The sequence below is a fragment of the Palaemon carinicauda genome, chromosome 10 (assembly GCF_036898095.1).
Source record: "Palaemon carinicauda isolate YSFRI2023 chromosome 10, ASM3689809v2, whole genome shotgun sequence".
In the NCBI taxonomy this organism is placed as follows: domain Eukaryota; kingdom Metazoa; phylum Arthropoda; class Malacostraca; order Decapoda; family Palaemonidae; genus Palaemon; species Palaemon carinicauda.
The window spans coordinates 160,018,872-160,163,050 of NC_090734.1; the positions used below are offsets into that span (position 1 = coordinate 160,018,872).

The 144,179-nt window shown below is 45.1% G+C and overlaps 2 protein-coding genes across 4 annotated transcripts in view; one reads left to right on the forward strand and one right to left on the reverse strand.

The window, feature by feature from the left end:
- Positions 1-6,638: 6,638 nt before the first annotated feature.
- LOC137648921 (uncharacterized) lies at positions 6,639-110,525 on the reverse strand. The gene is made up of 5 exons (XM_068382110.1): positions 110,392-110,525; positions 51,324-51,532; positions 42,776-42,847; positions 29,725-29,916; positions 6,639-7,507 (listed from the first exon to the last, which is right to left on the reverse strand). The coding sequence occupies exons 2-5, from the start codon at positions 51,525-51,527 to the stop codon at positions 6,986-6,988; spliced, it is 990 nt and encodes a 329-aa protein (XP_068238211.1). The 5' UTR covers positions 51,528-51,532; positions 110,392-110,525; the 3' UTR covers positions 6,639-6,985.
- A 12,059-nt stretch (positions 110,526-122,584) lies between these two features.
- LOC137648922 (transcriptional repressor CTCF-like) overlaps positions 122,585-144,179 on the forward strand; it is an 84,988-nt gene continuing 63,393 nt past the window's right edge. The window contains exons 1-6 of one of the 3 annotated variants that reach the window (XM_068382113.1): positions 122,585-122,641; positions 136,029-136,126; positions 136,969-137,147; positions 138,113-138,224; positions 138,597-138,742; positions 138,906-139,015. In XM_068382113.1, the coding sequence (XP_068238214.1) occupies positions 136,030-136,126; positions 136,969-137,147; positions 138,113-138,224; positions 138,597-138,742; positions 138,906-139,015 (644 nt within the window). In that variant the 5' untranslated portion in view covers positions 122,585-122,641; position 136,029. Of the gene's footprint in view, positions 122,642-122,727; positions 123,100-136,028; positions 136,127-136,968; positions 137,148-138,112; positions 138,225-138,596; positions 138,743-138,905; positions 139,016-144,179 lie in introns of those variants that run through there. The other 2 variants (XM_068382111.1, XM_068382112.1) reach the window with 2 other exon arrangements.

Here is a 144,179-nt window from a genome sequence, read left to right on the forward strand (position 1 = left end):
ATTACACCCATACGCTCTAATTCCTGACACTGCTCCTCTATCTCCTTGGCAATAGGCGGAGAAAAATGCCTGGGACGCTGATATATGGGGGTATCTTCACTGAGAACTATTTTAAATTCTGGCAGGTCTGACCCCCCACAATCATCGTCACCGAGACTCACAACTCTCCGCTTATCCCATAACATCTTAAGCAATCGTTCCCTTTCGACCTCACTTATACTCTCATCTAACTTAATTCTTCCTTTCAACGTATCGTAATCCCAATCGTCATCGTTCTTTACCTTACCAGACATCACCTGTCTCGCCTTAACATATCTTCCATCCTCTACATTGATCAGTGTATACATACATCCCATGCAATCGCCCTCACGTATTCCACGTACTCTCTTCCTCCTAATACTCGGCAACAACCTTACATACACCTTGGGTTCCTGCATATTCATAACACCATCATATATATACGCACTCGTTTTCACCAAATTACCTGCTTCCATACCTTCCACTACATATTCATCCTCGTCACTATTCGAAATTCCCAGACTGCTCGGCCATGCAACTTTTACACTAATAACCTCACCTTTCTTACCCGATAACTTTACACTTTCCCTTGCTACCAATGGCACTCCCTTCCACACCTTCGTACTCACTCCGCCGTCTTCCTTTAAATAAAATTCCCCACAAATATTACCTTTAACCTTTATTTCAATCATATTCACACTTGGATGTACAATCATACCACATTTTTTCAGAAATTTATACCCAAGCAGTACGTCATATTTCTCATTCGCTCCCTCAACCACGTAAAAATCATTATCCTCCATTATCAGCCCCCCAATCATAACATTTTCCCGCAACTTTCCTTGCACAGGCATACGCAAATTACCAATACCTTTTACTTCACCCTTACATCCCTTAAATTCACAAACCTCTTTTACCTTATCGTATGCATTCCTAAACATTAAATTGACACCACAACCAGTATCAATCAAACCAACCAACTCTACACCATTAAAAATCAATTTCACACTCATGCAATCATATGCTCTTTCTCCCATCACATCTTCATGCAATAAACCCTCACGAACATGCATCACATTCACTCCCCACACACACGAGGACTCACCCAGCTGAACCCTCTGATTTATTAGTTTCCCGAACATCCTGGCTGACTTGATCCCTTCTTTCTACAAACCCTAGCTACATGCCCATCTGCACCACATTCAGTACACTTACCCCGCGGCTCCTTGCACATTCTAGCATAATGACCATCCTTACCACAATTACCACAAATTACATTCATACGATTATTACGGCATCCACTCGCTATGTGTCCAGTCATACCACACCGATAACACTTAACCACTTTCTCTTTCTTACAGTCGCTAATACGATGCCCTGTCTCTCCACACCCGAAACATGCTCCTAATGCCCATCTACACTCGTTCTTTTTATGTCCTACCTTCCCACACCTATAACACCTCTCTTCACGGATACCACTACCTAACCTAACTTGCTGCGTACTAGCACTTCTATCTCTCCAAACTTGATTTCCCTGTCTAAACCCGTCATTTCTCGGCATAGGTATTCCTACATTACTCACCCTAACACTTCTATCTACTACACTATCAGCTGCCCTCATTGGCCCTCTCATAACAGCATCTCTAAAACTACCAAATTCTGGCACACTTTCCTCCATTCCAGTTCTTACACTCACAGATTTACTTTCTTTCATACACCTATCCAACTCGTAATCCTCAACTATCTCTAAAATATCATCCCAAGTCAATCTCTCTCTAGTCCACCTCATTTTCTCCTTCCGTTTCAAATTAATAAACTCACACACACTCTCTGGTACTGTACCCAAAAACTTCTTCATTAGTTCCTTATTTTCATTTATTCCTTCGTCCCCATACTTCTTTCTAGCCAATGTTTCTAACCGACATACATACATCGAGATTGCTTCACCCACCTTCATTCGTGCTTCATCAAAATCATTTTTTCGCTTATACCTAACACTACCTTTCATACGTTTTACCTGTTCAATTATCCTATTCTTTACACTTTCATACTCAACCTCTCCTACACTCATTATCACCCCATACATCGTCAACAAATATCCTGATAAAAATTCTCCCAACTCCCTAGCCCAAACTCTCTTACTATCCCCATACTTAGCCTGACAAAACTTTTCATATTCCCTAAAGAAGTCATATACATCCCTACTGCTATGTTCATTAAAACTTGCACACCTAGGAACCTCTCTCATAAACACTGTCTTACAAACTTCCTCTACTTCATTCTCACTACTATCTTCACTGTCTACTCCCTTTTTGTTGCCTTCTTCATTTGAATACAATGAATCTAGTTCTACACTCAAAGTCCTATCTTTAACTATCCCCTTCTTAACCTTTTTCTTACTTACCACCTTCACCCAATCATGATCATCCTCACTCACACCTTGACCTTTCTTCTTTTCTTTCTTCACATTATCTTTACCTTTCTTCTCCTTCTTCCTATCACCCTTCGTTCCAATCTTACTATGTCTAGGCCCTTTACTTTCAATATCACTATCACTACCTTCCCCATTATCACTTACCCTATTCTCTTCCACAATCAACCCGTTACCAGAAGCAGAAGCCACTCCTCCGACTGCACCTTCACCTATAACAGTTTTCATCATCCCCATTACTTGCCCTATCATAGCTTCCATTCGTTTCTCATTTTCTCGCATCCTCATCTCAACACCCTCTTCCACTCTCTCTACAGTTCCCTGAAGTTCCCTGAGTTTCCTTTGCATCTCCTCATTCTCACTACTTAACCTCGCATTCTCCAACAACAACCTCTCCTCTCGCTCATTAGACAACCGCAATTCCTCCTTTAAAATATGCAACTGTTCTTCCATTAACTCCATTTCAATACCTTTTAATATTTCAAGTAATTCCTAAACCTATTTACCCTTGTCCAACAGTCCAGTTTCAATCCCACCTTCGACAGTCCTTTACTTTCAGTCCCTGTTCGGGCGCCAAATTTATGTGGCGGGATGTCAACAAAAACAAACCCCCCACACCCTTAATCACTCTTACTTTCTCAATATCCCACAATACAAACTTTCCCCTGACTCTACTTCAAACTGGACTATTGCACGAAGGGAAAAACAAACAAAACATAACCTTAAAACTATATTTACCGCAACCGAAAACAAAAATCACACATTAAACAAAATTAACACAAAAACAGACAAAATAACACTTTTCACGAATCATAAACAATATTAAATATAAACCGTAACACCATTCAAATAAAAAACCTTAACAACTTAAGATTAACACACCCAAAACCAATATTTGTTTATGAGTGGAACTCTTTATCCACACACACGTGACACACCAAAACCGATATTTGTTTATGTGTGGACGTCGTTGTCCACACAAGGGCCAACAATCCTTTTCGGCCAAAGCCACAACTCCCTGGCAGACGCAACACTGGCACAATCTGCTATAACTGCCTCACTTAATTTGGCAGTCTATATCGTCATCATCATCATCATCATCCTCATCAGTAACAGCAATCGAAATCGTAATTGTAATAAACAGGCCAGGTCGTCAACAGTTGATCAATCCACTAGAGCATTCTAAACACAAGTTCCTTAAGTAAGCCAGGTCATCAATAGTCAAATTAAATTAAATCTTCTCCCCAAAGGAGGAATCGCGGCCTGCCAAAATAAAAAAACACTTATGAACACTCCTAACTAACAACTATCGCACTATAATCAAAGATAAACAATAAACTTTCTATCATTCACGAACGCGCCTAACAAAAATGAATAAAAACAGTACTTACTCAGAATATAAAAAAAAGCTTCACAGCCGGCTTTCGAAGAGCAAAAAAAATACACAGCCGACTCCTACTATCGTTCGATATCCAATGCTTTCGCCCAAGACATTCATCACCACCCTATCCTAGCTAAAAAGGTAAACAAACAACCTAAATTATACCAACAATCTTTCCAACTTCAAACAATCATTCGCTAATTACCCTTTCCTCAGCGCGCACCGCGGACACACAAAACACGCACACACAAACGTACATACACACATACTCTCTTGCGCACGCGTGATCTAACAAAACGAAAGAAAATGAAATTCTCTCTCTCTCTCTCTGACGAAACTAAAGCAAATAAACACTCTAACAATACTAAAACAACTCTCTCTCTCTCTCTCTCTCTCTCTCTGTGTGACAAACTAAAGCCAATACTGTAAACAATTTCTCTCTCTCTCTCTCTCTCTCTCTCTCTCTCTCTCTCTCTCTCTCTCTCTCTCTCTCTCTCTCCCTGACAAAACTTAAATAAACACACTCACACACTCTCTCTCTCTCTCTCTCTCTCTCTCTCTCTCTCTCTCTCTCTCTCTCTCTCTCTCTCTCTCTCTCTCTCTCTCTCTCTCGATTTGGCAAACAAAAATTAAATTAAAATAAAATTAATCCTCCACAATAACAGATGGTAGGAAACAGATGGAGAAAGATCTTTTGCACCAATCAAGGAAGAGATTCATGAAGAAGTAACACATACTCTCTATCTATTGACTGAGGTAGAAAGGAATGCATGTGTGCATGGGGCCCTGGCTCCTCAACTACCAACATACGGCCGTCAGCAATGATGACCAAGAGGTACCATCTTCTTAACATGCGGTACAACAGTACCTGTTCAGAGTGGCAGGTCTACATGGGGTTGTACACTTCTGTCCCACCTTGCTACTGGGTTAGCTGGGAGGACCTGTATCATGGGTTGTGGCATGGGATTGGGAAAACATGGGTAATATTTACCTTCCCCATCAAAAGAGGTGTTGTCTCTTAGAACCATTTTTTTGCAACTACAACAGGCTCTCTTGAAATTCTTCATCTTATTAAAAGAAGTGTCAGAATTGGAAGAGGAAGAGAAAGAAGAAGAGGAAGAGAAGGAAGCTCGCTTCTCCTTACCAACCTTCTCATCAGGCTCTGCAAGCAGAAAAGTCAAGGTCTAAGCAATCATCAACGATAAAGCTCCCCAAAAGGGAGAAACCACATGGGTTGCTCTGACAAGAACCGCAACACTGGGGGACAGTGTCTTAGGAGGAAGCGGCAGGCACTTTCAACACACATGCATGGACTTGGGTCACAGGCCCAGGGATGACATGCGGAGGAGAGGCAGATAAAAGGGGCAAGGGGTGCAGGAGTTAGATGTTCTGAATATATCAACCTTGGGGCTCTCTTAAGTCCAATTTCCATCCTCGGTACCACTACTACTAGTGCTGTAGCATTCTTCTGCCCTTTTGGCACCGACAGAGCCACAACCACAGGTGCAAGAGGCTTCTTAAGTCCTTTTGGGCTTTGGTTACAGTGTTGGGATCACCACTGGGATCACTGACACTGGAGTTAACAACATTGGGGATACCAGAGTGAGGTACCACTAGCTACTAACTCTCTCAAAAAAGACATCAAGGGGGCCTACCTGCAAGACCTAAAGAAGGCAAAGGATACAGCAACCGTAACGAGAGGCCACAGTCTACACTTAGTAAATGGGGATAATTGTGAACAATCATTATCCTAAGTTGCAAAGCGAGTGGACTTGTCGCCGGTTTAACCTTAAACCAATGCAGTATCCAACCTACAGTAGCATCCTGTTTTCCATCATTAACTTGAAGCCAATATCAAGCAGTTAAACTAAAAAGTATGAGAAAAAACATTAAACTGCTTTGATACTGTACAACGATAACTGTTGCGGCTGAAGAAAAAAAGCGGGGTCTTTGGGACTACCTCACCTGAGCCCACAACCTGTCATTCACTACTGTACCTCGTTAATGATTTCAACGACTTCTAACTCGAAGACATTCTCTATTTTGGATGACAATGTTTCATGCGTAGGAACAAATGGGTAGTGAATTACTAAATACTACAATGACTGACTGATCTTATGGGGAGATTCATGTAGAATGATTAACCCTTTGAGCACCAAAACCTCACCATACAATTTGGCACTCAAGCCCCTGGCCTTTTTTTGGGGGGGTTGGGGGGGACATCTGACTGGACTTCAACACAAAACTATACAAGATAGAACTTTACTTCATTAATAATCCTATACCTGAATGGATAAATATCCTTTTAACTTATATGTAATGTTATATATTTTATATTTTCATATATGAAAGTAATAAAATAAAGAAAAAGAATTGGTAATTATTGAAACTAAAATACCTAGAATGGGGCGGAAGGAAGTACAAAAATGGGATGTAAAATACATCTAATGGCACTCAAAGGGTTATATAAAACCAGTCAGTCTAATTAAATGGTGCCCTAATTGTAATTTACTCCGAACAAATATTAAAACAGTATCTGCTAAAAAGGTATAGTTCTTTAACCCTTTTACCCCCAAAGGACGTACTGGTACGTTTCACAAAAGCCATCCCTTTACCCCCATGGACGTACCGGTACGTCCTCGCAAAAAAATGCTATAAAAAATTTTTATTTCATATTTTTGATAATTTTTTTTTTTATTAAATTCAGGCATTTTCCAAGAGAATGAGACCAACCTGACCTCTCTATGACAAAAATTAAGGCTGTTAGAGCAATTTAAAAAAAATATACTGCAAAATGTGCTGGGAAAAAAATAACCCCTTGGGGGTTAAGGGTTGGAAATTTCCAAATAGCCTGGGGGTAAAAGGGATAATAGACTCTATGATAGGGAGGGTTATATAGTTCAATAAATAAGTAAATCTTTTATACAAAATGTCACTGCGTAACAAATTAAAGTGACCACCATATTGTACATTTTCCTAAAGTAAACTTAAAATCTTACTAAAAAATCTGTAAAATCATAAAAGAAAACTAGGTGGGTCTCAGGCTATGGCCAAAAGTGCTTTTAAATACCATCTGTTTATGCTACTTTTACGAGAAATTAAATTTGGCCAGGCGAGTAACGGTACAATACTGTATACTATAATATCAAGATTATTCAGTGGAATAGCACTAAACCACAATCGGACACGAATGCATCCTGCACGTCCACTAGTTGAGCTACAGCCGTCATTATTTCTAAACCTGACAACACCATACCCATTGATGACATTTCAGCGTATCCAGCCATGTCCCTGGTGTAAATGCCAAAGTGTGAAGGATTGTGATCCTGACCATAGCCAGGATAATAAAAACCAGCCACTAATCCTGCTACTACATCTTGATAATTTTTGGGTCCTCTTGTCATACCACGCAGGGCTGCCCCGCCACTTCCATCATTGTTTTCATAATCCCCTCCCCAAACTTGCTCCCCAGGATTTCCCTTGTTTGAAACATCCAGGAAGCGAGTGTTAGCGTACGATGGGCCTTGTTCGCCGGTGCACAAGTATAAAAACTGACATGCCCTTCCAGCATTATCTAGAAGATGGATGTAAACTTTCCCCTGAACGGCAGCATTCCACGTTATTTCAAGGAACACCACAGAATACACTTCGTCAGCTAATGCTCTTACTGTGTCATACTGGAAATAAAGAAACAAAAGTCAGATATTAAGACTATAAATATTGACGAAGATACAGGTTAAAATTTTTTAATAAGAAATCAAGTATTAGGACTTTCTTGCCAAACTTCAGAGCCTACAATTATGAAATTAAAAAAACAGCCTAAACTTAAATTCCTCTTGATTTACGTGTAGGAAAAGGCAATTACAGAAGTAATGAGTCTAAAAAATAATCAGATATGGGTAAGGTAACTAGTTGGCTTCTTAACTTGAATATAATTGGTTACAAATTTAAGCATTAAGGTAATTTAGCTATTAAACGGACAGTAATCATATGATAAAAAGGAAAAAATAGTTTCCATTTATTTGGACAATTAATTGTCATAGTTATTACTGGTTCCAACAAGGTGATCCCCCAGCAAATCAGGTCTAATTCTAAGGATAAACAGCACTCTTTGTATTTATCTATATGTACATTTAAAAAATGTTTGAATTTTATGGTCCCCCAACACCGTATGTGCAGTACTCCACGGGAGTGCAGTAGAGATGTACAGCTAAGCACGGAGAGGACAAACATAATGGAGGGACAGTCAAAGCCAGAAATCAATGCAGTAAGGCCAAAGCAGCATGCAAGTAGCCTTTTGGTAGCATGTACTGTAACCCATGTATAATTATTACTATTATTATTACTGTATTAATGGAAAATGGCTGTCTGCTAAAGAAGGTGATGAATGCAAGAGTTGATGGGAGAAGTACAAGAGGAAGGCCAAGGTTTGGGTGGATGGATGGAGTGAAGGAAGCTCTGGGTGATAGGAGGATAGATGTGAGAGAGGCAAGAGAGCGTGCTAGAAATAGGAATGAATGGCGAGCAATTGTGACGCAGTTCCGGTAGGCCCTGCTGCTGCCTCCGGTGCCTTGGAAGACTGCGGAGGCAGCAGCAGTAGGGGATTCAGCATTATGAAGCTTCATCTGAGGTGGATAATGTGGGAGGGAGGGCTGTGGCACCCTAGCAGTACCAGCCGAACTCGGTTGAGTCCCTTGTCAGGCTGGGAGGAACGTAGAGAAGAGGTCCCCTTTTCCGTTTCATTTGTTTGAAGTCGGCGACCCCTCAAAATTGGGGGAAGTGCCTTGGTATATGTATGTATGTATTACTGTACTTGCTCAGCTACAACCCTAGTTTGAAAAGCAGGATGCTATAAGCCCAGGGACTCCAACAGGGAAAATAGCCCAGTGAGGAAAGGAAACAATGAAAAATTAAAATATTTCAAGAACAGTAACAACATTACAATATCAATATAAACTATAAAACAAAACAAGAGGAGGAGAAATAAGATAGAATAGTATGCCCAAATGTAACCTCAAACAAGAGATCATTGGTACACCCATTATGACAATTCAATAATGAAAATATAAGGATAACATTATTCATGTAAAAAACCAACAAAGTATTAATAATTATAAACCATTCTACAGTACTGTACTATGATGAATTGAGCACACAAATTATAATAGGCAGTATTTATTGAAAAACTTTTTGTTTATTACATTGAGAAAAGGGACTTTGTTTGTTGGAGAACTATTTTCCTTTAATACTTTGGGAAAAGAATCTTTGTGTCAGAACTATTTTTTATTATTACTTTGGGACAAAGAACTTGTTAGATAACTATTTTTTATTTATTACTTGGGGAAAAACACCTTTGTCAGAGAACTAGTTTTTATCATTACTTTGGGAAAAAGAACTTTTCAGAGAACTATTTTTTATTATTACTTTAGGAAAAAGAACTTGTTAAAGAACTACTTTTATTTATTACTTTGGGTGGGAGAAAGAACTTGTTAGAAAACTAGTTTTTATTATTACTTTGGGAAAAAACTTCATTACAGAACTATTTTTGTCTATTACTTTGGGAAAAAGAACTTGTTAGAAAAGTATTTTTTATCATTACTTAGGGAAAAATAACTTGTTAAAAGAACTATTTTTGTTTATTACTTGTTACAGAAATATTTTTGTTTATTACTTTGTGGGAAAAAACTTTGTTACAGAACTACTTTTGTTCATAATTTCAGGAAAAAGATGTAAAATGTTTTAAAAACTATGGAAACTGCAAGTTAACAATTGTTTACCATTAAACGCAGTTACAAAAATCACAAATTTTTAAAGAACTTTATTTTATTCGTACATGTATACAAACCCTTGTCCTTTAATAGGGGTATGATTTCAGCAATGCTGGAATGCTGCTGCTAAAAGTTTATAGGAAACACTAATTAGGGAGGAACTTCCTATAACCAAGCTAGCCGGTACAAAATCCCAGGATGTTCACTCCCTTTGGCTCCTATCCACTTCCCAGCAACCGGGAAGAAGTTCAGGTGATGGGATGGGTTACTCTCTGATGACAGTTGGTCAGTGAGGAACCTTGACATAAAAGATTTCTTTGAAGAATGTGTTCAATATCAAAATAATAGGTTCGTCCACCTTTATTCCACCACCACTCATACAGAGTTTTCTATTTACTAAGAGAAAAACTTCCAGGTACAGTAGCTTACCCACACCAACGTCTGATCCCAGAAATAACAGTACAACTTCTGCACCCAAAGGGAGGGAATAGGGGAGGAAAAAGGACCAGACAGAAGGGGGAAAGGAAAGAGGAAAAAGGGCAAGACATTCTTACCTCTCAACTAGACATATCGCTTCTTGTCCCATGGAGGAACTAGATTCGCTATGCATGCTGTCTGTCTGTTCCAAACTCTGGCTTTCAACACTAAATAAGAGGAACCCATCCCTCCGACTTTGTGAGCATGAAGTTGACCAGTCTCATCTAGATCTCCAGCCAAAGAAAGATAAGCTCTCATGATGGTTTCTCAAAGCCAGAAGGAAGTGGTATTCTTTGAGAACTTCTTTTTGAGTCTATCAGTGCTGACGAAAACGTTTTGTAGCTGTGGTCCACAGTTACAGGTGGCAACATAATGTCCTCACAAGGCTAAGAAGCAATTCATCTGGATTATTGCTTGCCTCCTTAAGGGAGGAAATGGAAAAATATTCAAACCTGGGGTCCTGAATGGTCTGATTTTGCATCTTTGCCACTAACTGTGGAATAAAGGAAAAAAGAATTCTTATTTCATCCCTTGGTATAAGAGATGCTGAAGCTAGAGCCAGGAGGAAAATGGTCTTGAACATTAAATCCCTATCAGAAGCATATCTTGATGGTTTGATAGGGGCATGACTAAGTGACTGGAGAACATAACATCCAATGACGGCAGTTGAGGTCCCATGGAAGAGCACTGTTCAAAACTTGCTCATCAGCATTGAAAGTTGCAATGAAGAGGAAAGATCCTATTCCTTCAGCTTTGAACGTCTTCTGGCAAAACGTCTTAATAGGTTTGCTGAAGGTAATCATCTATTTCCCTAGTTTGCGATTTGGTTTTCGTAAAGGCCTTGGAGCATGTGATGCCCTTCTTACAATCTCCAATGCTGTACAGAAGTCCCTTGATTGTGGTCAGGAAGTGCGCATGATTGGCCTTGATTTTAGTGCTACCTTTGACCGTGTAAATCATGAGGCCCTTGTTTTCAAACTGAAACAGTTGGGAGTGGGTGGGTCGTTTCTTAGCATTATTATTGATTTTTTAAGTAATAGATCTCAAAGAGTTGTTGTTGACGGGCACCATAGTGAGTAAAGGAATGTGATATCCGGTGTTCCACAGGGTAGTGTTCTTGGCCCATTACTTTTCATACTATATACACATGACATGTGGTTTGGCCTAGAAAACAGGCTTGTTGCATATGCAGATGATGCTACTGTACTCTCTTTGCATTAATTCCATCCCCTGAATGTAGATCTGGGGTTGGTGAATCCCTTAATAGAGATTTAGCTAAAATTAGTGCATGGTGCAAATTATGGGGTATGAAGTTGAATCTTAACAAAACTCAAAGTATGATTGTAAGTAGGTCAAGGACGGTGGCTCCTCAACATCCGGATCTCAGTATTGATAATGTTTCTTTAAATTTGTATGACTCTTTCAAAATTTTAGGTGTGATTCTCGACAGCAAATTTACTTTTGAGAAACATTTAAGGTCTGTGTCTTCTTCAATTGCACAAAAAATTGGCCTATTGAGAAAGTCTTTTAAGATTTTTGGTGATCAATCTATTCTGAAGTGTTTTAATTCTTTCATTCTACCATGTTTTGAGTATTGTTCTCCTGTGTGGTCTTCAGCTGCTGATTCTCATCTTAATTTGTTGGACAGAAACTTACGGTCTATTAAATTTCTTATTCCTGATCTAGATATTAATCTCTGGCACCGTCGTTCAATTAGTTCATTATACATGTTGCATAAGATTTTTCATAACTCTGACCATCCTTTACATTCAGATCTCCCTGGACAATTCTATCCTGTTCGTAATACTAGGCAAGCAGTTAATTCTAATAGCCAGGCCTTCTCCATCCTGAGGCTCAATACTATGCAGTACTCCAGAAGTTTTATTCCAGCTGTGACCAAGTTGTGGAATGATCTCCCTAATCGGGTGGTTGAATCAGTAGAACTTCAAAAGTTCAAAGTGGGAGCAAATGCTTTTTTGTTGACCAGGCGGACATGAGTCTTTTTATAGTTTATATATGACATATTTGTTTTTGACGTTGTTAATAGTTTATATAGGACATATCTGTTTTGACTTTGTTGCCTTTTTTAGAATGATTTATTGTTAATTTGTTCTCTTCATTTATTTATTTCCTTTCCTCACTGGGCTATTTTTCCCTGTTGGGGCCCTTGGGCTTATAGCATCTTGCTTTTCCAACTAGGGTTGTAGCTTGGATAGTAATAATAATAATAATAATAATTTGGCTCAAGGACGAGTGATAGTCTTTAACTACCGAGACTATCAGCTGCATAGGGGCTCCAAGCAGAGAAAAACCCCTCCTACGACAATAACCGCAGAAGATGACCCACTTCTTTAGTTGACATTATCATTATTATCATTATTAATTGCTAAGCTACAACCCTGATTGGAAAAGCAGGATGCTATAAGCCCAGGGGCCCCAACAGGGAAAATAGCCCACTGAGGAAAGGAAACAAGGAAAAGTAAAATATTTTTAAAACAGTAACAACATTAAAATAAATTTTTCAATATTAAACTTAGCCGGTGATTATATAAGCTGCAGCTCTGCTGCCCGACAGAAAAACTCTACGTTCAAAATACGCCAGCGATCGCTATGCAGGAGGGGGTGTACATCAACAGCGCCATCTGTCGAGCAGGTACTTAGTACTCCATGTAAACAAAGAACCAATTTTCTCTCTGTCGTGCCACCGGCAAGACCTACTAAATTCGCTGTTGCTTACTGGATTGGTTTTCACAGATTTTGGTGAAGTACACATTTCTAGTTATTAGCTTTCGCTTTGCAGAGGTTATCTTCAATACATCCTTGCATTCTTTTATTGATTTTGGATTATTTGTTGACGACTTTGGATAGATTTTGAATTCCCCTTTGACTAATTCAAGATGGCTGACCCTTCTCAAGTCCCTAAATACAGAAAGTGTAGTGCTAGGGACTGTTCAAGGCGTCTTCCGAAGGCCTCTATCGATCCACACACCGTTTGTTCCAATTGTCGGGATAAAACCTGTCAATTGGAAGATCGATGTGAGGAATGCGTTGGGCTTTCGGAATTCGATTTTCTCGAATTCCTGAAATATTCACGTAGGCTAGAGAGAGATAGAGTCAGGAGAAGTTCATCTCGCTCCGTTGATATTCCCTCTCCTCATGCCCCACAACCTATTCCTTCCCCTGTAGTGGTTACTCCTGATCCCCCTTCTAGCACTCAACAACCTTCGATGGCAGATATGATGCGTGCCATCCAGGCTCTGGGTGAGAGAGTCGAGTCATTGGCGAGTGACCGTAACCAACTCATGGCAGACGTCAAGGAGTTGAAGTGTAAGAGTGCAGTGGGTAGTGACAAAGTGAGTGGTAGTGTTGTGGAAAGTGTTAGTGTTGCGCTTGAGGGTTCGTCTGTTCGTGCCTGTCGTCCTCCCAGTCCGGGACCTCTTGCAAGCTTCCAAGCCCAGGGGAGAAGCAATGTCGTACGACCAAAGGGTTCGACAGGCTTTAATCAGCGGACAGACGTTCCCTCCGTGGTTTCGGACGTATCTTACCAAGATCGCCCCACCCACAAGAAGACGAGAGAGCCCATTTATTCCTCGTCTGCGGAAGATGTTTCTCGAAAGAAACAATGGACCAAGGTCTCACGGCCTCTTAAACGCAAGTCGGTCCCTTCCGCGCAAGTCCAACGGCCCAGTTGTAGCCACTGGGTCAGTTCGGACTCGCTGCAGTCTTCCGATGACTGCACACCTCCTAAGAGAGGCAAAGCGGTAACGCATCAGGCATTAACACCGTCTGTTGCCGCACCTGCTACTGTAGACCCTAAGTGGTCTTTGCTGCAGACCATGCAGACGCAGTTAACGTCATTAATGCAGGACTTTCGTGCGGAGAAGGTTGACGCTGCACCACCCGTTAGCCTACAACCACCCACGGTTGTGCGTCCAGTGGACGCTGAGGCTACCTTCTCCCGCACTCCAGCTGTGAGAGTCCCGCCACCCATGCGCAGTGTACCCTGCCAGCCGCATGTTGACGTTCAGCGACGCACGGAACCCTCCGTTGACGTTCGCGAGTTACAACAACAACCTAAGTTGTTTTGTTTTGACGCGGTGCGTCAACCTCCGCAACCCAGTGTGGTTACCACTACTCGCCCACAGCAGACTAGACAGTCAGGAGTAGACGCTTTGCGTCCCCGCGCTGCTATGGTTGTTGCCAACTCACAGACTGGCCAACAGTTCCATGACGTTGCGTCCAGTGCAGTCACGCATGCACCCGTGCTGCCGGACTCAGCTGACCAGCCAATTCCTACTCCTTTGCCGCTTCCTCCTCAGTATTCAGACGATGGACTCTCTGATGATGACGACGCTGCACACTTTGACGACCCGCATACGGACATCGACGAACCCAAGACCACGCCTCCCTCCTTGGACTTTAGGAAAGTTCTTGCACTGTTCAAGGAGATGTATCCTAATCAGTTTGTTTCTGCAGCCCCACGCTCTCCTCCATCTGAGTTCGCTTTAGGCACGCAGTCATCCGCGCCTGCCTTTACGAAGCTCGTCCTCGCCCGCTCGTCTAAGAGAGCTTTAAGAGTGTTGGGAGAATGGATGCAGTCCAAAAAGCACCTTGGGAAGACAGCATTCTTGTTTCCCCCTGCGAAACTCGCTTCCAGATCGAGCGTCTGGTATGCCACGGGAGAAGTTCTCGGCTTGGGAGTTCCTGCCTCTGCCCAGGGCGACTTCTCAAGTCTAGTAGACTCTCCCCGCAGGCTAGCCATGAGACGCTCCAAGATTTGTTGGACTCCTTCAGACTTAGACCATCTGATGAAAGGAGTGTTCAGAGCCTTCGAGGTTTTTAACTTTTTGGATTGGTGTTTGGGAGCGTTGAGCAGGAAGACCTCCCCTTCTGACAAGGAAACTTCCATGCTCATTATGTCCTGCATGGACAAGGCCATACGGGACGGTTCCAGTGAGCTTGCGGCTTCGTTCGTTTCCGGGGTCCTCAAGAAACGGGAGAACCTTTGCTCCTTCTTGTCAGCTGGAGTAACACAATGTCAGAGATCGGAACTTATGTTTGCTCCTCTCTCAAAGTGCCTTTTCCCAGAGGAGTTGATAAAGGAGATTGCTGCCTCCTTGATTCAAAAAGACACGCATGACCTGGTTGCGTCATCTGCCCGCAAAGCCACCCCTTTGCCTACCGTGTCTAGACCCAGGATGGACACTCCAGCGTCCAGATTTATTCCGCCCTTTCGTGGCAGAGCCTCCAGCAGAGGAGGTACTCGTGCCGAAGGGAGACGTGGGATTAAGAAGAAAGGTACCAAGTCCTTTAAAGGCAGAGTCTGACTGCCACCTTCTTCAGACAGCAGTGGGAGCCAGACTCAAGAACTACTGGCAGTCCTGGGAGAACAGGGGCGCAGATGCACAATCTGTGAAGTTGCTCAGAGAAGGGTACAAGATCCCGTTTGTGCGCAAGCCCCCTCTAGCAACGTCTCCCATCGGCCTCTCTCCCAGGTACAGAGAGGAGGACAAGAGGCTAGCTTTGAAGCAAGAGGTGTCTCTCTTACTAGAAAAGGGAGCGGTAGTCAAAGTCCGGGACCATCAATCCCCGGGCTTCTACAACCGTCTCTTCTTAGTGGTAAAGAAGACAGGAGGGTGGAGACCGGTGCTAGACGTCAGTGCTCTGAATGTCTTTGTCACAAAGCAGACGTTCGCCATGGAGACGACAAAGTCTGTTCTAGCAGCGGTCAGGAAGGAAGACTGGATGGTCTCTTTAGACCTAAAGGACGCTTACTTTCACGTCCCCATCCACCCAGATTCCCAACCTTTTCTAAGGTTCGTTTACGGGAAGGTTGTCTACCAATTTCAAGCCCTGTGCTTTGGCCTAAGCACGGCGCCTCTTGTCTTTACGAAACTGATGAGGAATATTGCCAAATTCCTGCATTTAGCGGACATCCGAGCCTCCCTCTATTTGGACGACTGGCTTCTAAGAGCTTCTTCCAGTCGTCGCTGTCTGGAGAATCTAAAGTGGACTCTAGATCTGACCAAGGAATTGGGTCTCCTGGTCAATATGGAAAAGTCCCAACTGGTCCCATCCCAAACTATAGTGTACTTAGGGATGGAGATTCACAGTCAAGCTTTTCGGGCTTTTCCGTCGGCCCCCAGAACAAGTCAAGCCCAAGGATTCATCCAGAACATGCTAAAGAAGGACCGATGTTCAGTCAGACAGTGGATGAGTCTGATAGGGACGCTTTCATCCCTGGACCAGTTCATTGCGTTAGGGAGACTGCACCTCCGTCCCCTTCAATTTCACCTAGCTGTTCACTGGAGAAAGGACAAGACGCTAGAAGCGGTCTCGATCCCCATTTCCGAGAAGATGAAGTCATCACTGACTTGGTGGAAGGACAACATCTACCTCAGAGAGGGTCTGCCCCTGGCTGTTCAGACCCCCAACCACGTTCTCTTCTCGGACGCATCGGACACGGGCTGGGGTGCGACATTAGACGGTCGGGAATGCTCGGGAACTTGGAACTCGAATCAAAGAACGTTACATATCAACTGCAAGGAGCTACTGGCAGTTCATCTGGCCTTGAAAAGCTTCAAGTCCCTCCTTCTAGGCAAGGTGGTGGAGGTGAACTCAGACAACACCACGGCCTTGGCGTACATCTCCAAGCAAGGAGGGACCCATTCTATGACGTTGTACGAGATCGCAAGGGACCTCCTCACCTGGTCAAGAGATCTAAACCTGTCTCTAGTAACGAGGTTCATTCAAGGCAACATGAATATCATGGCGGACTGCCTCAGTCGGAAGGGTCAAATCATCCCAACAGAATGGACCCTACACAAGAATGTGTGCAAGAGACTATGGGCCACATGGGGCCAACCTACCATAGATCTCTTTGCAACCTCGATGACCAAGAGGCTCCCAATTTATTGCTCGCCAATCCCGGACCCAGCAGCAGTTCATATAGATGCTTTTCTACTGGATTGGTCCCATCTAGACCTTTATGCATTCCCCCCCGTTCAAGATTGTCAACAAGGTACTGCAGAAGTTCGCCTCTCACGAAGGGACAAGGTTGACGTTAGTTGCTCCCCTCTGGCCCGCGAGAGAATGGTTCACCGAGGTACTTCAATGGCTGGTGGACGTTCCCAGAACTCTTCCTCTAAGAGTGGACCTTCTACGTCAGCCACACGTAAAGAAGGTACACCCAAGCCTCCACGCTCTTCGTCTGACTGCCTTCAGACTATCGAAAGACTCTCGAGAGCTAGAGGCTTTTCGAAGGAGGCAGCCAGGGCGATTGCTAGAGCAAGGAGGACATCCACTCTTAGAGTCTACCAGTCGAAGTGGGAAGTCTTCCGAAGCTGGTGCAAGTCGGTATCAGTATCCTCAACCAGTACCTCTGTAACCCAAATAGCTGACTTCCTATTATACCTGAGGAAGGAAAGATCTCTTTCAGCTCCCACGATCAAAGGTTACAGAAACATGTTGGCAGCAGTCTTCCGTCACAGAGGCTTAGATCTTTCTAACAACAAAGATCTACAGGACCTCCTTAAGTCTTTTGAGACCTCGAAGGAGCATCGTTTGGCCACACCAGGTTGGAATTTAGACGTGGTACTAAGATTCCTTATGTCAGAAAGGTTCGAGCCACTACAATCAGCCTCCTATAAAGATCTCACTTTAAAGACTCTTTTCTTTGTCTGCTTAGCAACAGCTAAAAGAGTCAGTGAGATACACGCCTTCAGCAGGAACATCGGATTTTCATCTGAAACGGCTACATGTTCTTTACAGCTTGGTTTTCTAGCCAAAAACGAACTACCTTCTCGTCCTTGGCCGAAATCGTTCGATATTCCAAGCCTTTCTAATTTGGTTGGAAATGAACTAGAAAGAGTCTTATGCCCTGTTAGAGCTCTTAAGTTCTATTTAAGACGAACTAAACCTTTACGAGGACAGTCAGAAGCTTTATGGTGTGCTATTAAGAAACCTTCTTTACCTATGTTAAAGAATGCAGTTTCCTATTATATCAGACTGTTGATACGAGAAGCTCATTCCCATCTGAATGAGGAAGACCATGCTTTGCTGAAGGTAAGGACACATGAAGTTAGAGCTGTCGCAACTTCAGTGGCCTTTAAACAAAATAGATCTCTGCAGAGTATAATGGACGCAACCTATTGGAGAAGCAAGTCAGTGTTCGCGTCTTTTTATCTTAAAGATGTCCAGTCTCTTTACGAGAACTGCTACACCCTGGGACCATTCGTAGAAGCGAGTGCAGTAGTGGGTGAGGGCTCAACCACTACATTCCCCTAATTCCATAACCTTTTTAATCTTTCTCTTGAAATGTTTTTTATTGTTGTTTTTTGGTTTGTCCGGAAGGCTAAGAAGCCTTTCGCATCCTGGTTGATTTGGCGGGTGGTCAAATTCTTTTCTTGAGAAGCGCCTAGATTAGAGGTTTTGATGAGGTCCTTTAGTATGGGTTGCAACCCTTGATACTTCAGCTCCTAGGAGTCGCTCAGCATCCTAAGAGGATCGCGAGGCTCGGTAAGGAAGACGTACTTAAAAAGGCAGAGTAATTGTTCAAGTCGACTTCCTTACCAGGTACTTATTTATTTTATGTTTGTTATTTTGAATAACTGCTAAAATGAAATACAAAATACTTAGCTCATAATAATGTAAACAAGTAATGCTGGTCTCTACCCACCCCCCTGGGTGTGAATCAGCTTATATAATCACCGGCTAAGTTTAATATTGAAAAATGTTATTTTGATTAATAAAATAAATTTTTGAATATACTTACCCGGTGATTATATATTAAAGGACCCTCCCTTCCTCCCCAATAGAGACCCAGTGGACCGAGGAGAAAATTGGTTCTTTGTTTACATGGAGTACTAAGTACCTGCTGGACAGATGGCGCTGTTGATGTACACCCCCTCCTGCATAGCGATCGCTGGCGTATTTTGAACGTAGAGTTTTTCTGTCGGGCAGCAGAGCTGCAGCTTATATAATCACCGGGTAAGTATATTCAAAAATTTATTTTATTAATGAAAATAACATATTTCATATATTAACTTTAAATAATTTAACACAAGAGGAAGATAAATTAAATAGAATAGTGTGCCCGAGTGTACCCTCAAGCAAGAGAACTCTAACCCAAGACAGTGGAAGACTATGGTACAGAGGCTATGGCATTACCCAAGACTAAGAGAACAATGGTTTGATTTTGGTGTGTCTTTCTCCTAGAAGAGCTGCTTACCATAGCTTAAGAGTCTCCTCTACCCTTACCAAGAGGAAATTAGCCACTGATCAATCCCAGTGCAGTATTTAACCCCTTGGGTGAAGAAAAATTGTTTGGTAATCTCAGTGTTGTCAGGTGTATGAGGACATAGGAGAATCTGTAAAGAATAGGCCAGACTATTTGGTGTACGAGTAGGCAAAGGGAAAGTGAACCGTAACCAGAGAGAAGGATCCAATGTAGTACTGTCTGGCCAGTCAAAGGACCCCATAACTCTCTAGTGGTAGTATCTCAAAGGGCGGCAGAGGACTTACGGAGATATCATGACATATCCTGGTCAAAGCCTTGTGGTACTTCTGCATGTGGGGTTGGCAAAGAAGGTCGTATCACAGGGGCAGCTCTCTTGGTACCTGTGTGCAGTCACTTGGGAGCAACCAAGCTTTCCTTGTTTCCTTTCCTTTCTGGGCTACTTTTCCCAGTTGGATCCCTTGGGCTTATAAGCATCCTGCTTTTCCAACTAGGGTTGTAGCTTAGCTTGTTGTAATAATAATAATAATAATAATAATAATAATAATAATCCCTAGAGTGTGAAGATCTAGCATGTGCAAACACATTGCATGATTTCCTAGAACCCTTAGCCAAATTCTTCTCATGCAGTGAGTGTGTACACATGGGTGATTTTGTGCAATCATATGTGCATGGTCAATCGGGCACGTGGGTGATTGCATACGCATAGACCTTACTTGTTTGGAAGAGCTAACTGCGAAGAGTCAGCGCGTGGATGATCTCTTGCACATATGGAGGAATGTGCACCTGGTAAGCGTGAAGTCAGTGACAATTTGTGTACAAGGGGAAGACTCAGGTGACAAAGGTCTCACATGACGATCCTCTATGTAAGATGATTGATTCTGTAATCTACGTTTGCATCTATGAGTGTCACTGTTCGAAGAAGGAAGTGTCTTTCCTCAATTCTTTCACACTTAGGGACTGAAGTGAGTCTCAAAAGACTTAGGCCGCTTGCACTTCTTCAACTCCAGAGGGTGTGACACAGTCAAAGGATCAGCAGTAGACGATGAAGACAACTACACAAGGCTGGGAGGGGAAAGAGAATAAGGTCTCTTCATTCTTTTATCAGCAGTTGAAGTCTGTGAAATTACCTGTATGGGCGACTCTCTGGAAAACTAGGATAAAATGACAAATTCAAAGATAATTTGTATTTTTCCTAACCATACAAACCTTAGCTATTTACATTGGGTTTACCTTTTAGCGTACCTGAAATGGCGAGCCATTAGAATTTAACGAGGGTGTATTACCCCCGCGCTAGTTAGCGGGGGGGTAGGGGAGTGGTAGCTAGCTACCCCTCCCCCCCTCACAAACCGGTGAAGCTCACTTTCACTTAGAGGTAGGACTTGTCTTGGGGGACAGGGCTGACGGGCAAATATGTGTAAATAGCTAAGGTTTGTATGGTTAGGAAAAATACAAATTATCTTCGAATTTGTCATTTGTTCCATAACCGAAATACAAACCCTTACCCCTTAGGTAGGGTGGAAAGTCCCCAGCCATACTGGCTTTGGCTTCTCCCGGGGACTCAGAATCCGAGTGAGTTGCACTCGAGAAAAGCAGTCCCTGCACCTCACAAGTTCCTTGCTCCGCAAGGAACCGTGTGGCCTACATAAGCTTGTGTGTGAAGGAAGAAGTGTGACCCGTCCTAGGCAGTTGACCTGGAGTTCCAGAAGGAACTCTGGGTTAGGACGTTCCCAATACCACCTCGTCAGGGTATGGGGGACGCGACAGTATTGACTCAATACTCGGAACACAAGGAAGCATGGTTTACCTGCAGAGGTTCGAGGTCAGCTATGCAGAGACCAGGATGCTGCTTCCCAGTAGAGGGGATGATGAAGAAAGAAGTAAGGGCCAGACATACTTCTTTCATTCATGCAGACTAAAACCTGATAACAATGCCCTCAACCTTCTGCTACCTGTCCAAAAAGGAGCCTGAGGTTAGACCAGCTGTTGTGTAGCCACCACAGAGCGATAGAAAACATATCGAAACTCCTGTGGGTCACGCCCTGCAGGAAGCGGGCTGCGAAGGTCATTAGACGCTTCCAGACTCCAGCTTGTAGCACCTGCGTCACAGAGTAGTATTACTCGAAGGCGAGGGACGTTGCGATGTATCCGACATCGTGCTGTAGGGCGATGTGACGGGGGAGGGTCTGGAGTCAGGTCGAGATGAATGTCCTTGAGTCCGAGCTGAAGAGGTGTACTGGTGACTCTCCCCCATGTCCATTTTGTGCTCCCAAACCAGCTGCAACTGAGGACAAACTGCAGCTGTTCCCAAAGCTAACCTCTCGATTCCTTTACTGGCAAGAAGGAGAAGGTTTTGGGACATCAGATACAGAATGGTGACTCGAAATCTTGAAGGAATTGGACCGAAGGGCCGGGACCCCAAGATTCTGAGTCTAGCCAACAACTCAGGAGCGAACCTGAATGTTGCCTTCCCCCATTCCTTAGAAAGGGCGGAGTCGTACGAGACCAAGAAGATTGCTTACACACTGGCCGCGGCCAGAGTGAGCAGGAGCTCCAAGACGGAATACGATCAGAGGCCTGACATAAAGGGTCTTGAGAAGATCTCTTAAGGGACTAAAAAGTCCGAGCCATGCTCCAAGTTGGAGGTCTCAATCCGACTAGGGTAGGGACGTTCGCAGCTTCGCATGAGCGAGGAAAGGTCCAGCAGGAAGGAAAAGGTTATTCCTTTAAGCCTGAAGGTCAGGGAAAGGCTGAGCGACAGGCTTCATTGCCGAGAGCGGAAAGGAGTTTCCTCCCGCCGAAAGGCAATAAGATCGCTATTGCTGGAGAAGAGGCCTCAAGGGAAGAGGTATATCTTCCACGACACCAACCACCGAAGACTCTCCACTTCGCCTGGAAGACCCCTGCGAATGACTATCGCAGATGACGCGACCTCCGTCCCGCGACTGCAGCGGGTTGTCTCTTCTTGAGGAGGAGGCGCAGTGTCTTCAGGCATGAAGCCTAAGCAACGCCCCGGCTCGTGAAAGATGTTGCAGTGTGGTTGTTTGAGTAGCCTGTGCCGTGGGAGAAGCTCTCCCGGGAGTTCCGTCAGGGGAAGCAGAGGGTCCGGAAACCGTTCTGCGCATAGTCCCAGTGGAGCTCTCAGGGCCATTGAAAGGTTGACAGACAACCTGGTCTTGTTGAGACCCATTCCCAACAGACAACAAAGGAGGGAAGACACAGGCGTCGATGTTGTCCCACCATCGCCGGAATGCATCTTGCCAGAGTCTCGGGGTCTGAGACTGGGGGGAAGAACAGCGGAAGCTTGAGGTTCCAAGCTGTCGCGAACAGGTCCCCCAGACCAGGACTTGCTGGTTACTCAAGGCCAAAGACCCCCAGGTACACTCTCTCTACGAGGCTCTGCTCAGATAGACAGAGAGAACATTTCTCTGCCCGGAATGAGAGAACCGATGGTGGTATTGAGAGTATCTCAAATCATATCGGTATCTCTACTGCAATATGCGAAGGTGTGAAAATGCGTCCCCTGCTGGTTAGAACACACCAGAACCATGAAGTCGACGCGCACGGAGCGACTCGGCAGGAGCTGTAGGATCTGTAGAAGGGCCTGCCTGAATGATGGAGAGGTATCCTTCAGGTCCTGACCATAGGCCTGGACCGGAACATGCATGCCACCCCCCCCCCCCTTTTTCTTTGACGAGTCCGAGAACTGCATAAAAAATGTGGGGAAAGGACGAGAATATCCACTCCCATCAAGAGGTTCCATAGGTCAACACCCATTGCAGGTCTAATCGTTCCGCTGGTCCCATAGGGGTCAGAAAGTCCGGTTAATCGTTGCTTTGAAACCACCGGAACTTGGGCCACCCCACATGGAACTTATCCTGAGGCGACCATTCAGAACTATAGACGGGTCAATGAGGAAAAGAGAACTAGGAAACGTTCCAAGGTAGGGCTGAAAGCTCTGCTTGACTGAGAACAGGTACTGCGACTCTCCTCAGCCTTGCCACAGTCAACTGAAGGGAAGGCTCGGAGGAGGCGGCAACAGAATCTGGCATCCCCAGGCGGTCACCCATCCAAATACCGACCAGAACCAATGTTGCTTAACCTCGCTGGACGGACGAGAAGCGGGGTTTCCAACGTGGTAAGGCCATTGACTCAATATCATGGCCAGATACTCCAGATGTTGAGGCAGAAGAGAAGGCTCCTAGAAAAATACCATGAACCCCCACTCATGGTAAGCATCCGGAAGCTTGTCCCGGCGCTGAAGAAGGTCGAACCTGAGCCTACCGGAGTTGACCAGACCTCCAAAAGGCGAAGGAGGCGGAAGCCTGCACCTGAGCGACCATGATTAAAGCAGGGAGAGTTCTCTGGGGAAAAAACCTGCGATGCCACGGCGGGATCGCCACACTGCATCTTAAGCAGGAAAACCTGTAGTCTAGGCTGAATTCCACGAGCTTCCTGGAAGATGGATGGAATGGAAACTGAAAGTACCCGTCCTTCCGATCCAGGGCCTAAGGAGTCCTGTCACCTCGTTACCAGTCTGATCGATTCTGCTGTTCCACGCTGGACGAAGTTTGTTCGACAAACTTGATCAGGGCTGAGAGGTCGACTACGGAACTCCCGTCTCAGATACTTTCTTACAAGAAAGGATCGACTGAAGAAGCCGGGGGTGAAGCCGTCGACGATCCTATGGAGGACCTTCTCCTAAGGCATGGATCATTCTGCCCAAACGGGCAAACTCTTGCCGACCCTATGGCATAGAGGTTCAGAGACACTGAATTCGCTGACAGAGACGGCAGGCGCGATATCCTTGAGGAATGGGCATCGGGAAGCTGTCATCCGGATGAGTAACCTTAGGCATCCTCCCAACGTGAAACCTGCAAGGGGGGGGTGCCAATCCTAGAGTTCGTGAACTCTGCCGCTCCCTCTAGGAATATGCTCCCCCCGGGAGAGCCTCCCGTGCCATCTGTTCCTGACAGGAGGGAACTGCAATTGGACACCTTGTCTCAGTTGTCGTAGCCGGTCCGAACTTAGGCCGACGTGGCTGGAAGAAAGAGGCGCTGGAGCCCTGCAGGGTCTGGAAGAAAGCGCCTTGGAGGAGTGAAAACGGAAGTCGACTTCCTCCGCACAGCCGCTGTCTATGTCTCTGTCCTTGGGCACAAACAAACTATTCTCAAGGATGGAAGGGTGTCTGAGGTTTTCGACATCCACGGATGAGACACCCGAAAGGAAGCCCTCGGACATTGCGCCCAGATGGTCCAACATCGAGCTTGCCCGCAAGTTCGATACTTGATGACGAAACGGCAAGGTGCTTGTGCCCGAGAGGAGGAAAGTATCCATGACCTTCCTGTAGCTTCCTTGAACAAAACCTCGGGTCGTAACTGAGGAGGGAAAGGACCTGGTAAGCCCCTTTCACGAGATGGAGAAGAGGAAGGGGTAAACAGTCACCCCTTGGCCGATGGAGAAATCTCAAACGGAAATCCCCCGCCAAAAACCCTTCCAGGGAATGACGGGGAAGGGCTAACCCAGGTTCTGGAAAGAAGAATGTTGCTCAGACCTCCCTGAAGATTCTTCTTATTCTTGCATGTGCCATGCTCTGCGTTTACAGGGTGAGGCCGTGTTCTGGAATTACGCTCCAGAAGACTCGCCAGGCTGGCCATGCTGCGAAACCCCAATGGGAATCGCAGTCGCAATCACCCTGGCGCCCGCGCGATGGTAGATCAATGATTTGCGCGTGGGCGAACGGGGAAGCGCCCATGCGCGGGCACGCAGGAACGCAAACGAAGAAGGAGGGCGAGCGTGGTAGGAAGGCCGAGAGCCGGTGGTTGGCGAGCGATAACCCATGGGCGAGCAATGGATACTGCAAGAATTAAGCCGACGTTCGCGCGAAGAAACACTGTCGGTCCGGGCGACGGCCCACCGTCGGTCCGGGCGACGGCCCACCGTCGGTCCGGGCGACGGCCCACCGTCGGTCCGGGCGACGGCCCACCGTCGGTCCGGGCGACGGCCCACCGTCGGTCCGGGCGACGGCCCACCGTCGGTCCGGGCGACGGCCCACCGTCGGTCCGGGCGACGGCCCACCGTCGGTCCGGGCGACGGCCCACCGTCGGTCCGGGCGACGGCCCACCGTCGGTCCGGGCGACGGCCCACCGTCGGTCCGGGCGACGGCCCACCGTCGGTCCGGGCGACGGCCCACCGTCCGTCCGCGCGACGGAACACCGTCCGTCCGCGCGACGGGATACCGTTGGTTCGCGGGCGGGCGAACATTGGAGAGCATGTGCGCGGTCGCGCATGAGCGTTGGCGTGCAGGCACGTGGACGTGCGGTCGCGTGGGCGTGTGGCCGCGCAGGCACGTGGGCGCGCGGGTGAGCGCAGGCGGTCGGGAGACCAATAACGCGTAGGTGGGCGATGGCGCGTTCTGGCTAGCGATAGCCCGTAGGAGAGTGAAGGCGCGTTAGTAAGCGATGGCGCGTCGGCAAGCGGTGGCGCGTCGGCAAGCGGTGGCGCGTCGGCAAGCGGTGGCGCGTCGGCAAGCGGTGGCGCGTCGGCAAGCGATGGCGCGTCGGAAAACGACGGCGCGTTGGCGAGCGGTAGTGCGTTAACAAAACCCTAGCACGCAGGTGAAGAATCGCGCGGGCGTGTAGGCGATTCCCAACGCAAGAGAGACTATTGATGGTTAGCGCGCATCGTGCTAACAGAAGGCGCGCTGGTGCATCAGGAAGGTGAGCGCTGAAGCAAGCTGTTAATCAGGTGATCCTAGACGGTCAGAAAACCGTTGGTGCCCATTGGTGCGTGGCAAAGAAGGGCGCGCAGATGTGCGCTGGCGATTGAAGAAAGCTGGCGCACAGAAGGACAGAAGTAAAGGTGAGCGCTGGCGAGCAGGAGGAAGATCTACGGCAAGACTCAGCTACCGAAGATCGTGGTCCACAGCTGGCGAGCGCTAGATCGCTACTGATGGTGTTCAGGGGAACTGACACGCGTGGCAGATCGATGGCAATTGTTGACGCTTAGGAGATCACTGACGAGCAGGTGAACGATGACGCGTCTAAGGTCGCTAGCGAGCAGAAGGCAACGAGTGGAAGCCTGCGCGTAGAAGAAGAGTCATTGACCCAGACTCAAACCGAAGTTCTAGATCGCGAGGGCGAACGTGGGCGCACAGGGCGCGTAACAGGAACCGACAGGAACAGCAGAGATGATCATCATGTGAGCGCTGACGAACAGGAGAGCGCTGACGAACAGGAGAGCGCTGGTGAACAGGAGAGCGCTGGCGAACAGGAGAGCGCTAGCGATCAGGAAAGCGCTGATGAGCAGGAGAGCGCCTGTGCGCTAGCACTGAGAAGGAGCAGGAGAGCAGGAGAGAACACAGCAGAAGGGCGCTCAGCGGAACCCTGGGAGGCAACCCTTTGCCCCGAAGGGATCGTTGTCCGTCGGAAGACTGATGTCCGTCGGAAGACTGTTGTCCGTCGGGAAGACCGTTGTTCGTCGGGAAGACCGTTGTCCGTCGGGAAGACCGTTGCCCGTCGGAAGACGAGGTCAGACTGCTATCCATCTGCACCAGGGGCGGAAGATCAAGAAGGAGTTGTAGGCTGCATACGGAGATTCAAAAAGGCACCTCTTAGCACTCTTATAGGGAGATGGGAGGCCCTTATGACGAGGCGGACGGTGAGCCTTACGGCGAAGGAGGCCAACAGCAACAACAGCAGAAGAATCCTCCGAAGAGAAGTCTCTATGAGTGTACTCTCTCGCGAACGAAAGAGAAACACTTCGTAGAAGAGACTGGTCAGCCAGTGACCTAAAGGGAGCAATCCTCCGAAGAGGGGCTCCTGCAGTTGCCCAGCCCCTTGAGCGAAACTGCAAGTGCGACCGATCAGCACCAAGAGCATAGTCGCACGAAAGAAAGGCAAGAGAAGAACCCCCCAAAAGGGGAAAAACTCAAGCCTGGACAGGAAAAACTTCCCTCGGAAGGAAAGTTACCCACCCAAGGAGGCGAGCCTCCTGAGAGTTCTAAAATGAACTGGAGAGCTGTCAATCGTCACGGGAGTACTTCCAGTAGAAGGAGACATGCCCCTGACGAAAATCTATAGGGGAGGCAGCAACAGCCGAATCCCCAGGCCTCAACAAGACAGCTCACACCGTTGCCATATTACAGAAACGAACTAAATCGGTAACTGTAAAAAAAATAAAACAAAAATCATTAGTACACATTCATTCCCACGGGAAGGCTCCGAAGAGGAATCCCGAGGGAAAGGAAAACAAGAATTACACAACAGGCACGTGCCCTCACAACCACTTACACTCACGGAAGGAGAGCTGTAACCAAAACAGAATTATAACAATTATAATAATGTATCTATGTAATTATCTAATTTAAAAATGAATGAACACTAAAGAAAGAACGAAAACCCCGAAAGGAATCGTTCTACAAAGCTGAAAAATTAAAAAATACAATTAGATTCATAAACTAATTGTGACAAAACGTACGGCGTAGCAACCCCCCCACACGGGAAGGAAGCTACAAGGGCGTAGTAACACGTAGTAAAAGGGTGAACGACCTCAAGAGAGAGAGAAAGACCGAAGTCAAACTCGATCGCAACCCATAAAATTACACCGTGGTGGCCTAAACTGCCAAGGGCTCCACGGAGATATCGTACACTACACACACAACTCTGAAAAGGAAACTTACTGATTTCTATACTCAAATATATATACAAACATGAAAAAATTTTTTACATATATATTGAGTAAAAGAAAAGTAAGTGATTAAGTAAAGACAAAACAAACAATGGCTGCCAAGCGAGGACAAAGACAGAGACGTCTGTCCCAGTCCGAGCCAAAAGTGAAAGTGAGCTTCACCGGTGTGTGAGGGGGGGAAGGGGTAACTAGCTACCACTCCTCTACCCCCCCCCACTAACTAGCGCGGGGGTAATACACCCTCGTTAAATTCTAATGGCTCGCCATTTCAGCTACGCTAAAAGGTAAACCCAATGTAAATACTGTAGCGTGTTTTGTATTTCGGTTACGGAACAAACATAATTTGTGATTTCCTTGGGCTGTGGAGGGGTGGCAGTCTTGACATCAAGGGCTCCTTCTGTAGGGCGATATCAGTAGCAGGCTTGGGCACTTTAGAAGAAGTTAAAGCCTGAAGGTGCTTCTTCATTAACGAAACACCTTTAATGCCCAATGAAAGTAAAAAAATGCGCAGGGCCTGGTCCCTAGAGGAATTATCGATGTCAGAATCAATACAAAGTCCAGCTCACTCGAAGCTTGCCCCCAAGGGAAAGGCGAGGTGACACTCGTTGTTATTCCGTCTTTCCCATGCGGGGGATGCAGAATAAGACACAGAGGTCTGAGAACCAAAGGGAGAAAAAAAGAAAGCCAAAGGACTTTTCCAGCTTGGAAGAAGACTCCAAAGAGTCCATCATGGACTTCCTCCTGCTGCTGTACTCTGACTTTTGCAAAAGCAGCCAGGCCCTGCAATCATCACAGAGGATGACTGGGCATTAAAAATGGGGGTCTACCTCCTGTCGGGACATAATCCTGCCACAAATACGGCTAAGTTTACCAAGGCAGGACTACATGCCTGCCAGTGGAGCCACCATAACACACACATTGACACACTAAAAAGTAAAAGAAAAAATAATAAAAGCCAAACTTTGTTAAGCCCCGAAAATAAGTGTGTACTTCTCTGTGGCTAAAATCAGTTGCTACTCAGTGTGCAGAGAATAAGTGTGTATTTCTCTATGGCTGAAATCACAGTTGCTACTCAAGTGTGCTGGCCAGAGGAGTGAGTCTTCCCTTCCACCTGTCAGAAACTACCAACACCTCATTACAAACTTTTGCAGTTGCATTCCAGCTATGCTGAAATCGTACTTATTAAAGGACGAGGGTTTGTTTATTGTAGGAATAAAAAGAAATCCTTCAAGTACATTATACAGTACAGTACTGTAATCTGTTATGAATACAGTACACGGTGAAGATAAACAAGGGCATATAACATACTATATATTGCAAACAAAGAGAAAATAAAATAATGGAATTATTGTACTAGTATAAAAAATAAGTAATTTCTGTCTAAAAAGGAAAAAAAGCTAAACTCAAGAAACAAGAACACAACAGAATTCAACAATTTTGCAATTGATATTGCTTATTATTATTATTATTATTATTATTATTACTTGCTCTAGTTGGAAAAGCAGGATACTAAAAGCCCAAGGGCCCCAATAAGGAAAATAGCCCTGTAAGGAAAGGAAACAAGGAAAAATAAAATATCTCAAGAACAGTAACGACATTAAAATAAATATTTCCTATATAGACTATAAAAACTTTAACAAAAGAAGAGGAAGAAAAATAAGTTAGAATAGTGTGCCCCGAGTGTACCCTCAAGCAACATAATCTAAAGGAGACAAAAGAAACTGACCGAAATAATACGGGAATCATTAAAAGGCGGATCGTCCTTCAAGCAGTGCAGATGTAAACGATTGTCACTGATGGTCACTCTGGCATGTCTTGCTTGCATATCATCTCTCAGTAACTTAGCGTACACGTTAGCACCTTCTTCGTTTGCTTTCAAAATATCTGCTCGTAACTGTACAACATTCAGGGGAGATTCCTGAAAAAAAAAAAGGAAACTTTTAGGAAGTTAATTCTCAGAACCCAGCATACAATTATAATTCACTAAATATTAAAAAAAACTTTTAAAATGTCTTTAAAGGCTGAGTGGCATTAAGAATATTACACTTTTAGTGATAGAAATACCATATAGTATATGAACAAAATTCACTTAATATATGATTTTACACGTAGAATACCTCAACAGAGAAGTGTGTAATTGTGATAATTTTCTTTACATATTGCACATAACAACAACCTGAAGCATCTCAAATTTTTAACGTACTTTGTATCTTTCTTAACAAAATTTACTTAATATATGATTTTACACTTGGAGCACCTCAACTGAAGCCTAACTTGCCCTAAATTCTATCTATCCTCCCCCTCATAAAGAGGACCAGGGACCAGGTAGTAGGTTGGCCAGGGCACCAGCCACCCGTTGAGATACTACCGCTAGAGAGTTATGGAGTCTTTTGACTGGCCAGACAGTACTACATTAGATCCTTCTCTCAGATTACGGTTCACTTTCCTTTTGCCTACACATACACCAAATAGTCTGGCATATTCTTTACAGATTCTCCTCTGTTCTTATACACCTGACAACACAGATTACCAAACAATTCTTCTTCACCCAAGGGGTTAACTACTAAACTGTAATTGTTCAGTGACCACTTTCCTCTTGGTAAGGGTAGAAGAGACTCTTTAGCGAAGGTAAGTAGCTCTTCTAGGAGAAGGACACTCCAAAATCAAACCATCGTTCTGTAGTCTTGGGTAGTGTCATAACCTCTGTACCATGGTCTTCCACTATTTTGGGTTAGAGTTCTCTTGCTTGAGGGTACACTCGGGCACACTATTCTATCTAATTTCTCTTCCTCTTGTTTTGTTGAAGTTTTTTTTAGTTTATATAGATATTTATTTTAATATTATTCTTAAAATTTTTATTTTTTCCTTGTTTCCTTTCCTCACTGGGCTCTTTTCCCTGTTGGAGCCCATGGGCTTATAGCATTCTGCTTTTCCAACTAGGGTTGTAGCTTAGCAATTAATAATAGTAATAATAATAATAATATATCTTGGTTTGCAAGCCTACGTGCATCATTATCTGATCCAGCAAGTAACGCCATGACTGCTGCACACAAAAAAGGGGAAAGGGAAAAAAAGAGAGAAATGGCTAGAGACTCCACATCCCAACCTAGAGTGACGTACCAATCGTTATCTTACAGAAGATACCACTCGGTCCCCGATGTAAAGTTTTCAACTTGAATTCAGATCTGAACTCTTCACAAGATTCGATAGGACTCTTGAGAAGAGTGGGGGAGGGGCAATCTTAACCCTTTTACCCCCAATGGACGTACTGGTACGTTTCACAAAAGCCATCCCTTTACCCCCAATTACGTATCGGTACGTCCTTGCAAAAAATGCTATAAAAAATTTTTTTTTTCATATTTTTGATAATTTTTTGAGAAAATTCAGGCATTTTCCAAGAGAATGAGACCAACCTGACCTCTCTATGACAAAAATTAAGGCTGTTAGCGCAATTTAAAAAAAATATACTGCAAAATGTGCTGGGAAAAAAATAACCCCCTGGGGGTTAAGGGTTGGAAATTTCCAAATAGCCTGGGGGTAAAAGGGTTAACTTCGAAAAGCAAAAGTCGCATGGAGTGGTTCAAGAGCCCTCAGGTCTCTATAACGGATTCGCTCAAGCTCGTGGTACCCTGCCCAACTGAGTAAAAATACTGCATATCTTTTCCTGAGTTGCTTTTCATTAGGAAGGATATACAGTAAGGAGATATCTGTCATTTTGGGGTCAGGAGTGCATGCCAGGATATAGAATCCAACTGGCCAAAAGTTCAATTGTTTTTCTTCTCCTCACTACAAAGGTGAGTAACAGGGACCATAATGATTTACCCTCCTGTTCTAGAAAGGGACACTACAATTATTTTTTCAATACAAAACGAGAAAGTAAAGAGATCATAAAACTGTTCTCTTTCTAGCTTCGTGGAAATATCGGACAAACCTTATTTCAACTATTGTTCTCCTGTCAGGTATTCAGCTACTGAATCTCATCTTAATTTCTTGTTCAGAAACTTACGGATTATTAATTTCTTATTCCTGATCTAGAAATTAATCTCTGGTACTGTTGTTCAGTTAGTTCTTTATGCATGTTGCATAACTAACCATTCTTTGCATTCAGATCTGTCTAGACAGTACCAACTTGCACATTAATTCTAAGTCATGCCTTCTCCATCATAAGGCTCAGTACTACACAGTACTCTAGAAGTTTTATTCCAGCTGTTACCAAGTTGTGAAATGATCTTCCTAATCAAACAGTTGAATCTGTGGAACTTCAAAAGTTTAAACTAACAGTGAATGTTTATATATAGAACTGGCTGACATAAGTTCTTTTTTGGGCTCAAGCCATGGCGTCCTGATGGAAGGATCCTATTTGGTAGCTTCCTTGGGTAATCACTACTAGGATTTTCCCAGAGAATTAAACCACAGGTTGTCACAGAATTCTAACTTCTGGAGCGAGTATCCTAAGGGTTTCCCCTTAAGACATCGTGTATCAACAGGGGACACGCATGTATTAACGTGCCACATAGCTATCTACACCCCATATAGAGTTAACGCTTCAATATGGCGGACAGAGAGCGGCTGGGAGCTAAGCCGCAGCCAATCTAGATGTGGCGATATCGGTACTCGCGATGTAAACAGACGGACGCCATTGCTTTTGATGACGTCACGTCCGTCCTCATCCTTTTGCTAGTAGCTCGCTCGATTGGACGTATTTTTCCCTTTGTGCGACTTTATCTGCTTGCATCCTCGCCATGTCTCAACCTTCAGCTTCACCTTCTTCTGGAAAGTTGAGTACAAAGGTTAAAGTATTGTTTAAATAAGCTCTGACCGTAAAGTAAATCTTACTTTTCGAGATATTTGCATAATTGTGGCAGAGCTTTGCCAGACCGGTCAGCGCCATTTTATGACGCTGCTGTTGCTTGCATGCCTTATTTAGTTAGCCGCAACAGCCTTACCGGTATATAAATTACTAATCAGCGCTATTAGTTATTTAGTCTTCATAGCTAGGAACTTTATATCGTGTTTTTGACGCATTAGTTAGGGTCTTCGCTGACCCCATACCAGTAGGCTTTGATTAGCCCCTAGGCCAGTGAGCCTATACCAGTGTTAATGCATGATATTTCAGTGATCCTAGTGTTAGTTATGAAGATTTTGGCATTATTTTACAATACCATTGACAGTGATGCAAGTGTTTTTTCGCCTTCAGGGACCATATAGGGGGTAGGTTATCTTGAGTGCCTTGCTAACCTAACCTTATGATAGGACCCCTATATGCTCTCTTCATCCCTAGCCCTAGGGCTTCCCTCTGGTAATCTTGTACCCTATTACATGTGATAGGACAAGACTCCTCAGAGTTCTGTATCGCCTCCCCACCTAAGGGAATGACCCCTCCCTTAGTGTTGGGGACCTTAAAGGTAGGATCACCTCCTTTAAGCTGAATCGGTCCTTGACCTTTTCCTTGCGATACGTCTTCTCCCTTCCTTAATTAGGGTCTAACAACCCTAATCCAGGTTAGGTTGGGAGGGCTGGTTTATGTACCTTGCTGAAATATACGCGTGCACCGTTTTTCAGTTGGTCCACCTACTATAGGTTAGGGTGAGCATCTCCCTTCCTAGGTGGCCGCTCTGGTGCATAACCCATCCTTTCTTATAAGAAGACCCTTTCCCCCCCCCAACCTATCTCTTGCCTAGCCTAACCTACCAGTAGGTTAGGCTTCATATGTCCCCTGTCCTACACTCCACCCTAGGCTGGAGTGCTGGACCCCGTGGTGCTCCCAGTGTTGTCCGCTCTGATACATAGACCCTCCATAGTGCTATGGAGTCAGTTATCATTTGGTCGACATGAAGAGTCTCCACCCCTTCTTTGGGTACACCCTGTCCTCTCTTGGACTGCCTTAGCCCCCGGCCATTGCGGCCCCTGCTTAGGATGATAGATTCACCTCTATCATGGTGGTACCTTTTCCAGAGGTGTCTTGACTAGGCTAGTACAGCCTTGCCATCCCACCTCCATCTTTGGTGCTTGTCCCTTGCCGCCTCTACCCCGGCATTACCGCCGCTACGGGTGACTTCCTTATCCTTGCCGCCTTCCCCCGAGTGCCGGGGGATTGCCGCCGGCCGCCGGCTTACCGCCGTGGCCTCTCCATTCCCTCATAGCCTCGGCACACTGCCGACCCCTCCCGGAGTGCCGGCACTAGCAGCCGGCCCCCGGCCCCGGCTATGCTCCTTTATCCTTACCCCTGTCACCCTCCGACTGCCTCCGGCTGCCGGAACCGCCGCTCCTTGCCGGCGGCCGCCGCTACCGGCTGCCGCCACCCTGGCTTCTTTTGACCATAGAATGATCATTCTTGAATGCCAGAAACTCTGCTCGAGCGGCTTCCGGCGTGCCGGGGGTATGCCGGACCCGTCCGGAGGCGGCAAGATGCCTTGCACCCCTTCTCTCAGCTATCTTTACTAGCGATAGCTCCTAAAAACCGCACCTAGATGGCTTGTTAACGCAGACAAACTGGTACGGAATCGTACATTTTGTTCAGTTTTCACTCTGTCTTCTTGCGTGTTTCATCTTTCCAGCACGCTACGTGTAATTGGCACGTCTGGTTGCCGGAACCTTACTAGGATCTCATGATCCCCAGACTTTCTTGATAAGATTTCAAGCCTAGTCTATAATATGGTTATTCTAGATGGAATTCCCATTATCAAGACACCTTCCATGGAGGCCTACGGCCACCTGGGACTGTCCGATGCTACGGCAACCAGCCGGGCGGGTTACACGAGGCATGCGTCTGTCTCCTTTCACCCACCCTTCTGTGCATCACAATTGATTTAAGTTAATATTAACTTGTTAATAATTAACTTTATATACGAGCCATATTATGACTCTACAATACTCATCGTCTCTTTCTTTTACAGGAGGAGTACGTCATGTGTGACCACGACTTCTGCGCGGTCCGTCGGCCACACTTCTATGGACACACGGCGTGTAGGACACACGCCCCTTGTGCTCACAAGAGAGGGGATCTCAAGTACTGGGGCCCCACCACCTGTTCGGTCTGCCAAGAATGCTTACAGAAAGCATTCTATGATTCTCCCTCAGCGGAGATTCGGGACACTGCTCGGGACAACCTACGCAAGTGGGTACGTGGCTTTCAGAAGAACGCCACTGGACCATACCTAGCCACAGAAGAAATGAGGTCTTTGCTGTTCCCAAAGGCCTCTCCAGACTCAGTGGTCCCAGTCGAACAGATCCCCGTAGTCCAGATTACAGTGGAACCTGATGTGGTCATGGCTCAGTCCATGAATGATTGTCACCTGGATTCAGAACATGATGAACGCATGTCAGAGATCTCGGAGGACACCGAGAAAACCCTTATGGCCCAGGGTGAAGGGGAGGATGATGAAGAAGAGGACCGGGTAGTGTATACCGAGTCCGATAAGGAGGATGCCCCTCCCTCCATCCCCCTTCCTACTCCTACACCGACGGAAGTGTCTCTCCCGTCTACGTCCTCCACCACGACTCCTCTACCTACGGCACAGGATATGATTCGGCTCATTGAATCCGTGATGGAGCAGAAGCTCCAAGAAACTCACCAGATCATTCGGTCGATGGGAGGTTCCAAGGAATCTCGCAAAATCTCCATCAAGGACCTCCCCGCATGCTCGAGCGACAATCCGTGGCGATTCGCCGAGCATATGGTCATCGCTGACGACAAGATCTTCGTCAGCGATAAGATCGGTTCCATACCCCTGGAAGAAGTGGAGTTCTTCCCCCGCTTTGAGGCGTATCCGGACTGTTACGTCCGTCTACGTTCAGAACCATCCTCAAAGGAAGAGACCGAACCGAAGGAGAAAATAGTGTTCGATCTCTCAAAGGCCCAGGCTATGCTTGCCAAAGCGCTTAAGAGCAGAGGCTTTACCTGCTCTGGACTTCCGGCTCTGAGCAAGAAGTACCCCACCTACGTTGCGCCCGATGAAGTGGTGATACCCTTCACGGAAAAGGCCTTCGCTACCTGCTTTAAGGCTGTAGAAGAAGGGAAATCCTGCCCTGCATTGGAGGAATGCAGACCTTTCTCCGCAGTCACCCCGCCCGACACCAAACACTGGAAGGATGTGCAACACACCTTCGTGGTGGGCAAACTAGATCCTGACGTTGCTGGACGTCAGTTTAATGAGGACCTCCCCAAGCTAAACGATCACCTCCTTCGTAGGGAACAGGAAACGAAGGAGAGGCTGGCAGCATCTCTCACTCTCCAGGTCCAGATGGACGTAATGGCTGGCAACACCAGAGTCCCTGACCATTACATGGTCCTTGCCAAATCTCATATGGCAACCTTAGTCAAGGATCTGTACCACTTCATGCGAGCTCGTAGAGCCTGCAGAGAATTCGTGTTCTCCAGTGCCACTGTCAGACACGAACCCCGGAAACTGATTTCCTCCAACATCTGGGGCAAGTACCTCTTCCCATCTGATCTAGTGAAAGAGATCACAGACAAGGCCGCATCTGAGAACAGGAACCTTCTCAACAAATGGGGCATGTCTAGGAAGAGAAAGCCCTCTCAGGATGACGGTCCTCAGCCTAAGAGGAAGCAGTCGAAGCATAGACCCCAGCAACGTCAGCACAGACGTCAGTTTCCGGCACCCGCTACTCCCCAAGTGGCCGCTCAGCCGCCACAGACCTTTCAGTTGGTCCCACAGCCGGTTTTGTCCTCATCACCGGCCTTCAACCCCGCCTTCGAGCAGCACTCCACTACCTTTCGTCCCAAAGGTAGAAGCTCAGGCAGGGGTTCCGGCAGAGATTCCTCTCGCCGGCCCTCCAGAGGCAGAGGAGGACAGGGAGCTAGCGGCCGAGGCAGCAAGTCCTCGGGACCCCAGAAGCAATGAAGTGCTTCCGGTGGGAGGAAGACTCCGCCACTTCCAGGATCGTTGGACCTTCGACTCCTGGGCACACAGCATCATCAAGAAAGGTCTGGGCTGGAGCTGGGCGCAACCACCCCCAACCTTCCAGCAATTCTTCCAACGTTCAACCCCCCTTCTGGAAGAATATGTGCTAGACCTCTTGAACAAGAAGGTGATAAGAAGGGTGAAGTCCACAAGGTTCCAAGGGAGACTGTTTTGTGTCCCCAAGAAAGACTCAGACAGACTCAGAGTCATTCTGGACTTATCCCCCCTCAACGTATTCATATCGAACAACAAGTTCAAGATGCTGACTCTTCAACAGATCAGAACCCTCCTGCCTCGAGGGTCTTTCACGGTCTCGATAGACCTGGCGGACGCATACTGGCACATACCAATGAACCATCACGCTTCCTCCTACCTAGGATTCCGACTCCAACGGAAAAGCTATGCCTTCCGGGCCATGCCCTTCGGACTCAACGTGGCCCCTCGGATATTCACAATGCTAGCGGACGCAGTAGTACAACAGCTCCGCATCCGAAACGTCCAGGTGATGGCCTACCTCGACGACTGGCTAGTGTGGGCGCCCTCGCCCGAGGATTGTATAGAATCCTGCAGAAAAGTTACCCAGTTTCTCGAACACCTGGGATTCCAGATAAACGCGAAAAAGTCTCGCCTATCTCCAGCTCAGAAGTTCCAATGGTTAGGCATCCACTGGAATCTTCAGTCACACCGCCTTTCCATTCCAGCAAAGAAAAGGAAGGAAATAGCAGGGTCTGTCAAGCGACTGTTAAAATCCAAACGGATCTCAAGACGCCAGCAGGAACAAGTTCTAGGCTCTCTACAGTTCGCCTCGATCACAAACCCAGTGCTTCGTGCACAGCTAAAGGATGCAGCGGGAGTCTGGAGACGTTCCGCATCCATCGCTCGAAGAGACCTCAAGAGACGGCTCCCAAGCAGACTTCGACTTCTTCTAAAGCCGTGGTCAGAAGCGAGGGCCCTAAAAAGGTCCCTTCCTCTCCAACACCCACCTCCATCTCTCAACATCCATACGGACGCTTCGTTGGAGGGTTGGGGAGGTCACTCCCACCAAAAACAGGCTCAAGGCACTTGGTCTCCCCTATTCAAGACGTTTCACATCAACATCTTGGAGGCCATGGCGGTTCTTCTGACGCTGAAGAAACTCTCCCCGCCCCCGTCGATACACATTCGCCTGACCCTGGACAGCTCTGTGGTAGTGCGTTGTCTCAATCGCCAGGGCTCAAGATCGCCCAAGATAAATCAGGTGCTCCTGACAATCTTCCGTCTGGCAGAAAGGAAGAAATGGCACCTGTCTGCAGTTCACCTACAAGGATTCCGCAATGTGACAGCGGACGCTCTATCTCGGACAAACCCGATAGAGTCGGAATGGTCTCTAGACGCAAGATCATTCTCCTTCATCTCTCACCGAGTCCCAGAACTCCAGATCGACCTCTTCGCAACGAGCGACAACCATCAACTTCCTCGATATGTAGCCCCGTACGAGGACCCCAAAGCGGAAGCGGTGGACGCCATGACCTTGGATTGGAACAGATGGGCCAAGATTTACCTGTTCCCTCCCACCAATCTGCTGAAAGTCCTCTCCAAATTGAGAACCTTCAAAGGGACAGAAGCTCTAGTGGCTCCCAAGTGGCCCCGCAGCAACTGGTACCCCTTGATCCTGGAGATGCAGCCAACGCTGATCCCCCTCCCGGACCCAGTTCTCTCCCAGCAAATACAGAAGTCGACTGTCTTCGCTTCATCATCGAAAATCAAGGACCTTCATCTCATGATTTTCTCACCCTAGCCGCTAAGAAAAGGTTTGGGATTTCGAAGGAGAGTCTAGACTTCCTCGAGGAATACAAGACCGAATCCACGAGAAGGCAATACGAATCGTCTTGGAGGAAATGGGTCTCCTTCGTCAAGGCAAAGAACCCCTCGAAAATCACCATAGATTTTTGCATGTCCTTCTTCATTCACCTTCATGGACAAGGCTTGGCAGCCAACACGATTTCTACTTGCAAATCGGCCTTGACTAGACCTTTGTCATACGCCTTCCAAATAGATCTGTCTAGCGACATCTTCAACAAACTACCGAAGGCCTGTGCCCGTTTACGACCGGCACCCCCTCCGAAACCAATCACTTGGTCTCTAGACAAAGTTCTCCACTTCGCCTCCAACTTGGACAATGATTCATGCCCTCTTAAGGCCCTGACTCAGAAAGTTATATTTCTCTTCGCTCTAGCTTCTGGAGCCCGAGTCAGCGAAATAGTGGCACTATCTAGAGAAGAGGGACATATCGTTTTCAACGATTCAGGAGACCTCTCCCTCTTCCCTGATCCGACGTTTCTCGCAAAGAACGAATTACCTACCAAACGATGGGGCCCGTGGAGGATATGCCCCTTGAAGGAAGATGCCTCTCTATGTCCAGTAGAGAGCCTTAAGGTCTATCTTCATAGAACTTCAAACTTTGGTGGAGGCCAACTCTTCAAAGGAGAAACATCGGGCAGCGACCTGTCACTGAAACAATTGAGAGCTAAAATCACCTACTTCATTCGCAGAGCGGATCCAGACAGTACACCCGCTGGTCATGATCCTAGGAAAGTCGCTTCGTCTCTGAATTTCTTTCAGAGTATGGATTTCGAAAGCCTCAAGAACTATACAGGCTGGAAATCCTCGCGTGTTTTCTTTAAACATTATGCGAAACAAGTGCACGAAGTGAAACATTTTGTGGTAGCCGCAGGTAGTGTTATGAAACCTGCTCTGAACTCTGCTTAGAACAGTGAGTTATTAGGGACTCTAACTCGTCGGGTGCCTATGTTGACCCTCAAGTGATACGTAGTGAAGCAGAAACCACCTTGTGCTTTTTTTAACTGTTCTTACCTCAGGTGAAATGTCATAGTAGATTACCACATGAGTGCTACATGCCACGTGCATGACGTGTGTTACATAAAGACTAACGTTCCGTAGAACGAGTGCCTACTAATACTTGATTCTTCCCTTTCAGACTCAAGAGCACGCCTTTATGACTATGTACATTTTTATCAATGTAAATGTTTTTTACTATTTATTGCATGACATGTATTGATTTACCTGCAATTATCTAATAAAATGTCTATTTTATTACTTGTGCGTCTCCCTTGCTCCTTTCTTACTATGAAATATACTAATTGTCATAGTTTTATTACCCTTTATTCTTGGTTAAGGAAAATGCCAGGATTTACTCCGGGCATTTATTTATATAGAGCAAGTAAGTTTCCTTAGCGAATACTTACTCAGTTATGAAGATGAGTCAACTCCATGCACGAAGTATACAACCACCACTTCTTCAAGTTTGTTTTGATGCGAATACCAAATCGCTCTGACTTATCTTCTGGATCTCATTGTTCCTTCAGCCTATATGAATAGCCTTCCCATGACCACTTTGATCTCAGCATAGCCCGTGGGGACTTCCATGCCAGGGGGGCAGGAAGGCAACTGCCTCACGGTAGCTCTAGTATAGACCACTATGCTTTCGGCTCAATGTTTTAGCACTCACTTATAAAGGGGAAAAAGTCTACCACGATACACTAATTCTCTGGTACTCTTCCATCAGGACGCCATGGCTTGAGCCCAAAAAACGGATTTTGAGCGAAGCGAAAAATCTATTTTTGGGTGAGATAGCCATGGCGTCCTGATGGACCCGCCCTGTCTGTTATCAGGTCCCGCCCTGCGCCGCTGTATCATGGTGATGAGCGAGCTCCAGACTTACGGATGAGGACGGACGTGACGTCATCAAAAGCAATGGCGTCCGTCTGTTTACATCGCGAGTACCGATATCGCCACATCTAGATTGGCTGCGGCTCAGCTCCCAGCCGCTCTCTGTCCGCCATATTGAAGCGTTAACTCTATATGGGGTGTAGATAGCTATGTGGCACGTTAATACATGCGTGTCCCCTGTTGATACACGATGTCTTAAGGGGAAACCCTTAGGATACTCGCTCCAGAAGTTAGAATTCTGTGACAACCTGTGGTTTAATTCTCTGGGAAAATCCTAGTAGTGATTACCCAAGGAAGCTACCAAATAGGATCCTTCCATCAGGACGCCATGGCTATCTCACGCTCAAAATCCGTTTTTTAGTTTATATACGAAGGCTATATTTTAATGTTGTTACTGTTCTTAAAATATTTTGCATTAATTGTTTATTACTTCTCTTGCAGTTTATTTTTTTCTTTATTTCCTTACCTGATTGGGCTATTTTTTCCCTTTTGAAGGTTTTAGGTTTATAGCATCCTGCTTTTCCAACTAGGGTTATAGCCTACCTGGTAATAACAGAGTTAAAGAAACATAATCAATGCAAAGACCTAGATGTTGAGGAGCCGCTGGTCTATAAATACTTTTTCGTTGGGACCTGTAGTAGTAATTCAGAAGGTTGTGCAGCTTACCTAGATCCTTACAGGACTGTACACTGGGACACCTACTGGGGCCAGGTTAGTTTTCAGTACTGCGCCGTCTCTCCTACGCAAAAGTAGAGAAAGATCAGTTGGAGTCTACGCATAAGCGACTCGTATCCATCATTCTTCCTGGACTTCTTGTTCTTCTTCTAGAGGTAGCTTCGTCTAAAGGATCTAATGAAAATGAGGCTCAGTCGTAGGAAGAACTTGAAGTTTGCCTTCTATGAGGTCATGGAAGCCATTGAAGATGCTCTCACAGGAGAAATAGTCCACAAAGGACTCTTTGTAAGGCAACAATAGTGAGGGAAGGACAGCACTCAACAGGAACTAGAATGATGTGGATAACTGCAGGTTTACACAGAAACCTGTCACACCTTTACCGTTATTCAGAAAACAATAGCATATCCTGACTGTCGGGTGGGCAGGGCTTATCCTCCACCAGCCAGTAACTATTACTACCTCGTTAAAAGTTTAGAGGCTCGTTCCAACTAAACTAAAGTCATGCTCCTATAAACGACGATGGTTTATATACTGTAGTATGCTGAAAAATTATAATTAATCAAAAATTTGGACACAAACTTTCCAGATGCTGTATCTTTCCTAGGACGCTTTAACATATCAAACCTTGCGAGGTTCCACACACCAATAACACGGAAAATAAAGAAACATCCGACAGTAGAGAAAAGTATGAGTACCAACTAGTTGTCCCTTCACCAAGTAGGCAAAGTCTCAAGTGACTTGACTAAAACAGGGAGGTATGCGGTTCCCCTAAACTTCCTATCATTATATAACTATCTTGTTAAGAGATTCAACACCAGTTTCCAACTAGTGCCCAAGTGATTCTTTATCAAAGGTGAATGGTTTGTTTTCACGTAGGAACAAACTACATACAGTACGTACATGCGAGAGATCTGAATTTGCCATTCATATTCTACCTGCTGCCTATAATCAGAGGGCCAGCAACTACTTTAACAAAGGTATTACTATTGAAGAGTATGCTGTAAATGGTTTAAGGACTGTTCATGTGTTAAACTATGTTTTAATCTTGACATGACAAAATAAACTAAAGCTCTAATGGCTATGCCAGCTTTAAAGGTTTAAAGGCCGCTCATGAATGGCAGAGGCAAAGGACAGTGACCTTGCCCTATCAAGCAGGACAATGCCCTAGAGACTGACCATATATGATCAGCGCCCAAGCCCCCTCTCCACCCAAGCTAGGAACAGGGAGGGCCAATTCTACTTGCAAGGTGCATGACAAGTACAAGCTTCATATTTTGAAATAAAATATTACATGAACTTTAGTTCGGAGACAATAATGTATATTAACCACAGTAATCAATAAAACAGACAATAATGTATATCAATTAATCAATAAAATAGACCTCTGACATGAAAATAAATGTAATTATATTAATATAATACCATAATGATATATAAAAGTAACCTTACTTGTTCACTTTGTGCTGCATCACCATCATTTTGACTAGTATTCATTTTTAATTTTTCAGACACCATAGCCATCTGCAAGATTGAAAGTAAGAGCATGAAAATCTTAACTTAATCAGAACAATGACTGAATAGAAATTTGCAGTACTGTACTTCAAGATTTGAAATACCAATCAACTGAAAAAGAAAGTCCAATATTTGCAGTATTGCTCAGCCAAATGCCATTGCACATAAAAATATATGAAAGGGTTAAAACATTTTACTGAATGTAAATGACTATGCATTAACCCTTTTACCCCCAATTGACGTACTGGTACGTTTCACAAGACTCATCCCTTTAACCCCATGGACGTACCGGTACGTCCTTGCAAAAAATGACAAATTCGGAGATAATTTGTATTTTTCCTAACCATACAAACCTTAGCTATTTACATAAGGTTTACTTTCGGTGTAGTTGAAATGATGAGCCATTAGATTTTTAACGAGGGTTAACTACCCCCCGCTAGTTAGCAGGGGGTAGGGAAGGGGTAGCTTGCTACCCCTCCCCCCCACACACCTGTGAGTTGCCTCACTTTAGTTAGAGGTAGGACTTGACTTGGGGGACAGGGCTGGCAGGCAAATAAGTGTAAATAGCTAAGGTTTGTATGGTTAGGAAAATACAAATTATCTCCAATTTGTCATTTGTTCCGTAACCGAAATACAAACCACGCTATTTACATAGGGTGACTTACCCCTTAGGAAGGGCGGAAAGTCCCCAGCCTTACTGGCTTTTGGCTTTACCCGGGGACCCGAAAACCAAGTGAGCAGCAATCGAGAAAGGGGGTCCCTGCACCTCGCACTTTTCGATGCTTGCTACAAATGTGCGGCCTACATAAGTTGTGTGTGGAGGAAGTTGTGACTCATCCTAGGAAGTTGACCTGGAGTTCTTTAGATAGAAATCTAGGCTAGGACGTTCCCAATACCACCTCGTCAGGGTATGGGGGACGCAAACAGTATTACAGTTAATACTAGGAGCACAAGGGAGCATGGTTTACCTGCAGAGGTTGAGGTCAGCTATGCAGAGACCAGAATGCTGCTTTCCCCAAGGGAGGGGAGAATGAAGAAAGAAGTAAGGGCCAGACATATTCTTTCAATCACGCAGACTAAAACCGGATAACAATGCCCCCAACCTTCTGCTACCTGTCCATTACGGAGCCTGAGGTTAGACCAGCTGTTGTGCAGCCACCACAGGGCCAATAGAGAAGGTATCGAGGCTCCTGTGGGTCACGTCCTGCAGGTAGTGGGCTGTGAAGGTCGTTTGGCGCTTCCACACCCCAGCTTGCAAAACCTGCGTCACAGAGAAATTTCTCTTGAATGCCAGGGACGTAGCGATGCCCCTGACATCGTGCACTCTAGGGCGACGTGACGGAGGAGGGTCAGGATCCAAGGCATGTTGATTAACCTTCCGGATCCAGGCCAAGATGGTGTTCTTGGTGACCCTCCTCTTCCTCCTTCCTGTGCTTACGAATAACGCTTGCACATGAGGACGGACTGCAGCTGTTCTTTTTAAGTAACGCCTCAGACTCCTCACTGGGCAAAGTAACAGATGGTCTGGGTCACTTGTTACAGAACGAAGACTCGTTACCCTGAAGGAGTCGAACCTAGGGTCTGACACCCCAGGGTTCTGAGTCTTGGCAACAAACTCAGGGACGAACCTGAACGTTACCTCCCCCCATCCCCTTGAATGGGCGACGTCGTAAGAAAGACCATGAAGTTCACTGACCCGCTTGGCCGAGGCCAAAGCGAGCAGGAAAGCCGTCTTCCAAGACAAGTGGCGATCAGACGCCTGGCGTAATGGTTCAAACGGGGCTCTCTTCAGAGCCCTGAGGACCTGAACCACGTTCCAAGGAGGAGGTCTTACTTCTGACTGAGGGCAGGTAAGCTCATAGCTGCGTATGAGTAGAGAAAGTTCTAACGAAGAGGAAATGTCCACTCCTTTCAGCCTAAACGCCAGGCTTAAAGCTGAGCAATAGCCTTTCACCGCTGAGACAGAAAGGCGCATTTCCTCTCGTAAATACACAAGAAACTCCGCTATTGCTGGAATAGTGGCATCGAGTGGAGAGATACCCCTCCCGCGACACCAACCACAGAAGACTCTCCACTTTGTCTGGTAGACTCCGATAGAGGACTTGCGTAGGTGGCGAGACATCCTGTCCCCAACCTGTTGTGAAAATCCTCTCTCCGTGAGGAGACGCTGGATAGTCTCCAGGCGTGAAGCCGAAGCGACGCTACGGCCTTATGGAAGATGTTGCAGTGTGGTTGTCTGAGTAGCTCGTGTCGTGGGGGGAGTTCCCTCGGAAGCTCCGTCAGGAGCTGCAGAAGGTCCGGGAACCATTCCGCGTGATGCCACAGAGGAGCTACAAGAGTCATGGAGAGATTGACCGATAGTCTGGTCTTGTTGAGCACCCTTCTCATCAGACAGAATGGTGGGAAGGCGTAAACGTCGATGTTGTCCCACCTCTGCTGAAAAGCATCTTGCCAGAGAGCCTTGGGATCCGGGACTGGAGAGCAGTACAGGAGCAGCTTGAAATTCAAGGCTGTCGCGAACAGATCTACTGTCGGGGAACCCCACAAAGTCAGGACTTTGTTGGCTATTTGAGGATCCAAAGACCACTCGGTACTCACTATCTGCGTCGCTCTGCTCAAACTGTCGGCGAGCACATTCCTCTTGCCTGGAATGAAGCGAGCCGAAAGTGTGACCGAGTGGACTTCGGACCACCACAGAATCTCTACTGCAAGATGGGATAGCTGTTGAGAAAAGGTACCTCCCTGCTTGTTGATGTAAGCCACTACCGTAGTGTTGTCGCTCATCACCACTACGGAGTGGCCCGCCAGGGTCCGTTGGAACTGTTGAAGAGCCAGGAAAACGGCCTTCATTTCTAGCAGGTTGATGTGGAGGTACTTTTCTGATTCGGACCAGAGGCCTGAGATCCTTTGGTTCAGAATGTGGGCCCCCCACCCTTCTTTTGACGCGTCCGAAAACAGAGTCAAATCCGGGGGGAGGACGAGAAGATCCACTCCCTTCCGAAGGTTCCCGTCGTTCTGCCACCACCGAAGGTCCGTCAGTTCCGTGGATCCTATAGGAACCAGAAAGTCCGGAGAATCAGAGCCTTGATTCCACCGGGACTTCAGCCGCCATTGTAGGGATCTTATCCTGAGGCGGCCGTTCGGAACTAGAGGTGCCAGGGAGGAAAGGTGACCTAGAAGACGCAACCACGAATGGGCCGGAAGCTCTTCCCGCCTGAGGAAAGGTTCTGCGACCCTCCTCAGCCTTGCTATCCTGTCGTCTGATGGAAAGGCTTTGTGGAGATCGGTGTCTAATATCATGCCTAGATATACCAGGTCTCAGCAAACCTCCAGAAGCCTGTCTCGGTGTCGAAGAAGGGTCGACTCCGCGTCTGCCAGGACCAGCCAGTCGTCCAGATAACGGAGGAGACGTATGCCATTCCTGTGCGCCCAAGACGAAATCAGTGCGAACACTATGGTGAACACCTGAGGAGCTGTGGAGAGACCGAAACACAGCACCTTGAACTGGTAGATCTTGCTGTCTAGGCTGAATCTCAAGTACTTCCTGGAAAACGGATGGATTGGGATCTGGAAGTACGCGTCCTTCAGATCCAGTGTGCACATGAAGTCTTGCGGTCTCACTGCAAATCTGACCGTGTCTGCTGTATCCATACTGAACGAAGTTTGCTTGACAAACTTGTTCAGGGCTGAGAGGTCAATTACCGGTCTCCAGCCTCCAGACGCCTTCTTTACAAGAAAGAGTTGACTGAAGAAGCCTGGAGAGCATCCTTCTTGAGCATGGTCTCGACTTCTGCCCGAAGGGCTAACCCCTTTGCCGATCCCATGGCATAGGAGTTCAGCGGCACTGGATTCGCTGTCAGGGGAGGTGGAGATGTCATGAATGGGATGCGATAACCTTGGCCGATCACAGAGACCGTCCAAGAATCAGCCCCAAGTTGCTGCCACCTGTGCACGCAACTTTTAAGGCATCCCCCCACAGGTGGACACGCGGGGGTATTGCCAATCCTAGCGCTTGCGGCCTCGGCCGCTGCCTCTAGGATTCTTACCTCCCCTAGAGGACTTGCCGCGCCTTCTGTCCTTGGTCTGAAAGGGCTGCGGCTTAGACACCCCTGTCTTAGCTGCCAGAGCTTGCTTCGGTGTCTTGCGAGGCTGCTGTTGCTGTTGAGGTACCGGAGGCTTGTAGGGCCGAGAGAATCTTGATTCGATCTCCTCCACCTCTCGGCTGTTCGTTCTAGGTCCTTGGGCTCAAGCAGATCCCTCCCAGTAATGGAGGAGTGCTTGAGCCTGCAGACGTCCACGGCGGGGACCTTCAGATGGAACCTCTCGGCCACTGCGTCGCGACGCTTTAGGAACGAGTTAGCCCACAGGTTAGTAATCTGGTGAGCGAGGAACTCGATTGAACGCGTGCCCGAGAGGAGGAAGGTCTCCAAAGCCTTCCTATTGCTCTCCTTGGACAGATCCTCAGAGCGCAATAGGATGCCCAGAGATCCCAGCCAAACATCCAGCCACGAAGTTGCCTGTATGGCACTCTTCGCGACCTTCTCAAGGTTCAGGATCTCCGATGCCAAGAACGTCACCTGCCGGGCGGAGAGCTTCTTGAGAGAAGTTCCCTTGGTCAGCTCTTCCACGGAGTGATGGAGTGGAAGGGCCATACTGGACTCCCCCATGATCTCAAAGTACCTCCTCTGATGTACTCGAGGAGGCGGGAGGAGTTTGAACCCGGCAGAAGAACGACCGGGGGAGGCGAGCTCGGAGAGCTGGGCTTCGACCCTGTCCCTGGCCCCTTTCACCCCTTTGGACCAAGGCAAAGCTGCGCTGGACTTAGGGGGTTTCTGGGTGCCGTAGACTTGGTCTAGCACCGTCTCCTTGCCCTCACGAGGGGCAGTCTCCGGGTCCTTAAACTTGTTGAGTTGCCTCATCAAGCCTAGGACCTGCCAGAAAGCGTGTTCCGACTCGAACTGGTCTCCTCCTTGCAGACTGGCAGCTAAGTCTCCAGTCCCCAAAGGCTCATCTTGGGGAGATACGTGGACGTCCTCCCGGGGTCTAGTTGGCTCTGGACGTATCCTGGATGACGATTTAGGAATAGTCTTGGAGTCCTTGGGCTTCCTCCTAGAAGGAATACAGGACTCCAGCAAAGAGGTCCAGAAGGGGGCTTCCTCACGAGCAGCTTCTCTCCGAAGAGGAGGGGTTCCTCCCATTGGTGCCGTGGGAGACAACCCTGCCTCGCTGGACTCTCCTGAGGATGGAGATACCTCGTCCACAGGAGAAGGAGAAACAGCACGCGTAGGAGAAGGCGTAGAGTCCTCCTGACCGACCTCTTGGGAGCCAACTTCTGAGGAGAAGTCACTACGAAGTCCACTCCTCTCCTTCTCTTCAGCGGGGATGAGCCTGCCGTAGGTTCAAATCCCATATCAACGAGGGCAGGCTTCACAGCCTGAACCACTGCGTTCATAATGTGACGGAACCAAGGCTGACGGGTAACTGACGCAGTGTCAGTTATCCCTGCTGGAGGGAAGGGGATCTCCGGACCCTTCGGAGCAGACACCACGGGGCCTGCCTGAAAAGAAGAGGAAAAAGAGTGTTGCATGGACCTCTCCGTAGATCCTTCCTGGTCCTGGTAGGTAATCCTACGCTTGCGCAGTGGCGACCCAGAGGCTGATCTGGAAGTCCGTGTCCCTGTCGTTTGGCCGCGCTGATGATCCCTGCGTGAATGGGGATCGCGGCGGTTCTCACGCGAAAAGGCATTCGAGGAATCGCGTGCGGGCGATTTCCGAAGCGCGGGCACATTGCCGCGTGTGGAAGAATGCGCGTGGGTGCGTTCGCTCGCGGGCGAGGTGGCGCGTAGGCGTGCGGGTGAAGGGACACGATGGCGTGTTGGCGAGCGGTCGTGTTGGCGCGTTGGCGACGGAACGCGTTGGCGAGGGAACGCGTTGGCGAGGGAACGCGTTGGCGAGGGAACGCGTTGGCGAGGGAATGCGTTGGCGAGGGAGCGCGTTGGCGAGGGAACGCGTTGGCGCACACGTGAAGGAGCACGAGACCGCGCAGGTGAAGGTGTACGCTGAGCACTAGGCGATCGTCGGCGGCGCGTAGGAGAACGGCGATGATCAGGCGAAAAAAGTCGCGAGCGTTTGCCAGGAGGAGAGCGCTGGTGCGTTGGAGAACGCTGGCGCGATGGCGAGCGATGTCGCGTGTACTCTGGCGAACGACGGCGCGTACTACGGACAGGCGATTTATCGCGCGGGCGAGGCGGAGACTGGGGCGATCAGACTTAAGAGGGCAATGGCGAGCAGGTGATCGCTGCCGCACAGGAGAGCGCTGGCGAGTTAAGTCCGAAGACTGTAACTCTGGGGAGCGCTTGAGCGCTACTGCACGCGAACGCGCAGGTGGGTGCGCAGGGGAACCCTGACGCGCAAGGGACTTACCCACACCGTGAGTAGAGTCCCTTTTCCCCGAAGGGATCGGTGCCTGTTGGATAACTGGGTGAGAAGGCGCCCAAAACGCATCTGCAGCCAGGAACGGAGAAGGCAGGTCGGAAGGTCTGGCAGTCGTAGGGGATCGCGAACGATCCGCGAAGAGGTCAAGGGCGCTGCTGTGACGGGCTGCTCCTGACGGGGGGGCTCCTCCCTAGGGGGAGGATCAGGAGAGGACGACCCAAAGAGGCGCCTCCTAACTCCCTTATAGGGAGAAGGAAGTCCTCTGCTGCGAAAAGGCCGACGGGCCTTACGTCGAATACGACCACGAGGAAGGACGTCCGGGTCATCAGTCCTCCGAAAAGGAGTCTCTGTCAGCGCGCTCCCCCGAGGGAGAGACCCGCCCGCAGGAAAGACCGTGGGACTCCCCTCCCCCCTCGGAGGATCTTCGGAGGGGGGCGGAGAGCCATCAGCAACGTCGCAACAGGAGCAGTATCAAGGGTTTGACCAGACCCGTCGGAAGGCTCGGCCAAAACAGTGTCGACAAAATCCGAAGGGAATACCTCCGGTATTACCGGCGACTGTTTGACCGCAGCCCCCAACTGGATCAGGTCAAACAGGGCTTCCTTGGAGGGCGAGCCCTTAAGCCCCAAGGAAGCCCAAAGCTGGAACAAATCATTATTAGACACAGTTTGGTCATATTCATCAAATTCCAAATTATCCTCCCCTGGAGGAGGAGAGGGAGCTGCCACGCTAAGGGAGGCAACGCCGTCTCACGCACCCCGAGGTCGGGAAACACAACTAGGGCCTGTGCTACCACTTGGCAGTCTCTCACAAGAGACCGATCGAGTGGGAGCTTCGGAGGAGGTTCGGGCGGCGGAAGAGGAGTCCTTAGAGCCTTCCTTCTTCAAGGTTGCCCCTGAAGAAGAACGGTCTTTCATGGACTTCTTCTTACGCCGGCGGCCGAACTTCTCCCACTGGGAGGCAGACCACTCCCTACACTCACTGCACGTATTCTCCCTATCACACCGTCGGCCTCGGCACTGCGGGCAAAGGGTGTGAGGATCGGTGTCCTCCACTGACATGAAGGTCCCACAAGGGCGGCCAGCGAGTCCAGGGCACTTGCGCATAACGATGACAACGGTCGAGGCCAAATTCCAAACGCACAGAACTAGAAAAAGCAAAAAAACAAATTAAGACTGTCATTAACGAGGACGAAAGCAGCAACGTCTGTCTTTCGTCCGAGCCAAAAGTGAAGTGAGACAACTCACAGGTGTGTGGGGGGGGGAGGGGTAGCAAGCTACCCCTTCCCTACCCCCTGCTAACTAGCGGGGGGTAGTTAACCCTCGTTAAAAATCTAATGGCTCGTCATTTCAGCTACGCCGAAAGTAAACCCTATGTAAATAGCGTGGTTTGTATTTCGGTTATGGAACAAACTGCTATTTACATGTTTTTGCATATTTTTTATAACTTTATGAGAAACTTCAGGCATTTTCCAAAATAATGAGACCAGCCTGACCTCCCTATGACAAAAATTAAAGGTTGTTAGAGCAATTTTAAAAAAAATATATTGCAAAATGTTTGAAAAAAAAAAATGCCTGGGGGCTAAGGGTTGGAAAATTCCAAATAGCGTTGGGGGTAAAAGGGTTAAGAATTCAACTGAACACGCATAAGCTGTAATTTAAAAGATAATTCAACAAACAAAACTCAATATTCTATATTCATTTAATAAAATAGAAACTTGTTACCCTTCATTTGAATAACACAACTAAAGATTTACCAATGGAGATATTAAGCTCCACAAAATATCACATTCTACTGAAGAAGTTTTGTCATCTTTATGAAATACAAAAACAGTAACCAGAACTCAAGAACCAAAATTTTAATAACATGTATTCCTTCTAAACAGTTCCATGAGAGCTTAATCTTAAGCCAATTGGTATAATTACAGTGATGAATAATAACGCTAGGCTTCCAAAGATATGAAGCTTTAAAAGCTTAAGGGATTCGTGTGTCAGTATGACTTCAGAGTAAGCATTAGTAAACAACATACATAGTCCAGACCATGAACTTACCAGTCTGTTGTGCACTGGGATATCGGCTGAGGAAATAACCGGCCTGCTGTGATAGCTGCGACAAAAGGGACACTTGAGAGGCCCTTTCCTCAATAACTGTATGATGCATGACGTACACAAAACGTGATTGCAGCTGAGACAGTGCGGTATGTGATTGCTCTCATTGTACAACTCTAGGCAAACCTCACATTCTAGAGAAGGCATTTCCCCTGAAAAACAACCAAATTTATTATCTGTAAGTTTACTTGTGAACGAAGGTTCTGGAGTGGGAGGTGAGACCTTCCGGACTCACCAGTGGTAGCTTATACACCCCCCCCCCTGGAACCCCCCCAAGCGGCGGCGCGAGCCCTAAACCACGCCCCTTGGGCGGAGTTACCAGGGATGAGCGGGTTGACTCGGCAATGGAAGTCACATTTTTGAAGTTGTAATAGAACCAAAAATAACACAGAAGTGGTTGAGCTTACCTTGGTTGTGCAAGTTATGAAGGAATTACTGTGAAGGTGCAAATTGTTGGACATAAAGGTCTTTTTACTAGTAAATTCAATCTTCTTGTGCTCTCTTGGTTGATATGAATATTGAAAGATTCCAGTTAGTTTGTTTTCTGTGGAATAATAGTGATTGTATGTGTGTGTTCTTGTATATAGTCTACTCTGTTGAATTATGAAGTTGTTAGAATATTCCCTCCTAAGTAGATGGTCTCCTCGGCTCACGGGGGAAGGGTTGGAGGGTGACCCAGACTTTGAGTCCGGAAGGTCTCACCTCCCACTCCAGAACCTTCGTTCACAAGTAAACTTACAGTTCTGGAGAGGGAGGTCTCAACCTTCCGGACTCACCAGTGGTAGCTAAGCAGATGCTTCAGGGGGCTTGAAGATGAAGTCCAGCGACCACAGCATCAAAAGCTCCCTGTAAACCGAGGAGAGCATAGTAAGAGCTGAAGACAGAGTCGCTTCTCCAATTCATTCTGGACATGATTTCTTGTATAGATACTCCATTGTATAGCAGGCTTGATGAAGCTTGACCCCTTATAGAGTGGAAATTCGTTGACTGTTTAGTTGCATTTGGGTCGGCTCTGAAAATGCACTCCCTAAAAAGTTGTCTCATTTTTTGTAGAGACATTATCTTGAAGTGTTCATCTAGCCATATGTGGTCTTTCCTGTCTATGTTTCTTTCCATACAGACTTTGTTTGTGTATTCCAAATAGAAGTTAAATTGTCTGACTGGACATATTTTTGGTCTGTTAGGAAGCTTCCTAAAGCTGATCTCTATTGGCGTGTAGCTGTTCTTTTGGTTTTTGGCCATGAAGGAAGGGTGGTTCCGTAAGACAATGTGTTCTGGGGTGAAGGTGCTCCTGGAAATGCAGAGATTGTTAAATTGATTTGCTCTTAAAGGGCAAGCTAAGGCTACTAGGAACAAGGTTTTCTGTGTCAGTAGTAAGGTAGAGTTATCTCTCGTGGTGTTGAGAAACGAGATTACTTTGTCTAGATCCCAGCCAGGGAACTGGTGAGAATTTCTAGGTTTCCTTCTATTAACTCCCGATATCCTTGCTTTGACATATTTGTCTTCTGCAAGACAGTAACCTGGGAAATAACCTGACAAGATAGGACCTAAAGCTGCTCTGTAGCTCTTCAGGGTGTTGTAAGACAGTCCCTTGTCTATAAGGTGATTGAAAAATAAAATAATTGCTAACAGGGGGAATTTGTTGTCTCTTCCATACTCCTTGTGAATGAAACTTTTAAAAATGTTGTATAGGTTTTCATACTTGTGCAAGGAGCTGTCCCTCAAGCTGACAGCAATTTTGGAGCAAACCTCAGGAGGAAAGACGTTAGGGAGCTGATCCTTTAAATTTTGAAGGCGATCAAAGTTGATTGGAGCTTTGCTGAGGGTGAGATACAATCCTTGAGAACTATCTGGTAGTCTTCGATCTTCACAATATATCGTTTGTGCTGCTTCGCGACTGACTTCACTAATGGAATCCATGGTTCCGTCCCCTGCGATATGGTGCAGAAAAGCATATTATTATTGCATTCTTTATAGATTTTAAAAGCTACTTTGTGTAGTAAGAATCCTGGTGGAAAGGCATAGAGAGGTGTTGATCCCTTCCAGCTAATCGTAAGTGCATTATTGCTGATGGCTTTTTGGTTTGGAAGAGATGAACAAAACTTTTTGCACTTAGTATTGAAGCCATTTGAGAACAGATCTATTTCCGGGGTGAAATTAAAGTCAGAGCAGATTAAGGAGAATAGACTGTCACTGAGGGAAGTTTCTGTGTGAATGGAACCCAGGTCCCTGGAAAGTGAGTCTGCGATGGTGTTACTTACTCCCCTGATCCATCTGGAATTTATCTGTATGTTGTGATCCTTCATGGTACTAAGTATTTTCCTGACTAGTTCATGAGCTAACTTGTTTCTGATACTACCCTGTTTCCTTAGCCAACAATTAGTAACCTTTGAATCAACATGTATTAAGACTACCTTGTTGTATAACTTTGTGATGAAGTGTTCCAAAGAATAGAAGCAAGCTAATAACTCTCTTACATTGATGTGAAGGGAGGATTCTTCATTTGTCCAAGTTCCATTTATTGAGAGCATATTACCCGCTATTACTAATGCACCTCCCCAACCCTGGTTGGAAGCGTCAGTGAAAAGTTCTGCATCTATCTGTGGTTTTGGAATGTTAACCTCTCTGTACATTTGTCTGTTCCCATGGCTTTAGGTATTTTTTGTAGGTGTGGGGAATGATTTTGTACCCTGAATTGAAATAACTGTGGTATCTGTGGAGATATTTAAGATGGAATCTTCCCAAGCTTGTATAGGATGCACTAAAATTTAAAGCTCCGATTAACATTTGATAGGAATGCAGGTCAGATTTAACAGAGTTGGAGAAAGCTTTGGCCAATTCGACACACTTCTCTATATTTTTCCCACTGGGATTCATAGTTTTCTTAATCATATTGTAATGCACTCCTAAAAATTCAATTCTTTGAGTCGGTTCAATTGTAGATTTTTTAAGTGAGATATTCCATCCTAAGTCTGACAAGATCTTAATGACTAGCTGAATGTGATTTTTACATTTTACATAATTTTTTGCTAATATAAGAATGTCATCAAGATAATTGAATATTAACGGATTTTGAGCGAAGCGAAAAATCTATTTTTGGGTAAGATGGCCATGTCGTCCTGATGGAAGTTCCTTAAAGGTAGCCTCCTAGGGTATATTACAACTACGGCGCATATTCCCAGAGAATTTACCTTAAGGTACCCAGAATTCTAACTCCTGGAGCGAGTATCCCTAAAAAAGACCTTAGGGATATCGTAAATATCAGCGGACGTATTCTTGACACGCCACATAGCAATCTATACCCCGAATAGAGTTAACACTTCGTAGGGGTCAAATGGCAAGAAAACGAAAACGATAAGAAAGGGGGGAGCCGTTCGTAAGGCATCTCTCCTCCCCGTTTCGTAAGCGTGCCCTGCGCCGCTCGCGGCGCCATCTGTATTCCTTGTAGCAGCAATACACGAGGTGCTACAGATACTGTATGTAGGGAGAGGTCCTACAGCCCTTTTTTTTTTTTTCTTTTTTTTTTTTTTTTTTTTTTTTTTTTGAAAAGGGACTGGGCGGGTCCATCAAGACGACATGGCCATCTTACCCAAAAATAGATTTTTCGCTTCGCTCAAAATCCGCTTTTTTGGCTCAAGCCATGTCGTCCTGATGGAAGTATACCAGAGCATTACTGTATCTGTGGGTTCTCAATACGTGCCGTACTCCTCAGAAATGGTTCTTAGTCAACTCGACTGAAAGACCTAAGAGGTTACCGTTATACATCTTTTCACTAATCATAAACCATGAAAGCGCTTCCTGCCCCCTACAGGGAGGAGTCCTACTAGACTCTAGAAACGAACAAAGAGTACATATACCTATGTATGACTCACTCGCAAGCCGATACAATATAGTGGTCTCACTCTATATGAAGTAAAGCATAGTCCTTACGGAACTACAGCATCCAAGGGAAAAACCGACCAGCCCCCTGGTCGAAGTAGAATTGGACAAAAGGTTATATCTGCGTAGGATTAAACTTGCTGCCGCTACCGTCCTCTGAGAAGGATGGAGCCCTTTATGCTAAGGAAAGTATAAACCAGTGCAACAAGGCTTGCTTTAAGGAACAGGCTATTATAGATATCCCCGATTAATATACATAGGCTGAATGCTCAATAATTGAAAGGAAATCAATATAGGTGAAGGAGACGCAAGGTTCCCCAGAACAAGTTTATTGATTAACAATAAATAGACATGGTTACCACAATTATATACATATGATAGGTGGATGACCAACAATTTGCACAAGTACTGTAGTACATGGATATATGGTTATCTGAAAGAAAAACAATCAGGTTACTTTTCACATACCAAGGTATCAAAGTTAATAGTCCATGTTACTAGCCACTGACATTAGCGTCAGAAACGCTCGGCACACCTGTCTGTACTTATGCTACAATCACCATAACGCTGGAACAGTTATTGTGGGCTCCCAGAGCCTTCACTTCTAGTTATAGCAACGCATATAACTATACACTCACCCGAGAATCAAAGTCCCAATTAAATCCACTGTTCCTCACAGAGTTAAACAACAGGGTTAACGACGCAACCAACTGCTACAACAGACCTCTTTAGCTGCTCCACTTGCTTAGCATAGTGGCGAAAGAATACCCTGGAAGACTTCCAGCCAGTGTATGAACGAAGGTGTTCAAAATCCATAAAGTTAAAGAAGTTTAAGGATGAAGCAACTTTCCTCGGATCATGACCTGCGGGTGAACTGTCAGGATCCGCTCTGCGAATAAAGTATGTAATTTTCGCCCTGAGTTGATTTAAAGATAAATTCAAGCCCGATGTTTCTCCTCTGAATAGTTGACCCCCATGGAAGTCTGAAGTTCTACGAAGATAGACCTTTAGGCATTCTACGGGACATAGAGATGCATCTTCTTTCAGAGGGCAGATTCTCCAGGGACCCCACCTGTTGGTGGGCAACTCGTTCTTAGCGAGAAACGTAGGGTCCGGAAACAGGTTCAGTTCTCCCCCATCCAGAAACTGAACCCAGCCCTCCTCTCTCGAGAGGGCTACAATCTCACTAACTCTGGCCCCAGATGCTAGGGCAAAAAGGAAGATCACTTTTTGAGTCAGATCCTTCAGTGCACACTCCTCATTATCCAGTAATGAGGCAAAATGAAGGACTTTGTCTAAAGACCATGAAATAGGCTTTGGAGGAGCTGAAGGTCTAAGCCTGGCACAGGCCTTCGGGATCTTGTTAAAAATCTTGTTAGCGAGGTCTACCTGGAAGGCATACAGAATGGGCCTTGTCAGAGCCGACTTACATGTAGAAATCGTGTTAGCCGCCAGCCCCTGTCCGTGGAGGTGGATGAAGAAGGATAGGCAGAAATCCGTAGAGATCTCATGCGGATTCTTGTCTTTGACAAAGGCTACCCATTTTTTCCATGCTGATTCGTACTGCCTTCTAGTAGACTTGCACTTATATTCTTCCAGGAAGTCGATGCTATCTTTCGAAATTCCGAACCGTTTCTTCACCGCTAGGGAGAGAAAATCATGAGCTGCAGGGTCCGGGTTTTCTGTAATGAAGCGTAGACAGTCGACTTCTGGACTTGCTGGGACAGAACTGGGTCCGGGAGTGGTAGAAACTCTAGTCGTAGTTCCAGAGCTAGAGGGAACCATACACTGTTCGGCCACTTGTGGGCCACTATCGCTGCTACTCCCTTGAAGGATCTCAGTTTGTTGAGGACCCTCAACATCAGATTGTGAGGGGGAAACAGGTAGATCCTGGACCATCTGTTCCAATCGAGGGACATTGCATCTACTGCTTCCGCCAAGGGGTCCTCGTACGGGGACACATATCTCGGCAACTTCTTGTTGTCCTTCGTTGCGAAGAGGTCTATCTGCAGTTCTGGGACTTGACTCGAGATGAAGGAGAATGATCCTGCGTCTAGGGACCATTCCGACTCTATCGGTGTAACCCTGGATAGAGCGTCCGCGGTCACATTCTGGACTCCTTGAAGGTGAACTGCTGACAGGTGCCACTTCTTCTTCTCCGCCAGTCGGAATATGGCTAACATTACCTGGTTGAGAGGTGGAGATCTCGATCCCCGCCGATTCAGACATTTCACTACCACCTCGCTGTCCAGTACCAACCTTACATGGATCGAGTGACGTGGGGATACTTTCTTCAGGGTAAGAAGCACTGCCATAGCTTCTAGAAAGTTTATGTGAAAGGTCCCGAATAGCTTGGACCAGGTCCCTTGTACCTTTTTCCGATGGGAGTGACCTCCCCACCCTACCTTTGAGGCGTCTGTGTGAATTGTCACTGACGGGGGAGGTGGCTGAAGAGGTACTGACCTCTTTAGATGACTGGCTTGAGACCACGGTCTGAGAAGAGAACGTAGCCGAAGTGGGACCGGTCTCTTCAAGTCCCTTCGCGCTTTTGATGCAAAGGTTCTCCAAACTCCCGCTGCATCCTTTAGCTGTGCTCTTAGCACTGGGTCTGTTACTGACGCGAACTGAAGAGAGCCCAGAACCCTCTCTTGTTCGCGTCTTGATATCCTCTCGGAAACTAGAAGTCTCTTGACAGACCCCGCTATCTCCTTCCTTTTCGACATTGGAATAGAAAAACGGTGTGACACTAGGTCCCAGTGAATTCCCAACCACTGGAACCTCTGAGCTGGAGAAAGACGAGACTTCTTTCTGTTGATCATGAAACCTAGATATTCCAGGAACTGAATCACCTGTAGGGAAGCTTGTAAGCATTCCGCTCTGGATGCTGCCCACACCAACCAATCGTCCAGGTAGGCTACTACCTGGAACCCTTTTAGGCGTAACTGTTTGAGCGCTGCGCTCGCAAGCTTCGTAAAGATCCTTGGGGCTATGTTTAGCCCGAAAGGCATCGCTCTGAAAGCGTAAAGTTTTTGTTGTAGCTTGAATCCTAGGTAGGGGGAGAGACGGCGACTTATTGGAACGTGCCAATAGGCGTCTGACAAATCGATGGAGACGGTATATGCCCTCTTGGGCAGTAAGGCCCTCATGTGTTGTAATGTTAACATCTTGAACTTGTGGTTCACTATGAACTTGTTGAGTGGTGACAAGTCCAGAATGACTCTGAGTTTCCCCGAGTCTTTCTTGGGAACACAACACAGCCTCCCTTGGAACCTGATGGACTTTACCCTCCAGATCACCTTTTTCTCCAACAGTTCTTGAATGTACTCCTCCAAAACGGGGGTGGAGTGTTGGAAAAATTGAGGGCACAGGGGCGGAGTACTGTACCAACTCCAACCCAGTCCATTTTTGAGCAGGCTGTGGGCCCAGGGATCGAAGGTCCAACGATCCCGAAAATACTGTAGTCTCCCTCCTACCGGCGACACTTCACTTTGACTGCTGCCCTGCAGTCTTGCCTCCCTGGCCGCGACCACCTCTGAATCCTCTTCCCCTAGAGGGGCGTCTCGCCGAGCCTCTGGCTGCACCTCTGGGCTTTGCTCGAAACGTGGTCGATTGCCCTTCGAACACTGGATTGAATGCCGGGGATGCTGATGACACGGCCTGGGGTACCCATTGGAAGGTGGTCGGGGTCTGGGCTACCAACTGTGGCACCGGAGGCAAAGCTGGCTGCTGCTGCTGCTGACGTTGTGGTCTGAAAGGTTTGGCTGGGCGGGAAGAAAACCTCGATTTCTTCGCCTTTCCCTTCGGCTGGGGGCCTTCATCAGGGGAAGACTTCCTCTTAAGGGACAGGCCCCACTTAAGGAAAAGATTTCGATTCTCAGTGGCTGCCTTGTCCACCACCTCCTTGGGAAAGAGATCTTTACCCCAGATGCTGGATGAGATGAGTTTCTTGGGTTCATGCCTCACTGTGACCGAGGCGAACACAAACTCCCTGCAGGCCCTCCTCGCTTTGACAAAGCTATAGAGGTCCTTTGTCACCGTGGCCAGATGGATCTTGGCCATTACCATGAACATTTCAGGCATCTTAGGGTCGCTAGCCATTGTCTCCATGTTTGTCTGGAGAGACATCGAGGCTGCCAGACGCTCCTTTGTCTCAAGTTCCCTCCGTAGGAGGAATTCAGACAACTTGGGAAGGTTTTCGCCGAACTGTTGACCTGCAATATCGGCGTCCAACTTCCCAACCGAGAAGGTGAGATGTACCTCCTTCCAGTCCTTGTTGTCCAACGGTAAGGCCAAAGACAAGGGCTTGCATTCCTCCAGGGATGGGCATGGTTTGCCAGCTTCTACCGCCTTCAAAACGGCCGCGAACCCTTTCTGCAGAAAAGGGAAGGCCCTAGCCGGAGAAGATACGAAGGAAGGGTGCTTCTTACTCAAAGCAGCAACTTTTGAGTTTGAGAAGCCCCTCTCCTTCAACGCAGACGTTAGTGCAGCTTGAGCCTTGGCGTGATCCAAGATGATCACCTCCTTCGGTTCCGTCTCCTCCTTCGAGGCCGGCTCCTTCTTCAGACGGACATAACAGTCCGGGTAGGCCCCTCTGCTAGGCCAGAATTCCACCTCCTCAAGGGGAACTGAACCCAGCTTCTCCGACATGACGATCTTCCCGACCGTCATCGGCATGTGCTCGGCATATCTCCACGGGTTGGCATCCGAGCACACAGGAAGGTCCTTCACGTTGAGCTTCTTTGGAGGCCCACGTGACGCTGTAATCTTCTGCATCTGGAGCTCCATTGCAGCGGCCTTCTGACTATTCTCCTTCTGCATCTGTTGTATCATAACAACGATGGAAGAGAGAGCCTGTCCCAGCTCTGTTGGAAGAGCGGACGAAGTAGAGGGAATAGGTTCAGGGGCCTGAACCGGAACGTCTGATGGTACGGAATCCTCTTCCTCCACGGCAATCGGATCTTGATCCTCCTCCTCGCCCCCTGCGAGGAGGTCCTGTTCCGCACGGTCGGACAAGTCCGACATCTTGTCATCCAGCTGGATGTCCTGCATGGCATCCGCAACATCCTCCTCCACTGGGATCTGGACGAGAGGGATCTCCGGCCGAGGCTGGGGAACAACAGCGTCAGTAGAAGCCTTGGGAAAAAGGTACGCCCTCATCTTCTCATTAGGAAGATAAGGTCCAGTGGTGTTCTTCTGGAAACCCCTTACCCATATACGGAGCTTCTCCCTCGCTGCGTCCCTTGACTCTGCCGACCTAGGGGATTCAAAAGCCTCAGATATCAGGTTAGTACATACTGAACATACCTGCGGATCCCAGTAGCGGAGATCATCCTTGGAGGCTGCGCAAGCCGCGTGCCTCCTACACGAGACATGTCCGCAAAAGTTCTTGCTGCAGACATTGCAGAAGACGCTATCACACTTCGGATGCTCCTCCTGTAAAAGAAGAAAATTTCCATGAATATCAAGTGAATTTCAATTCACATGTATATATGAGCATGTACAAAGAATAAGGGAAAGACACATACTTGTGAATCCCACACAATCACCTGTGGAAGCCCACCAGCCATTAAAATCAAATGGTTAGTCTTTGCTAGAATAACCAGAGATCATATTCCCCGAGGGAAATTAGGTGTAGCTCACACCTAAGGTAAGATTTTAACATTTTGGCTAAAGATGAAAAGAATTCTCTTTTCATCCCTGTAAGGCAACCCCAAGTGACTGCACAAGGCAACACAAGTAAGTTAGAAAAGACAGTGTTGTAACCTACTATATCATGGTCTCCCCTGGCAAAATACACTATACAGGGAAGAACTGATACAGTACATGAGGGTGGTGTGCCGGCCGGCTCTTGCCGGTCAGTACCCCCCCCCCCCCCTTTTTTCCAAAGGAAGGTCTCAAGTATGCAACTTAAGATCACCCAGACGGGGGAGAACTCCAGCTCCTATGCCTGAACCGGCCGGCAGTGGTTGCCGGTCCGTAGCTACCCGGGTGGCACCCAGCTGCTGGCCATCACTCTTAGTGGCCAGCAGACCGAGCGATGTAGCAGGCCGGCCGGCAGCGGTGAGCAAACCCTGCCAGCTGGCATCCACACCAGGTAGCGCCCGGCTGCCGGCCGCCACTCACAGCGGCCGGCAGGTGAGCAAGGAGACCGGCCGGCAAAGGCATATAACCACCGCCGACCGACAGCAGGAGAACTAGAGAACACCCCCTACCCGACTGCCGGCCGCCAGGCCGGCAGACGGCAGGGACAACACATAAGAAGACAACAGAATGGGTGCCGGGCTAAGAGGCTAAGTACCTTCGCGCCCGACCCCCGAAAGAGTGCCGAGAGGAAGGGGAGACACTAAGTCAGGCTTCCTAACCACTGCTTACTGAATCTACAGACGGCAGCGGTTGAGGGACCAAGGAAGGACCGGGCAGCACTCAAGGGATAGGGCCTCTGCCGGTCGGCACACTCTGCCGGCCGACAGGGGACCATGTCAGCTCCCCATCCTAACCTAGGCTAGGTACGGATGTGAGACGGCTGACACAAAGGAAACGGAAAAACAGAAGGGAAGGACAGAGGGTCCTGTCCACCCTTGCCTTGGTTAAGGATCATCCCCAACTAAGAAAGCCCATCTCAGCCAGGGAAAATCCAGGGAGGGAGGCCGGCACTACTGGCTGCCTACCTAAAACCAAGGCCAGGAAGGAATTGCTAATCCGGAAAGGGAACATATCCCAAACCCGGAACAGCAAAGAGGACAAGTCTGAGGGGTCACCGAGTGAAGGGATCATAACTACAGAAACCCTCCAAGGCGAGCCAAGGAGGATAAACCTCCTATGCCCGTGTCAGGCAGCAAGGGAGACTCTGCCCCACGCTAGACCAACACGGACTCAGACTAATACACTGCTGTACTGTCCCTCTCTGAACCAAACCAGTTGGAGCAGGAAGGTACAGTACCACTCCAACATAGTTATATTTGAAAATTAATTCAAACAAACCACTAGAGTTAAGCCTAAGGCTTAAGCAGAGGGAAAGGGTTTGCCCCTTCCCCGAAGAGAAGGGAGCAAACGGGGAAACAGACAATATTTTAATAGCCTAAGACAACCTAGCCTAGGCACTAAGAGAATCGATTACCTAAATCACCGAAACTCACTCCAATACTATCTTGGAAAATACTCGAAAAAAGCTTATATGTATAACGTTGCCTAACGCTTTAAACAGTATAAAATCACACTTGGAAGACTAATTATCATGCAGGAAGTACAAGGGCCAACAACTAGGCTACAAAGACTAGTGTCGGTCAGCCTAGGCAAATCCTTCGCCAGGCACTATACTATAGCATCATAACAGAATTCCTAAATAAGCTAAGCAGCTAATTATTAAAGCGAAAGGGGCTGGGAACGTCGCTCTTGCTAACCAAATAAATCCTATTCTAGCGAGCGACAGCGTCCAGGACGCCTCCAGCAGGCAACAGCTCTTGTATCAAAGATAACTCTTTTAATTACTTTAATTTTAACCAAGAGCCTACATTTATACATAAAGGAAATGGTACTCAACTTATCCGAAGCAGAAGAAGTTGGAGAAAGCATAATTAACGAGTAAATCCAAGATTTTGGTAGAAAACACAGGGAAAACACCGAGTTGTATAGCTACGCAAAAAGGAATACAGATGGCGCCGCGAGCGGCGCAGGGCACGCTTACGAAACGGGGAGGAGAGATGCCTTACGAACGGCTCCCCCCTTTCTTATCGTTTTCGTTTTCTTGCCATTTGACCCCTACGAAGTGTTAACTCTATTCGGGGTATAGATTGCTATGTGGCGTGTCAAGAATACGTCCGCTGATATTTACGATATCCCTAAGGTCTTTTTTAGGGATACTCGCTCCAGGAGTTAGAATTCTGGGTACCTTAAGGTAAATTCTCTGGGAATATGCGCCGTAGTTGTAATATACCCTAGGAAGCTACCTTTAAGGAACTTCCATCAGGATGACATGGCTTGAGCCCAAAAAAGATGTTACAGTATATGAAGTTCTAATATACTTGATCACTGTGTACATTATCTTTGAAAAAATATAAGGTGCTGTCTTTAGTCCAAAGGGTATCGCAGTCCATTTGAACTTCCTTTTACCTAGTTTGAAGGTTAAAAATTTCTGGCTACTTGCATGTAATGGAATGTGCCAATAAGCATCTTTTAAAACTAGTTAGCAGGCCCAAGAGTTTAGATGTAGATAGGGAAATATAGTATTGGCCTTGAGCATGGTAAAAGAAGGTTTTTTAATCATGGTGTTGAGCACCTTCATGTCAAAGATTAGTCGTACTGTTCCATCTGGTTTGAATTTATAAAATATGTGGTTGGAGTAGTAAAAGGAAGTTCTGGGGATCTGCTCTATGACACCTAGTTTTAGCAGTCTGTCACATTCGCTTTCCAATATTTTACGCTTGTTAATTGAATAAAATCTATCTTTACCTGTTCTTTTTAATGACCTCTGGGCTTTAAGTTTATTATCAAACGGAATTCTCACCCCTTCATTGATAATTTTACAAGCAAAAGAGGCATTAGGAAGCTTTCTCCAACTATCAATATTCATCAATAATGACTTACCTATCCTATTCTCTGGGGGGCTCTGGGAGGAATTATTCATTGGGTTTGAGGCCAAAGGCAAGGTCTCTTTACTTCTATCTTGATTTATAGCATTTGGCCCAATGTCATGATGGTCTGGTGCAGAGCAAAGCTTGTTATTATCTGGTGCTGAGCAAAGCTCATTAACCACTGGTGCTGAGCAAAGCTCATTAACCACTGGTGCTGAGCAAAGCTCGTTATTAACTGGTGCTGAGAAAAGCTCATTAACTGGTGCTGAGCAAAGCTCATTATTAACTGGTGCAGAGTAAACATCGTTATCAACTGGTGCATAGAATACTGGTGCTGAAAAAATCTCTCTTTGAACTGGTGCGGAGCATGGCTCAATTTCTAGGGTCTTTCTTTTCTCTGGCTCCTGAACTATTAGCTTGTCCATTTTGTGACCTCCCCCCCTGTACCCACCTCGCCTATTACCTCTTCTAAGCGGCTGAGACTTGAATCTAAAGTTAGGGTTACCTTTGAGGAAACTGAACCTTCTTCCCTGAAATCTGCCCCCAAAGTTGAATTTCCTACCCCTGAAGTTTGCTGCCCCTCCTCTGAGGAGGGGACCCTTGTGAAAGCAGGCAACAATGGCTGATTTTTGGTCTTCAGTTAAATTCCAAACTTCTTTAATGTCTGCTTTGATTATAAGATCTCTTATTTCTTCCTTGAGGTATCTAGGAAGTGCTCTGCTTCTGAAATTTCTTATCAAATTTTGTATGAGGTCTATGCTCCTTCTTAGGGGACCAATAATAATCTTGGACAAAAAATTAATGTCATTTACTTTGGAGGGGTATACAATGTGTGCCAGTGCTGCATGCCCTTGAAAGGCAGAAATACTCATTTTAATATTTTCTATGTCATAAAAAAATTTCCTCTTATAGCTGTCATCAAATACCTTACCTTCAGGCCAGAAATTCAACTTTGGAGTATTAATTAATTTAAAAAAGTCTGAGAACTCCTTATTTTGACGACTAACAAGGAATTTATCCCGGTTATCACTGTGGCCTTCACTGAAAGTTAATGCTACTAGTGAATTATTCAATTGAATTTTCCCTTCTCTATAAAAAGATGGTTCAGCTTTGAAATTGGTGGAAATATATGAAGGAATGGGTTTATGGAAGGTAAGAAGGTTGAAATCCTCGTAATCACTTTCATCTCCATTATTATAAAAGGAAAAGAGGTCTAAATTTGCACTTTCAGGTAATTCAGGTGATCGTCTTGAGCGCTTAGTAGGAGGGGGAGCCTCATTCTTCTTAGCAGGTGAACCACTTCTGCCGAGATGAATGTTTAAAATCAGTGATTTATTTACCATAGATTAATTTAAATGTTTGTTCAACAGGTATAGTAAATATGGACAGCAGCGGACCTAGAAGGCTGAAGTCAGGCAATGGGGTTCACGACTCAAATAGCCCTCTTAGGTTAATTCAGTGCCATATTTAAGTGAATGATAAGTTTATATCTGTTATTATTAATAAACTAGACCTGCCTCATATGTAACCCTTATCAGATCGCCCCCAGGGCCTAGGCTAGTATCGATAGGTTTAAAGCGAGAAATGTAAACTCAAACTTACCTGTGGTCAAGCCTACTGCCTATTAAGCTGCATGCTTTTGATGTGTCAGGCAAGCAATTTGTTTTGTATACTTAATTATAATTTTGTTATATATAAAAATTGGAGTACTTAGTTTGTTTACACCAATAATCGTGTTGTAATCATGCACATGCTTTGCTTAAGCTACTTACGCTATGTTCGGTAGTGCCTGCTCTAAGCATTCAAATCATAACAACCTTACATATGGGGGCCGCCATTTGCATTTGTGACGTCATTAGTCTAAATCAGCTGCTTTCCATATGACGTTTTCGTTGTAAACAGAATTTAAAACCTTACCTTTTCTGAATGATTTTCATGAGTGTTTGATTCTGTTGGAGTAACATATTTACGATATCAGAATTAGAAGGCATATCACTTCCTGCAGTCGATTGTGTTCGTTTTTCGTTACTGATTACGTTCTCCTCTTCGCTGGAGTCTTCGCTAAGCCGATGCACCTCCACGGAGGTAAGAATTTGCCTAGCCATAATTAAGCCGTGGGCTGAGATATTACTCTGGTTGCTGAGTGCAGAATAATGAAAACCAGCAAATATATGTTGGGAGCAGCGGGAGGGAAAAGGAGGAGAACGTTCTGTGCCGAAGTCAACTTCAGAAATGTGACTTCCATTGCCAAGTCAACCCGCTCGTCCCTGGTAACTCCACCCAAGGGGCGTGGTTTAGGGCTCGCGCCGCCGCTTGGGGGGTTCCAGGGGGGGGTGTATAAGCTACCACTGGTGAGTCCGGAAGGTTGAGACCTCCCTCTCTAGAAATATAGTTTACTGAAGTTTCTTTGTACTGTAGGGCATACAGTATAATTATAATTATAATCATTACTTGCTAAGCTACAACACTAGTTAGAAAAGCAGGATGCTATAAGCCCAGGGGCCCCAACAGGGAAAATAGCTCAGTGAGGAAAGGAAACAAGGAAAATTAAATATTTTAAGAACAGTAACAATATTAAAATAAATATTTCCTATATAAATTATAAAAACTTGAACAAAACAAAAGGAAGAGAAATAAGACAGAATAGTGTGCCTGAGTGTACCCTCAAAAGCAAGAGTACATGAGAGTATTAGCATTTTCTGTATATAATTAAAGCAAATAATGCTCAGTAATTATCATTACAATCATTCATGATTGATACATAAACCCTGTAATAAAAAAGTTGAAATGGTTTGGTCATCTGATGAGAAAGGTCGAGGAACATTTGGTCAAGAAAGCAGTAGATAAAGATGAAGACATGTACAAAGTACAAGAAATTAAGAAAATAAATTAAAGGGTCAAAGAGATTGGCTGGTATTATTCACATGATTAAGGCTGTACAGGAAAGAACCGACACAGAAACATTGATGAAGATCATTATTATAACCCTTTACAAAACTTTAAGAACATGTGCATTGTTTTCTAGTAATTGACACACATTTTGGAAAACGTCTTCAAGGCAAAAGGAGTCTGTTATGAGAACCTTGATACAAATAACCAGCTTCGCCGAAAGAAAATCCCCAATTAAATAGCGTAAGGTTTGTTTAGTGACGGAACAAAAACAGTATACAGTATATACAATACTGATCCAAAGAAGGTCTGTTATATTAGCGATTTACATGACAAGAGGTTGTACATATTCTTGGTTACATTGCCTATGCCTGTCAAACGGTGTTATTAGATCTTGGTGGTTCTTTAGGTGAGTTACTAATGCATTTTAAATACCTTATGCACTGTTTAATCTTACTTAACTCCCTGAAAGCATTCAGGATTGTGCAATTACTGTATATACTTTTTTCTTTTCACGATAATTCAATAAAATTTATATTTACTTATTGACATGGCACTGTTCATCTTAATTATTTCTTGATTATTATGATTATTATGTGCCAAGCTACAACCCTAGTGTGAAAAGAAGGAGGCTATAAGCCCAAGGGCTTCAACAGGGAAAATAGCTCATTGAGGAAAGGAAATAAGGAAATAAACTACGAGAGAAGTTTGAGAACAATAACATTAAAATGACAAATTCGTAGATAACTTGTATTTTTCCTAACCATACAAACCATAGCTATTTATTAGGGGTTATACTTTCGGCGGAGCTGAAATGACGAGCCATTAAAATTTTAGCAAGGGTCAACTACCCACACCGCTAGTTAGCGGGAGTAAGAGGGGGGGGGGGGTAGCTTGCTACCACTTCCGTTCACACACCTGTGATTTAGTCACTTTGCTTGGAGGTAGGACTTCAAGGGGGATAGGGTTGGTGTGTAGAAATAGTTGATTGGAAACAGGTAATTACATTCATTGGAAATAGTCGAATTGACTAGTTAAGTAGTTCTTACTTTTCTGTTTTGTTTTGGTGTTCGGACATGGACGATAAGTAAACTGAATGATTGCCTTTTGTTAATATTAAATGTAAATGTTTAACTTTCCCTTTTTTGTATTCTAATTGAATTAACTAATTAAATGTTAAATGTATTCCTTATAAGGAAACAGTTTTGATTTCCCGTCTTTATTTTTCAACGAATGTTCGAGAGCGTTCGAACTAAGGAAAGAAAACGGGAGTCGTTTTCAAGTTGAATCAGACTGAAAGCGTCAGTTGAGCTCAAATCGTTATACCCGGAAGACGATCGCATTCCTTGGAACGAGTGTTCCTGCTATTGAATGGTGAACATTCAAGTTCGAACATAATCTTCTATCAAGAATCAAGTTGATTGTAACGCTTTTACAGTGCAGGTAAGTTGATAAATAAAGACTTACCCCTAATTTGATGCCAGTTAGAGATAATTCTAACATTTTCGAACTTAAATACACAGTGCTTTTACCCGCGAGACTTCAGTTTGCTTGCGTCCTGTTGTTTCTTTCGGCTATGACTCTGGTCATTGATCATAGCTGGGTAAGGATGGTTTGTTCATCATGGAAGGGAAAACATAGTCTGTTTATTATGAAAGGGGTTAATGGATTCTCTGACCCAAGCCTTTATGCCAGGGATGGAGTCCATCTCAATTACGATGGAAATTTGAAGTTGGCGCAGAGAATGGCTGACTTTTAGTTGAAGTAAAGGCCTAAAATGACAAATTCGAAGATAATTTGTATTTTTCCTAACCATACAAACCTTAGCTATTTACAGAGGGTTTACCTTTTAGAGCAGCTGAAATGACGAGCCAATAGTTTTAACGAGGGTTAATTACCCCCGCGCTAGTTAGCGGGGGGTGGGGAAGGGTAGCTTGCTACCCCTCCCCCCTCCACACACCGGTGACTTGCTTCACTTCACTTAGAGGTAGGACTTGATTTCGGGGTCAGGGATGGCGGGCACATATGTGTAAATAGCTAAGGTTTATATGGTTAGGAAAAATACAAATTATCTTCGAATTTGTCATTTGTTCCGTAACCGAAATACAAACCACGCTATTTACAGAGGGTGACTTACCCCTTAGGAAGGGTGGAAAGTCCCCAGCCTTACTGACTTCGGCTTGCCCGGGGGCTCGATCCCTCAGTGAGCAGCACTAGAGAGAGGGAGCCCCTGTACCTCACAAGTTCCTAGCATCGCTAGGAACGAGTGGCCTACATAAGCAGTGTGAGGAGGAGAGTGTGACTCGTCCTATGAAGTTGACCTTGAGACCTTCAGATAGGAATTCTAGGATAGGACGTTCCCAATACCACCTCGTCAGGGTATGGGAGACGCAACAGTATTAAGCTTAATACTAGGAGCACAAAGAAGCATGGGTTACCTGCAGAGGTCGAGGTCAGCTATGCGAGGACCAGGATGCTGCTTCCCCAAGAGAGGGGAGAATGAAGAAAGAAGTAAGGGTCAGACATACTCTTTCATTCATGCAGACTAAGACCGGGTAACAACGCCCTCAACCTACTGCTACTTGTCCAAAAAGGAGCCTGAGGTTAGACCAGCTGTTGTGCAGCCACCACAGGGCCGATAGAAAACGTATCAGGGCTCCTGTGGGTCACGTCTTGCAGGTAGTGGGTTGTGAAGGTCGTTTGACGCTTCCAGACCCCAGCTTGAAGTATCTGCGTCACAGAGAAGTTTCTCTTGAAGGCTAGGGATGTAGCAATACCCCTGACATCGTGGGCCCGAGGGCAACGTGACGGAGGAGGGTCAGGATTCAGGGCATGGTGGATAACCCTTCGAATCCAAGCTGAGATGGTGTTCCTGGTGACCCTCCTCTTAGTCCTGCCTGTGCTCACAAACAAAGCTCGCACATGAGGACGGACTGCAGCCGTTCTTTTCAAGTAGTGCCTCAGACACCTCACTGGACATAGTAGCAGCTGGTCTGGGTCACTTGTTAGAGAACGGAGACTCGCGATCCCGAAAGAGTCGAACCGAGGATCCGGCACTCCATGATTCTGAGTCTTGGCAACAAACTCAGGGACAAACCTGAACGTTACCTCCCCCCATCCCCTTGAATAGGCGATGTCATACGAGAGACCATGAAGTTTACTAACTCGCTTGGCCGAAGCCAAGGCGAGTAGGAAAGCCGTCTTCCAAGACAGGTGGCGATCGGAGGCCTGGCGTAATGGCTCGAAGGGAGGTCTCTTAAGAGACCTGAGGACTCGAACCACATTCCAAGGATGGGGTCTCACTTCCGACTGGGGGCAGGTAAGCTCATAGCTACGTATGAGTAAAGAGAGTTCTAGCGATGAAGAAATATCCACGCCCTTCAGCCTGAAGGCCAAGCTTAAGGCTGAGCGATAGCCTTTCACTGCCGAGACAGAAAGGCGCATTTCTTCCCGCAGATACACGAGGAAGTTCGCAATTGCTGGAATAGTGGCATCGAGTGGAGAGATACCCCTTCCACGACACCAACCACAAAAGACTCCACTTTGCTTGGTAGACTCCCTCAGAGGACCTTCGCAGGTGCCGAGACATTCTCTCCGCAACCTGTTGTGAAAAGCCTCTCTCCGCGAGGAGACACTGGATAGTCTCCAGGCGTGAAGCCGAAGCGAGGCTACGGCCCTGTGAGGGACACCGGAGTGGGGTTGTCTGAGAAGCTCGTGTCGTGGAGGAAGCTCCCTCGGGAGTTCCGTCAGGAGCTGCAGAAGGTCCGGAAACCATTCCGTGTGATGCCATAGCGGAGCTACCAGAGTCATCGAACAGTTGACCGATAGTCTGGTCCTGTTGAGCACCCTTCTCATCAGACAGAACGGTGGGAAGGCGTACACGTCGATGTTGTCCCACCATTGCTGGAAAGTATCTTGCCAGAATGCCTTCGGGTCCGGGACTGGGGAGCAGTACAGGGGCAGCTTGAAGTTCAAGGCTGTCGCGAACAAGTCCACAGTCGGGGAACCCCACAAAGTCAGGACTTTGTTGGCTATCTGAGGATCCAAAGACCATTCGGCACTCACTATCTGCGAAGCCCTGCTCAGACTGTCGGCGAGCACATTCCTCTTGCCAGGAATGAAGCGAGCTGATAGTGTTATCGAGTGGGTTTTGGTCCACCTCAGAGTCTCTACTGCAAGATGGGATAGCTGTTGCGAAAAAGTGCCTCCCTGCTTGTTGATATAAGCCACTACTATGGCGTTGTCGCTCATCACCACCACGGAGTGACCCGCCAGGGACCGTTGGAACTGCTGAAGAGCCAGAAAGACGGCCTTCAATTCTAGCAGGTTGATGTGTAGGCACTTTTCTGTTTCTGACCAAAGGCCTGAGGCCCTCTGGTTCAGAACGTGCGGCCCCCACCCTTCTTTTGACGCGTCCGAAAACAGAGTCAATTCCGGGGGGAGGACGAGAAGACTCACTCCCTTCCGCAGGTTCTCGTCGACCAGCCACCACCGCAAGTCTGCCCGTTCCAGAGACCCCATTGGGATCAGAATGTCCGGGGAATCGGATCCTTGATTCCACCGGGACTTGAGCCGCCATTGAAGGGATCTCATCCTGAGGCAGCTGTTTGGAACCAGACGGGCCAGGGAGGATAGGTGACCTAAGAGACGCAACCACGATTGGGCGGGGAGTTCTTTTCGCCTGAGGAAAGGTTCCGCCACCCTCCTCAGCCTTGCTATCCGGTCGTCTGATGGAAAGGCTTTGTGGAGATTGGTGTCTATTAGCATGCCTAGATAAACCAGTCGTTGGGACGGCTGCAGAGAGGACTTCTCGAGGTTTACCACGATCCCCAGATCCTGGCAAAGATCTAGAAGCCTGTCTCGGAGTCGAAGAAGGGTCGACTCCGAGTCTGCTAGGATCAGCCAATCGTCTAGGTAACGAAGGAGACGAATGCCGTTCCTGTGTGCCCAAGTTGAAATCAGGGTGAACACTCTGGTGAACACCTGAGGAGCTGTGGAGAGACCGAAACACAGCACCTTGAACTGGTAGATCTTGTTGTCTAGGCAGAATCTCAGGTACTTCCTGGAAGACGGATGGATTGTGATCTGGAAGTACGCGTCCTTTAGATCCAGTGTGCACATGAAGTCTTGTGGTCTCACCGCAAGTCTGACCGTGTCTGCTGTCTCCATGCTGAACCGGGTTTGTTTGACAAACCTGTTCAGAGCTGAGAGATCGATGACGGGTCTCCAGCCTCCAGTAGCCTTCTCTACAAGAAAGAGTCGACTGAAGAAGCCTGGGGAGCCGTCCACGACCTCCTGGAGAGCACCCTTCTCGAGCATGGTCTCGACTTCGGCCTGAAGGGCCAGCCCCTTTGCCGATCCCGTGGCATAGGAGCTCAACGACACTGGATTCGCTGTCAGGGGAGGTTGAGATGTTGTGAACGGGACGCGATAGCCTTGGCCGATCACTGAGTCCATCCAAGCATCGGCCCCGTGATGTTGCCACCTGCGGACGCAACGCTGAAGGCATCCCCCCACAGGTGGATATGCAGGGGGACTGCCACCCCTAGGGCTTGCGGCCGCGGCCGCCACCCCTAGGAGTCTTGCCTCCCTTGGAGGACTTACCGCCCCTCTTGACCTTGGCTGGAAAGGGCTGGGGCTTAGACACCACCTTTTTAGCTGCCGGTGCCTGTTTGGGAGCCTTACGAGGCTGTTGCTGCTGTTGTGGCGGGGCTGGAGGCTTATAGGGCCAAGTTGTAAGGGCCCTATGGATGAGGGAGTCCGTGCTGGATTTCCTCCACCTCTCAGCCGTTCGCTCCATGTCTTGAGGCTCAAACAGGTTCTCCCCCAGAAGGGAAGCATGTGGAAGCCTACACACATCCACAGCGGGGACCTTCGGATGGAATCTCTCGGACACAGCATCGCGACGCTTCAACACCGAGTTGGCCCACAGGGTGGTAACCTGGTGCGCCAAAAACTCGATGGAGCGGGTGCCCGAGAGCAAGAAGGTCTCTAGGGCCTTCCTATTGGTCTCCTTGGACAGGTCCTCTGATCGCAATAGGATGCCCAGAGATCCTAGCCAAAAGTACAGCCACGAAGTGGCCTGCATGGCACACTTAACGACCTTCTCGTGGCTAAGGATCTCTGCCGCCGAGAACGACACCTGCCGGGCAGAGAGTTCCTCAAGGGGAACTCCCTTCACCAGCTCCTCCACAGAGTGATGGAGAGGAAGAGCGAGGTTGTGCTCACCCAGGATCTCGAAATACCTCCTCTGCTGAAGACGAGGAGGAGGGATGAGCTTGTTCCCGGCAGTGGAACGACTGGAGGAGGCAAGAAGTGCGAGCTGAGCGTTGGCCCTAGCCCTGGCACTCTTCAGCCCCCGAGACCAGGGCAGAGCCGCACTGGTCTTAGGGGCCTTCCGAACGTCAAAACACTTCATCCAAAATCGTGTCTTTGCCTTCACGGGGGGCGATGACTGGATCCATAAGCCCGTTAAGTTGCCTTATCAGGTTTAGGACCTCCCAGAAGGCATGTTCGGATTCTTGATGTTCTCCTCCCTGCGGGCTGGCAGCGAAGTCTCCTGCCCCAGGGATCTCTTCCTGGGGTGACACGTGGACATTCCCCCGGGTAGTCATGGGTTCCTGACGAATCCTTGCAGAGGATTTAGGGACGGTCTTGGAGTCCTTGGATTCCCTCCTGGGAGGGATACAGGATCCCAACAACGAGGTTCGAGGGGCCCCTTCCTCACGAGACGATTCTCCTGCATGAAGCGAAGCCTCCCCCCCTGGTGCCAAGGGGAAGACTACCGCCCCACTGGACTCACCTGAGGACGGAAAGGCCTCGTCCACGGGAGAAGGAGAGAGCACTCGTGCAGAAGAAGGGACCTTCGCGACCGACCTCTTGGGAACCAACTTCGCCCTGGGGGAAGTCACCACGAAGTCCACTCCTCTCTTTCTCTTCAGCGTAGGAGAGACAGCCGTTGGTTTGTTACCCTGGTCGGCGAGTGCTGGTTTCATAACCCTCACTAACCCCCGTGCCAGAGGACCAAACCAAGTCTGTTGCTCCAAGGACACAGAGTCCGAAATCCTCGCTAAACGGAAAGGGATCGGGCGATCCTTTGGAGTGGACACCACGGTACCTGCCTGAAAAGAAGGTGGGGAAGAATGATGTACTAACCTCTCCTCGTCCTGCACTACCAACCTGTGTTTGGGTGGAGGTGATCCCGAGTGCCGTCTAGGAGCACGCGTTCCTGCTGCTACCACCGGCTGCGGAATTCGCAGCGAACAATGGTTGCGCGAGGGCGAATGGTCGCGCGGGCGAGCGATCGCGTGGGCGCGCAAGTGGATGATCGTGCGGGCGCACAGGCGAGCGGTCGCGCGGGCGCACAGGCGAGCGGTCGCGCGGGCGCACAGGCGAGCGGTCGCGCGGGCGCACAGGCGAGCGGTCGCGCGGGCGCACAGGCGAGCGGTCGCACAGGCGAGCGGTCGCACAGGCGAGCGGTCGCACAGGCGAGCGGTCGCGCGGGGGCGCAGGCGAGCGGTCGCACAGGCGAGCGGTCGCGCGGGGGCGCAGGCGAGCGGTCGCGCGGTGGCGCGGGGGCGCAGGCGAGCGGTCGCGCGGGCGCGCAGGCGAGTGGGCGCGAGGGTGGGCAGGTGAATAAACTCGTGTCTGAGGCGACGAACGCAAGCGTTGGCGCGACGGCGAGGATACGTGCTGCCGCGTGAGTGAGGAAGACCGCTGGCGATGTAGATCCACAGGCGATCGATGATGAGCTGGTGAGCGCGGTCGCGCAGGTTGGCGATGACGCGATGTGGCATGTCGACGCGTTGGCGAGCGGTGGCGAGCAGCATGCGCAGGTGAATGACCGCACAATGGCAAGCGATGGCGAGCAGCATGCGCAGGTGAGTGATCGCGCGATGGGGTGCGATGGTGATCAGCATGCGCAGGAGGGCGATCGCGTGATGGCGAGCGATGGCGAGCAGCATGCGCAGGAGGGTGATCACGTGATAGCGAGCGATGGCGAGCAGCATGCGCAGGTGGGCGATCGCGTGATGGGGAGCGATGGTGATCAGCATGCGCAGGAGGGCGATCGTGCGATGGCGAGCAGCATGCGCAGGAGGGCGATCGCTTGATGGCGAGCGATGGCAAGCAGCATGCGCAGGTGGGCGATCGCGTGATGGGGAGCGATGGTGATCAGCATGCGCAGGAGGGCGAACATGCGATGGCGAGCGATGGCGAGCAGCATGCGCAGGAACTGGAAGATCGCTGGCGCGTTGGCGAACATGTGTTTTTGACACACGCGCAGCACGATGTTGCGTAGCCACAGGACCAGGTAGATGTTGAGCAGGGAGCTCAGCAGGAACTATAGGATGGTCAGAGACCGCAGGGCGATGGTCCTCAAATGAGCGCTGACGCTCAGAAGAGAGCTGACGAGCAGGAGAGCGCTGGCGAGGAGAGCGAACATCAGGAGAGAGCCGACGAGTAGGAGAGTCTTGACGAGCAGGAGAGCGCTGAAGATCAGGAGAGCGCTGGCGAGCAGGAGAGCGCTGGCGAGCAGGAGAGCGCTGGCGAGCAGGAGAGCGCCTGTGCGCTAGCACTGCTTGAGGAAGGGAAGGATCCCTTAGCCCTGAAGGGACCGTTGCCCGTCGGGTGACGAGTTCTCCAGAAGGCGAAGATATGGCAGGAGATGGTGACCGGTCTGCAGAGAGGTTCAAGGAAGACGGAGCTGTAGGTTGAGGCTGACGAGGAGAGTCCCCCTCGGAGGATGAAGACCCAAAAAGGCGCCTCTTAGTCCCCCTGTAAGGGGAAGGGAGGGCCTTGCGGCGTTGCGGACGGTGAGCCTTACGGCGGAGGCGGCCTCGGGGAAGATCATTGGGACCATCGGTCCTCCGAAGGGGAGGCTCCGTCAAAGCACTTCCCTCAGAAGGAAGCTGAGCAGCAGCAGAGACCGAAGGACTCACTTCCCCCTTCGAAGGATGTACGGAAGGGGGAGGAGAGCCTTTAGCACCATCATCCGCAACAGCACCTGCGGCGGATTGCCCAGCCACGTCGGAGGCTTCTGTCACCACGACGTCGACAATAGACAGAGGGTCTATCTCTCCTACCGCCGGCGACTGCTTAACAGCGGCCCCCAACGAGACAAGGTCAATAAGAGCGACCCTGGAGGGCAAGCCCTTAAGCCCCAGGGACGACCAAATCTGTAAAAGATCATCATTGGTTAAGGCATTATCAATAACCTCCCCCGGAGGAGGAGGGGGAACCGCCTCGCTATGGGAGGCGACGCCCTCTCCCCCCACCCAAGGTCGGGAAACAGAACAAGGGCCTGCGCTCCCACTCGGCCGACTCTCCTTAGGAGGCGGACGAGGGGGAGCTTCGGAGGAGGTTTGGGCGGCGGAAGAAGAGCCCCGAAAACCTTCCTCCTTCAAGGCTAACCCCGAAGGAGAACGGTCTCTCTTGGACTTCTTCTTATGCCGACGGCCAAACCTCTCCCACTGGGAGGCAGACCACTCCCTGCACTCACGGCACATGTTCTCCTGGTCACACCGTCGGCCCCGACATTGAGGGCAGAGGGTGTGCGGATCCGTAGTTACGTCCGACATGAAAGTCCCACAAGGACGACCGGCAACTCCAGGGCATGTACGCATTGTAAAGAAATAATAATGAAGGTCAACTTCCAACCAACACACACGCTGAAAAGAAAAAGCAGAAAATTAAAGGCTGTCACGAGGACGATGAGCAGACACGTCTGATCACCGCCGAACCAAAAGTGAAGTGAAGCAAGTCACCGGTGTGTGGAGGGGGGAGGGGTAGCAAGCTACCCTTCCCCACCCCCCGCTAACTAGCGCGAGGGTAATTAACCCTCGTTAAAACTATTGGCTCGTCATTTCAGCTGCGCTAAAAGGTAAACCCTCTGTAAATAGCGTGGTTTGTATTTTGGTTACGGAACAAAGTAAAGTTTAAGCTAAGTTCTAGTGTCAAGTATCTACTCTTTTTGTTGTCCTCTCTAGGCTTAATTGGGTTTGTAATGTCAGGATTTTTTGTATACCTGTACTGCTGTTATTCCTAATAAGGAAAGGAGCAGTATCGGTCTTAATTTATACTGTATTCATTTAAGCTTAGGTTAAGTAGCCTTTTCATGTATATAACCTGTTGATTAGCCTAGTTTTATTAGCATAATATGCTGTATTTTCATTAGGAAGTAAGTGATGATAACTTGCTTTGCATTGACTTGATTAAGTTAAGTTTTAATTTTTCCTTGGGTAATTTAGTATTAGTTAAAAGCATTGTTCAAGATGGATGAGACTGAAATGAGAAAGTTAATTAGAAAGAGGGCCTATGTTAAGGGTTTAATAACTCTTGATATTAGGAAGATTGACTCTTTAAACGATGATCAAATTAATGGTCATTTGTTGCAAGAATTCATTCACAAAATTGATGCTAATATAGTAATAGTTGAGAATTTTGATGCAAGTATTTGTGAAATTGCTGCTGAAGATGAACTAGTTAGTATTATGCAAGCAGCTAGAGACTATCATTATGAAGTACAGAAAACTCTGTCTGAATTTAGAGTAAAATTTGATAATTTGTTTGGAGGTAAAAATACTCCTCAAAATAGTTCTAGTAAAATTGTAAAGTTGCCTCTCCCTCCTATTCAAATTCAGAAGTTTGAAAACAATGCAGCTAATCTATTTGCCTATTTTAACTTTAAGAAGGCTTTTAATAATGCTTTGGCTGGTATGCCTAGCCTAACTAGTGCTCAAAAGTTTATTTATTTAAAAGGTTATTTGTTAGGTGAAGCTTTAAGTGTAGTAGAAAACATTACAGTAGATGATAAGGGTTTTGATTTGGCTTTTAAGCAATTAGATCTTAATTTTCTAGATCAAGACAACATAATTGATCAAGTAATAGGTGAAGTTTTGAACATTTCTGAAGTAAAATCCCTTAGTGAAGTAGAATCTTTAGTTAGATCTTTGAATAATAAATTCATTGACTTGAAGGGACTTGGTATAGGTCTGATTGAAGTTGATTCGGCTGCTCTGTTGCTAACTAGCAAAATTGTAAATAGGAAACTTCCTAGAAATTTTTTGATAGAACTTTCTAGAACTACAGGATCTTCCTATCCTAATTTTAACCAGTTGTTAGATAACTATCAGAGTATAATTGCACGCCTTAGTTTAGGTCATAATGAAAATTCTGGTGCAAAACCTAAAGTTAAACATGAAGGTAAAGAAGTTAAACATGAAGGTAAAGAAGTTAAATTTGAAGGTAAAGACTGTAATTTCCAGCAATCTAAGTTTGGTAATAGATCTTCTGCCAGTAATGACTAAAGTGCAATTTACCAGTAAACCTTTATTTTCTGGTAGGTGTAAATTTTGTAAAGAAATTGGTCATAACTCTTCTAGATGTACTAGGTTTGACACTTTGCAATCTAGGAAAAGTAGAGCTGAAGAATTAACTTAATGTATTAAATGCTTGAGTGATAGGCATGGGGCCTCGGAATGTCCGGGAAATAAATCATTGTTACCTTATAAATGTTTTTCTTGTAATAAATCTGAACATCATGGAGCAATGTGCCCTCATGCTAGTAAGGATCTTGGTAAAAAATTATTAAGTTGTCAATCAGGGTCTGAAATATTTGTTCCCTTCATTACCCTCAAAGTTGGTAGGGGTAGGAAATCTTTTAAATGTTGTTTTCTATTAGACACTGGAGCCTAGTTTAGTGTTATTAATAAACAAATTGTTGATAGCAGATTAGGAGATTATTGTGGTGCTCCTTTATCTAGGTTAGTTTCTTCTTTTGGGTTGCCAGCTAGAGTTAGTGATGGATTTCACTTGGTAGCTGATTTAACAATGCCTTGTGGGAAAAAGACTAGTTGTCTGTTTTTTGCATTGGAAAATTTTAATCTTTCCATACAAATTCCTATGCTGCCTTCTATAGTTAAAAATATGGAATCTGTTGGTTATTCTGTATGTAATAATTACCCAGGGAGGAATTCTGAAATTGTAAATATATTAGGTATCCTAGGGAATGATATCCTTCAGGAATTTAATCAATTAGATTTAGACTCTGTAGAGTTGTTTAATATTAAGGTTAGAGTAATTAAGTTGGCCAATGGGGTTATTCCATTTGGTACAGTAGTCAATTTTGTTCATCCTTCTCAAAGGAAGCTTTTTTATAAGAGAATTGATTCTTATGAACCTTGTAAACCTGTAAGAAAGGTAGAGTCTTGTCCTAAAATTGATAGTAATAAAATCTTGGAAAATAAACCAAGAGGTAATGGTAAGGCTAAATCTGTTAGGTTTATTCCTAATAAGGAAATTGAGTATGTGCCTGAATGTAACAAAGAATCTAGAGTTTTTTATAATTCTTCCCTTAATTTGGAGAGTAAACAGACTTCTAAGCCTGAGGATGATAGACTTCTGGAATTTGTTCCTCCTACGCAACATGGAAAACAGAAGCTATTAGTGAATTTTGCAGTCAATCCAGTAGGCTATAAGTTCGATCCATTGAATGATATCTTTCCTGAATCTTGTGTAGAGTATGGACTCAACAATTTCTATAATTTAGAATCGATTGGGATTAAAGATAAAAATTCCCTTCCTTATGAAGACCAACAAGTTGCTGAATTTGCTAAATCAATTTCTTTTCATGAAGGACATTATCATGTTCAGTTACCATGGAAAAAGGATTTAATTGAAAAAGTCCCAAACAATTTAAAGATTTCTTTGGCAGTTGAACGGATTTATTCTAAATTAGAAGATCAGAATATAGCCTCTAAATATGAGGAAGTTTTTGATAGACAGGAGGAGCTTGGCATTATTGAGCCTGTTAAAAATAGAGCCGCAGGTCAAATATTCATTCCTCATCATCCTGTCATCAGAAATGATGAAAATGTCACCACTAAAATCCGTCCTGTATTTATTGTAGTTTAAAGGTGGGAAAAGCTCCTTCATTAAATGAAGCCGCTTTCCCTGGTATTGATTTGATGAACAACTTGTTGTCTTTGGTTTTGTATTTCAGGAATAATGATTATGTAGTTGTAGCTGATATAGTCAAGGCTTTTCTCCAAGTTAGGTTATCTTTAGTGGCAGATCGAAATAGATTTTGTTTGTTTAGAAAGACAAATGGGAAGTTTGTTGCTTATAGATATAATACTATAATTTTTGGATTTGTAAGTTCTCCCTTTATATTGAATTATATTATTCAACATCATTTGTCTAGCTATAGAGGGAATGAAGTAGCTTCTCTGATTAGAGACAAATTTTATATGGATAACTTAGTGCTCTCTTCTAATCAGGGAGCCCAGATGCCATTTATTATCAATTCTATTAAGAAAATTATGAATTCAGGGGGGTTGCCTTTATGGGAGTGGGGTTCTAGCATTCCTGCTTTGTTGTCTACTCTTGATGAAGATGAAAAGGTAGCTTCTTCTGAAATGAAGATTTTAGGATATATTTATGAATCTGACCAAGATACCTTACAATTAAAGGTTAGGCAATTGAACAAGGGTGCTTCCTCAAAGCGTCAGATTTTGTCAGCTTTGTCATCTGTCTTTGATCCTATTGGTATATTTGCACCTATAATGCTGCAGGGCAAGCTTATTATTCGTAAGTTGTGCCAGCAAGTTACGAACTGGGATGAAACAGCTAGTGCTGAAATTTCTAAACTATGGAGTAAATTTTGTAATTCTTACAGTGAAGTTAGTCAGACTTCTTTTTCTAGACAAACTTATAAAACTGATGCTCCTGTTAAGCTGTTTTTGTTTGCCGATGCTTCTAAGGAAGCTTATGGTTGTGCTATGTATGCTGTGCAAGATGATCATAGTTCCCTGATATTTATGGAAAAACTTTTTACTTGAAATCATGCAATGATATACAAATTAATGGTGACAGGGTAAATTAAAGAAATCGTTTAATTTATATTTAATTACAACAGTCAAAATGAAATAGAAAATTTATAACTGAGTAAAATAAAATTTAATCCCTTTGCTTGAGAGAATCCTTGTCCTTTGTGCACTGTAACCCTTCCAAACCGTGCTATTCTTGGAGAGATGACCTTACGCCAGACACCACTCCAGCACAACATGGTCACCACTGAATTTTTCCATAACCTGACAATACAATGAAATATGTTATTTTCATTAGTAAAATAAATTTTTGAATATACTTACCCGATGATCATGTAGCTGTCAACTCTGTTGCCCGACAGAAATCTACGGTCGGGATACGCCAGCGATCGCTACCCAGGTGGGGGTGTACTCAACAGCGCCATCTGTGAGCAGGTACTCAAGTACTTCTTGTCAACAAGAACTCAATTTTCTCCTCGGTCCACTGGTTCTCTATGGGGAGGAAGGGCGGGTTCTTTAATTCATGATCATCGGGTAAGTATATTCAAAAATTTATTTTACTAATGAAAATAACATTTTTCAATATTAATCTTACCCGATGATCATGTAGCTGATTCACACCCAGGGTGGTGGGTGGAGACCAGCATACATGTTAACAAAGAAGCTAAGTATCCCGTATTTCATTTTATTAGTTATTCAAAATAACAAACATAAAATAAATAAGTACCTGGTAAGGAAGTCGACTTGAACCATTACTCTGCCTTTTTTAAGTACGTCTTCCTTACTGAGCCTAGCGGTCCTCTTAGGATGCTGAACGACTCCTAGGTGCTGAAGTATAAAGGGCTGCAACCCATACTAAAGGACCTCATCACAACCTCTAATCTAGGCGCTTCTCAAGAAAGAATTTGACCACCCGCCAAATCAACCAGGATGCGGAAGGCTTCTTAGCCTTCCGGACAACCCAGAAATATTTCAAGAGAAAGATTAAAAAGGTTCTGGAATTAGGGAATTGTAGTGGTGGAGCCCCCACCACTACTGCACTCGTTGCTACGAATGGTCCCAGAGTGTAGCAGTTCTCGTAAAGAGACTGGACATTCTTAAGATAAAAGACGTGAAAGAGACTTGCTTTTCCAATAGGTTGCGTCAATTATACTTTGCAGAGATCTATTTTGTTTAAAGGCCACGGAAGTTGTGACAGCTCTAACTTCGTGTGTCCTTACCTTCAGCAAAGCTTGGTCTTCCTCATTCAGATGGGAATGAGCTTCTCGTATTAACAGTCTGATAAAATAGGATAAAGCATTCTTTGACATAGGCAAAGATGGTTTCTTAACTGAACACCATAAAGCTTCAGACGGGCCTCGTAAAGGTTTTTTAAAAAGAACTTAAGAGCTCTTACAGGACATAAGACTCTTTCTAGTTCATTACCAACCATATGATAAGTTTGGAGTATCGAACGATATTGGCCAAGGCCGAGAAGGCAGCTCGTGTTTGGCTAGAAAACCAAGTTGTAGAACATGTAGCCGTTTCGGATGAGAATCCGATGTTCTTGCTGAAGGCATGAATCTCACTGACTCTTTTAGCTGTGGTTAAGCATATCAGGAAAAGAGTCTTAAAGGTGAGATCTTTCAGGGAGGCTGATTAAAGTGGTTCGAACCTGTCTAACATAAGGAATCTTAGAACCACGTCTAAATTCCAACCAGGTGTAACCAAACGACGCTCCTTCGTGGTCTCAAAAGACTTAAGGAGGTCCTGCAGATCTTTATTGTTGAAAAGATCTAAGCCTCTGTGACGGAAGACTGATGCCAACATGCTTCTGTAACCCTTGAAAGTGGGAGCTGAAAGAGATCGCTCTTTTCTCAGATATAAGAGGAAGTCAGCTATTTGAGTTACAGAGGTACTGGTCGAGGATACGGATACTGACTTGCACCAGTTTAGGAAGATATCCCACTTCGATTGGTAGACTCTAAGGGTGGATGTTCTCCTTGCTCTAACAATCTCTCTGGTTGCCTCCTTCGAAAAACCTCTAGTTCTCGAGAGTCTTTCGATACTCTGAAGGCAGTGAGACGAAGAGCGTGGAGGCCTTGGAGTACCTTCTTACGCTTGGCAGATGTAGCAGGTCCACCTTTAGGGGAAGAGTTCTGGGAACGTCTACTAGCCATCGAAGTACCTCGGTAAGTTATTCTCTCGCGTGTTAACTTTGTCCCATCGTGAGAGGCGAACTTCTGCAGTACCTTGTTGACAATCTAGAACGGAGGGAATGCATATAGATCTAGATGATACTAATCTAGTAGAAAGGCATCTAAAAGAACCACTGCTGGGTCCGGGATAGGTGAGCAAAGTATTGAGAGCCTCTTGGACATCGAGGTTGCGAAGAGATCTATGGTTGGATGGCCCCAGGTGAACCAAAGTCTCTTGCATACATCTCTGTGGAGGGTCCAATATGTTGGAATTATTGTCCCTTCCTACTGAGACAAACTGCTAAGACATTCAAGTTGCCTTGGAAGAAATTTGTTACTAGTGAAAAGTCTAGACCTGTTGAACAGGAGAGGAGGTCACTAGCGAACTCGCACCATGTCAGAGAGTAGGTCCCTCCTTGCTAGGAGATGAACATCAAAGCAGGGAGTTGTCCGTGTTGACCTCCATGACTTCGTCTTGAAGGAGAGACCTGAAGCTTTTCCAGGTCAGACTTACTGCCAGAAGCTTCTTGCAGTTAAAATGCATTGTCCTTTGACGCGAGTTCCATAATCCCGAGCATTCCCTACCGCCTAAGGTCGCACCCCAGCCTACGTCCGATGCGTCTGAGAAGAGAACGTGGTTGGGAGTCTGAACAGTCAGGGGAAGACCCTATAAAAGGTTGAAAAAGTCCTTTCCTCAGGTTAGACCAGACTTATCTTCCGGAAACCGGGATCGAGACCGCTTCTAGCGTCTTGTCCTTTTCCAGTGAAGAGCTAGATGAAACCGAAGAGGACGGAGGTGTAGTCTTCCAAGTGACACCAAATGCACCACGGATGACAGTGTCCTAACCAGACTCATCCACAGCCTGACAGGGCTGTATTCCTTCTTCAGCATCTTCTGGATGGATAGCAGGGCTGGGGATTGATCTTCTTGTTCAGCCATGTCCTCATCAGAGGGTTCCTCATCCGAAACTGATGAGGAAACGGCAACGGAGTGGGCAACGTCTGACTCGCTGAATCCGGTCGCACTGGTGGATGCGTGACGGAGCCGGACACAAGATCATGGTACTGCTGCACAGTCTGTGAACTGTCAACCATGGGGAAGCGAGGAAGAACAGCGACAACCCGAAACTGTCTAGACTGTCTGGGTAGTACAGACAACCCCTTATCGGGTTGCTGAGGTTGCCGCACTGCGTCACAACAAGACACCTCTGCTGGTTGTTGAACGTCTTCCCAGTGACACACTGAACGTCCACAACCACCTCCGAGAGTAGCATAACATCAACGTGCGACTGTCAACCCACACTGGGTCGCACCGGTGGAGGAACCATCTCAACTGGCGGACGTGAGTAGGATACCTCAGCGTCCGTAAAAAATCCTCTATCAAGGACTAAGCTTGGACTGCATGTCTTGCAACCAAGCCCAAGGTCTATGGGAGCAGGTGTGGCAACAGACGGGGTTAGCGACTGAAGCGGAACCATTTACCCTCCCTGGAAGCATGTTATGCTTAAATAAAAGTCCATAGGAGGCTAAGCAGCTTAAGGCTCCTCTCCAAATGACAGAGTCCTCAAGGGAATATCAGAAGGAGGGAGAACAGCACTTTCTCATCTACAGGAACCATATCCGAGAAAAGCTAAGTTCTCTCAGTGAGGGTTTCACTGGTGCAAAAGCAGCAGACCAGAAGGCAACGTTATGAAACTGCTTGACAGTCTGTGAACTGTCAAAAACTGAACTGTCAACCACAACAGGAGCGTGAGGACATACAGCACTGGTGTATAAGTAGCAGACCAGGAGGCAACGTCATGTAACTGCATGACAGTTTGTGAGTTGGCAACAACTTGTGTGGGGAAGCCTCAACTCCTGCCTGACTAGTTTGCTGCTGGCGAGTGGCGGTAACCACAGTGTGTTGCGGAGGCTGACACACCGTGTCAAAACACGGCAGCTTGTGGTAGCTCCCGCACGGCAACGGAGTGCTCTGTGTGTGGGAGTCATCATACATCTGGCAGGGTTGACTGTGCATGGGTGGAGGAGCTCTCACAACAAGAGTGTGAGAGCAGGAAGCCATGCCGGGCGCACAACCGTGGGAGGTGTAGGCCCACGGGTGCATCGTCAACCTTCTCCGCAGTCGGAGTGTGGGAGCTGGCAACAACAAAAGCAGAGTGCTGGTGCGTGGGAGGGGCTGCGGTGGGTTGAGGAGCATGCGGTATGGTATGCAGAGCATGCTGTAAGGTATGCAGAGCATGCTGTAAGGTATGCAGAGCATGCTGTAAGGCATGCAGAGCATGCTGTAAGGTATGCAGAGCATGCTGTAAGGTATGCAGAGCATGCTGTAAGGTATGCAGAGCATGCTGTAAGGTATGCAGAGCATGCTGTATGCAGAGCATGCTGTAAGGTATGCAGAGCATGCTGTAAGGTATGCAGAGCATGCTGCATGGGCTGCGGAGAATGCCGCATAGTGCTGGAACCCGGCAGCTCTACAGAACCTTCCCACTGCTGATGCGGTAGCTCACGCATGTTAGCAGATGGTGCAGCAAGAACATGCGTCTGGCAGGGTGGACTGCGCATCGGTGGTGGAGCTCTCACAGGTGGAGGGTGGGAGCAGGCAGCCGCAGTATCTGCTGAGCGCACAACCTCGGCGGGTTGTAGGTTAACAGGCTGCATTGTCAACCTTCCAGCATGATACTCCTGCATGAAGGAGCAAGCTGAGACTGTATAGTCTGCAGCATGGACCACTAGGGTCTATGAAAGACAACAACAAACGGAGCTACTGTCCGTTGTGACTGAGGGTCTAAAACAGCTGGTGCGGCAACAGACGGAGTTACTGCCTGTTGCGGTACCACCTTGCCTCTCTTGGGAGGTGTGCAGTTGTCGTACTGCAGCGAGTCCGAACTGACCCAGTGGCTACACCTAGGCCGTTGGACTTGCGCGGAAGGGACCGACTTGCACTTAAAAGCTGCAAGATTTGGTCCATGGTTTCTGCGAGAAACCTCTTCCACAGACGAGGAATAAATGGGCTCTCTCGTCTTTGTGTGGGTGGGGTGATCACGTCGGCAACGTGTGTAGATACACCCGAAACCACGGAGGGAAACGTCTGTTCGTCGATCAAGGCCTGTGGAACCCATAAGTCCTTCGACATTACTTCTCCCCTGGGCTTGGGAGCTTGTAAGAGGTATCGGACTAGGTGAACAACTGGCACGAACAGACGAACCCTCGAACGCAACACTGTAACACTTTGCGCATATCACTTTATCACTTTTGATTTTCTGTTTGCACTTATTTCACTGAACTCGAAACTTTAAGTGGTTTGTACCTGAAACACGCAATCCTATCCTTCATTAAAAGGTAGTAATTGCGAAAACAGTATTACAATGTAACAGAAAAACATAATGAAAGATAAAGAATTCAGTGGCTGGAAAAGAGACTAAACACTAGATCAAATAAACTACGTTTAAAATCTCTCAGCGCATAAAGCCTGGGAACAAGAATAAAACTCTAGAAACGTTTTACCTTCTTCCCCTATATCGACTAGGGAGAAGAGCAAAAAACGAGAACAACGTTACCCGCTTGAACGAAACGTTTATCCTCCTCTCTCTCCCTCCGTCTCTATCTCTCTCTCTCTCTCTCTCTTGACTTAGAACCTGAGAGATGAGCCCAATTATATATATCGTTAAAACATATTATTTGTTAAAGGAAAAAAACTGAAAGGTTTCCCAAATAAAAAGTTCCTTTATTAGAATTACAACCACTTAAGCTAAGAAAGAATGAACGAAACGCTAGAATCGGTTTACTCTTACTGCAACGTGAAACCGTGAAATACTCTCTCTCTATCGTAACGATAGAGCGCAAGTTGAACGTTCTGAACGTCAACAACTGCGGAGACTAAACAAAACGTTAGTTCAACTTTGAAAAAGTACGAGACTATCAAAGAAATTCTTTCAAAAACATTAAAATTAAAATAGCATAAATTCTTAAAAGTGAAAGAGAGTCTATACTCTCTTCGACACCAACACTTCCGTCTAAGGGAAGGGTCGGCCATTTAAAAGTGAAAGAGAGTCCATACTCTCTTCGTCACCATAATTAAATCAAATTAATTCCAAAAGCTTGCTAAGCTAATGATAAAGCTTCCTGAATAGCGAAGGCTAAACTCTAGAGCAAATACATCACCAAATCGTGAACAATAACTCCAGAATCAACAGCGTATCGAAGTAGGTCTAGCCGGAGGCACGACAGAGGAAAAATTGAGTTCTTGTTGACAAGAAGTACTTGAGTACCTGCTCACAGATGGCGCTGTTGAGTACACCCCCACCTGGGTAGCGATCGCTGGCGTATCCCGACCGTAGATTTCTGTCGGGCAACAGAGTTGACAGCTACATGATCATCGGGTAAGATTAATATTGAAAAATCTATAATAGAGGTCATGGCCATCTATGGTTTAGACTAAGGCGTAAGCCTTAAATGTTTTTACTTAAATGTAAATATATAAAATGTAATAAATTAGATAGCAAAGATCGTAATATTCTTAGTATTTAGCTAAGTTTTAGGCTAGCCTGATACAAATTTAAAGTTATTTACTAGGATAAAAGGGATTTTGACGAAGGAAAAATCTATTTCTGGGAAGAGGCCTGTGACGCCCGGTGAGAAAGGTCCTTCCTTATACCTTTCCTAATATAAATCTTCCAAATATACTAGAGAAAGATAAAAGCATGGAATGCAGAGGTTACAACCCTCGCGCGAACACCTTGTAGGTGTCGTGTATTAAACAAAGGCGTGTGTAAACCACTATTCACAGGTTGTCTTCCATTTAGATAATCCCTTCATCAATGGGGAGGGCCGTGACAGGCCCTAGATAACATGGTTGAACTCCCCAACGACACCTACCACGCGCGCCCTCTAGGACATCCTTCTGCAAGAACATATGGCTTGGCAAGGAAAAAGAGGGGTGGGGTCCGTATCAAATAACCGGGAAGGGTTTCACCGGGCGTCACAGGCCTCTTCCCAGAAATAGATTTTTCCTTCGTCAAAATCCCTTTTCTGGGGCGGCCTGTGACGTCCGGTGAGAATGTACCAGAGAATGCCTTCCAAGCCCAATAAATTAATAACATAATAAGGAGAAAACAAACACCATGTAAGGCAATAATATAATACTGTAAGTAAACATAAATCATAAACTAGCCATAGGCATAGGGGATGTAATGCTAAAATAATATGAGAACCAGGGATCACCTGAGTGTCCCGTCGTGAAAGGAATCAACCTTACATGTCTAAGCATATCTAAACTTTACAGGAATGGTAATTACAATAACAGTTAAATCATAACAATTAAACATGGCAAAATAACTTAGGGCTAACGAACCACCCAGGAGAGTGGCGACGTGGTGTGAGAGGTGGTCAGGAGGGAGGAGAGAAGAGATGGAATAAAGAAATAATCAGAGATTAATGGGGGGAGATAAGACTCCCCACTGCAACCGTAGGGTATTTAAGGGCCTGTAAGTTCTTTAGATAGTGGCGTTTGAAAACCATAGGAGATTTCCAACCCGTGTATTTTTTAAGGTCATCAAAGTCCATGTTCTGGAAGTAATTGATAGAGGTAGCTATTGACCGTATATCATGAGCATGGGGAAATGATTCCAGATTAGCATGTTTAATGAAGTAGAGGATTTGTTGTCTGATACCTTGAATGGTCAAAGTACCACCTTGTTCCCTGATAAATAAGGGGCCAGACGAGCGGGTGGCAGATCTAGCTAAAAAGGTCCTGAGAGTAGTGACTGGACACAGCGAAGGATCCTGGGGAAGAGAGATGATCTTCCAAGGGGACCACCTATTTTGCGGGTCCTCATTTTTTGCTAGGAAAGCTCTGTCTGGGGTAAGCAGTACTTCGCCTGTAGGGAGGAAATCTATGTTTTCCGGGTTACGTGAGAGCGCTGCTAGTTCTGAGATTCTAGCACCTGAGGCCATAGCTGATAGAAATAACGTCTTCCTAAGCAGAGTGATATAAGAGCAGGACTCGTTGTCAGTGTCCGACGCGAGTTTGAGGACATTGTTCAGAGACCAAGAGACTTTTTGTGGCCGATCCAACGGCCGAAGCCTAGCACATGCTTTTGGAATAGATGAGAAATAGGAATCAGCTAGATTAATGTTAAACCCAACCAGGAATATCTTCTTCAAAGCTGACTTGATGGTAGTTATAGTGCTAGCTGCCAAGCCCTTGTCAAATAAGAACCTAAAGAACGAGATGGCTAAATTCGGAGTCATACGAGTGTGGTCTGAATTCTTTAGGAAACCTGCTAATTTCTTAACAGCCGAATCATATTGACGAATTGTCGAGTCCCTTTTGTCCGCTTCGATGAAGAGAACGTTTTCCGGGTCAATGTTTGCGTCTTTATGAGCTGCAAACTTCATGAAGTCCACAAAGTTAGGGTTTTGGCTATCCTTGAGGAATCTGACACAGTCTGTGTTTGAATTACTTGGGTTAGTTTGGGGAATGGAATCCGGAAGGGTCGGAGTTTCAGCTCGAGGAGGAGAGGAAACCAACTGCTCTTTGGCCAGTGAGGTGCTACTAAGGCCACTGTCCCCCGGAAGAAGCGTAGTTTGTGCAATACTTTCATTAGAAGATTCACTGGTGGAAATAGGTAAATCTTCCTCCAATGGTTCCAATCCAGGGTTAATGCGTCTATGGCATAAGCCTGAGGGTCCATGTTTGGTGTCACATAACAAGGAAGTTTGTGATTCATCTGAGTTGTGAATAGATCTACCTGAAGGCCCGGAACCAGCCTGAGTATCCACTGGAATGAAATTATGTCCAGAGACCATTCTGATTCCAGTGGTTTCATCCTGGATAGTGAGTCCGCTATCACATTCTGGACTCCCGCTAGGTGGGTTGCTGACAGGAACCAGTTCTTTTCTGCTGCCAAGGTGAAGATAGTGACCAGGATCTGATTCAGGTTGGGCGACTTGGATCCTCCTCTGTTGATGCAGTGTACTACGGCTGTGCTGTCTGACACTACTCTGATGTGGGTCGACCTCGGAGGAGAGAGCCTCTTCAGGGTCAAGAACACTGCCATGCCTTCGAGAACATTGATGTGGAAGTGTTTCATAGCGGGTGACCAAGAGCCCTGAAACATCTGACGTTCGTAGTAACCCCCCCATCCACTCAGAGACGCGTCTGTATGAATTGTCACTTGTGGGGGTGGGAATTGAAGAGGAACCGATTTGGAAAGGTTCTTCGGTTCGGACCATGGCTGTAATCTCATTTTCAAGACAGAGGGGATTTTCGAGACCTTGTCTCTTAAAAGTACTGTGGCTCTCTTTCTCCAAACTCGATTGATGTCTTTGAGTTTGGCTTTCAATAGTCGATCTGTTACTGAGGCGAATTGAAGAAGGCCGAGGATTCTTTCTAAGGCTCTTCTGGACACCTGCCTGTGTTTTAGAAAATTCTTGACCTTGGAAGCTATTTCTCTTACCTTTTTGGGAGGTAGAACCAGCTTGTGCCGTGCAAGGTCCCACTGTATGCCTAACCATTCGAAGCGGTCTGATGGAAGTAGGCGGGATTTTTGGAGATTGACCCGAAATCCCAGGTTGGCGAGAAAACGAAGTACTTTCTTCGTAGCTCTGTTGCACTCCAGGGCTGACCGAGCGCAAATAAGCCAATCGTCCAGATAAGCAACGATCTGAATCCCTTGGTTCCTGAGTTGTTCTAGCACCGTCTCTCCCAGTTTCGTGAATATCCTGGGTGCAATGTTGAGGACAAAGGGCATGACTTTGAATGCAAAGGCTTTCCTGCCTAGACGGAAACCTAGGTAAGGAGAGAAGTTTCGAGCTATTGGTACGTGATAATAGGCGTCGGTAAGATCGATAGAGGTGGTGACGGCCCCACGGGGAAGCAGGGTACGTACCTGAGAGATGGTCAACATCCGGAACTTGTCGCAGAGGATGTAAGAATTTAGCTTTGACAAGTCCAGGACCACTCTCAATGCCGACGAGCCTTTCTTCGGAACTGTGAACAGGCGGCCTTGGAACTTCAGTGATCGAACCCGTTTGATTGCTTTTTTCTGTAGTAACTCGGTGGTGTACTCTCTCAGAATGGATGTGGGTCTCTGGAAGAAGGTCACTGGTGGAGGAGGGGAACCTTGTGACCATTTCCACCCCAAGCCTTTGGAGACTATGCTGTGAGCCCACGGACTGAAGGTCCAACGGTCTCGAAAGTGGTAAAGTCTCCCCCCTACCGGAACTATATCATTGCGAGGGAGTGAATCTAGGTTCTTTCCCTCCTCGAGAACCCCTTGTCCTAGGTCCGCCTCGTTGACGGAACTGTCCTCTAGCCCTGTAGCTACCTCTCTGGTGTCCACGAAAGGGACCTGAGGGTCCGTAGCTAGGGATGTATGCGGGTGAGGGCATCCAAACGGGGTTGGGTTGGGTACCTGGGGGAGCAGTGAGGTAGACCACCTGTTGAGGGTGTTTCGGCTGTAGAGGAGACGAAGCAGTGGGAGACTGTGAAGACGAGTGGGCAATCAACGATTGTTGGTAGTGACCTCGGCTCGTCTTGTAAGGGGCAAACCTCTGTTTCTTCCTGAAGAAGTTTTGTTTTTGACCTTCAACCCTCTTTTTGGCAGTGAGGCCCCACCTCACTTGCAAATTTTGATTTGCTCTCGCAGCGTCTTGTAGTACCTTGTTCACCTCCTCCTGAGGAAAAAGGTTCTTACCCCAGCAGGGGGAATCTATCAGCCTATTCGGTTCATGCCTGATCGTGGCCTCAGAAAGAACGTGCTTCCTGCAACTAACCCGAGCCGAACAAAACTCGTGTAAGTCGATTTGGAAGGACAGAGACAGGTTCTTTGTGAATACCCGGAACATGGTCTCGGTCGGGTAAAGTGAGGTTAGGGACTCCACGGAGGTAATGGAGTGGAGAGACCTAGCCAACCTATTCCGTGCCTCAAACTCAGTCTTGAGAAGAATATCTGGTAATTTAGGAAGCTTCTCGGAGAACAGATTAGAGGCACAGTCTGGGTCTAACTTCCCTACTGTGAAAGTAGCGGGGGCATCATCCCAGATAGTAACGGTACTCTGAATGAGCATGGAGGTGGGATCGGTCTCTTTAAGAGCTGGCATGGCAGAACCTTCTTTGATAGCCTGAAAAGTAAGAGCTGCCATTTTATCTGTAATAGGCAAGGTAATACCTGGAGATGCTGTAAATATGGTGTAGGCTCCTTTGTGTGGGGTGAGCTTGGAATTAGTGCAACCCCAGTCTGACAACGTCCTGGCCCAGAAAGATTGGGCCTGCTCTTTAGGAAATATTACCGTTTCCTTCGGTACCTTGTCTAACCTAACCAAGGCATGTTCTTTCAATCGGACGAAGCCGTTGAATGGGAATTCTAGTCCCGGAGGGTAAAATTCTAAGTCCTCTAGAGGACGGGTGCCTATGCCCTCTAGAGTTATGGCACCATCAATATATGGAGCATGTAAGGCAAACCTCCAAGGGTTGTTTTTCTCGAAGGGAGGTAACTTCGATGCGTCCGGGGCTGAAGGAGGGGGCATCTGAGTTCCGGAACGGATGAGACTTGCCACCATATCTTTGAGCTCCGTCATAGCTCCTCGGTCTGCCCTAGACTGTTGAAGATATTGTTGTATCTGCTCTTCCACAATATCCCTGACCATGGCGGCGGATAAAGGGGGCTCCCGAGCTTGATCCTCTAACGAAGCCCTGGACTTAGTAGACTTTGACTTCTTAGGAGTCACGGTTTTAGGTATAGCAATATGAACATAAGGATCCTTTGAGGGTCCCGGAACCGGTGACACTGATAATGGCAAAGCTGAAGGCTTAAAGGTACGTAGTGGCTTCACCTTGGGTCGTACAGGAATGGAGGAACCTAGAGGAGAAGCCGTAGGTTTATCAAAGCCGTGAAAGGAAGTAGTAGAGGAAGGAGTGTGGGGTGAAAGGGGGTCCACCAACTCAACACCACCTACCTGCTCATCCATGGGTTCCTCGTCCAGACCTAGGTAGGGCTCGGCCTCCGTCACTAAAACCTCTTCCTCAGTTAGAATGGTTTCTCTAATCACTTCATTTAACGGGGCCGCTGTCTCCGGTGGAACTGCTGCAGTAGTAGAGCCTGGGAATAGGCGAGAAGCCATGTCTCCATCAAGGAGATAGGGTGCGCCAGCAGGCGCATTCCTCCCAAACCCTGACACCCAAGGCCGGAGAGTAGCTCTCGCCTCCCTGAGAGATTCATCATCAGCCTGAAAGAGGAGAGGGAATTAATGATGAAGTCAAAACTGAAGTCAATATACAAAGAGCAATTAATTCTTCGCAAAGAATATTAACAGGAACACTAGAACCAACTTACCTCCTTGCTCAGGAGTAGGGCTGACAGCTCATAGCAGAGCATGCATGCCTCCGGAAACCATATTGTATAGGGGGCTTGTCCCGGTTCCCGAGAGAAGGATATGGCGCAATGGGCATGGGCCCGGCATAGATCATGGCCCATGGGATCAGTAAAGGCAGCGGAGCAGCCCCTGGCAGTGCAGCGGACTTTCTGTAAAAAGAAAGAAGACATAAGTCTGGATGTTCCTTGAGATTCTTGTCATTGACTTATGAATCAGAAACACTTAAATCTTAATTAATGTGTGAGTATGGTAGTAGCTAACACCTTAATAAAATAAGAAATTATAATAGAAAACCAGTAACCACATAGCATGAATCTCTAAACTTCATCGATATCACACTGTTAACTCCGGTTCTGGACTCCTGCTTGATCTCTCTTTTTACCGGAGGTCCGGTAGCAAAGGCCCGTCATCGTGATATCGTGACCGTCTCCGGTACGATAAAATTATCCTCAATGAATGAGTTATCTCCAGTGAAGCCGGAGATACGATGAAAACGGGGGCCTTAACTGTGTAATTGTGATCAAACATGATAAAGGTTCGTGTGTAAAAGGCTTCAGCCGGAGTCCGAGTGCCGGATTTCACCGTTGCACTCCAAAAATCTGCTCCGGAACGATAACTAGTTCTCACCCAATGAGTATCCATTATAGCGGAGCATAACTCAAGGCGGAGCTAAGCATAACTCAAGGCGGAGCTAAGGGTGTCGGTATGAAACGACCCCAATTAATGACATACACTAACGTACCTAATAATAGTGTTAGCTATATTAACAGTAACCACATCAATAAATCGTTTATAATATTAAACGTACTATCATCAATTCTGATACTGAGAAGAGGCCTGAATAACCCGTGATCGTATAAAAACGGAGAACGGGAAATTCACCTCTCTTACTCAAAGAAAACGAGAGAAAGGATAACTCATACCTGTAGAACAGGAAACGAGCACTCTATGCTTTCGCTCTCAAGGTTACATATTAAAAATTAACATCACACAAAAAATAAGAAAATTAATAAAATTGATTGCTTTTCTTAGTAATAGTAATAACGAAGAATAACGACAACGTAACAAAAAAACAAGGATATAGTCTAAAACGAACCCTCCAGGAGGGTACAAATTAACAGACTAAATCGCTAAGCTTTAAATCGTTACTATGCTTTAAAACGCTATCTTAAATCGCTATTCTTCGTAGGTCCAAATTGGACTTGCAAGCAAATAAATACCATAGTAAAAATTAATAATAATTAATGATAACATAAAAGGCCATAAAACGTAAGTGATATAACCTATCTGACAGAGTACCAGATGGGCAAAATTAACTAGAAAATTTACCGAAGCGAACATACCCAAAATGGCTGCCGATACTTCGGCAGGACAATCGCTTCCAAAACTAAAAACCACCATAATGGAAATAGAACAAATGCCCGGTACTGCCAAAAGCTGCCAAAACAAACTATGGTACTTAACATTGGTAAGGGTGAAGTAACAACGTCAGTCATGTTGAAATAACGAGAAATTCTTCGAAAAAACACTGTGCCCAAAAAAACTATGCTTGCTTCAAGTCCAATTAAAGAAGGATGTCCTAGAGGGCGCGCGTGGTAGGTGTCGTTGGGGAGTTCAACCATGTTATCTAGGGCCTGTCACGGCCCTCCCCATTGATGAAGGGATTATCTAAATGGAAGACAACCTGTGAATAGTGGTTTACACACGCCTTTGTTTAATACACGACACCTACAAGGTGTTCGCGCGAGGGTTGTAACCTCTGCATTCCATGCTTTTATCTTTCTCTAGTATATTTGGAAGATTTATATTAGGAAAGGTATAAGGAAGGACCTTTCTCACCGGATGTCACAGGCCGCCCCAGAAATGCCTAGCTTAAAATTTAGTATAAGTTTTTTCCAGTGCTTAGTCTACTTAGCCAACATATAAGCAAGTTCAATAGCCCAGTCTTAAAGTTTTTAGAAGTTTTTTAACGTTAATATATGAAAGAACTGTGTTACTCGTTAGCTTAACCTCTGATACTTAAACCTCGTTGAGTTTTACAAAAGTTCACAAGAAAATAACACTTATAACAATTATCAAGTTCCTTCTAAATATCACGAACTATCAGGTAATATTTTATAGGACGTGCAAGTTGGGTTAATGAACCGACAAAGTTCATATATAAGCAATTTGAAAATCGACTGAAACACGCGTAAATGTAACTCGATTCTTACCTCCAAACTGCTAAAAACCCATCTCCTTTCTCTCCCCAAATCCTTCGGTAGTTTTGTTGAATTTCGCCTTCATCGTCAATAGTAGCTGTCCTCGGCAAACTTCTTAATAGTAAATCTTCATATTAATTATACCATTAAACTCTGTCATCCATGAAGACTATAGGCAGATCGGCTGATACACAAAAAACATGTAGGAGTGTTCAACAACAGGTCCTGTCGTTCTGGTCTTCGAGTCACAACTGCTCTTCTGCGTTTTGGCAGTTATATCGTCACCTCTTCTTTGAGACATTATATGGTCGCCTCTGCTAAACTTTGTTATTTCGTTTATAGCTTTGGGTTTGAAAAGGTTAATCAAGAAAACATTTATCATGAATCAGCCAAATTAACTTTATGAACATGAACTTTAGCCACAATAAAGTAATAATAGTAAATCTAAATAGCTAATTACAACTTGGTGATTACGATTCATGAGAAGTAGAAGGAACTCAAAACATAAACTCCTAAATCCCATGCTTAACAAGAAACAAAATATTTTAAAAGGTATCCGGGAGTTTATGTAAATAAAAGAGAAATAACATACTGTCAAGTAAACAATAAATGTGAAATATATCTTTGATATATTTTGTATAATATTTGCTAAAACCAAGGTTAGCCCTATTAAGGAGAAGACTCTCCCTACTTTAGAACTTTTGGCTGCTCAATTAGCTTTGAAGTGTTTTGACACCATTTTTGAAAGTAATCTATTAAATTGTGCTGAAATTGAAAGCATAACTCTTTTTATAGATAGCCAAGTAGTTCTTGGTTGGATTCTAACCAATAGGGCTCCTAAGAGAAACACATTTGTAAATAATAGGTTGAAGGAAATTTCTAGTCTGTTAGATAGGATTTCTGATAGATTTTGTAGAGTTTCATTAGCTTATATTCCTTCATCTAGCAATCAGGCTGATTTACTAACTAAACCTTGTATTAGTAAGCACTTTCTTGAAAATTTCAGTCTTTGGATCAAAGGGCCTTCTTGGTTGAATTCTCCTGACGAGTGGCCTAAGGGTCTTTTGGGTTGTATTCCTGATAATATGAAGGGTGACTTAATTTCTCCTGTAATGTTCCCTAAAAAGGAACCTCTTGTAAATATTAGTAATTTTTCTAGTTTTTCTAGACTTATAAGTGTAGTTTCTAAGGTATTTACTGTTGTACATAAGTTTATGAAAATTCAAGCTGACCCTGTTGAGGCAGCTTCTAATTACCTTCTAAGGTTGATGCAAGAGGAAGCTTTTCCTCTTGAATTATCTTATCTGAAGAGTAGAGATTCTTCAGTGGAAGTTCCACCTTTAGTTAGGCAGTTCAATTTGTTTTTGGACGTGAATGGTATAATGCGAACTAAAGGCCGGATTGACAAGAATATTACTTTAAAATTTGAAATTGTCAATCCTATTCTTGTAGACAAGAAGCATCACTTGACTCGGTTGTTGATTTATTGTGCCCATTGCATATGGGTTTGCAATCCACTCTTAGTTTTTTGCGTATGCATGGTTTGTGGATTGTAAAGGCCAGGCATGCTGTTTTGTCTGTCCTGAAGGATTGTATTGTATGCAAGCGTTATAATGCTAGCACAGTGAAGTACCCTTCTCCTTCTTCGCTTCCTTCTTCCAGGGTTAATTTGAGTGTGCCTTTTGCTCATACTGGTGTAGATTATACAGGCCACTTATGGTTGAAGGAGAAAAACGGAGAAAAATCTAAGGCATACATTCTTATTTTCCCTTGTTTTAATACAAGAGCTATACATTTGGAAGTTGTCCAGTCTATGTCAACTTCAGAATTTATATTGGCTTTCATTAGGTTTTCTAATAGGTTTGGTGTTCCTGCCGCTGTTTATTCTGACAATGCCAAATCCTTTTTACAGGCTGGTAATATAATTGAACAGTTACTTACTTCTTCTGAGTTTGAGGAGAAGTTTAGGGGCGCTTCAATTTCACATAAGACTATCCCTGTATATGCAGCGTGGTATGGTGCTGTTTGGGAAAGATTGATTAAAACTGTGAAGCATTGCCTTTTCAAAACACTTGGTAGATATACTCCTTCATTCTCTGAATTTGTCACTTTCCTCTCTGACATTCAGAAAATTTTAAACAATAGGCCTTTAACCTATAGATCTTGTGAGAATGAGTTGGATATAATTTCTCCAAATCATTTCTTGGTTGGCAGATTCCTTCCTTCTTTAATGTTCGGTGATTCTGAACAGGTTCCGGAGTGGGAGTATGGTGAGGAGGATGGGTATTCTTCTCTCCTTGCTCATACTTTGGAAACTAGGGATGGACTTAACGAAAGCTTTAAGGAAAAATGGCTTTCTGAATATCTATTAAGTTTAAAGGAAAAGGACAGATCTTCCTTTCAGTCTCCAAGAAAGTGGGAAAAAGGGGAAATTGCTCTTTTTGAATTGCCTTCAAGATCTAGAACTTATTGGCCCTTAGTTAGAATTATTGAAACATTCAGTGACGACGAAGGGGTTTTCGTACTGTTCTTGTTGTTAAGCCTGATAAAACTGAAAGCGTAATTAATGTTAGTTTTTTAATACCTTTAGAATTATATTCTGAGCTTAACGATCCTAATTTACATGTTCAAATTGAACAAGAGGACAATGTTGGTAATTTTGAGACAGATGAAATACTTGACACTGGAACAGCTTCGCCGGATGAAGTATCTACCAGGCCTACCCGCAGTACTGCTCTTGCCTCCAGAAACTTGATAAGAAACTTAGCTCGGGAGGGTAGATTGTAAATAATGTTTTTTTTTTTCATTTTGTAAGTGTTCTTTTGTGGTAGAGTTAATCTGTCAAAATGGTTCTTTGTGTAGCCACTTTTCTTTTTGTTGTTTGGGGAAGATGTAGAAATAGTTGATTGGAAACAGGTAATTACATTCATTGGAAATAGTCGAATTGACTAGTTAAGTAGTTCTTACTTTTCTGTTTTGTTTTGGTGTTCGGACATGGACGATAAGTAAACTGAATGATTGCCTTTTGTTAATATTAAATGTAAATGTTTAACTTTCCCTTTTTAGTATTCTAATTGAATTAACTAATTAAATGTTAAATGTATTCCTTATAAGGAAACAGTTTTGATTTCCCATCTTTATTTTTCAACGAATGTTCGAGAGCGTTCGAACTAAGGAAAGAAAACGGGAGTCGTTTTCAAGTTGAATCAGACTGGAAGCGTCAGTTGAGCTCAAATCGTTATACCCGGAAGACGATTGCATTCCTTGGAACGAGTGTTCCTGCTATTGAATACTGAACATTCAAGTTTGAACATAATCTTCTATCAAGAATCAAGTTGATTGTAACGCTTTTACAGTGCAGGTAAGTTGATAAATAAAGACTTACCCCTAATTTGATGCCAGTTAGAGATAATTCTAACAGGTGCGCAAGTTTGTATAAATAGCTAAGGTTTGTATAGTTAGGAAAAATACAAATTATCTACGAATTTGTCATTTGTTCCATAACTGAAATAAAAACCACGCAATTTATTAGAGGTGACTCACCCATTAGGAAGGGTGGACGTCCCTGCCAATCTGGCTTTTGGCTTTGTCCGGGGGCTCCTTACCTGAATATGTTAGTACTCAAAAATAAGGAGTCCTTGCCCTCGCTAAAACCTTGCTACGCAAGGTCCGCTGCCTACGCAAGCTGTGTGTTGAGACATGCAGAAGTGTGACTGTCTAGGTAAAGTTATTGAGTCTATGTAGGAAAAACCTGATGTAACCAAGACTTTCCCAATACCACCTCGCCAGGGTATGGGGATGCAACAGTATTAGCTTAATACTGGGTACACAAGGGAGCATGGTTTACCTGCAGTGGTTTGAGGTTAGCTTATGCAGAGAACCCAAGATGCTGCTTTCCCCGCGAGAGGGTAGGATGAAGAAAAGAATAAGAGCCAGTCAAATCTTTTCATTCACTCAGACTAAAACTGGGTGACAGTGCCCTCAACCTTCTGCTACTTGTCCAATAAGGAGCTTGAGGTATACAACCAGCTGTTGTGCAGCCACCACCGGACCGATAGAGATCGTATCGAGTTCCCGTGGGTCACGTCTTGCAGGAGAAAGGTTGTGAAAGTCACCTGGAGCATTCCCATCCTTTCTTGTAAAACCTGTGTCACAGAGTAAGCTGCTAAGAAGGACCAGGGGCATAGCTATGCCGCTGACATCGTGAGTCGTCATGTTGAGATGATGTTTTGGTGATCCTCCTTTAGTCTCTCCCAGTGCTCATGACAAGAGAAGGGACCCGGGTGGGCTGTTGCCGTTTTCTTTAGGTAAAGTCTCATACCTTACCCTGGGTACAGTAACGGATGATCTGGATCGTCCATTACCGAGTAGAGACTTGTGTAGGATCCGTCACCTCTGGAGACTGTGTCTGGTGACATACTCAGGGACGAAACTGAACATTGTCTTTCGCCCTTCTCATTAATGGGCGATGTCGAGAGACCAAGAAGTTCCTTGACTTGTATGGTTGCTGTCCGAGTGTGTAGGAACACTGTCTTCTTAAATCAGGAGAAAATTTGTTTCCTAGTGAAGTGGAACATAAGGAGGTCTCTTTAGAGATCGGAGAATTTGAACCATGTTCCGAGAGGAAGGTCTCAATTCCGACAGGAGAAAGGCAAGTTGTAAATCCGTATGAGTTAGGAAAAGTCTATCGATGAGAGGGTGTCCCTTTCTTTCAGTTTGAAGGTGAAGGATCAAGGTTGAGTGATCATCTTTACCTGTCGAAAATGAATAGGGGGTCTTTTCCTCTTGTATATACTCGAGGATTCCGCTATTGCTGGAATAGAGGTATCGAGTGGAGAGAGACACTTTCACATGACACGAACCACACAAGACGTTATTATGCCTGGTAGACTGATGCTGCGGAATTCCTCAGATATCTAGACAACCTTTTCGCAAAAGAGGTACTGGGTAGTCTCCAAGTGTACAATTATAGCAAAGCTATAGCTTGTGGTAGGTGCCGAAGTGGGTTGTCTGTGATGTGGAGAGGGTTCTCTTGGAGAGACTATCAGGAGCTGCAAAAGGTTTGGAAACCGTTCTGAGTAATGCCATAGCGGAGCTAGGAGAGTCCTTGAGAGGCTGACCGATGTTCTAGCCTTCTAAAGTGCCCTTCTCCAGACAAAACAGGGACGAGACGTAAACGTCATTGTTGTACCCACCGTTGTTGCCAGAGAGCCTTGGGGTCTAGGGCTGGGGAGCAACGGCAGCCTGAGGTTCAGGAGCGTTGCGAACAGATCCCTAGTTGGAGAACCCCGTAAAGTTGGGACTTTGTTGGCTACAAAGCGATCCAAAGACCATTCGGTATACATTATCTGAGATGCTGTGCACAGATTATCGGCAAGCACGTTCTTCTAGTTTGGAATGAGGTGGGCTGATAGTGGTACCGAATGGACTTTGGCCCATCTTAGTGTTTATACCGTTAGATGGGAAGAGGCTACTAGCAAGTTCCTTCTTGCTTGCCGATGTGAGCCTCTATGTGGTGTGTGGTGTTGTCGTCCATCTCCATCACTGAGTGGTCTGTTAGGAACCGATGAGGCTGCTGAAGGACCGGAAAGTTGGCCTTCATCTCTTCAGAGATTTAAGTGAAGGTACTTTCGCATTCTGTCCAGAGGGCTGGGGTCGAGTGGTGCAGTACTATGCTCCCTCCTCTCTTTTTTTGTTGTGTTCTAAGCACAACATCAAGTCCGAGGGGTGGGGAAGGATGAGAAGGTTATACCGCTCTGTAGATTCTCGACTGACACCCATCCCTTGAGGTTCGTCCAAACTTCTGGTCCCATGGGGGTCAGAATGTTTGGGGGATCGAGGGCTTGATTACAGTCCGACTCAAGTCACTTTGGGATGGGAGTTGTTCTCGTTTTTGAGAAGGTTTCGTGGAGATTGGTGTCTAGAATCAATCCCAGATACACCAGTCTTCTGGGAGGGAAGTAGGGAAGACTTCTGCAGGTTTACCCTGATCATTTGATCTTGGTAAAGAGACTTCAGAAGTTCTGGTGCTAATGCAAGGTTGCCACTGAGTCAGCTATGGTCCGTCAATCGTCCCAAAACCGAGACAGAAGCTGATCCTGTGAGACCAGGATGGGTGTAGTGGAAAGACAAGCACAGTGCCCTGAACTGGTGTTTCTTGTTTGTCTAGACTGAATCTTCCAACCTTACTAGATGGATAGTTTGGGCCTGGAAGTATGTGTCCTTTAGGTCCAGTGTTGACTAGCAAGTCCAAGTCACAATCGGCGGTCTGTGAGCCAATGGTGAGCTACAGATCAGCAAGCTGACTACAGTCCCTTCTGGTTGGTCAGAGATCAGCAAGCTGAAGATGGGCTGGTCAGAGATCAGCGAGCTGAGTTCAATGATCGAAGAAAGATGAGCTGCCCATCGGTGATCTAGTGACCTGTCTTAAAAGTTTTATTCCTTTTTTAATGCCTATTGCGTGAGTGTGCAGGAGAGTACTGGAGCGATGGCACTCAGGATTATGCTGTTGCTCAATTTCTGCCTGGAGAGCAGGCAAGCGCTGGCGCATTGGATCTGCGAGCTCTGGCTCTTTTGCATGGTTAGGAAAAATTCAAATTATCTACGAATTTGTCATTTGTTCCGTAACCGAAATACAAACCATGCTATTTAAATAGGGTGACTTAACCCTAAGGAAGGGTGGTAAGTCCCAGCCGTTACTGGCTTTTGGCTTTTGCCCGGGGACTCAGTATCTGAGTGTGTAGAACTCAAATAAGGAGTTCCTGCACCTCGCAAGTACCTTCCTCTGCAGGGACCACGGCCTACGTAAGCGTGTGTGTGAAGGAATGAAGTGTGACTCATCCTAGGAAGTTGACCTGGAGTCCATTAGATGGAATTCTAGGTTAAGACGTTCCCAATACCACCTCGTAAGGGTATGGGGGACGCGACCGTATTATCTTAATACTAGGAACACAAGGAAGCATGGTTTACCTGCAGTGGTATGAGGTCAGCTGTGCAGAGAACACAGGATGCTGCTTTCCCCAAGAGAGGGGGAGGATGAAGAAAAGAATAAGGGCCAGGCATATCTTTTCATTCATGCAGACTAAAACCGGGTAACAATGCCCTCAACCTTCTGCTGCTTGTCCATTAAGGAGCCTGAGGTTTACACCAGCTGTTGTGCAGCCACCACAGGGCCGATAGAGAACGTATCGAGCCTCCTGTGGGTCACGTCCTGCAGGTAGTGGGCTGTGAAGGTCGTTTGACGCTTCCAAACCCCTGGTTGTAGAACCTGCGTCACTGAGTAGTTTCTCTTGAATGCCAGGGACGAAGCGATGCCTCTGACATCATGTGCTCTAGGGCGACGTGATGGAGGAGGGTCTGGATTCAGGGAATGGTGGATGACCCAGCGAATCCATGCTGAGATAGTGTTCTTAGTGACCCTCCTCTTCGTCCTTCCTGTGCTCACAAACAATGCTTGCACTCGAGGACGAATTGCAGCTGTTCTCTTAAGATAGAGACTCAGACTTCTTACTGGGCACAGTAGGAGATGGTCTGGGTCATCTGTTACAGAACGGAGGTTCGAAAACCGGAAAAAGTCGAACCGGGGATCCGGCACTCCTGGATTTAGTCTTAGCCACAAACTCAGGGACGAACCTGAACGTTACCTCTACCCATCCCCTTGAATGGGCGACGTCATACGAGAGACCATGAAGTTCGCTGACTCGCTTGGCCGAAGCTAAAGCAAGTAGGAACACCGTCTTCCAAGTCAGGTGGCGATCAGAAGCCTGGCGTAATGGTTCGAAGGGAGGTCTCTTAAGAGACCTGAGGACTTGAACCATGCTCCCTGGAGGAGGTCTCACTTCCGACTGAGGGCAGGTAAGTTCATAACTTCGTATGAGTAGCGAAAGTTCCAGCGAGGAGGAAATGTCCATTCCTTTTAGCCTGAAGGCAAGACTTAAGGCTGAGCGATAGCTTTTCACTGCCGAGACTGAAAGGCGCATCTCTTCCCGCAAATACACGAGAAACTCCGCTATTGCTGGAATAGTGGCATCGAGTGGAGAGATACCCCTTCCACGACACCGTCCACAGAAGACTCTCCACTTCGCCAGGTAGACTCCTGCAGGTGTCGAGACATCCTTTCTGTAACTTGTTGCGAAAAGCCTCTCTCTGTGAGGAGATGTTGAATAGTCTCCAGGCGTGAAGCCGCAGCGATGCTACGGCTTTGTGGGAGATGTTGGAGTGTAGTTGCTTGAGTACATCGTGTCGAGGAGGGAGTTCTCTCGGGAGTTCCGTCAGGAGCTGCAGAAGGTTCGGGAACCACTCTGCATGATGCCATAGCAGAGCTACTAAGGTCATTGACCGGTCGACCGATATTCTGGTCTTGTTGAGCACCCTTCTCATCAGACAGAACGGGGGAAAGGCGTAAACGTCGATGTTAACCCACCGTTGTTGGAAGGCATTTTGCCAGAGTGCCTTGGGGACCGGGACTGGGGAGCAGTACAGCGGAAGCTTGAAATTCAAGGCTGTCGCGAACAGATCCACCGTCGGGGGAACCTCACAAAGTCAGGACTTTTTTGGCTACTACAGGATCCCAAGATGCCCTGCTCAGACTGTCGGCGAGCACATTCCTTTTGCCCGGAATGAAGCGAGCCGATAGTGGAAACGAGTGGACTTCGGTCCATCTCAGTATCTTTACTGCAAGATGGGATAGCTGTTGTGAAAAGGTACCTCCCTGCTTGTTGATGTAAGCCACTACCGTGGTGTTGTCGCTCCTCACCACCACGGAGTGACCCCCCAGGTACTGTTGGAACTGTTGAAGTGCCAGGTATACGGCCTTCATCTCTAGCAGGTTTATGTGGAGGCCCTTTTCTGATTCTGACCATATGCCTGAGGTCCTGTGGTTCAGAACGTTGGCCCCCCACCCTCCTTTTGAGGCGTCCGAGAACAGCATCAAATCCGGAGGAAGGACGAGAAGATCCACTCCCTTTCGGAGGTTTCCGTCAGTCACCCACCACTGAAGGTCCGTCCGTTCCGCAGGACCCAAGGGACCAAAACGTCCGGGGAATCGTGACCTTGATTCCACCGGGACTTGGGCCGCCATTGCAGGGATCTCATCTTGAGGCGCCCATTCGGAACTAGAGGGGCCAGGGAGGAAAGGTGACCGAGAAGACGTAACCATGATTGGGCTGGGAGTTCTCGTCTGAGGAAAGGATCTGCGACCCTCCTCAGCCTTGCTATCCTGTCGTCTGATGGAAAGGCTTTGTGGAGATTGGTGTCCAAGATCATGCCTAGATATACCAGTCGTTGGAAGCAGAGAAGACTTCTCGAGATTTACCATGATCCCTAGATCTTGGCATAGTCTCAGAAGCTTGTCCTGGTGTCGAAGAAGGGTTGACTCAGAGTCTGCCAGGATCAGCCAGTCGTCCAGATAGCGGAGGAGACGGATGCCGATTCTGTGTGCCCACGAAGAGATCAGGGTGAACACTCTGGTGAATACCTGAGGTGCTGTGGAGAGCCGAAACCCAGCACCTTGAACTGGTAGATCTTGTTGTCTAGGCTGAATCTTAATTACTTCCTTGAAGAAAAATGGATTGGGATCTGGAAGTACGCGTCCTTCAGATCCAGTGTACACATGAAGTCTTGTGGTCTCACTGCAAGTCTGACCGTGCTGCTGTCTCCATGCTGAACGGAGTTTGTTTGACAAACCTGTTCAGAACTGAGAGGTCGATGACTGGTCTCCAGCCTCCAGATGCCTTCTTTACAAGAAAAAGTCGACTAAAGAAGCCTTGGGGAACCGTTGACGACCTCTTGGAATGCATCCTTCTTTAGCATGGTCTTGACTTCTGCCTGTAGGGCTAGCCCCTTTGCCGATCCCATGGCATAGGAGCTCAACGACACTGGATTCGCTGTCAGGGGAGGTAGAGGTGTTGTGAACGGGAGGCGATATCCCTGACTGATTATGGAAATCGTCCAGGAATCGGCCCTGAGTTGTTGCTACCTGAATGCTCAACTTTGTAGGCATCGCCCCACTGGTGGACATGCAGGGGGATTGCCAATCCTAGCGTTTGCGGCCTCAGCCACTGCCTTTAGGATTCTTGCCTCCCCTGGAGGACTTTTTGCCCTTCTTGTCTTTGACAGGAAAGGGCTGCTGTTTGGACACCGTCGTCTTTGCTGCCACTGCCAGTTTCGTCGTCTTGGACGGGTGAGGTTATTGAGGTGCTGGAGGTTTGTAGGGCTTCGTTGTGAGAGCCCTTTGGAGGAGAGAGTCCTGATTGGATTTCCTCCACCTCTCAGCTGCCTGTTCCACATCTTTGGGCTCAAACAGACTCTTTCCCATAAGGGAAGAGTGTCTGAGCTTGCAGACTTCGAAGGCCGGGACCTTCGAAAGGAACCTTTCTGCCACCGCATCACGTCCTTCAAGATCGAATTGGCCCACAAGTTCGAGGCTTGGTGGGCCAGAAACTCAATGGTGCGGGTGCCCGAAAGGAGGAAGGTCTCCAGTGCATTCCTGGTGCTTTCTTTGGACAGATCCTCGGATCGCAACAGGATGCCAAGAGACCCCAACCAGACGTCCAGCCACGAAGTAGCCTGCATAACACACTTCGCGACCTTCTCCTGGCTTAGTCACTTGCCGGCTAGAGAGTCTCTCGAGAGGGACTCCCTTGGTAAGCTCTTCCACAGAGTGCAACGGAAGAGCTAAGCCAGACTCCTCCATGATCTCAAAATACATCCTCTGGTAGAGGTGGGAGGAGCTTGTTGCCAGCAGTGGAACGGCTGGAGGAGGCGAGCTCGGAGAGCTGACCCTAAACCTTATCCCTGGCACTCTTCGACCCTTGGGACCAGGGGAAAGCTGCACTGGCCTTAGCGGGTTTCTGAGTGCCAAAGACTTGGCCCAGGACCGTGTCCTTGCCCTTACGAGGAGGAACCTCAGGGTCCTTGAACCTGTTGAGATGCCTCATCAGAGTCAAGACCTGCCAGAAGGCATGCTCTGACTCTTGCTGCTCTCCCCCTGGAGAGCTGGCAGCAAAGTCCCCCGTCCCCAAAGGCTCTACTTGGGGGGACTCTTAGAGTCCTTCGGTTCCCTCCTAGGAGGAATGCAGGACTCCAACAATGAAGTCTGAGGGCTCTTCTCGCCCCAACACGGAACGTTTCTCCCATTGATGCGGTGGGAGAAGGCCTCACCTCGGTAGAGGGAGCGCGCTGGGAAAAACCCAGGGGTCGCGCGTGAGAGACTGTTGAAAACACTCGCGGGCGCGCGGGCGAAACTTCATAGGGTGTGCAGGAATCAGATTGACATGCAGGAACATAATGAAGAGCCCGTGAGAACGTTGGCTATCAGCGCGCGCGCATACAAGATTGTTGGCACTTGAAGATCATCGGTGATTGAGCGCGAAAGAGGATCGACAGCACTTAAAGATCGACGGCGCTTGTGCTCGCAAGAAGATCGTCAGCGTTTGCGCGAGTAAGATCGTTGGCGCTAACGCGCGTAAGAAGATCGTCGGTGCGGGGAACCATCGGAGCCTGCGCGCGGACGATCGTCGGATCTTACGTGCATAGGAAGACAGTCAGTGCTAGCACGCCAAAGAAAGATCGTCGGCGCTTGCGCGCGTAAGAAGATCGACGGCGCTCGAAGATCGTCGGCGCTTGCGTGCGTATGAAGATCGTCAGCGCTCGCTCGCGAAAGAAGATCGTCGGCGCTTGTGCACGTAGGAAGATGTTGGTGCTCGAAGATCGTCGGCGAGCACGTGCGCACGCGCCAGGATTAAAGGACAGCTGACAGGACGATCAGGAACTGGGACGATCAACACTGGATGTTCTGCTTGATACTCCGAGGAAGAGTCTCTATAAGAGACCTCTCCCATAGGTGCCCTTCGAAGAAGAGACTAGGAGACACTCGCAGGCTGAAGTACTGCTGAGCGCCTGTGCGCTAACTCGGGAATAGTCCCTGGAACAGGATTTCTCTGGATGGAAGTCTCAGGAACAGCAGGAACAGTAGGCGAGCGCTTGCACGCAATTGCGGCGAGAATTCCGCCCGAGCGCACAGGAAAACGTTGCTGTGCAGGGGATACCTGGCGCTTAAGGGACTTACTCACAGTGTGAGAAAGCCCCTTTTACCCCGAAGGAACCAGTGCCCGTTGGATAATGGGGTGCGTGGGCGCCCACAGCGTCAGCAGCCAGGAACGGAGACGGCAGGTCAGCAGGTCTAGAAGATGGCGAACAATTCTGCAGAGAGGTTCCGAACAGCAAGCTAGTCTAAACAGGAACAATCCTCCGAAGAGGAGTTTCTAAGAGTGGCCTCTCTCGCGAACGAGAGGTGAACACTTCGTAGAAGAGACTTGAAGACACTGGTGATGGCGCCCCTTAGGGCCGTTGGATCAGCAAGCTGACCTATAAGGAGCAATCCTCATAAGAGGAGCCCTTATAAGTGGCCTCCCTCGCGAACGATTGAGGCCACAAGACTGATCCTGCAGCTGCTCAGCCCCTTGAGCATAGCTGCAGGTGCGACCGCTCAGCCCCAAGAGCATAGCCACCAGAAGTTTTCATTCGACCGGCCTTGCAACCGCTCAGCTCCTTGAGCATGGTTACAAGTGCGGTAGCTCAGCACCAAAAGCATAACCGCCTGAGGACCAGGAAAACCCATCCAGGAATTATTAAGGTATGAGAAGTTTCCCCTCTGCAGGGGAAAAAACTCACACCTGGGAAGGGAACCTCCCTCGGAAGGGAAGTTACCTACCCCTGGAGGCGAAACTCCTTAGCGTTCTAAGATGAACTAAAGAGCTGACAGTTGTCACGGGAGAACTTCTAAGAGAAGGGATCACGCCCATGACGATGTCCTAGAGAGACGCCAGCAACAGCAGACTCCCCAGGCACAAACAGGACAGCTCTGCTTCGTTGGCACACTTTAGGCAAATGAAGAAAAACTGCATCGTTAACTGGGAAAATAAAATAAATAATTAGTTAACAGAAATTCCCCCGGGAGGAACTCCGAAGAGAAACCCCAAGGGAAGAGAAAACATAAGAATTACAAATTGAGTATGCGCCCTCCTCCCCCACTGACATTCGCGGGAGAAGGGGGAGGGCAGAGAACTGTAACAAAAACAGACTTATAACAGAATTATGATTATGTAATTCCTCTAAGAATGTTCACAAATAGTAAGAACCACTGACCCCCGAAGGGAAGTGTTCTCCCAGATTGCTGACAAGTTAAAAAAATACAATTAGATTTCATTAAAAATAATTGAGACAATTAACGGAAAAGCCACCCAACCCGCACGGGAAAGAAGCTTCCGTAATAGTAAAAGGTGAACGATCTCAAGTAGGGAGAGACCGTAGTCAATCTAAACTCCCACGTTCCCTTCGCTGAGAATCCAAGTTCCCCGTAGAAGAGGAACAGTGAAGAAAACAGATGAATGAAGAAAGTCCAGTGATGACGATTCCCCACGGCGGCAGAATATCGGAAGCCGAAGGAACGACCGAAGGACCAAGGGAGAGGCCGCACCCCATGAAGTGAAACCGTGGTGGCCTGGCACTACGCCGGTGACGATTTTGTACACTACACACACAGCACAAACACTGAAAAGGAAACTTACTATATTTCTATGCACAAATATATACATAAACATAAAGAATGTTTACATACATATTAAGTACTGTATAAGAAAAAGTAAGTAAAAGACAAAAAGCATTAATGGCTGTCAAAGCGAGGTTGGGAGCAGACACGTCTGCTTATAACCCAAGCCAAAAGCAAAGTGAACTAGTTCACCGGTATGTGAGGGGGGAGGGGTAGCTAGCTACCCCTCCCCTACCCCTTCTCTAACTAGCGAGGGGGTAGTAAATTCTCGTTAAAATTCTAATGGCTCGTCATTTCAGCTACGCCGAAAGTAATACCCTATTAAAATGGCGTGGTTTGTATTTCGGTTACGGAACAAATAAGAAGAACATAAGTAAAAATGTGTTTGAATCTGGTCCACAGTGCCACAAATCCCACTACAGTGGTGCATTTAATACAAATGATATTCATGACAAAGCAAGGGATGTATAGCGCACACCTGTATATATGATGATGGATAACTAAGAATACTGCAGCGTAAGGGGGGGTCGCAGGTGGGCGTTAGCCCCCATAACGTAAGTAGGTAAGAACACGGCTTGTAGGTTAGGTTAGGTTAGGGGGAGGGAAGTTTAGGTTAGTTAAGTGTCCAATTTTTATGACTGCTGGAGGAACTAGCCGCTGATATACAAAGGCTCCCGAAGCAATAATAATATCAGTGGATAATTATCTATATATTACATTAGTACCGTATTTATTTGCAATACAAATGTGTCATTTTCGAAGGAACTGAGCATTTTTCTTTAGGGAAAAGTTGGTTATAACTAGGAAAGTTTCCCCGTCCGTAACTATAATAAAACCGACTTCACCATAGAGTACAGACAAGAGCCTAGGTTAGGTTAAGTTACGAACCATGGTTTCTCTTTATCAAAGACTTTGAATATATAAAAATTTAATAGTAATAATAATTACATTTAAAACAATTAATTTCAAGTGAAATGGTAGTTCCTTCGAATTACTATAGGGCAGTACATGTAGCCTACCATAGGATCTGTGTAGGTAAGGCGTAGATTTCCCTATGGGTAAGTTAACCTTCACCCTAATCAAATTACTCATTGAAGATTTATCAGCCTAGATGTCAACTAGCCTTAACTAGCTTACTAGTTAACAACTTATCAATAACACGTCAAGGAACATATGAATAGGCTATTATAGCTATCATTATTATTACTATCTAAGCTACAACCCTAGATAGAAAGACAAGATGCTATAAACCCAAGGGGTCCAACAGGGAAAAAATTGCCCAGTGAGGAAAGGAAATAAATAAACGATATCAGTACAATTACTAGTATTGGGTCACGTTTAACATTAGACAAATTGGCTATGAACAATTAAATATTATCAAAATTGGCTGGACTAAACATTAACCAATTCAGAAATAAATAAATAAAATAAGATAGCCCATTCCCCATTCGGTTTCATTATACAAAAATAGCTCATACCAGACGCGTAGGTGAACCCCCAAGTGTCCATAATATCAATTTTTAGACAAAATATCAATTCATTTTACCTTCTTCAGATGATTGTAGGATATTTTGAGTTTCCTTTGTCGAAGACAGCTTGAGAATATAAATGACAACGATTCTTTCAGTATGATTTAACTTAATTTGAGGCTTCGGCGAGGTTTTTCGAACTCGGCCTTCCAGATGCGACCCAAGTGTCAACAGTCAACTTCAAGAATTCTCAAATTTGACAAAATTGACATGATAGAATATAATACGACTTGTAAGTTTTGAAAACCTATTCTATAATTTGAATTATGACATATATTTATAATTATCAACTGACAGATATTAAACTGTACAATATTTGTTTGATTTATATCACCTAAAAAGTCAAGCAATAAGGTTTTGTCCATTTGACATAATGAAATATAATACGAACTTGTAAGTTTTGAAAACCTATTTTGTAATTTGATCTTTAATATATATACTTATAATCATCAACTGACATATATTAAACTGTAGAATATTTAAGTAGAATTGTTTAAGTTATATCACCTAAAAAGTCAATCAGTAATGTTTAGAAGAAATAATAAAATTATAACATACCTTTTGACCAACTAAAAATTTTCTTATTTATAATTATTACTAGCTAAATTACAACCATAATAGGAAAGGCATAATCCCATAAGCCCACGTTCTCTAACAGAAAAAAATAGCCCAGAGAGGAAAGGAAATGTGGAAGCAGAAAGAATAGTGAGCCAAAGCAAGAGAAGTAGAGAACTCTGACTTAAAACAATGGAAGACCATGGTACCGAGGCTATTATTATTATTATTATTATTATTATTATTATTATTATTATTATTATTATTATTATTATTATTATTATTATTATTATTATTGTGAATTGCTAAGCTACAACCTTAGAAGAGCAGGATGTCATAAGCCAAAGCTAGGGCTCCAACAGGGAAAATAGCCGAGTGAGGAAAGGAAATAATTAAATAGACTACAAGAGCAGGAACAATAACAACATTGACATAACACAAACTATAAAAACTTTAAAATAACAAGAGGAAGAGAAATAAGATAGACTAGTGTGTCCAAGTGTACCCTCAAGCAAAGAACTCTAACCCTAGGCAGTGGAAGAACATGGTACAGAGGCTATGGCACTACATAAGATTAGAGAACAATGGTTTGATTTTGGAGTATCCTTCTATAAGAGCTGCTACCTAAAGCTAAAGAGTCTCTTCCAAACTTCTACTCTTGCAGCATATATATACATATATATATATATATATATATATATATATATATATATATATATATATATATATATATATATATATATATATATACTGTATATATATGTATATATATATATATATATATATATATATATATATATATATATATATATATATATATATATATATGTAATATTTAGAATAGTAATATTACATGTTTAAAACAAATGACGTAATATGTCATGTTGGTTGGAAGAGCTGGCCGTGAGATTTGCTATGGTCAACTCAAATTGTGTACAGGATGTAAGATGCTAAGTTGTCATTCTTTCTTAGTGTCAACACATTATCTCTTCGTGTGAAAGTTTGTGACGTCACCGGATGCAGGTGTCTTCCGATTCCGTCACTTATCCAAATTAAAGCAAGTGTACGATTTTTTGGATATCAGTAATTTGTTCAGTTCATATCAAAACTTCACCAGAATTGGTCATGTGGACCAACACAGCTTCCTCCAGTGATGGAGATGTTTAACTCAGTTGTTATTCACAATAAAACTTAAAAACTACTAAAATGTGTTCAGTAAACCATTCAAATACATTTGAAAACAACTCATACTCAAATGTGTGCTTAAGACAGTAGCACACCAATAAATGGTGGCAGCGGTGGGATTCAAAGACAGCGGTTAAACTCTAAGAATTAGAGAAATATCTTCAAGACTTCAAAATAAATAGCTGTAAAACCAGAGATATATCTTCAAGACTTCAACATAAAAGCTGTGAAACCAGAGAATGATCTTCAAGACTTCAAAATAAAACTATCTACAAGAATCTACAATTTTGACTAAGTCCAACGAAAATGCTAACACCAACATATGTTAGTATACAAATAGAATCTTCAATCAACATCCTAGGAAACCCAAGGACTGGCATTCAACTATTGCAAAACATATCCAGGAAGACCTACATTCTACAAGAAACTAGAACGAGACATCGCTAACAAAACATCAAGAGAGAGAGAGAGAGAGAGAGAGAGAGAGACGACTCGACTTCATATATAAGCTAAGTACAGAGATTTTGTATTCATTTCAGTTTGTGCAGTGAAGTGTAGTTATCACAAGTCGTTAGTCAATTATTACTGGGGTGAGTGAATTCCTAAACTTTGTTATAAGAAACTCCGAATTCTCATTTAGAATTTTTCTTTCTTTGTGCTAATTCCTTTTTCTTTCATAAACTCTTGGGGGGAAATGTATTGGGATTAGTAACATTGTTGGGGGAATTTTATTATACATATGCGTTTACGCAGTGGGCGTCTGTACTCATATAGATATTTTGATAGGATTGAAAGGGGTCAAAGAGATAGAAAAAAAAAGAATACAGCAGTCATGGCTCCTCCTGTCAGCCCTACCCCTGGACCTAGTGGTGTAGGCCAGGCTAATCCTCCTCCAATTGTGACGCTTGTAAATGCCAGGTCAGCAATCCTTCCTTTTCAAGGCCGTGTCAACGGGTTCTTGCCACAAAATGTGGAGTCATGGATTTCATCCGTTGATGCCCATTTAAATGCCAAACAAATCGTAGATCCTTTTGTACAATTACAAGAAGCTAAAAGTTTTATAGATTTTTCTAAGGGGGATGCGAGTGCGTATTTAAGAGGTGTTTCATTTCAGGAAGCAGTTACTTGGGATGATTTCAAAGTTAGGTTACGCGCGATCTATGGGGGTGAGGAAGCTTTGGATGTAGTGTTAACGTTACGAAATACACTTAATCAAGCCACTATGAATCGGCTTAATGTTGTTGAGAGAGCAGCTCTCATAGCTGATAGGCTTAACGAATATCAGGACATTTTAGGTAATTCCACTTGGGTTACTAACGATAATATCTCCGTGAAAGATTTTTTACGATTAATGTATTTAACTTGCATGACACTTATGTTGCCTGAAGCTTTAGTGCGGTGCTTTGATAAGAAGTTAATGCCTGCAAGTACGGAATTGGATGTCTATAAACAGATAAAGAAGCACATGTCCAAGTGTCCAGATCTCGATCCCGTGTTAACTCAAGTTTTTGCTAAGAATGAAACAAAACCACAAACAGTGAACGTAATTAATAATCCAGTAGCGGGAGTGACGTGTTACAACTGCAAACGTCAAGGTCACATAAGCGCAGACTGTAGAACGAAATTTTGTTCAGTTCACAACACAGGATCACATTCTTATAGTCAATGTTACGCGCGTAAGACACAACAATATCCTAGAAATACACAGTCAATTCCACAGTCAGTTCCATATGGAAATAAAAAGAAAAATCCTCATTTTAACAATAAGAAGAAACAACAAAATGTCAATGCAGTTCAAAGTCCGAAACAAACAAACACTTCTTCAAATATCGCTGAGCCTGGGCCGTCAAACCAGACCTCGCAAAGTCAGCCTAATTTTCAGAATGTGCAGAGCAAAGCAAATACCACATAGTTAACTCTAGAGGGGAAGAGAGTGATGTTGGGTCAAGGTCATTTATGTCAACATCAATAGTATTGAATAATCAATTTAATGTTTTATCATATAATTGTGAGACAATAGATTTTCCTATGAAACACACGGCCGAATTAAGTAAAACAGTGCATGCTCCCGTAGATTTGCAACGAATTCATACAATAATAAGCCAAAATGAGTTACGGCCAACCTTATATGCTGTAAATTTAGAACACAAATCCTTTACGTTATTTTTTGACTCTGGTAGTCCACGTAATATTATGGATTTGAAGACGCATCATTTGTTGTTTTCGAACTTTCCGATTGAAAAATCAGGAATCAGACTTTCAGGTATAGGAAATAATGAATTAAACGTCATAGGCATAACTCATATTCAGTTCAGAGTCGGTAATCGCACGTTTGCCGATACATTTGTTGTTGTGAAAAACATTAATATGTATCCAGCTGTAATTATAGGATACCCATCTATGGGAAATCAAAACATTATCTTAGCTCCTGCAAAGCACGGCGTGTATATCAAAGGGAAATTCTATAAGTCTTCTAATGCTTTAAAGTCAGTTTTGGATAAAAAGGAGACGACAAATGTAACCGTAACGTACGTTGAAGAACCAATAACTTGTCTCACTAATAAAGAAATAATGTACGCGACCCAGCAGAATTCTCGTTCACCCGTAATATCATCTTGCACGCAATATATCGAACCAAACATACCTTCGAATTTAATAGTGCAAATAAAGAAAACACTACCGGGATCTGAAATATTAATCCTTTCCGATACTTTGAAAACCAACGGATTGTCTGTCACACAAGCTATTTATACAGTAGGCTCACATCAGCAATGTAATATCGAAGTCTGTAATCATTTAAATAACACTTTAGTAATTCACAAAAATCAACATATCTTGGATGTAGAAGTTTATAAACATCGTATTCTTACCGTTGCTGAAATCAATCACTCTCAATCAGTTGCGGATGAATCCCTTTTACGATCTATTAAAAATAAAATCAGTATGGACATTCAAGACGAAGAAATTCAGCAGAAAATTTTTGAACTTTTAAATAAATATACAGATGTCTTTTCCACTACGGATGGATCCTTAGGGAAAACAGATGTGATCGAGCATCAAATAAGGTTAAAAGACAAACAGAAAATTATATATGTACCCTCGTACAGACTCCCTATGAAATTCCAGAATGAAATAAATGATGAAGTAGGTAAAATGTTAGAGGAAGGAGTCATTAGAAAATCAAATAGCCCTTATAATTTTCCTTTAATAGTTGTACCGAAAAAAGATCGAACATGGCGTATCTGCGTCGACTTTCGTCGTCTAAACGAGGAAACGATCCCTGATCGATTCCCAGTGCCATGTACTGACGATACTTTGTCTTTGTTAGGTCAGAATAAATATTTTACCAGTTTGGACTTACTTAAAGGCTTTCACCAGATATCATTAGAAGAAGATAGTATCCCATACACAGCCTTCAGCACAGCCAGGGGACATTATGAATTTTTACGGATGCCTTTTGGTTTACGTTGTGCTCCTATAACATTTACAAGAATGATTAACATAGTGTTTGGAGACTTGTTAGGGGATATATTGCATGCCTATATGGATGATCTTGTAATCTTTTCCAACACCTTAGAGGAACATCTACGTAAGTTAGAACTAGTACTACAGAGATTAAGACAACATAACTTAAGGGTAAAGATTAGTAAGTGTGAATTTTTCAAAACAGAATTGATATATTTGGGTTTCATGGTGTCAAGCCAAGGTCTTAAAGTAGTCCATGATAAGGTGTCGGCTATACGTAATTTTCCCATACCTACTAATGTCAAGGGAATACAGCAATTTCTGGGTTGTAGTGGATATTACAGGCGTTTTATACGCAACTATTCAATAATAGCCGCTCCTTTAACTGATCTTACGAAGAAGGGCGTAGATTTCATATGGTCTGAGCAACATCAACAGGCGTTTAATACTTTGAAAGATGAACTGTGTAGTTCTCCTATCTTAAAATTTCCTGACTTCGGTAAGGAATTCTTCATTGCAACAGACGCCTCAGACTTAGGAGTAGGAGGGGTATTGCTTCAGCAATATGATAAACAGTTTTTCCCGATAGCTTTCTATTCTCGAAAATTGAGAACTTCCGAAAGTAAGTATGCAGTAATAGACAAGGAAGGACTAGCTATTGTTAATTCGCTAGTGCATTTTAAGTTCATAATTTACGGTTATCCCGTTAAGGTTCTTACTGACCATAAACCACTAACAGAGTTCTTTAAAGGCTTCAATCACAGCCCTAAACGAACTCGGTGGCATTTAATCATTCAAGATTTTGGCGCAAGAATCGGGTATTTACCTGGGAAAGCAAATATCATTGCGGATGCATTATCACGCAACCCCGTGTCATCTTGTACGGAGTCTTTAGCTGAATTAATAGATATATCAACATCCATGCCTATTGTAAAAACAATATCTGAACAAGAAGATTTAGGCTGGAGTGCTGAATTGTTACAGACTGAGCAAAGAAAAGATCAGAAAATAGAAACAATTATAAATGCTTTGAAAGGCAATCATAAAGAAAAAGAATATATAAAGTATAAGCAGCAGAATTATGTAATCAAAGATAATATTCTGTGTAGGACTGTGACAAGGAAAACCCGCAATACACCACATGTAACTAACGACCAGGTAGTAGTACCAAACTCACTTGTTTCCACTGTCCTGAATTGGTTGCATTCAAATCCATTACATGGACACCCTGGGTTCTCATTAATGTCACAGAAAGCCAAATCATTGTTTTATTGGCATACAATGCTTACAGATATAAAAAGACACATAGCTAATTGTCGCACATGTCAGGAAAACAAAGGGCATACGAAAACACCTGTTAGCTTAGGAGCTTATCCTGTTCCCAATCAACCCTTTGAAAGAATACATTTAGATTTGTTAACAGGATTTTACGAGTCAGACAGAGGAAATAAGCACCTCTTAGTGATTATAGATGCTTTAACTCGATATACAGAACTAATAGCGCTTAAAACTAAAACTGCGATTGAATGCGCTAGGAAGTTTTACGAGTGTTACATTTGTAAACATGGAATTCCACACATGATAATCTCAGACTCGGGTGGTGAATTTAATAATCACTTTCTTATCTCATTGTGTGAATTCCTCAACATAAAGAAGGTTAATACCATGATATATCACCCAGAGTCGAATGGGCTAGTGGAAAGAGCAAATAGGAAGATATTAAATATATTAAGGGTAACACTAGGGGGATCAGACCCCAACTGGGATATTGCAATTCCGGCGGCACTGAGTACTCTGAATCATTCATATCATATATCAATTAAAATGTCACCGCATGAAGCATTGTATGGTACCCCAGTTAGAACACCTTTCCATGTATTAACGCCTACAACTAATCTATCAAATCCTTTAAAAGAATGTATAAATGCAAGTATAAGTCGATATGATATCCTTCGAAAGAATTTAGAAGAATCACAAATCATAATGAAAAGGAATCATGATAAAATAGCGAAACCAACTAAAACATATACCGTGGGTGATAACATCTATATTCAAATCAATGTCAGAAAAGGGCTCAACTATAAACTAACACCTAAGTTTGAAGGCCCATTTAACATTTTGGAAATATTAACGGCCAATAGGTTTAGAATTCAAAACGTAGCCCAACCCACGGATGAGAGAATAGTACCATTGTCTCACATAAGAAATTAAAAAGAAGTGAGGAAAAATTTTAATTTTTGTAACTAAAAAGTTTTCTTTTTAATACAGGAGTAATTACATATATTTTTTTCTCGTTACAGGTTTCCAAGATGAATTTTTTGTTGTTGGGAGTGATATTGTTCGCTCAGACATTTTTTTCGTATGGGATGAGTTCTAAGACTAAGAATATATATTTTAAATATGGAAATATAGTTGAAAGACAAGAAGACATTTTTATTACATCAACCAACGTAATTGTCGAAGTGCATATGCAAGCAATTTTTCTTCAAGAGAATGATGTCACTAGCTTAAGAACCGCCATTTCAAGGTTTTCTGCATCATTGGATGAGTTGCATAGGAGACATTTTCATTTGACTACTAAGAGTTTGCTTGGATCAACATTAAAAGTTGCAGAGATGCTATCTGATGACTTAAAAAATAAGACTGGAGAGACAGGATCTTTGGCTTATGACCTTTTGATGTGGACTGTAGGACACGAACAAAAAGAAAGACGGAATCCGTTCATTTATGCTGCATTAAGCATCTTTGGGTCTGTTGCAAGTTTAGGTTTAGGACTTTCCAATCGTCTTAAAATTAGTAATCAAAATAAGAAAATTGAGTTCTTGACTCATAAAGATGAATTGATTATGTCAGAACTAAGGGATCAGTTAGCTTCAATCAATAAAATTATGGATTTGTTAAATGAACATTCAGATAATATCGTTCAAATTATGGAAGTACAGGATTTGTTAGCAACATTAACGTATTATGATTCAAAGATAGATCACATACATAACAGAATTGCACATTTCATTGAGAAATCCAAGGATTATGTAGAAGCTATCACGTTAGCAACTAAAGGTGTATTGTCGCCCCATTTGTTGCCTATACGTTACTTAAAATTAGTTCTGGAGAACACTAGGGATAAACTAGGCTATGTTCCTTTGTTAGACGAACATAGGTTAGAATTTTATTACAGCCTAATTACAGTAAACGTAGATAATAACAAGATTAGGATTACAATTCCCTTTGATTCTTCTGATGCCTGGCAATCTTACAGGATATCACCATTTCCGACTTTCATGACGAATCACTCAAATCCAGTAATATCCAGTTTGACAGGACACGTATTGATTTCCCCAGACAAGGAAACATATACGGTCATTAAAGACTTAAATCAATTAACTCACTGTTCAGACGCAATGGATAGAAAAATATGTACAGCTGACTCATTTGAATTCCGTAAAAACTTGATGGATTCATGCGAGTTAGGTATAGTGCTAGACGGTGCTCTCTCCCATACAAGTGAAAATTGTCTGGATAAGCTTTATCCCTTTGACAATAAAGAATTCAATTGCAGACTAAATAATGGCTCGTGGATACGATACGACAAGGACGGCTTCAATGTATCATGCCCTGACGGATCCACATCCTACAACCACATCTTCGTCGCAGCAGATGGCTGTATCGGGACTTCCCCGAATTCCATGGTGACTGGCCTACGGACAATCATCAGAGAACGTGCTTACTTCGCGAACTTCACGTGGACCTCTACAACGCCCGCACTTCCTCTCCCCTATAAAGGAAGTGTGGCGAAACGATTAATGAAACTTACCGAAAAGGACCACCTGTCGCCGACTTACAAAGAGATTCTTCACCCTATATTACTAGCAGGTTTATTTGGAACGGCGTTAATTTTTATCGCCGTGAACATCCTTGTTTGGCGTAGGTTACGGCACAGCAAGCAGCTACAAAGGAACGAGTTGAATAGCCCTGACAATGCCCCTTACTTGATCCAGTTCAAAGCTGTATGAGTGGCCACCTCATTCGCTAAGGGAGTAATTTGTCAGGATGATGTTTGTATGAAAAGCTGATTAGTACGCTAGTAATATGTAATTAAAGAAATTCTCTACATTTGCATTGTTAAAAATACATTTAAAATAACATTTAAAAAAATAAATAAAATAAAAAAGGATATAAATCATTTTTTTCTCTCGGCATCTAATAAAAATATATAAGCCGGAATGTTAAAAAAGAAAAGAGAAAAAAAAAAAAAAAAAAAAATATAAGATATATAACAGAATCTATGGGCATCTAATAAAATGTATCAGCCCTATATATAAATATATATATATATATATATATATATATATATATATATATATATATATATATATATATATATATATATGTACGAAACCGTGGTACGTGTACGTACCAGGAATTCGTATTTGTGCACTAAAAATTGAGTATCTTGTTTCTGACAAAGGTAACAATTATTCTTTATCAAGTTACCGAATCATTTGTAAGTCAGAATTTGTTTTGTTTTTTGGTACCATGTAATCATTTGCTAGCAATGTACCATATATATGATCTTGGTTTTATCATGCATTTTTCTTTTTGCTTTGGTAATATTTTTTTTGTATGCATTATTGTTATTAATTTTGGTGTGCCTATTTGGACATTCGTCCTCAGTTGGATATAGCTAGTTTTGAACAATGAATGATACGTATGTCCAGTCACACCTAATAACCATGTTTCGGCTTGTTGTTAAATTTTTGTAAAAAAAATTGAGATAGCTGGCCGAGCTTATGTAATATTTAGAATAGTAATATTACATGTTTAAAACAAATGACGTAATATGTCATGTTGGTTGGAAGAGCTGGCCGTGAGATTTGCTATGGTCAACTCAAATTGTGTACAGGATGTAAGATGCTAAGTTGTCATTCTTTCTTAGTGTCAACACATTATCTCTTCGTGTGAAAGTTTGTGACGTCACCGGATGCAGGTGTCTTCCGATTCCGTCACTTATCCAAATTAAAGCAAGTGTACGATTTTTTGGATATCAGTAATTTGTTCAGTTCATATCAAAACTTCACCAGAATTGGTCATGTGGACCAACACAGCTTCCTCCAGTGATGGAGATGTTTAACTCAGTTGTTATTCACAATAAAACTTAAAAACTACTAAAATGTGTTCAGTAAACCATTCAAATACATTTGAAAACAACTCATACTCAAATGTGTGCTTAAGACAGTAGCACACCAATATATATATATATATATATATATATATATATATATATATATATATATATATATATATATATATATATATATATATATATATGTGTGTGTGTGTGTGTGTGTGTGTGTGCATTTAAAGGCTACCAGAGAGCTTTTGATTCTGCCAAAACTTCAGCAGTAATGAAAGCCCTTCAAAAGCAAGGAATAGATGAACCTTACACACAGAACACTTGAAACCTAGCCTATATAAAGATAGCGAGAAAATTCTGATTGAGGAAGGAGTTAGACAGGGAGACCTCATATCTCCTAAATTATTCATAGCATCCCTAAAGGAGGTTTTGAAGAAATTGGGCTGAGAAAATGTAGGAATTAACATAAGATTTGCAGATGACACATAGTTCTATTCAGTGAATCATGGAGGGAACTGCATAAAATGATAGAAAATTTGAATAGAAAAAAACAGAAATGTAGGACTGAAAATGAATATGAGTAAACTGGATTCTGGGGAAACTGAAAAAAAAAACTCTAACTGCCTCTTTCAAAATTCAAATGTTTACCCACTTCACAATCATCCTCATATGATTGCAATTGCAGCCATCACAGTTTTCAACCCCACAACATTACGGTGTGACCCTCCCCAAAGCACCAGCCCCTCTTGACTGAATCATCCCTACAACTGCTCGATCCAGTTACAAAACTCCAGAAAGCTGTAATCTGTAGCTACCATGTCACCATACCACTGCACTTCATCGCCACACTCAATTGTAAAACCAGTGCTGAGCACTGTAAGAACTAAATGACATTTTAAAAGAAAGTTCTCACCAAGTTCATAGGTAACATCCCCATACCGCTAGAGAGTTATGAAGCATTTTGACTGGCCAGACAGCATTACATTGGATCCTACACACACACACTGAATAGTCAGGCCCATTTATTACATATTCTCCACTGTTTTCATACACCTGACAACATTGAGATTAGCAAACAATTCTTCTAAATTCCAGGGGTTAACTGTAATTGTCCAGTGGCCACTATCCTCTTGGTAGGGTAGAAGAGACTCTTTAGCTATGGTAAGCACCCCTTCGAGGGGGACACTTCAAAATCAAACCATTGTTCTCTAGTATTGAGAGAGAGAGAGAGAGAGAGAGAGAGAGAGAGAGAGAGAGAGAGAGAGAGAGAGATCTTGTTACACATGGCAAAAAAAAAGATAAACAACAGTCGATTTCAAAAGAACAAAGAAATTGTTTGTGGGGCCAATTAATTTTCAAATTTCCCGCTTCATATACGAACCATCCCTCAATCTTTCTTGCGCAAAGGAAAATTTATATAATCAATGGGAATTATCAATGGATGATCAGAATTTCAACTAAATTGATTTTATAATTAAAATAGAAGTAATTTGTAGGCTAAATAAGGTACTTAAAAAAAGTAAGCGTTATGTCCGAATCTTATGATTGAGAAAGGACTAATTGCTATTGAAACATTAAATAATTGGTCTAAAATTACATATTGTTAATAAAAATAGTAAACATATCTCAATTATCAACATATAGCCTTTTTTCATTAAACAAAAGTAATTTGGACAAACAGGGCGTTGGAAAAAAAATCTGGAAAGCGTTTATGTCCGAATTCTATGATTAAAACGAAAGACTGATTCATATTTAAACATATTAAATAAATGTTTTAAAATTACAATATTTTAAATGATGATAGTCAAAACATCTTAATAATCAACAAACAATACAGAAACGATCCCTTATATGCTTCTCACCATTTTGGACAGGAACCAATGCTGGCTACTGTGCGCGCTCTGACGGCAGCTCAAGGAGTTGAGAAGGTAATATTTGGAAGTGAATTTTGTTATATAATTACATTGCAATTTACAACTCGGTCTCCCACATCGTTTATTTTACATTCATGTATGTAATGCATTTCGAAATCAAGCGAAAGGAACATTGGGAGTTGTTTAATCATTAGAAATAGGAGAGCAATGTCAGACTGCCATTAAGTCGCCAGTGATGCCCCCTACTTTTCGTTCGGCAAAGCTGTGAATGTGAATCCGTCCGTCAGATTGCGTTGTTGTTCTACACAGATTTTGTTTTGCTCCTGATTGACAGAGCACACTAACGCCCATCCAATGGTGATTTGTTTGAGAGGAGGAATAACGCCCGAATTTGGATATGATTAAAGGAAGATTGGCACAGCCCTCGGCCAGGAGATTACCTCATACGCGGCAGCCATGTTAACGACAAACTGTCTTGACGCGTTTTCGGGAAATGAGAACCTTTATGTCAGGTTGTGAATTTTGTCCCCCATTTATTTTCCATATTTTCCGTATTCTGTAGGACTATGTAATTCTCAATCTTTTTTATGTATATATATATATATATATAATAAAGAAAGAGTATTGAAAATATTAGATTGATTAAAGGAAGATTGTAAATGGCGTTTTCGAGGTAGACCTTTTGTTTACATTTTGAGTGGCCGCCTATCCAACATGTTTAGTAACGTTAAATAATTTATTTTTATTATATTTAGGTTATAATAATATTGAATGTGTTTTTGGGTATATAGAACAACGTCTATTTAATTTTAGCTCTTTATAGATGGAATAGGCTTTTGAATAGAACTATATTTCGGTTGGGAATTTACTGTAAGGCCCGAAAATATTCATCTTGCTGGAGTTGGCCCTTTTGAACTATATATATAAGGAATTGTTATACAAAAACACGGGACAAACTATACAAATATAAACATTGGGACATATAGAAAAGCTCCTGATTTCTTAAAAAGTTACTTTTTCCTCGCAAGTAGTTAATCATATATAACCTAATATGCCGGAGGTTTTGGTTTGGGAAAATTTACCGGGTGAATTGATAAGTAATGGTAAAAGTAACCTTTTCTTGTTTATACATTATTGTCTGGGACACAATAAATCCATGAAAAATGCCACATATATTGGCGATCTTTTTCCTGTGAAATGTTTTTCTCACATGTGGTTTTGCAAGTTGGATATTTCTGCTCCCGTTTGCACGTTTTCTTGCGCAATTACTAGCTTATACTACTGCGCATAAGCCCACCTCCTTGTTACTCCATGACGAGGTAGTACTTTCGGAGCCTTTGTATATCAGCGGCCACTTCCTTCAGTGAGCATAAAATATGAACACTAACCAACCTAAACTTTCCCCCTTAACCTAACCTATAGGCTGTTTCCTTATCTTCTTCTCTGGGGGGGGGGGGGTGGCTAATGCCACTTGCACTGCCATATCCTTGGTCATTATACATACAGGTGGCCGCTATCATACATTCACCCCATACTTCTTGCATACATACGTCATTCTCCTTCCATGCCTGCCATATGATGAAGCTTATCATATTTGCACATGTATGTATGCATGAGTGTGACGTAGGCAATTCTGTGACACACCTGTTTTCTCCGACAACGCCCCAGTTACTTTGTGGCTATATTACGTGTTGGATGATCCTTACGGAACTCAAAGTAACAATGTAATCCTACTCTTTAAACTATTTCGATGGTATAGTCAAGTTTCATGGTACTCCTGGTGTAGTGAATATTTTTTAAAAAGTTCATTGTGTTATGCCTCAAAGGTTAAAGTGTCCCAAGTGCGATTCTGACTTAGCTTTTAGGGAAGACCAGCACATTTCCTACTGCAATGCTTCTGTAAAGATTGCCAAGATAAAAACGAGCTGTAGGTGTCAATCATAAGGTTAGGATTTATTTGTGATTTACTTTCAGTTTGTGACCTGGGAAGGGGGTCCCATGGGGTTTGTCTCCCCATGTAGTGGATGTGACCTGGAAACTACTAGGTTAGGTTAGGTGGGTTTGTTAGGTTTTGTACCCATTTACAACTCAAGTGTTAAATAATCTTGTGTTGTGATCTGGGAAGAGGGGTGTGGGTGGCAAGCTCCCCCAAGCTAGGGCTTGTGACCTGGGAACTACTAGGTTAGGTGGGTATGTTAGGTTCTTTAGCCTTTTAAAAATCTCGAAAGTGTTAAATGATCACGTTTTGTCCTGTTTTCGCACCCCCAAAATACCAGGCTCCCACCTGTGTCCTTTGGGAAGCGGGTGCTACATAATGGAAGAACGGCTTATTTACAGTGGAAATAAGGTCCTATTTCATTTAAAGCACATTATTTACTCTAGTATAAGTTTTTTTTCTCTTTGAAAAATTATCCTGTGTTTTTCTATGAATTTACCAGAACCTCTTCCACGTCTTCTTCCGTTGAGAGCAAGTACAAGCTCCTACATGCTATGCGCAATCTCTCTCACCCTGATAATTCTTTACTGGAGCTCTCTCTGGTATCCGAGGATGATAGCCATAATATTTGAAACTTTCAGTGAAACCTTTGTAGATGATTGGTTTCCCTTGGGTATGGCTAAAATGAGTCACTACCCGAGGGATGGTTGAAAAGAAGTTTTATTAAAGGACTCAGGTTGTATGGCTAGGAAAAATATGATTTGTTCCTATGCAACTCACAAACCCACTGATCCTTCACCTTTGGGCCTGCCACACCCTAAACTGGATTTAGTCCCAATAGCTATAGATTTAGATTCTAAAGATATAAACAGATCCTCATTTCCACCCACTACCATGCTCAGTAGTGAACATATTATTTAAGGTTATCAGAATCAAGGTGACCTCTCACTTTTGAAGGATTCTCTGTTAAAGTGTTGTAGGTTTGACCCCACTCTCATCTGAGAACTTTGAGTGTTCTGAATGAGAATGCCGGTTTACCTCGTACACTAAGGAGGCCCGCAACATAGCTCTTCTCCATAGAAGGATTCTCTGGGTTTGCCCAAGAATTTACCAATATCTTTTTCAGAGGATGTTTGAACTTCCACAGTTGTGTCCACAAGAAATTCTACTTTGCAGCTTTGGCCAATTTGTCAGAGTATGAACGCGACATCTCCTTCCCAACATCCGTTTATGAAGGAAAAAGTTATTACCTCGTCAACGAACGTTTCCGCTCCACGTGTTTCAACCACGTGTATCCGCGTACCTATGCGCTGATGTCACCGAACGGGCCGCCATCACCCACTTGCTAGCGTGGCAGCTTTTCACTTCAGTTGATAACCAAATTGCTTTAAGCTCACTAGCTTCGCCTTGTTTAGAGCCTACCCTATCTTTTAGATAACATGATAATGAGCCTAATATTTTACCAAGGTCTGCACAGATAAATATTTCTTATTTTCAGAGACAGGAGAAGAAAAAGCTGTCAGAACTTTTACCCCTTTTTCCTCAGGTGGAATCACTCACAACACAGTGTTAAATCCTCGAATGGGAATCGAAGATATGCTTCCCTACTATATTCTACCTCCAGAAACAGACATTCCAGGTGGACATCTGAAAAATCTTTTTCTTAGATTTCAAGCTCTGACAGAAGGTTCCCTGCTGTAGATCCTCGTCCCTACGGGGATAGAGACACTTATCGTAGGAGCGAACATAGCTCCGCCCATTCTCGTTCAGCATCCTCGTCTCGGTGGCTAGAACGCAAAGACATGCAAGGAGAGATGAAATGCTCCATTACCGTGTAACTCCTAAGCAGGAGCCTGCACACGATGATCCTTCACTGATTATTGATGACTCCCCCTGGTCCCTCTACTGGGGCAGGCACCAGTTCTGTTGGTGTAGCCCCCTCGAGGTTCCAACCTTCGGATCCGAGACTCGCATTACCTCAAAGTGATGAGCCATAAATGCTGTTTAAACTGTCTGGTAGGTCAGGAGTAGGTGATGTGCAATAGACACCATATTTCCTCAATCTACAGCACAATGTATCAATTTGATGTATCTTTGTCTTAACAGGCTCGTGATACTCTGGACCTCTTCACAAATCAGGTCTCAACTGCTGAGAATTTGCTACAATCCAGTAGATTGTCTAACTTGCCACCTTTAGCCCTTTCTCACTAGAGAAATTTCTATATCAATTCAGAGGCACATCTCAGCCTCCTCTTCTTATCAATCCAGATGTGGCTGCCTTTATTTTGGGTGTTCCTAGTGATAAGCTTGTGAACCTCCCCGTTAGCATCAGAGATGCAAAATATAGAAGTTGCTGTCATGCCAGCTATCCAGGCCTGCTCCTGGCTTGACCACTGGTCAGGAGCAGGGTCGTGCTTTGCTATCACCGAAAGTACGAAAAATCCTGTTGTCGTCAAACAGTTTCAGAAACTGTCAAGGTCGGGGGGCAAAGGCCTCGGAATTTCTGCTCCATCAGACTGTCTTCCTATGGGGAAACTATGTCCGTGAGTGTAGAGACGCTGTCTTGGCAAAATGTTCCAAGTATTTGTCCCTTATACCTACTTAACTGGAATGTTGTAGACTTCTATAATATGTTTCCTCCCACAGAGGATGCTATGGCAATTGAAAAGGCGAAGAAAGCCAACCAATCCTCGTTCATGAGGCGAGCAGCGGCTCCTAGGATGCCAGCCCCTCAATGGCCTCCAAGACAGTCTCCTTTAAATCAGAGCAGCAGCACCTTCTGCTGCCTACAGATAACCAACAACCTAAGAAGCAAGATCAGCAACCCAAATTATGTCCGAGAGGTAACATCTCTGGAGAAAGGGGTAGAGGCTGTCGTGGCTCCCGCTAGGGAAGGCAAGTCTCCTGACTCACCACCAGTAGGGGGATGCATGCAGAGCCATTGGGACAGGTGGCAGTTCTTCGGGGCTGACCCGTGGATTGGCAGAGGATCTCTATTCAGGGTATTGTGTCCCATTCAAGGACTGCTATCCCCTATTAGGTCTGATTACAACAGTTCCACCATATTCGAGAGGGTCTAAAAGAGATCTCCTAGAAGTGGAAGTGTCTCAGATGCAGGCCAAAGTGGCCATAGAGAAGGAATCGGACAGATCCTCTGGGTTCTACCTCAACCTCTTCTTGGTAGAGAAGCTGTTGGAAGGCTGGTGACCTGTTATAGATCTCCCCCACTTGAACCAGTTTGTGCACCAAACAAGATTCAAAATGGAGACCCCAGCCACCATTCTGCAGGGTATCAGGAAGACAGACTTCTTGTTGACCATAGGCCTGAAAACGCTTATTTTCATATCCCTATCCATCCCAGATTTAGGAAATATCTTGTATTCCCTTTTAGAGAAAAGATTTACAGTAATACTTCAAGGTGCTATGCTTTGGCTTATCTATAGCACTTCAAGTTTTTACCAGAATTTTTGCCCTGGTCTCAGCTGATGCACTACATCAGTTTAATTGAAGAGAAATTCATAGGGATGTGTTGAATTATGAAAGTTGGTTACACAAAAAGTATCCTTCAAGCACAATAAACAGCCATCAACTCATACACCAATAACGACACAGTTGGTATAGGACATCACTATTTATGTTTATATCTGTATAGGCATAGATTATTACTCTTTAATCCCTCATATTCCTTATGTAAACAGCCAAATGTACAACACAGTGCTATTTCTTTATAGTGAAATCACTGTAAGCAAGAAAATAGAGGATCGAGGGTAAGCATGTACTGTAGTCGGTGTTTTTTTAAATTCTTTTGTTAAATTGTTGACTGGTGTATTTCTTTTGTCAAAATATACTGTGCAATACTAAGATTTTATACCCACAGCCAAAACTACTATGATATTCCATTATAAAAGTGCTTTCGTGAATTGTATACTAGCCAGTCTAAGACTAGCTAAGTAGGCTTGGCTTAAGCTGCAACTTATAAGGCCAGAAATTTAGACTCAAATTTTCTAGTGAGGCTAGTGTGGTTATGTACAATAAAAAGAGCATTTGGTATTTTTGGCAATTAAGTTCTATCAATAATAGAATTACAATATTAGGTTATAGATTTTATCACATCCTGATAGATGACAATAGTGGAGTGTGGTGTTGACATGTTTCCCGATGGCTATGTGAAGTACAAGAGTCAAACCAGCGAAAGAATAAATAAAACGATTTTGGCCCAGGATGGCGCTTGGCATGTTTCTCGACTGAAATGCCAATCATAATGTCACTTGTAACTTTGTCATTTTTATCACAGTATTTTACTTTGCATATAGTGTATATGCCTTTCTTAAAGCATATGAAGTTGCTGAATAGTCATATTGACTCAATGACAGAATTATTTTATGCCATTTTAAGTTGGTTCATTCCTTTCTGTCTATTTTGTTTTCCAACTTTAACTGTTTAGCTCTTTATTTTTCAATATTAAACTTACCCGATAATCATGTAGCTGTCAACTCCGTTGCCCGACAGAATTCTATGGAGGGATACGCCAGCTATCACAATACTAGAAGGGGGTGTATTTACCAGCGCCACCTGTGGCCAGGTACTCAAGTACTTCTTGTTGACACCTCCTCAATTATTCCTCTGTCGTGCTTCCGGCAAGACGTTCTGGGATACGCTTATGTTCTTGGAGTATTTTCACGACTTTGGTGAAGTATTTCTCTTTGATTTCGGCTGTCGCTTTACTGGAAACTTCTATATTAGCTTAGTTAGCTTTTGGAATTAATTTGATTAATTTTGGTGACGAGAGAGTATGAACTCTCGTTCACTTTTCAATGGCCGACCCTTCCCTTAGACGGAAGTGTTGGTGTCTAAGAGAGTATAGACTCTCTTTCTTAATTTTGCTTAACAAAGTTATAGATTTATTTTATATCTCTCCGCCTTTTATAGGCCTCTTCGATTAACTTCCTTTTATTATAAACTTATTAAAATTAATTTTTATATTTGTTTATATTCGACCTTTCCTAATAGTAGGCGGTCTTTTACCAAAGTTAATAAACTTTGAGCCCGTCATTTCGGTTTTACCTGTTAACATATTATGCTATTTCCGCCACAGAGTTTGAAAGATTTTCTTTGACAGTCTCGTACTGTTTTCAAAGCTGAACTAACGTTTTGTTTTGTCTCTGCAGTTGTTGACGTTCAGAACGTTCAACTTGCACTCTATCGTTACGATAGAGAAAGAATGTTCACGGTTTCACGTTGCAGTAAGAGTAACCGTGTCTAGCGTTTTGTTCATTCTTTCTTAACTTAATGGTTTTGATCCTAATAAAGGAACTTTTCAGTTTTTTTCCTTTAACAATAATATGTTTTAACGATATATATGATTGGGCTCTTCTCTCAGGTTCTAAGTCAAGAGAGAGAGAGAGAGAGAGAGAGAGATAGAGACGGAGGGAGAAAGAGGATAAACGTTTCATTCAAGCCTGCCAGGCGTACGAGTAACGTCGTTATCGTTTTTTGCTCTTCTCCCTAGTCTCTTTAGGGGAAGAAACTAAACGTTTCTAGAGTGATCTAGTGTTTAGTCTCTTTCCAACCACTGAATTATCTTTCATTAGATTTTTCTGTTACATTGTAATTCTGTTTTCGCAATTACTAACTTTGAGAAAGGATAGAATTGCGTATTTCAGGTACAAACCACTTAAAGTTTCGAGTTCAGTGAAATAAGTGCAAACAGAAATCAAAGTGATAAGTGATTAGTGCGTGAGGGTACTTTTGTGCGCGCCAGTCGTCCTCCCAGTCCGGGACCTCTTGCAAGCTCCCAAGCCCAGGGGAGAAGCAATGTCGAAGGGCATAAGGGTTCAGCAGGCCTTGATCGGCGCACAGAAGTATTCTCGGTGGTTGTGGGCGTGTCTTACCGAGACCGTCACTCCCACCCGCAGACGATTGAGCCCTTATTTTGCTCGTCTGCAGAAGAGATTAGGGGAGAAAATAAAGGCAGAGTAACGCTGGTCTCAGGTCTCAAGACTTCTTAAACGTTAAGTCCAGACCTATGCCAGACGTACGAAGTTAAAGTTCACAACCCGAATGCAGTCATTGGGTTAGCTCTGACTCTCCTCAGTCACAGTTGATTACACTCCGCCTAAGAGGAGTAAGGTTCTGCCACAACAGATCTCTGCTGTTAAGGCTTTACCTCAGCAGAACTTAGTGTCTGCCGACCCCAAGTTAACTCTACTGCAGTCCATACAGTCACAACTTTCGGTCTTGATGCGTGAGTGTCGGGCTGAGAGTGTTGCACCTCCTCCTCCGCCTACACTCCCTCCACCTGTTCTCGCTCCGCCTGTGCTCGCCCAGCCTGCACCTGCTCCGCCTGTGCTCGCCCAGCCTGCACCTGCTCCGCCTGGTCGCAACACCATCTGCCAGGCGTACGATGTTGTGAACTCTACTACAGTCCATGCAAGCACAGCTTTCGGACTTGATGAGTGAGTGTCGGGCTGAGAGTGTTGCTCCTCCGCCTCCGCCTACACTCCCTCCTCCTACACTCGCTCCGCCTGATCACAGTACCATCTGCCAGGCGTACGATGTTGTGGACTCTACTACAGTCCATGCAAGCACAGCTTTTGGACTTGATGAGTGAGTGTCGGGCTGAGAGTGTTGCTCCTCCGCCTCCGCCTACACTCCCTCCTCCTACACTCGCTCCGCCTGATCACAGTACCATCTGCCAGGCGTATGATGTTGTGGACTCTACTACAGTCCATGCAAGCACAGCTTTTGGACTTGATGCGTGAGTGTCGGGCTGAGAGTGTTGCTCCTCCGCCTCCGCCTACACTCCCTCCACCTACACTCGCTCCGCCTGATCGCAGTACCACCTGCCAGCAGTTCCACCTGCCAGGCGTACGATGTTGAGACACGTGCTGAGTTTGCTGTTCCCTGTGGTGTTCAGCCTCCGCCTTTCTTAAGGCAACCTTTACATTGGGATCAGGAGGATTATACCTCTCTTCCTCCGCCTCCACTTGCTGCTCCACCAGTGATGCAACACTCGGTTGAGGTACAACAACCTCTCCCGTCCATGAGTCAGTTTCCTCAGCTCTTGCTGCAGCGAGCTCAACCCTCCATAAGGCAAGCACCACAACACCTTACCCTTGCGCCTCAGGAGCCTCAGCTTGCGAGACATTTACCTTGTTCTGCGCAGCCTCTTCCTCATCGCGCTCCGCTCACACCACAGGAACTGGAACTTGCTACTCCGCTTCCGCCAACCGCTCAGCAAGCGCAACCCTTGGGTTCAACCACTCATGCTAGGAGTCAGCCTCCTCCACCCATGCGCCTTCCTTCTGCTTGTCTTTTATTCAGCCTTTGCAGACTGAGCCTCAGGTGTTCCCTCATCGGAGTCTTGAAGAGGAAACCACACTATTGTTGTTCCAGCTCGTTCTGACTCTGCTGTTCAGCATACCATGGTTTAAACCCCATGCAAGCATGCATAAAGCACTCTAGCACTGGTCATGGAATTTCTGAGAAATGTTAAACGCCATGCACACGCTCTGCTTTCCTTTCAGCAGGCTCTGCTTACAGCAGGCTCTGCTTACTACATGCTCAGCATTCAGCATGCTCTGCATTCAGCATGCTCTGCATACAACATGCTCTGCATACAGCATGCTCTGCATACAACATGCTCTACATACAGCATGCTCTGCATACAGCATACTCTGCATACATCATGCTCTGCATACCTTACCGCATGCTTCTCAACACATCTTGGGTTGTTGCCAACTCACTAGACTGTCAAGCAGTTTCATAACGTTGCCTTCTAGTCTGCTGCTTTGCACCAGTGAACCCTCACTCAGAGAACTTAGCTTTTCTAGGATAAGGTCCCTGTAGATGAGAAAGTTCTTTTCTCCCTCCTTCTGATATTCCCTTGAGGACTCTGTCATTTGGAGGGAGCCTTTAGCTGCATAACCTCTTATGGACTTTTATTTAAGCATAACATGCTTACAGGGAAGGTAATGGTTACACTTCAGCCGCTAATCCCGTCTGTTACCACACCTGCTCCCATAGACCTTGAGCTGTGTTGCATGACATGCAGTCCAAGCTTAGTCCTTGTTAGAGGATTTTTTGTTTACGGAGTCAATGTGTCACGGGGAAGACGTTCAACAACCAACAGAAGGGACTTCTTGTGACGCAGTGCGGCAACCTCAGCAACCCGTTAAGGAGTTGTCTGTACGACCCAGACAGTCTAGACAGATTCGGGTTGTCACTGTACTTCCTCGCTTGCCCATGATTGACAGTTTACAGACTGTGCAGCAGTATCATGATCTTGTGTCCGGCTCCGTCAGACGACTGGCTTTTAAGAGCTCCCTCAAGTCGTCGCTGTCTGGAGATTTTCAAATGGACTATGGATCTGACCAAGGAACTGGGCCTCCTGGTCAATTTTGAGGAGTCTCAGCTCGTTCCATCCCAGACCATTGTCTCCTTGGGTATGGATCTTCAGAGTCGAGCTTTTCGGACTTGTCCGTCGGCCCCAAGGATCTTCCAAGCCCTAGAATGCATCCAGAGCATGCTGAGAAGGAACCGATGCTTAGTCAGGCAGTGGATGAGTCTAACAGGGACACTTTCATCGCTGGCCCTGTTCATCGAGTTAGGGAGACTCCACCTCCGCCCCCTTCAGTATCATCTAGCTGCTCACTGGATAAAGGACATGACGCTAGAGACGGGCTCAGTTCCTGTTTCCGAAGAGATGAGGTCTACTCTAACGTGGTGGAAGAACAGCATTCTTCTCAAGGAAGGTCTACCTTTGGCTGTTCAGACCTCCGACCACCGTCTCTTCTCGGACGCATCGGACACGGGCTGGGGTGCGACACTGGACGGACAGGAATGCTCGGGAACATGGAATCAGGAGCAAAGGACACTTCACATCTATTGCAAGGAGTTGTTGGCAGTTCATTTGGCCTTGATAAACTTCAAGTCCCTCCAGCTTAACAAGGTGGTGGAGGTGAACTCCGACTACACCACAGCCTTGGCTTACATCTCCAAGCAGGGAGGGACTCATTCGAGGAAGTTGTTCGAGATCGCAAGGGACCTCCTCATTTGGTCAAAAGATCGAAAGCTCACGCTGGTAACGAGGCTCATTCAGGGCGATATGAATGTCATGGCAGATCGCCTCAGCCGGAAGGGTCAGGTCTTCCCCACAGAGTGGACCCTTCACAAGAATGTTTGCAGCAGACTTTGGGCCCTGTGGGGTCAGCCAACCATAGATCTATTCGCTACCTCGATGACCAAGAGGCTCCTCTTGTATTGTTCTCCGATTCCAGACCCAGCAGCAGTTCGCGTGGATGCCTTTCTGCTGGATTGGTCCCATCTCAACCTGTATGCATTCCCGCCGTTCAAGATTGTCAACAGGGTACTTCAGAAGTTCGCCTCTCACAAAGGGACACGGCTGACGTTGGTTGCTCCCCTCTGGCCCGCGAGAGAATGGTTCACTGAGGTACTGCAATGGCTGGTCGACGTTCCCAGGACTCTTCCTCCTAGAGTGGACCTTCTGCGTCAACCTCACGTAAAGAAGGTACACCCAACCTCCACGCTCTTCGTCTGACTGCCTTCAGACTATCGAAAGACTCTCAAGAGCTAGAGGCTTTTCGAAGGAGGCAGCCAGAGCGATTGCCAGAGCAAGGACGACATCCACTCTCAGAGTCTATCAGTCTTAATGGGAAGTCTTCCGAAGCTGGTGCAAGGCCAATGCAGTTTTCCTCAACCAGTACCAATGTAACCCAGATTGCTGACTTCCTGTTACATCTAAGGAACGTAAGATCCCTATCAGCTCCTACGATCAAGGGTTACAGAAGTTTGTTGGCAGCGGTTTTCCGCCACAGAGGCTTGGATCTTTCCTCCAACAAAGATCTACAGGACCTCCTTAGGTCTTTTGAGACCTCAAAGGAACGTCGGTTGTCCACTCCAGGCTGGAATCTAGACGTGGTCCTTAGGTTCCTAATGTCATCAGGATTTGAACCGCTCCAATCAGCCTCTTTTAAGGACCTCACATTAAAAACTCTTTTCCTCGTGTGCTTAGCAACAGGTAAAAGAGTAAGTGAGATCCACGCCTTCAGCAGGAACATAGGTTTCACATCTGAAACGGCTACATGTTCCTTGCAGCTCGGTTTTTTGGCTAAAAACGAGCTTCCTTCCCGTCCTTGGCCTAAGTCGTTCGAGATCCCAAGCCTGTCCAACATGGTGGGGAACGAACTGGAGAGAGTACTTTGCCCAGTTAGAGCTCTTAAGTACTATCTAAGAAGGTCAAAACCATTACGAGGACAATCAGAAGCCTTATGGTGTGCTATCAAGAAGCCTTCTCTACCAATGTCTAAGAACTCAGTTTCTTACTACATCAGGCTTCTGATTAGAGAAGCAAATTCTCATCTGAAGGAAGAAGACCTTGCTTTGCTGAAGGTAAGGACACATGAAGTGAGAGCTGTGGCTACTTCAGTGGCCTTCAAACAGAACCGTTCTCTGCAGAGTGTTATGGATGCAACCTATTGGAGAAACAAGTCAGTGTTCGCATCATTCTATCTCAAAGATGTCCAGTCTCTTTACGAGTACTGCTACACCCTGGGTCCATTCGTAGCAACGAATGCAGTAGTAGGCGAGGGCTCAGCCACTACATTCCCATAATCCCATAACTTTTTAACCTTTCTCTTGAATACTTTTTATGGGTTGTACGGTCGGCTAAGAAGCCTTCCACATCCTTGTTGATTTGGCGGGTGGTCAATTCTTTCTTGAGAAGCGTCAAGGTTAAAGGTTGTGATGAGGTCCTTTAGTATGGGTTGCAGCCCTGTATACTTTAGCACCTTTGAGTTGATTCAGCCTCCCAAGAGGAACGCTGCGCTCAGTAAGGAAGACGATCTTATTAAAGGCAGAGTAACGGTTCAAGTCGACTTCCTTACCAGGTACTTATTATTTCATTGTTATTGCGGATAACTGATTATATGAAATATGGGATACTTAGCTATCCTTTAATCTTGTACACTGGTTTTCACCCACCCCCCTGGGTGTGAATCAGCTACATGATTATCGGGTAAGTTTAATATTGAAAAATGTTATTTTTATTAATAAAATAAATTTTTGAATATACTTACCCGATAATCATGATTTAATCGACCCTCCCTTCCTCCCCATAGAGAACCAGTGGACCGAGGAATAATTGAGGAGGTGTCAACAAGAAGTACTTGAGTACCTGGCCACAGGTGGCGCTGGTAAATACACCCCCTTCTAGTATTGTGATAGCTGGCGTATCCCTCCATAGAATTCTGTCGGGCAACGGAGTTGACAGCTACATGATTATCGGGTAAGTATATTCAAAAATTTATTTTATTAATAAAAATAACATTTTCACTCATTTTTGACCTAGGTAAGAGTCAATTAGGGAGACTGTATTATTAAATACATTTAAAATTTCAATCACTTATTTTAGTTGCTTTATTTATAACAAAAGATTCTACGTGATTCAAGATTAATATTTACTTATCATTATGACTTTTCATACAGAATGGAAGGTAGCCAAGATGGCGAGACCATAGGAGATATCCACAATTACTTGGACACCTTCAACAAGGACATCCAGAATGGGGATCAGAATCCTGCAGGTTTGAAAGAACTTTACTTTTATATTAGTTTCCTTAGGCAGAATTACACAGTACGCACAATGTACTGTATAGCACTGTAAGCGATTGTATTCATTGTGGGTCACTTGAACTAGTTTTTCATATACCCCTTGGTGAATCATTTCTTGATTACAAGACCTTCAGCTGAATAAAAAAAGAGATTTCTTAACATTAATTTAATGTAGAAAAACTAGACATTCTATAAACCCCGGTAATCGACCCCTTAACATCACTAGTGCCGTTTAACAAGTCATTTGTTGGTTCAACAGAGTTCCTTTCTAAAATAGAATTTATTCAATTATTCACAAAGAATTGTTAAACTAAACTCACTTGTTTAAACTATTATTTTCTTAATGAAAGGTGATTTATGTATACTGTACAGTGGTTCTTTCTTCTTAACAATTCATGTGTAGTGTATACATATCTTTTATTTTTTAATTTTTGAAATAGCACTTTTTAAGTTTTCCTTCTTTATGCCTTCGATATATTGTTTCTTTACAAACAAAATGTATGCTATCACTGAATCATAATTGCAATGTTATTTTAGGAAGGTTGAAAATCAAAGTATAACTCTGCAATTAGTTACAGTATTGTCACTTATTTGTTTTGTTAATACGATAAATTTAGAGTAATGATATCTCCTAGAGTTTATGTCATGAAAACCAAAATTCCATTATGAAGTTATTCACATTTTAGATGTTGAAAAATTATTTAAATTTGGGCCTTCATATTGGAATGACTTTCATTTCTAGCCGTCTCTATTATTAGACACTAAGGAGAGAGAGTGTACAAGACTAAATTGAATAGGTGTTTTTGTATTGTAGGGGAGGTAGCTCAAGTTTTTGTGGATGAATCTGGTCAGTACTTCTACTCGACAAGCGTCGATGGAAGCCAGCAGCAGATGGTCGTCGTCTCCTCAGACGGGACCGATGGATCGGAGGGTGACCCGGCCACTACGGATGGCTCTATTATGCTACACACGGAGGATGATGCTTTACATGATGTAAGTACACGTAGGATATTTCTGTGTCGAAGTAGGTAAGCCTTTCAGCTGGTTGCATCCTAAGTACACTATATCCTTCACTTTTGTGAAACTGCAATGAAAGTAATATTGCTTACATTAATTTGAAGTTGGGTATTGGGTAGTGCTATAGCCTCTGTACCATGGTCTTCCACTGCCTTGGACTAGAGTTCTCTTGCTAGGGGGTACACTCGGGCACGCCTTTCTATCTTATTTCTCTTCCTCTTGTTTTTTTTCTTATTGAAGTTTATATAGTTTATATGTGAAAGGTCTTAATTCATTGTTATTACTGTTCTTAAAATATTTTATTTTCAATGTTTGCTCTTCTCGTTTAGTTTATTTCCTTATTTCATCTCCTCAATGTTATTTTTCCCTGTTGGAGCCCTTGGGCTTATAGCATCTTAATTTTCCAGCTAGGGTTAAAGCCTAGCTAGTAATAACAATGATGATGAAGTGAAGCCAATTGCAAAAGCTTTCTGCTATGGTAGGCTTCTTAAGTATAGATGAACTGGGAATGATAATCTTTATTATCAATAATCATAATTGTTCTGAAAGGTAGTTGAAACAAAATGTCAAATATGATAGTAGTGATATTCAACAGTGAGAATTGCTCTTAGTTCACCAACATTACATTTCAGGAACTGAGATGATAAGAATCCTATTTTAATATTGCCTCTGATTTTGGAATATTTCAATGGAATGTTCTTTAGACTATTATGTTATACATATGTTGTTTTATAGCAACAGCTTAGATAGGGAGGGCTCCTTCTTCAGTAAGGGACATCCTAATCATCATGTAACTCCTAAGCTCGTGGAAAATTATTTAGTTAACATAACTGGTTGGTAAGAGTACTGTTTAGTAAAATGCCAAGAGATGTTTTATTTATAAAATTGGACAGTTTTCCCCAGACGTTGTTATGCATTATACAAATATTTGTCATTTTTAGGATGGAGATAGTTTGCCTCAGGGTCAAATGACAATGGGAGAAGACGGCACGTTGCAGGTGATATCGGGAATGGATCATGCTGAAGGAAATAATCAAGTAGTTCTCAATCAAGGTTAGTGTCTCATTTGCCTTTTTTTTTTCACAAGGTATTTGTGAATTACTGCTGTCTAGTTTCAATGGATTTGAAATCCAGTGTTGAGAAATAGCACAGATAATTGTGTTCATGTGGAGTTTTCCAAAGTTTTTGTTGGTAATGCATGTATAAGAAATTCTTATTAATGCTTTCCATTGCTACGCACAATAATGTTATACCAGTTTGAATAATAATAAGTGTCTATGAAGTAAGAATGTGATATCAGTTTGAATAATAATTGTGTGTCTAAAGTAAATTTGATTTGCATCTCAATGACAATGTTAGCAACTGTTTAAAGCTCTCAACATACTTTACAGTATATATATATATATATATGTTATTTCTCTGCAGGTGATAATAATCAGATTGTGACAATTGTTCCATCTTCTACAAATCCGGGAGAAGTTAGTTATGTCTTGATTGTCGAACAATCGGGTGAAAGTGACAAGGATGAAACTGTATACGACTTTAATGAGGCCGACGATGGTTTAAGTTATGTAAGTATATAATTAGGTGGCTACATGTTTCATTTTATTATTTATATTTGCATATATTATGCAACATGTATATTGCGAGGATCATTTGCACATAGTGCTTTTATTTTTACCACTTGTAATTGTTCTTTTGGATCTGTTAAATTTGCGCTTGATGTTTTTGCAGGAATCTGGTGACGAAGATGAGAAGAAGGTTATGCGTATAATTCATAAAAAATCGCAGACAGTCACTCAAGCCCACATGTGCAATTATTGTAATTATACTAGTCCAAAGAGGTAAGGAAGTAAGGTCATTTTATTCATTATTGCATCAGTATGATTTGGTTATCACACTTATTTTATTTTTCATTAAAGCCCATTCAAGGAATAGAGTCTTTAAGCAAGGATCCCTGAAGGGGATTAGTGGCGTTTTTACACCTCTCGCTGTGCACAATATGTTCTACTAAAGTATGTTCTAGTGTCCCTTTGGTCCCTAGCTGTATTAACGTTTTAGCTTTTTTCTCTACCTCCATTCCCTGCTTCATTTCCTCCATCTTGCTTTATAACACTTCAATTTCTACTTTATAATGCAACTTGGGGCTTGGTGTTTCCCATTGCTGCTCTAGTGCAGGGCCACGGGGCTCAAGTATCATGAAGCACATAATTAAGAATTAGTAATAGGAGAATGTATAGTTGAAGAAGGTTAGACAGCTCAGTGGAAAGTGACCAGAGTACAAGAATAAAAACGGGCCACGACAAAATATCTACAATACAATTTAACCCTAATCACCAAGTTGAAAAGCAGCGCTTATTAGATGATTATATACACAAATGGTTTCTATAAAATGCTGCATTTACACAAAGTAAATAAAATGTAAAGAGACTTTGTTCCGTAACCGAAATACAAACCACGCTATTTACATGGGGTATTACTTTCGGCGTAGCTGAAATGACGAGCCATTAGATTTTTAACGAGGGTTAACTACCCTCACGCTAGCTAGCGAGGGTTTAGGGGAGAGGTAGCTAGCGTACTTCCAGATCATTGTCGTCGCGATCTCTACCCGTAGACGCAGAGCAGCGCACGTGCAGGAGCAGGAAGAAGCTTCAGAGAGGTCTGGGCAACATTCTTCTCCTTCTTTTCAGGCAAGCCCCATCATCTCTACTTCTCAGGATCACCCGATCCCCTTCCCTCCAGCGGGGTTGCTGACACTGCATCTGTCAGCTGTCAGCAGAGGAGGTACTTCAAGATTATGGGGAAGCCTGGTTTAGCTCTGCCTCTCCACCATTCCGTGGAAGGGCTTCCAGGGGAATTTCTCTTGAGAATCTCTCCCCCCGGCTGGGGACATTCTCCGCTTCGGAGATCTTGAGCCAGGTGAAGGCCGCAAAGTGTGCCATGCAGGCCACTTCGTGGCTGGTCGTCTAGCTTGGATCTATGGGCATCCTGTTGTTATCCGAGGACTTGTCCAAGGAAAGCACCAGGAAGACCATGGAAACTTTCCTCCTCTCGGGCATGAGCACCATCGATTTCCGGCTCATCAAGTTTCAAACTTGTGGGCAAACTCGTTGTTGAAGCATTGAGATGCAGTGACCGAGAGGTTCCTCTCGAAAGTCACAACCGTGGATGTCGGCAAGCTCAGACACACTTACATCCTTGGAAAGAGTTTGCTTGAGCCCAAGGACGTGGGACGGACAGCTGAGAGGTAGAGGAAATCGAATCACGATTCGCCCCTCCATAAGGTGCTTACATCCAGACCCTACAAGCCTCCAGCGCTTCAACAACAACAGCCTCGTCGGCCTAGGACATCGGAACCGGCTCCGGCGGCAAAAACAAAGGTGTCTAAACAGCAGCCCCCTCCTGTCAGGGACAAGAAGGACGGGAAGTCCTCCTGGGGAGGTAATAATCCTAGAGCGAGTGGCCGAGGCCGCAAACGCTAGGATTGGCAACCCCCCTGCCCCCCAGTGGGGGGATGCCTAAAGTTGCGCGTTCAGGTGGCAGCAACTCGGGGCCGATTCCTGCACGATCTCCGTGATCAGCCAAGGATATCGCGTCCCGTTCATAACATCTCTACCTCCCCTGACAGCGAATCCAGTGTTGCTGAGCTCCTATGCCATTTGGGCAGAATTCGAGACCATGCTCTAGAAAGATGCTCTCCATAAGGTCGTCGACGGCTCCCCCCGGCTGCTTCAGTCGACTTTTTCTTGTTAAGAAGGCATCTGAAGGCTGGAGATCCGTCATCAGCTCTGAACAAGTTTGTCAAACAAACTGCGTTCAGCGTGGAACAGCAGAGTTGTTCAGACTTGCAGTGAGACCACAAGTCTTCAGGTGCACACTGGATCTGAAGGACGGGTACTTCCAGATCCCAATCCATCCGTCTTCCAGGAAATACTTGAAATTCAACCTAGACAACAAGGTCTACCAGTTCAAGGTGCTGTGTTTTGGTCTCTCCACAGCACCGCAGGTGTTCACCAGAATGTTCACCCTGATATCGTCGTGGCCACACAGGATCGACATCCGTCCCCATCGCTATCTGGATGACTGGCTAACCCCAGCAGTCTCGGAATCGACCCTTCTTCGACACCGAGGCAAGCCTCTGGGACTTTGCCAAGATCTAGGGATCATGGTAAATCTCGAGAAGTCTTCTCTGCTTCCATCCCAACAACTGGGATATTTAGGCATGATATTAGACACCAATCTCCACAAAGCCTTCCCATCAGTCGACTGGATAGCAAGGCTGAGGAGAGTCGCAGAACCTTTCCTCAGACGAGGAGAGTTTCCAACCCAATCTTGGTTACGTCTCCTAGGTCACCTTTCCTCCCTGACCCGTCTAGTTCCAAACGGCCGCCTCGGGATGAGATCCCTGCAACGGCGGCTCAAGTCCCGGTGGAACCAAGGCAACGATTCCCCGGACACTCTGGTCCCTACGGAACCTGCGGAACGAATGGACCTGCAGTGGTGGTTGTCCTACGTGAACCTTTGAAAGGGAGTGGATCTTCGCGTCCTTCCCCCGCATTTGATGCTGTTCTTGGACACGTCAAAAGAAGGGGGGGGGGGGGGCATGTTCTGAACCAAAGGATCTCAGGCCTATGGTCAGAATCAGGAAGGTACCTCCACATCAATCTGCTAGGAATGAAGGTCGTATATCTGGCCCTTCAACAGTTCCAACTACCCTGGCGGGTCACTCCGTGAGCAACAACACCACGGTAGTGGCTTATTTCAACAAGCAGAGAGGTACCTTTTCATAACAGCTTTCCCATCTTGCAGGAGAGATACTGAGATGAACCGTTTCCACTCAACACCACTATCGGCTCGCTTCATTCCGGGCAAAGGAATGTGCTCTCCGACAGTCTGAGCAGAGCCTCGCAGATAGTGAGTGCCGAGTGGTCTTTGGATCCTCTAGTAGCCAACAAAGTCCTGACAGCCTTGAACTTCAAGCTGCCGCTGTACTACTCCCCAGTCCCGGACCCCAAGGCACTCTGGCAAGATGCCTTCCTACAACGGTGGGACAACATCAACGTCTACGCCTTCCCACCGTTCTGTCTGGTGAGAAGAGTGCTCATCAAGACCAGACTATCGGTCGACCTGTCGATGACTCTGATAGCTCTGCTACGGCATCATGCAGAGTGGTTCCCGGACCTTCTGCATCCCCTGATGGAACTCCCGAGAGAGCTTCCCCCACGACATGAGCTACTCAAGCAACCACACTGCAACATCTGCCACAAAGCCGTAGCTTCGCTCCAGCCTCACGCCTGGAGACTATCCAGCATTCCCTCACAGAAAGAGGCGTTCCGCAACAAGTTGTGGAGCGGATGTCTCGACACCTGCGAAAGTCATCCGCAGGGGTCTACCAGGCGAAGTGGAGAATCTTCTGTGGTTGGTGTCGTGGGAGAGGTATCTCTCCCCTTGATGCCAGCGGAATTATTGTATACCTGCGGGAGGGATGGCATCTAGCAATAGTGGAATTATTGTATACCTGCGGGAGGGATGGCATCTAGCAATAGCGGAATTATTGTATACCTGCGGGAGGGATGGCATCCAGCAATAGCGGAATTATTGTATACCTGCGGTAGGGAATGCGCCTTTCGCTCTCGGCGGTGAAAGCTTATTGCTCAGCCTTAAGCCTGGCCTGCAGGCTGAAAGGAATAGACATTTCCTCCTCGCTGGATCTTTCTTCGCTCATACGAAGCTACGAACTTACCTGCCCCCAGTAGTCGGAAGTGAGACCTCCTCCATGGAACATGATTCGGGTTCTTAGGGCTCTCAAGAGACGTCCTTGCGAACCATTACGCCAGGCTTCTGATCATCACCTGACTTGGAAGACGGTGCTCCTGCTCACTCTGGCCTTGGCCAAGCGTGCTAGCGAACTTCATGGTCTCTCGTACGTCGTCGCCCATACAAGAGGAGAGGTAGAGGTAACGTTCAGGTTTGTCCCTGAGTTGGTCACTAGTCTCAAAATCTTGGAGCCCGGACCCCCGGTTCGACTCCTTCATGATTTCGAGTCTCCGTTCTGTAACATGACCCAGACCATCTCCTACTATGCCCAGTAAGGTGTCGGAGGTGTTATCTTAAGAACAGCTGCAGTTCGTCCTCACGTGCAAGCCCTGTTTGGGAGCACAGGAAGGACGGAGAAGAGGGTCACCAAGAATGCCTTTTCAGCCTGGATTCGGAGGGTCATCCATCGCGCCCTGAATCCAGACCCTCCTCCGTCACGTCGCCTTAGAGCACACGACGTCAGAGGCATCGCAACGTCCCTGGCCTTCAAGAGGAACTACTCTGTGACGCAGGTGCTACAAGCTGGAGTCTGGAAGCGTCAAACGACCTTCACAGCCCACTACCTGCAGGACGTGACCCTCAGGAGCTTCGATACGTTTTCTATCGGCCCTGTGGTGGCTGCACAACAGCTGGTCTAACCTCAGGCTCCTTTTTGGACAGGTAGCAGAAGGTTGAGGGCATTGTTACCCGGTTTTAGACTGCATGAATGAAAGAAGTATGTCTGGCCCTTACTTCTTTCTTCATCCTCCCCTCTCTTGGGGAAAGCAGCATCCTGGGTTCTCTGCATAGCTGACCTCAAACCTCTGCAGGTAAACCATGCTTCCTTGTGTTCCTAGTATTAAGATAATACTGTCGCGTCCCCCATACCCTGACGAGGTGGTATTGGGAACGTCCTAGCCTAGAATTCCATCTAAGGGACTTCAAGTCAACTTCCTAGGACAAGTCACACTTCATCCCTCCACACACAAGCTTATGTAGTCCGCACGTGAACTTGCGAGGTGCAGGGACTTTTTCTCGAGTGCTGCTCACTCGGATTCTGAGCCCCCGGGCAAAGCCAAAGCCAGTAAGGCTGGGACTTTCCACCCTTCCTAAGAGGTAAGTCACCCTATGTAAATAGTGTGGTTTGTATTTCGGTTACGGAACAAATGACAAATTCGTAGATAATTTGTATTTTTCCTAACCATACAAACC

What these genes read in the sequence shown, in the direction of transcription:
- LOC137648921 (XM_068382110.1), bottom strand. Translation starts at nt 51,527, where the DNA reads ATGCCTTCTCTAGAATGTGAGGTTTGCCTAGAGTTGTACAATGAGAGC. An exon ending in TCCCAGTGCACAACAGACTG is followed by an intron (nt 42,848 to 51,323) that starts GTAAGTTCATGG and finishes TCAATCTTGCAG; the next exon opens with ATGGCTATGGTGTCTGAAAA. An exon ending in ATGATTCCCGTATTATTTCG is followed by an intron (nt 7,508 to 29,724) that starts GTCAGTTTCTTT and finishes CTTTATTTCCAG; the next exon opens with TATGACACAGTAAGAGCATT.